General features: G+C 41.8%; 1 non-coding gene across 1 annotated transcript; it reads left to right on the top strand.

Annotated features, from left to right (window-relative positions):
- The first annotated feature begins 4529 nt into the window (after positions 1 to 4529).
- On the top strand, positions 4530 to 4603 carry Trnas-cga. Its single transcript has one exon. It is a non-coding gene; the product is annotated as a tRNA-Ser (tRNA).
- Positions 4604 to 144179: the final 139576 nt, after the last annotated feature.

Below are 144179 nucleotides of genomic sequence, written 5' to 3'. Positions count from 1 at the left end.
CATGACTTTTGTCCCCTCAGCGTACTTCCACCGTTTCCATTGTTCTGGTTTCAGCTCAAATCACAAGCGACTACCAGTCGAGCCAACGCAGAAGCAATTCTTGCCACTGTTCAGTTTTGCTCTTAAATTTTTAGTAACCTCCTTTAGTACGCTATTAAAAAGGTGATTGGTGTTTAGCGTCCCGTTGACGATATATTATCAAAGACCGGATGAATGGGCAACAGATGGACAACACCAAATCTCACTTCTAGTTCTCAGTACCCTAAGAGACACCCCTGAAGAAATTTTTGTTCTATGGAAGGCCGACAGCCACATTCGTTTGTACATGTTCACTATTGTGAAACCTGCAGTTACGTGGAAAGTTGCCCTGATACAGGTCATACGACTGTCAATGCCCAGTCTCTACCAGCAGTTCATCGACAGTCGCTAGAGCGATGAATCACCAAAAGATTAAAAAAAGACGAGACCTTACGTTATTTTTACGAAAGTTTATAGAAGGTTCATATATTTTTATGCACTCATCTCTGACACCAAACTGCTTCATATTCACGGTACACCTTTTACAGTTTTGGACAACGAATAATATCCTGTGCAGTATTTAACATGGAGTCCGGAAACATATATCTTGTTAAACGCTGCTCTATCTGTTCTTCTACGATTTACGTATTGCACTATTACGCAGTGAAATTGCGCATTATCTTAATGATCATTCTGACGAGCAATGTGCGGAATGGTGAGTAAAATTCTGGTCATTCCAGTACTCAATTACATGTTAAGTAGAATTTCGTTACGAAAGATAGAAGGCTATTGACGCCGCGCACTAGAATTATTGAGACTTAAGAGGAAGGAGGGACGGGGTGATAGGCCATATATTAAGACATCAGGAAATAAATTCCATGTTTATAGTGGAAGCTGTAGAGCTAAAAAACTGTAGAGGAAGACAGCGATTAGGGTACATCCAGAAAATAATAGAGGGCGTTGATTGCAAGTGCTGCTCTGAGCTGAAGAGGTTGGCACAGGAGAGGAATTCGTGGTGGGCTCCATTAAACCCGTGAGAGTACAGATCACAAAAGGGAAGAAAAGAGGAGGTCTGTAGAGGCTAAAAAATAATTTAGTAACTTCAGTAATGAATAGATGGACTAACTTGCATGTAAGTTTTAGGGTTGGGGCTATGGTGGGGGAGAGGTAATAAATAGATGAAGACTAGGTGTGAAGACGTTTCTCTCTGATTTTAGCGAATTGTAGTAAAAATTTACTTATTATAGTCTAGATGACGATTTTCGTTAAACTTAGCTCGTAGTAGCAACCCCAACACACCAGCGAACGTCTGAGGTGGCTGTTAGTAGACGCAACTGCCTGGAAAAGGTCAGGCAGATACTTACAGAATTGCTGAAATAGGCGCAGATATGACTCTTATAGAAGATAGTGTCACTTTGCTCTGTCAAATGTTTTCCTTGGAAGCCATGGGTTTACACCGCATCCAAAGCGATCACTTGCTGTCACTAGCTCGCAGCTTAGACCACCGTGAAGAATATGACATGTGCTGCCGCTGTAGATATAGTCAGCCTCCGAGCCATATGAGCTAACGGTGTATGTAATATTTCGAACAGCTTTCCAGATTGCTGATGCCTCAGAAGATTAAGAAAAGTTGCCAGTTTTGAACTAGGAAACCGATACGCATCTTCCGCTACAACAACTTTAATAACATTTACTGCGATGATATTGCGTAAGAACGGCCAGAACCAGGTCCACGAGTCATCCACTTTGCCATTCAGGAAACACTAGAAAATGTACTGTAGCCGGCTTGCAATTATACATAACATTTCTCAAGATAACTTTCTTTTTCCCGTACTATTCAGATTTTATCTTCTTATGCATCTACATATACATCTACATGGCTACACTGCAAATCACAGTTAAGTGCCTAGCAGAAGGTTCATCGAACCACATTCATAATAATTCTCTATTATTCTACTCTCGAACAGTGCGCGAAAAGGACTAACAATTTCTCCGTGCGAGATCTGATGTCCCTTATTTCATTACGATGATCGTTTCTCCCTATGTAGATCGGTGATACTATAATATTTTCGCATACTTGGGGGAAGAGTGGTGATTGAAATGTCATGAGAAGTTCCAGCCCCTACGACAGACATGTTTGTTTAAACTGTGTCCATCCGAAATCCTGTATCATGTCCGTGACTCTCTGTCCCCTATTTCGCGCCAATAATACAGACACTGCTGCCCTTCTTTGAACTTTCTCGATGTACTTCGTTTATACTATCCACTAAGGATCCCATACCGCACAGCAGTACTCCAAAAAAGGACGAAGAAGCATAGTGTAGGCAGCCACCTTAGTAAATCTGTTGCATCTTCTTAGAGTTCTGCCAATAAAACGCAGTCTTTGGTTTGCCTTCCACACAACGTTATCTATGTGTTCTTCCCAATTTAAGTTGTTCGTAATAGTAATTCTTAGACATTTTGTTGAATTTACGACCTTTACAGTTGATTGATTATTGTGTAACTGAAGTTTAACGGATTCCGTTTAACGCTCATGTGGAGGAGGACCTCGAAGTCCGCCCCCGGTAGCTAAGTGGACGCGTCTTGGGTCAGAGGGTTAGCTGCCCTCTCTAATAAAGAAAAAAGTGAGTTAATGGATCAACGACGAACTGAAACGGGTGTCTTGCGACGTCCACAACGAGCAGATGCAACGAACGAAAGCGAACAAAGTAAGATTATAAAAGAAAAAAAAGTGGTCAGCGCGACAGAATGTCAGTCCTAAGGGGCCGTGTTCGATTCCCGGCTGGGTCGGAGATATTCTCCGCTCAGGGACTGGGTATTGTCCTAATCATCATAATTTCATCCTCATCGACGCGCAAGTTGCCGAAGTGGCGTCAAATCGAAAGATTTGCACCCGGCGAACGGTCTACCCGACGGGAGGCCCTAGTCACTCGACATTTACATTTTATGACCTCAAATATTTCTTTTCTGAATGTGAATTGCGAATTTTCGCACCATAGAAACACATTTTATAAATATTTTTGTGACTTTTTTTTTTAAATATTCCGAGATGACTTTACTGGACGTTTAGGATAGCACCATATGGAATAATTTTGTCTGTGACATTGTTCTTTTGAGTGAGCGGTGACTGACAGTGCAACAACCGGTGCAATTAGAACAGTTTAAGTAAAGTTTGTCACTTATTTCAGTGCTAACACATCGATTGATTGAATGTCTAACTACGATATTGATTCAACATATATCTCTGTTTCTGTCTGTAATTTCCATTAGTAGCTTAATCACAATCATAGTGACGTTAAATAGGATCCACTTTCGTAACGTCCTGCAGATTTATATTTATTTGGTCTAGAAACGTTATCAAGTTCCTTACGAGTACCAATAAAGCCAGTCATGTCCAAATAACCTAATTTTGCAGAAAATTTGGAAAGTGTTTTGTATTTAATAGTATTTTCATGTTCTGCCAAGAATCCGCAAAATATTCAGTTAACACGCGCAAGCCCAGAATTAATTACGCCTGCAAGTACGATAGGAAGCTGGTGCCTGGATAATATGACAGGAAGATCTGCTACGATGCCCATTTAGGCCAGTGAGACGGCAATAGAGGGGGATTCTACGACATACACAGAAATCTCTAGTCGTTGGGTGTAGTTACGATGACATTAGCCAAATCGCGTAGTTGATGAAATGGAGCACGGATTTTGCCTCTGACAAGTAGGGTCTTTGCTTGTCTTTGCCACTAGAGGACAAAGAGTATATAGATATACGTCTAGATGACTACTCCGCAGCTCACAATTAAATGCCTAGAAGAGGCTTCATCGAGCCACTTTCACACTATTCTTCTACGGTTCCGCACTCTCATGGCGCGCATCATAACGAAAACTTATATCTTTCTGTGCGATCTCTGATTTCCCTTACTTCATTAGAATTATCGTTTCTTCCTAAGTAGGTGGATATCAAAAAATCATTTTTGCATTCGGAAGAGAATTTTGAAATTTCGTGAGAAGATCTCACTGAAGCGAAACACACCTTTGCTTTAATGATTGCCAACCCAACTCGTGTAACATTTCTGTGACCCTGTCTTCCATATTTCGCGATAAAACGAAACTAGCTGCCGTCCTTTGAACTTTTTTTATTGTTCCTCGTCGATCTTACTTGTGAAGAATCCCGCACTGCAAAGCAGTATTCCACTGGAGGACCGATTAGCCTAGTGTAGGCAGTGTTTTTAGTAGACTTCTTGCATTTTCTAGGTGTTTTTTTCCCACGACATTAGGTATGTTGAAACTTCCTGGTAAATTAATACTGTGTGCTGGATCGAGACTCGAACTCTGGAGCTTTGCTTTCCGCGGGCAAGTTCCCTACCGACTGAGCAATTCAAGCACGACTGATGACACGTCCTCACAGCTTTAATTCCGCCAGTTTCGCAAAGTTTTGCATTAGAGCTTCGTGAAGTTTGGAAGGTAGGAGGCGAGGTACTGGCGGAATTACAATTGTGGGGACGGACCGTGAGCCACGTCTGGATAGCTCAGTCGGTAGAGCAATTGCCCGCGAAAGGTAGAGGTCCCGAGTTCGAGTCTCGGTCCGGACCACAGTCTTAATCTGCCAGGAAGTTTCATATCAGCGCACACTCGGCTGAAGAGCGAAAATTTTATTCTGGAAATTAACTATGTTGTTCGTATATGATATTGACAGTCTCTATATTTGTGTGATTTATCGTGTGCGTGAAATTTTGCGGATTCCTTTTAGTATTCATACGCGTGACCTCACACTTTTCATTATTTGGGGTCAATTGACACTTTTCGCATCATACAGCTTTCTTGTCTAAACCATTTTGCTAGTGATTTTGGATCTTCCGGCGACTTTACTAGAAGGAAAATTACAGCGTCATCTGCAAATGAAGCAGTATAATGGGGCTGCTCAGATTTTCGCCTGTATCTTTTACACAGATGAGGAGCAGCAGAGGGCAGTGGTATCTGGGGACAGTAAAGACGGCGGTGACGACAGCATCGAGTTCCCTTTCGGAGGAACGGCCAGGAGAGCGCATTGCCGCAGCCACTGCCGCCTCGACCGCCACCACAGCCTGCTAAACTGGTTAGTGGAGCGGCCAGCTTGCTTACTTGCCAAGTGCGTATCGAGTTACAAAACCAATTCCGCCGTAATGGGCAATCCAGGCGGCCCATAAGAGAATCCTCGCCTTTCAACTCCATTAGAAGTTGGCTGCTATCTCGCCGGCCCTGTCTTCCCTTCAGCGCCGTGGCGACGCACGCTTTTCTTTTTCTGCCCGTGCTAGAGGGGCGGTATAGGCGGCGGTAATGGCTGCAGAAGTATTTTGGAGGGCGAAGATGTCCTGCAAGGGAAGCACGGCTTTCGAGATAACTCTAACTTCGGCTAAGTGTCCCACATTCTTCACTCTTCGATGAAATTCATTTACTGCATCCAAATGCAATTCGCCCACATTTGAGCATTTTCTTGTAAATGTAAGATCAGCTGGCGTGTTTAACTGTTGTTAAAGCTGCTGTTATTTATGCTTATAAGCTTTAAGTATCCGTCTACCAACGGGGAGGGGCTATCCCATAGTTTCACAGACTTCGTGACAGTTTGTAATCTCCCTATGAGTCACCCATGTTTTAAAGGTCATGAGCAATAGCCCTACACCACCCGACAGTTGTAAAAGTCATTTTTATTAATAACTACTCTTGAGATTTCTTTGTTTGGTAAATGTTTCACTTAAATTGCAATAACTAAGAAGGTGAAACTTCTATTTTGTTTACTTAAATTGCTTAACGTAACTGAACGGTCTGTAATTGCAGAGTGAAATTGCTTATGCAACTGCTGAACCATCTCAAACTGCTGATTGAAACAGAAGTACTGTCTCATTGCTTGTCCTTATCGTTTCACTTCTGACCTACAAAATTATTCCCTGACAAATACAGCTGAAAGGTATTCTATTCATTTATGACCCACAATATACAACGATAACGCAATCTGACTACTACTTAACACAAAAGAATGGACCTGAATTAGAAGAAATCCTGACAATAACCCCTACATTTCATAAGTCACTTACCTCACAGAAAATCTTCATTACACGAACTACAGCGACATAGCAAGCACGAATACAGCCAGCTAAATAAAAGATTCTACCTACTGTAGGCTCTAACTACTAATAGGCATGTGGTTAGCAAAGAAAAGATTTTATTGCAGAGCAAACAATGTATTTAGCAAATTTTACCTGAATAATGTGACATCCAGTTAAAAAAATTATTTAATCGTCAATAACTCCATTACCCATATTAAATCTCTATGACGGACACACGTCCAGACAGTCCGCTCCCGCTAACACTGCAAACCTCCAACACTGCTAATTTTAACGTCTAACCTCCATCACTGCTGACTACTCCTTTCCAACTGCCATCACTGCTGGCTATTCACTTGAAACTGCGAGTCCGACCAGCCACAGGATCTATTACAGAGGGCGCACAGCGCTGTCAGAGATATTATTGCAGTCCATTGCTCTGTCAACATACAAACACATAAACAGCCTACTTTCACATACTGACTGAGAATATATTGAAGAATAAAAGTTTAACTCAGGTTTCACGACTCTCTCGGAAAATATTTCCTAATATCACTCACTCTGATATCCACCTCTTACATGCACAGTGTTGAAGTCACCGTTCAAGCTGCTGTATTCGTGTGTTACCACTCATCGTTATTCTGTATACTAGAAAAATTCAACCTCAATCACTCGCGACATCGTTTCCTCATTCCGCTGTGAACCAACCGTAGTACACCCACTTTAATACCTCAAAGCAAGCGCACTCCTCAAGTCCACGCTACTACCCGTGACTCGTTGGCCTCCACAATGCTACCTCAAATAATGTCTAATAGTTTCAAAGAGAACCGGTGACGGAAGAAAGAACATACCAACCCAGGCTAAGGCGACTAGTTCACTGACGTGCTACATGAGACGTATTCTGGTGATAGTCTGTAACCAATATCTGTGGCATAGAATGTGGTGTCACCGCCAGACACCACACTTGCTAGGTTGTAGCTTTTAAATGGGCCGCGGTCCGTTAGTATACGTCAGACCTGCGTGTCGTCACTATCAGTGATTGCAGACCGAGCGCCGCCACACGGCAGGTCTAGTCTAGAGAGACTCCCTAGCACTCGGCGCAGTTGAACGGGCAGGCCAGTGCATTCAACTTGTTCCAAAAGTCCCTTCACCTGCGCAGTTTGATGCGGTCTCGTATTGTCATCCATAAAAATGAAGTCAGGCCCGAATGCATCTTTAAACAGACACAAATAACGTTTGCCAGTGAGTCTTTCGTGTTAAAAAGTTTGGATGTCTGTACGCTCATGCAACGTTTTGCCTCACTGCACCAAGACAGCTCTCCCACCACGAAAGAGGTTATATTCAACGACGTTACTGCGTGTATTACATATCCCCCCCCCCCCCCCGCCACACACACACACACACACACACACACACACACACACACACACACACACACACCATCCGACAAGGGCATTCGACTCCGGTCCTCATCGGCCCTGTCACTATTCTGTTGTCTCTGAAAACAGTACACCCACTAACTGGCATTGATGCAACACTGTACTTCTTCCCCAAGTCCGTTTTCTCAGGAGTTCATGGTGGCCCTATTTCATTTTGCTTGTGGCAATGAGCGACAGCATCGGAAAGTTCTGGCCAAGGAGTTCTTGCAAGTGAGGACATTCAGCGAATGACCTTCTCTGCCCGTTCCCCGGTCTTATATCCCATCGAGCACGTGTGGGATGTCTTGGGGAGATGAGTTTCAGCACGTCCACATCCACCAACGACCATCAAATAGCTGTCAGCCGCAATTATTGTGGAATGTAACGCCCAATCATAGGAACTATTTACCTACCTTGTCACAAGCACGGGAGCACATCACAGAGTATGTACAGAGGTCAGTGGTCGTCCCACCCTCTAATATAAACCATGATCCACCTTTCTTAATATCAATGGGACCATCGTAAATCATGGTGACTTCACAGTAATTATTGTTTTTGGATAAAACATTTCTGTTCGTCAAATTTGCGAATTTCCTTCGTCCACTGTGTGTACTCTGATGTAGCAGTCCTTTTTATATATGGTACAAGTTTCATCTAGGTATGGCTCTGAGCGCTATGGGACTTAACATATGTGGTCATCAGTCCCTAGAACTTAGAACTACTTAAACCTAACTAACCTAAGGACATCACACACATCCATGCCCGAGGCAGGATTCGAACCTGCGACCGTAGTGGTCACGCGGCTCTAGACTGAAGCGTCTAGAACCGCACGGCCACACCGGCCGGCCTTCATCTAGGTATAATAGTTGGCAGTGACACATATTGCGAACGTTACTTTCGTTCTTAATTTGTGCCCACCAGTGTTCGAACAGTATGTTAACAGGCTGCATAAGGTCATTCGTCATGTAAGAACAATGAAGTAACGGTGTAACTACGTTCGTGGACGTAGAGATGTATCGAAAGTCCAGTGGCAAGCTGGACTCCAAGATCTACTGGAAACCCACTCACATCAACCGGGTACCTACAAGCGGAATGTCACTATCTTCGACCGCAGGAGGATTCTGTCAAACACACGCCGGCCGACCGAGCCCTTCAAATCAGTGATCGGAATAATCAAACATAAATAAGTCATTCCTTTATTATGTTCAGTTCCTACTGGTCTCGATACCAAGTACTATTATCAGCTCCTCCTAGATGAAAAACCATAGTAAATAGTTAAAATGCCCCTCAAGAAATATTTACAAAATATTTTTCTGTATGATACGGAACATACGATGTGAATTCATCTATAAAATACAGGCAATGACGCCTCCAGCGCAGTCTTAAAATTCGTTTACCTTGGTAGGTGAGTCATATAGTAATACTACCAGCAGTGCAATGATTTAAAAAGACGAAAACAGCGGTCAAAAGCAGCAAGAATGCCCCAAATACACAGAGAACTTCTATTATTTCTTAAAGAAACAGTCAAAATACAAGATATCTAACAATAAAAATCGTATAAAGTATGAAATTTAAAAAGAAAAATGATAAAAAAAGAATGAAACTATCTTCAGCTTCGAAGGAAGCATAACACATCTAATTTGTTGTGATTCCATCCGTCTGCTGTACACAGTGCGTACAGGGATAAAACGGGGATCTGACCATGAAGCTTCTAATCAATTACCTGCTATTCATAAAAATAGACTTATTTACTGGAAACCGAAATTAGCTGTATTCAGAACATACGAAGAGTCCAATGAGAAAAGTGGAACACATGCGGAGTAGACGACCTGACACGTGCACTTGTGCGGTTTCTTACGATATAGTAAACCTCCCGCGGGCCCGATAAGGTGTGCTTTATATTGACAGAGGATAGCATTCGTCATAGTAGATTTTTGAAAGAAAATGCTGATATACTATTAGTTAAATGCAAAGAGCGTCAATGGAAAGTCACCAGAACTAGTCGCCTTTATAACCGATAACAATAACTGAATAATGCCAGGCACAGAAGTCTGGCTGAAATCAGGTGGTAATGGATCAAACATGGTCATAGAATACTTTTATAGACCTTCTTCAGCAGTAATAGTAGCAGAACAGTTGAGAATATTTTGGTCAAATTATCTAATGTTATTGTAATTTAATGTAGCGATTTCAACTTAGGAGCTATTGACTCACGTCATTATCACTGAGAGTTGGGGCAGAGAATCGTATGAAACTGTTCTAAGTGATTGTATTGAGCAGATAATCAAAGAACAGACTCGTGACGGTAACAAGTTAGACCATCTGTCGACAAACAGAAGAGACCTTTTCCAATCAGCCTATAACAGGGAATCAGTGATTATAAGGCCGTCGGTGCATAATTGAACGTGGCTGTAAGTAGCAGTACAAAGAAGGGTAGGAAGATCTTTCGGTTTAGCAAGAGTGCCAAGAAACAGATTTCAGCTTACTTGAGCAGTCAGCACGAAAATTTCACCTCTAGCACAGTTGTTGTTATTATTGTGGTCTTCAGTCCTGAGACTGGTTTGATGCAGATCTCCATGCTACTCTATCCTGTGTAAGCTTCTTCATCTTCCAGTACTTGCTGCAACCTACATCCTTCTGCATCTGAATAGTGTATTCTTCTCTTGATCTCCCTCCACAATTTTTATCCTCCACGCTGCCCTCCCATGCTAAATTTGTGATCCCTTGATCCCCCAGAACATGTCCTACAAACCGGTCCCTTCTTCTAGTCAAGTTGTGCCACAAACTCCTCTTCTCCTCAATTCTGTTCAGTAACTCCTCATCAGTTATGTGTTCTACCCATCTAATCTTCAGCATTCATCTGTAGCACCACATTTCGAAAGCCCCTATTGTGTTCTTGTACAAACTATTTATCGTCCATGTTTCACTTCCATACATGGCTACACTGCATATAAATACTTTCAGAAACGACTTCCTGACACTTAAATCGATATTCGATGTTAACAAATTTCTCTTCTTCAGAAACGCTTTCCTTGCCATTGCCAGTCTACATTTTATATCCTCTCTACTTCGACAATCATCAGTTATTTTGCTCCCCTAATAGAAAACTCCTTTACTACTTTATGTGTCTCATTTCCTAATCTAATTCCCTCAGCATCACCCGACTTAATGCGACTACATTCCATTATCCTCGTTTTCCTACTGTTGATGTTCATCTTATATCCTCCTTTCAAGACACTGTCCATTCCGTTCAACTGCTCTTCCAAGTCCTTTGCTGTCTGACAGAATTACAATGTCATCGGCGAACCTCAAAGTTTTTATCTCTTCTCCATGGATGTTAATAACTATTTTGAATTTTTCTTTTGTTTCCCTTACTGCTTGCTCAATATACAGATTGAATAACATCGGGGAGAGGCTACAACCCTGTATTCCTTCCCAACCACTGCTTCTCTTTCATGCCCCTCGACTCATATAACTGCCATCTGGTTTCTGTACAAATTGCAAATAGCCTCTGGCTCCCTGTATTTTACCCCCATCACCTTGAGAATTTGAAAGAGAATATTCCAGTCAACATTGTCAAAGTCTACAAGTGCTAGAAACGTAGGTTCTCCTTTCCTTAATCTTTCTTCTAAGATAAGTCGTAAGGTCAGTATTGCCTCATGTGTTTCAACATTTCTAGGGAATCCAAACTGATCTTCCCCGAGGTCGGCTTCTGCCAGTTTTTTCATTCGTCTGTAAAGAATTCGCGTTAGTAGTTTGCAGCTGTGACTTAGTAAAATGATAGTTCGGTAATATTCTTATCTGCCAACTCCGGCTTTCTTTGGGATTGAAATTATTATATTCTTCTTGAAGTTGAGGGTATTTCGCCTCTCTCACACATCTTGCTCACCAGATAGTAGAGTTTTGTCAGGAATGGCTCTCCTAAGGCCGTCAGTAGTTCCAATGGAATGTTGTCTACTCCCGGGGCCTTGTTTCGACTCAGGTCTTTCAGTGCTCTTTCAAACTCTTCACGCAGTATCGTATCTCAAATTTCATATTCATCTACATCCTCTTCCATTTCCGTAATATTGTCAGCAAGCACATCGCCCTTGTATAGACCCTCTATATACTCCTTCCACCTTTCTGCTTTCCCTTCTTTGCTTAGCACTTGGTTCCCATTTGAGCTCTTCATATTCATGCAAGTGGTTCTCTTCTCTCCCAAGTTCTCTTTAATATTCCTGTAGGCAGTATCTATCTTACCCCTAGTGAGATAAGCCTATACATCCTTACATTTGTCTTCTAGCCAACCAAGCTTAGCCATTTTGCACTTCCTGTCAATCTCATTTTTAAGACGTTTGTATTCCTTTTTGCCTGCTTCTTTTGCAGCGTTTTTATATTTTCTCCTTTCATCAGTTAAATTCATTATTTCTTCTGTTATCCAAGGATTTCTACTGGCCCTCGTCTTTGATTGATCCTCTGCTGCCTTCACTACTTCATCCCTCAGAGCTACCCATTCTTCTTCTACTGTATTTCTTTCCCCCATTCCTGTCACTTGTTTACTTATGCTCTCCCTGAAACTCTGTACAACCCCTGGTTTAGTCAGTTTATCCAAGTCCCATCTCCTTAATCTCCCACCTTTTTGCAGTTTCTTCAGTTTTAATCTTCAGTTCATAACCAATAGATTCTGGTCAAAGTCCACATCTGCCCCTAGAAATGCCTTACAATTTAAAAACTGATTCTTAAATCTCTGTCATACCATTATATAATCTATCTGAAACCTTCTAGTATCTCCAGGCTTCTTCCATGTATACAACTTTCTTTTATGATTCTTTAACCCAATTTTCGCTATGATTAAGTTATGCTCTGCGCAGAATTCTACCAGACGGCTTCCTCTTTCATTTCTTACCCCCAATCCATATTCACCTACTACGTTTCTTTCTCTCCCTTTTCCTACTCCCTAATTCCAGTCGCCCATATTCGTCTCCATTCACAACCTGAATGATTTCTTTTATCTCATCATACATTTCATCAATTTCTTCGTCATCTGCAGAGCTAGTTGGCAAATAAACTTGTACTACTGTAGTAGGCGTGGGCTCCGTGTCTATCTTGGCCGCAATAATGCGTTCGCTATGCTGTTTGTAGTAGCTTACCCGCACTCCTAATTTTTTATTCATTATTAGACCTACTCCTGCATACCCCTATTTGATTTTGTATTTATAACCCTGTATTCACCTGACCAAAAGTCTTGTTCCTGCTGTCACACCACCTCAGTATATTTAACTTTAAATTATCCATTTCCCTTTTTTAATTTTCTAACCTACCTGCCCGATTAAGGGATCTGACATTCCACGCTCCGATCCGTGGAACGCCAGTTTTCTTTGTCCTCATGACGACGTCCTCTTGAGTAGTCCCCTCCCGGAGATCCGAATAGGGGACTATTTTCCCTCCGGAATATCTTACCCAAGAGGACGCCATTATCATTTAATCATACAGTAAAGCTGCATGCCCTCGGGAAAAATTACGGCTGTAGTTTCCCCTTGCTTTCAGCCGTTCGCAGTACCAGCACAGCAAGGCCGTTTTGGTTAGTGTTACAAGGCCAGATCAGTCAATCATCCAGACTGTTGCTCCTGCAACTGCTGAAAAGGCTGCTGCCCCTCTTCAGGAACCACACGTTTGTCTGGCCTCTCAACAGATATCCCTCCGTTGTGGTTGCACCTACGGTACGATTATCTGTATCGTTGAGGCGCGCAAGCCTCCCCACAAACGGCAAGGTCCATGGTTGATGGGGGGGAGGGGGGTTGGGCTCTAGCTCTGACAATGTCAAACTTCAATGGGCGATGTCCAAGAGCTTTGCTCAACATGCCTGACATTTGTATTTGACGAGCAAACTTATGATGGATGGCAGAGACACCTTGCTTCGACAACCTTGTTAGAAAGCTGCTATGAAAGCAAAGAGAGCTTCACTGCAAATTTAATCGCAAACAAACCTTCACAGACAATGAGAAACTAAAGGACGCCAAGATTAGCGTAAGGAGTCAGAAAGTGAAATTCTGTCTATAAACTTGACGAAGATTTCCAATAAATTATGTTTTTTTTGTTAAATCAGAATACGGATCGATGCCGTCTGTCTAGACAGTCAGTGACCACAGTGGCGCAGTAAAGGACGACACAGATATGACTGAAATACTAAACGTCTTTACCCAAAACTGTTACACACTGGATTGTCGCACCGTAGTTCTTTCTATAAATCGTTGCACGAAGAAAAACGTAGCAGATATCGAAATAAAAGGCCAAAGGATAAAGAAGCAACTGAAATCACTCAACAGACGAAAGACAACTGTATCTGACAGGATACCATTTTGATTGTAAATAGAGTACCTGATAGAATTTTCCACTCTGCTAGCAACATTGTACCGAAGGCCTATGGAGGAGCGAAGTACTCCCAATGATTTTTAAAGAGCACGGGTCATTTACGTTTACAGCAAGGCCTGTCGAACACACGCGCAATACTATAGGATTATACCTTTAACACCCATCTGTTGTAGTATTTTGGAACATATTTTATACAAGCTTATTATGAGATTTCGGAGGACCAAAATCATTCCGAGTGGCAATCACGTTTGATTCCGAAAACAACGATCGTGTGAAACCCAGCTCCTTTCGCCCACGAGACCCGTAAAGGATTAAAGACACACTCCCAAGTGGAAGCCATGTTCCTTGACTTTTGGAAGGCATTCGATACAGTTCACGACCTCTGCCTAATGAACCAAATACGTGTGTAGGAATATCAGACCATATGTGTCATTGGACTGAAGGGTTTCTAGCAAACAAAGCACAGCATGTCTTTCATTACTTTTCACGCCCTAGTAGATGACGGCGGAAGTCCCATGAAGCTCTCTGTGCATGATGCTGTTTTATAGAGGACATCAATGCGCTAGAAAGTTGTAGCGAAATTGCAGGAAGAGCCGCTGAGGATCGATGCTCAGTTCAAGGAGTGCAAATTGACTCTCAACATTAACAAAAGTAACGTATTGCGGATACATAAAGAATAAGCCCCTTTATTGTACGATTACAGGATTGTAAAATAATTACTGGACCTAGTAGCTTTTATGCGATACCTAGCAGAATGCTTTCGGAGCAATATGAAATGGAACGACTACGTTACGTGAACAGCGCATACGGCAGAGGCCATACTGGGATTGATCGTGAGAATCCTCTAGAAATGTAGTCCATCAACAAAGGAAGTAGCTTACTTTTGTGGCGGTGTTCGTAGCGACAAACACTTGGCTGTGGAAATGGCTTACGAAGTCACCGCCACACTTTTAATAGCGGGCCGACCGGTCCGCTGGAACAGTGAACAGAAAGATGAAAGCCCAAACACTCAGATTAAATAAAAGTCGGTACTTATCTTTATTCACCAAGATACAGAAACAAGGTCGTGAACTCCGTGTCTACGGAAATCTGTCTAGTTCAAGTCGGAGCGGCTAGATCAGCGTCGGCTGACGACAAACAACAACTCTGCTGCGATGAACACACAACTGACTAGCAAGTACACAATTCGGTGGCGAGTACACAACTGAGCGGCGAATGCAGAACTGTCCTAGCGCTCGCGACTCCAGGGCTTAAGAAGCCAGAAGCCAGCGGTGGCGCGCGCAGACTTGCGGCGATTTCCTGTATCGCTGGCGCTGCTTATACGGACGGCGTCCGGACTTTGATGCTGCCAACCTTTTGGCAGCGGGCTTGGTTGGCATTACTGGCTAGGACATAACACTTAATAATTCTGGTTGCCAGTATTTGAACGTTGCTCGGCCATCTGGGATCAGTACCAGGTAGAACTCGTTGAGGAAACAGAGGTGATCCAAAGAAGAGCAGGAAGTTTCGTTACATATTTAGTCGGAAAGCGTCACGGAGATGCTCATCCAACTGCAGACGCATACGCTGCAAGAGAGGCATCCTGCACGGCGAAGTTTTTGCTGTTAAAAATTCCGAGTTTCTAAAAGAGTCAGCCTATGTATTGTTTCCTCCTATCTTACTTAAAAGTCACAAAGATAAAATTAAATAAGATTTCACTTGACACAGAGGCTTAACGACAATCATTCTTTCCCTGATCCATTCGCGGCGGGAACGGAATAGAAGAAAGTGACGCTGGTGCACAAAATACCCTCCGCTATAGAGCATAAATTGGCTTGCAGAGTATAGAGGTAAATGCAGATGCAGAGCAATGTGGCTGTGTAATGTGCCGCTGCTGTCAGCTGGACGCTCTTTGGTCTCATTTCCAGTTTCCTGCTTATTCAAGCAGTGTCCATGTGTATGACGGAGCTGTCAGCGGCGACATATCGCCCTACGTTCACTCCGTGTCGCAGTTCACCAACCTGCCACTGCTGTAATAACCACTCCTCGTACGCAACGTGCAGTAGCGAGGTGAAACGTCCACAGGCCTCTGAATCTGCAGAAGAACACTAATCCTAACAATCGCATCATGATGCGAATGTCAAGCTATTGCGTTATCTGATTCCAATAGTTATGCCATAAGTTTGGTGGAACTGTAAGTGCTGGGGACACACTACACCCGTAAACAGTAAGCGGAGGGCACTGAAAACATTATCGTACTACTGGTATCATCTGAAAATCAATTTTTACGTTAATCACTTATATATAGTTAACAATGGAGTATCTTAATACTGTCGATTTACGGATGGTAACAGTACAAGGTCATTTCGTGACGATGTTAAGAAATTTCAGAGATGGTGTAAGAGGGTAACCGGATGAATTTGAAGTATTCGTCCCTGGTCCTGAAACGGACGAGTAGACAACTGTAAGCGAAAATCTTCCTGATATCTGACAACGGACCTGTTCCACTGCAAGGTCTTTGCTTTCCATATATTGCGAGAAGATAGAGTGGATCAAAACAGGAAAGAAAAGTCGAGTAAGTATGGGCTCTGAAGGGAAAACCTTAAGACCTATGAGCCCTTGTTCAGTAGAAGCAGTACCAATACCTGCAAGTGCTTGTAACTCTAAATGTGTGACCTTTTGAGCCCTTGTTTATTGGACATTGTTCTCTTGCTTTCGCCCATACAACCACCTCCCAAGATATGAAGAGAAAAGGTCTGACGGTAAAAGCGGTTCACTCTCGGAGGTGTCGTCAGGTCGTGATCGTTACTGCGTCTGGATCACGGGGTCCCGGATTCGACTCCCTGCCAGGTTGGGGATTTTCTCTGACCGGAACTGGGTGTTTGTGTTGTCCCCATCATACCAACATCATCATCTTTCGGGACAGTGGATAAATTGGAGTGACGAAATTGGACTGTGTGAAAAATTAAGACTTTGAGTGGACGCTGATGCCCGATCAGTTGAGCGCCCAACAAAACCAAACATCAACTCTCGGAGGTGTCAAAACGATTTTCTATTAGAGCTTTTGACTCAGTCGTTTCCTGAGCAGTGTCCCATACTTTAAATGGATACATTTACCCTTCACCATCATTCATGTAAGCTCAGCGTGTGTAGCTTATGTTATGGAAGCCAGAGTGACGATAAGAGGTAGGAGGGGGGGGGGAGGGGCGGGCGTCCTCAAAGGAAGGATTGGTGTAACAGGAGTAGGGAAAGAAAAATTAATGACATTGGCAGATATAGTCAAGCATCAAAAGTTGTTGGTCCGGAGGGACGGAGTGGTGAAGGGGTGATGAGACTAATATCGAGTTCAGAAAGTTGTGAATTACAAAGGTACGGTAACTGGTAGGCGTTATAATAATTCATCACCATTCCTCCTATTTAAACAGTTCTAGTAACTGCTTTTCCCTAAACTGTGTTTCATCATTGAAAAACCTATCTGCTTTTTTTCATACTTTCCCGTGTCTCCCAAGTTGTTCATCCGCCAGCCTTTAAAACTAATAAGTTAAGTTTCAAGGTTTCTCCCTATTTATTGTGCTGTTTATTTATTTTCAATAAAGCGATTACCGAAGAGCAAAAATGCTTCAAATGGCTCTGAGCACTATGGGACTTAACATCTATGGTCATCAGTCCCCTAGAACTTAGAACTACTTAAACCTAACTAACCTAAGGACATCACAGAACACCCAGTCATCCCGAGGCAGAGAAAATCCCTGACCCCGCCGGGAATCGAATCCGGGAACCCGGGCACGGGAAGCGAGAACGCTACCGCACGACCACGAGCTGGGGACTACCGAAGAGCAATTTTTTCTTATCATTCCGAGCAGCATACTCCCTAAATATGTCCAAGAGTTTCTCCCTAAAACTAACACATTCGTTATATAAGTTTTCGTAAATGCCCACAGTTAAAAAAGCCATGCTACGTAATCAACGCTAAATGAAAGTATATTAATGTGGCGGTTTTTGTTTATCATCAACATCGACAAATGCAATGAATATGGATGATACGATACTCTATGGTATTCAGCGGTTTGAATTCACTCTGCTTTTTTTTTTTTTTTTTTTTTTTTTTAGCAGTTGCATTGATTTGATTTTGTAAAAGATACTGACAATATTATACACAATTATAATGCATTATTCAAACTACAGCTTCTTCCTGATAATTATTTTGTTCAAATTGCACAAGAATTCCACCTGACGTAGTGTAATAATATTGACTGTAAGCTGTGTTCATATCACTAAAATTACAGATCGTACATCAGAGCTTTTATAATTTTTGTCTTCGATGGATTTAATTATTCTTAGCAAATTGATCATGAAAAGGAACCACAGAATACCATCCGCACACAACACTGACGTATGCTACCAGAAATATTTTTCTCCGTGATTCGTGCGTAGTTTAATTTTGGCCACATACATCAGCAGTGAAATCTTGTTCAACAATAAATACCATTAGCACTGTTATTAGAAAATGCAGTCTGATTCGATTAATTTTTTCTTTTATAAATAGAGTTCAATACCACTGGTGCACATTTATTTCTTACACATCGGAATATTGAAAGTGTACAGTATCACGTAATTTAAATTTGCCGCTGTAATAAAAGTTAAGATGGCAGCCAACAAAAGATAGAGGATTTCCTTTTTAATTAAGATTTTCCTTTTCTCAGAAATAATTTATCATTTAAATTGACGCCACCAATAAAAAAAATTAAATTGTTTTGAAAATTAGTTTACCACAAACCAATGCTATTTTCAGCTAGAAATACAGACGAAGTTGCTATATAATCGCAGCTAACAATGGCTGCGCTTCTTGCAGCTGTGATAAAACGATTAATACAAAATTATAGTTAAAAGAGGAAGTGAATTTTCAATGATTTATCATAAATAGTTTCAACGCATTTGGCTCTATTTGTTTTTACCAGCAAATGAACATAAAACTGCAATTATTTTACATTAAATGTTTTTCATTTAACAGATCTCAAATCGATTCTCGTCTTGCGTCGGCGATGTACATCAGAAGAAGACGGCAAAAGGGTACAAAACAAAAGAAAAGAATGACATAGATTAACAAGGAATGTGAGACAAATATTGTCTCCGTTTTACATATTTATCATCTTTTTAAGAAATAACTACATAATTGAATGAAAGTTATCCACACGTGCATATTCCACTCGTAATAAAAAATTATATATATCGTGGATGTTATATTAAGAAAGCGAACTCTTCGTGTTGAAACTTAGCTCAGTTATTTCTTAAGAAATAATCTTCCTGTTTTTTTTCGCTCTCCCTTCCGTCTAAGTCAAGCTCATATAGTTTAATTTTTTCACATCTGTATTTCCGTTATTCTAGCTTTTCATTGCTTTATGTAAGCCAAAAGTTGCATTCTTTCGTGTCTCGAAGCTGTCATCCTATCCTGCGAAATCTCGCTCGCCAACGCGACCTGCGTCAACACGCTCGTCTCAGGCGCTGCGCGCGATGAGAATTGGACGAATGCTGCCACGTGTATGGACTCGGACTGATTCTCTGCTCTGCCCTGCAAAATTGTAGCAATCGAACTGCTATCAGAGAGAGATATCCTTAGATTCGACCACTGAACTTGAACACAACAACGAGAACAGGACTACTGTTCAACATTAGCGGGTCAATACCCACGGAAGACACCCATACAAAATTCCATCGAAATAAATTTTATTTAACTGCTTCACTCAAACCTTACCATCTTCTCCAACATACACTGTTGTCTAGCTACCTATTTGACTCCAAGACCTAATTTTAGGTATCTACCTATTAAGATGCTTTGCAAGAGTTATATGGTAAGACTTCCCTACATGGCTGGAATCCCCAACCCTTATTCCACCCACAGTTACGGAAATGTACTTCCGGATCCTCACAAATTTCTTTATTTGAGTGACCACTAAGGATAACCTTCCAGTAAAATCTGAAATACTACGAATGAAACACCTCCACATTATCCACAACTTGCATATCTTCCCCCACAATCGTCGACTTTATGATATCCAGACCTCTCCACATAACTCTGTAACATATAGTTCTTTCAGCCAGTCTGAATGTGGAGCAGAATGGAGGCATTTTCACTGACCATTCTTGCTATCTCTTATACCGCTTCTGTAAGCTGCTGCCTCCGGGCAGCACTTTTAGAAACCTACCAGTAATTCGCTGTTCCTTTAAGTAACGAAGCTTCCAAGTATAAAAAAGAGCTTAAAATGTCTGATTACTTTACAACTGAGTTAATGTTTTAAGTATTGGACTTAAAGCTTGTAAGTGAGTAACAGCTTAGGAAAAGTTTAAAATTATTATTAAAGTGTTCAGGAAGTTGCTAATTGTTGCAGTTACGAAATACTGGATAAATATGGGCTGGGCAACTTGAGTTCACCTGTTAACAAAAACCAGATTTACATACACATCAGTGTTTATGACCCCATATCTCCTGAACGATGGGTCGTAGAGAGATATAATTTTGCAGTTACATTCAATGATATGTGTAGATGCTGTCGGCGAACCTTGTTCCAAATTGAGGTCGTCGTAAAGAAGTTAAAGTAAGTTAAAACATCTTGCCTGATGCTGAAGTTTGCAGCGAAAATGTAGTAAGCGATACACTTTCTTGCTTTCATCATTCTGTGGGATGTGCCAGTGGGAAAAATTTCGTAGGGATTTGAAATAATATGTAAAGTTTGTTGGAAGCAGCTAATTGCTCTCACTCTAAAATATTGTATAAATATACTCCAGGTGTTTGCATGCTATAATACTTGTCTTACTGTGTTAAGGTTTTTTACATTATATTTTACCTCGAAATAAGTAGATTACTGCAGCATTTGAAACTGAAACAGGAAAAGCAAATTTTTGTTTCGATGAAAGCCGTTACATAGGCAACTTTCAACTGACATTGGATTCCGGGATGGATCTGCCAGAGATGTTGGGAAACACCGGCTGCCACTAAGATAATACTCTCTTTAAAATCAGACATGTAAACCACCACCATTTAGGAGGATTAGCAAAGAACAGCCCATCATCTACATTCCAAACAAAAACGGTTTTCTCTCTGAAAGAGGGAACTGGCCGATGTGACTACAATAACAAACAGAACGATCAAGAAATAACATAATACATAGCCCCCTCCCCATTTTATAGCTGCAGATTAAATTACTCTCCAGTTATAATCAACATATTGAAGTTGTAAATCATATGTGACACGATAGAATAATGGTTAGCTGAAAGTATTTATAAAGACAACATATACCTATCTGAAACACTGTTTGAGAATGGAAACGTGATCTACTTCATGAAATTACACAATTCATTAATTAAAATACTGTAACCACATTAAGTAACTTAAGAAAAAGCTAATTAAAATTTTATGGGACATATGTAAGTTGCAATATGTGGCGATTCACGTCTCAGAGCAAAAGAAGACGGAACGCAGATTAATATAGTACAACTGTTGTCTACAGCTCTTCACTATAGCTCTCCATAGCTGTTCTTTACTTCAATGATCTAAATCGTATTTTACAAATTCGAAAAATACAGGTCCCCCAGACAGTTTATACAACTCCTGTGGGCGAGGCAGTGGGTACTGATCAATGTTCGACCATGAATTATTAACCGTGGACATAAATCACCACAGATAAGTAACAATTAATTCCGATTTTCAAATGACTATCATAGGCGTTGCACATGAGCTGGTGGAATTGATGGAGATTTCGCTTTGGTCCTGAAGCCGTGTGAGTTCCTCCTGAAGAGTCTGACAAACGGCAAATGGGGAGCTTCGAAAAATGTGAGCACTAAAGACACCAAAGAAATGTGATTCTTGAAGTTAAGGGAAGCTGGAATGATCCATCTCCTCCATGTTAATTTTAGCAAATAGAAGGAACATTTTTTCTAAAACCATTAAACACATTGCTCTGAAATTTGGACTGCATGTTGAGAGAATATTTCTCTACAAAGTTGTAATTCTATGTTAAGAAATATTTATTGGTTTTTGTTTCACAATCTTTTTAAACAGATGCTTAATTTTCTATCTAAAATTTTGCACTTTTTCTTCTATAACTCATGAATTATACAATTTTTTTTACAATTAGGTATGAAAATGAAGGAAAAGAAGTAAACAATATTTTGCATAAATTTCATTGATATACTATTAGCAGTTTTTGAGAAAACGTTCCTCAAAGATGAAAATTTTAAAGTTACGGGAAATGGCTTAAAAAGCTTTTAATACAGTCCTGCCCCATATGGTGGATTATCAGCATCCTCTTCTTTTTCCAGTGCTAGTTACCTTTTCACTAGTCTTTTCTTCCCTTTTTCTGCATGTTGTAGGCTTTTCTCTCTTTTTCTTGCACCTCTTAGTCTTTCTTCATCAATTAGGCACATTGGGGAAATGGTGTTGTGTCCTGGTTGGAAACCTAGATGTTTCAGCACATCGCATTTGATAATGTTTCCTTCACTTTATGTTGCCACTGCATCATACACTCCCAAATGCAATGTTTTTATCTGTACAAACACTCTTCTGGGAATCCTAATCCAAGTTAAGTTATTTACACTTTCATTTGGATTTTGTGTTTCCCCATGTAAAGGCTTTTCCAATAAACTTGGCAGTGATAAATCTCTGAATATGGGCTTAATTACATCAATTACAGCATTTGGCAAACTGTTTTTATGGGCATATTCCTTTCCTGATTGGTACTTACACCATGAGTCATCACCTGTGGGGAACAGTGCATGTTGTGGGTACCATTTGTTGATGCAGTATCAAAAAGTAATGCCCATACTGCTCTCCTTATATGTTCAATGCTTTTTGTATTTTGCGTAATTGCACACCCATAATACCTCTGCAATCTGTGAATAGCGTCATCTGTCAGTCTTCCTCCTCCTCCAAGCGTCTTACCATCACTAAGCTTCTGGGATCCTAATGAGTGCTTTAGTTTGCGCAAGCGAGCCCCCATGCGCTTCTGCACATGTCCAATGCACTCCTGTGCTTTAATGTGAATTTCATTGCCGTAAGTTCTGAGTTCCTCTACAGCTTTATATCCCTTAGAATCACCACCTCCTAGATAGTGTATCGTACGTTATACAACTTCTGGAGAAAATTGCTTTCACTCCTTCTACTTCCATCGCTCCACTAGTGCTGTGAAAATTTGCTTCATAACTTTCACTATGTTCGTCCTTGTTATTGCCCTTACATCTACAATGTTTTAAGAGAATTTCAACATCAATTAATTTGCAACTGTCTCCACTGGTAGCTGTCACACTCTATTTAGAGATTTATGAGCTCTACGTTACCATGATCCACCTAAAGCAACAGTTAAATCTTTACAATTCCCATTATCTGTCACAGATTCTTCAACTGCTTTCTTCATTGTTCCTTGAGCAATATTTTCAGCACAGGATTCCACCAACTCATTATAAAATCGAGACTTGGTTGGTGGTTTTGGCAAGTTCATAATTCCACATAACATTGTCTTTGCAGCACTGCCCTTGCCAATGCAACGCAAGCCATACACTAGCCTAACATTTACATCATCCACCTTCTTTCCGCTATTACCACTACGAGAAATACTGTTAGAATTAGAAAACTCAACTTCTGCAGAACATTTGTTACACTTCAATAACATTTTTACATGCAAAACCAACGTGTGAAGTTATTTTCAATTCCAGTCCTCTTTCTTTGCAAACTTGGCATAATACGTTTTGTTTCAAAATATTAGAGAGCAAGGAAATGTTAATTATTTCATTCACATCATGACTTTCACTTTCATAGTTCTAATTTTTATTTTTTTTATTTTTATTTTTTTTTTTTTTTTTGCTCTCACAATGTTTCTTGCTGGAAGAAGTTCAATCACATTCATTTGGAGCAGTCGGAGAAGCAGTATGAGCAGCGTCTCCCTTCGAAACAACAAAAGATTTCTTCTTCCACTCATTGTGCCTTTTCTTAAACACTCGATTGCTGAAATGGGGCACACTGATATCCATAAGCCAAATACGTAAAGCAGGTACGAGCAAAATTCGTCAAATACGCAAATTTGAACAGCTAAACAACACAAAGCCAACTCCACAAGTCAACACACACGGTATAGCGTTTATGTTTACCGATATGAACAGTCACTTGTCACAGAGATAAATCCATACAACGTTGGAAAACAAAAGACTGTCTAATTCCGCAAAGATACCCTGCTTGCAGCCGGCGAGAAGCGCCGTCAGAGGTGACACACCAAAACGCTACAACCGTTTACGCTGCGCGTCAACTTTACAGCGATAAAAAACACACATGGAATTTACTTAGACGGGTGAAACTTGATTTGTTTTATTCAGAAAACTTCAAATAATTTTATAATGAAAAAAAAAAACAAAACAAGTTAATTTTTTCATCTTCATCGTTCTGGCTCTCCTTAACTGAGCTCCCCAGCATCAGTTGTCAAATATCAAATGACATGCACATGGTGTCAGTATCTGAGAAAGGCACTGTGGCTGAGACTAAATTAACTTAATCCTCTACTGTGAAGCCAAAACTGGTAACTGTGCCTCATCCGAATATGTTAGTAGTAATGGTGATGGTGGTGGTAGTGGCAAGTTCCCATGAGACCAAATTGCTGAGGTCATCGGTCCCTAGGATTACACACTACTAAAACTAACTTAAGCTAAATTACGCTAAGGACAAACACGCACACGCACACGCACACGCACACACCCATGGCCGAGGGAGGACTCGAACCTCCGACGAAGGCAGCCTTAGTAGCAGTAGGGAAGTGCACGACTAAGAAGGCTATTACGCGTTGAACATTTTTGTACTTAGCGCCAGCGACAGTTCTCCGAGGAGAGGGATGGACCTGCACCAGTAACACAGAACAAGGCGCCGCGCTCATCACCATGGAGACGAACTGAGCCGGCTGTGCGTTATTTCGCTGATTAAAGACACTACCACGCCGGAATATACCTGGAACTCCGCAGACTGTTAATGCGGATGAATGGCAAAAACAATCCTATAATGTTCGAATAAACCATTAGCAGAGTGCTGCTTGACAGTCACATCGAATGAGTATCCTGGCGTAACTCTGTAAAGCGATTTAAAGTATAATGAGGACGTCAGGTTGGAAGTAGGGAATGTGAATGCTTGACTTTGTTATACTGGGAGAATTTTTGGAAAAGATGAGAGAAAGTAGGCCTCAAGTGGAGTCGTTTCTCACTCTTTGCGAGTGGGACAGGAATGGAGATGACAAGTAGTGGTACGTAGTTTCCTGCGCCATGCACCTCACGGTAGCTTACGGATTATGTACGTCGATGTATATGTGTCTGTAGGCGTAGAATAACGAGCATATGCTAAGACTATGTAAGTAAATATGAAATAACTGCATTGAACAAGATTTCAGAAAGAAATTAACGAATATCTCTAAAATCTGAAATACTAACGACTATACACAAATTCGTGCAAAAAGAAACATATCTTAGTCTGTGAAAGGCAGTACCTTAAGTCAAGCTCATTTATGTCACGATACATAATAGTCTCAACCATAAACTAAAACATACCATAAATTTCTGGACCAGAAAACTTCCAGTCTTTCTATGTTACGTAATCTCTGAAATCAATATGTGCACTTCTAATTACGTCTGATCTATGCGTAACCGAAAACGGACCGTACGCTTTATTTGAGGTAGTTGCTCTCTTTGCAAACACATGTAAAAACAGGTGAATGTATCAAATCGACAGAAGAAAGTATCTCACTTTTTCCTGAATATAATTCGGTAAGCACATTCTTGGCATAGACACGTTGCCATCAGTAAGACGCCAAGGTATCGCACCAAATATTGCAGATTTTATGCCATTTTACTAAACATATGAATAAAATAAGGACCCCCCTTTCAAACATTTGTTCCCACACACGTATCAATGACAGAATCATTTCACTCCATAACTGCTCTGCTTTCTTGCCGTCACTGTTTATGCGGTGCGTATTTCATCCAGCAGGGTGGCTGTCGTGGATTGGAAAGAAGCGTCTAGCGTAATCGGGCTCCAAAATGCTCTCGGGGAGGGTTCAGATGTGAATCTTGTGATTCGTTCTATCGATGGCGCACTATGAGATTTCTGTCTTCCTCCTAGTTCGTCTGCGCTTCGCAACCTTTTTCAGTCGCGAACTCCACATCACATAGGGCAATTCCATGGCGATATTACAAACTTTAAGGTAACATGGAGAAGAGTAAATGAATGAATCTGAGGTAAGGGACCCTAGTCTGGAAACGACAGAGTCGAAAGTTACAGTCAAATATCGTCTTTACACTGTGGCAGTGCACTTCTTCCAGTACTGGCTCTTTGCTGTTTACATTATGCGATGAGGTAGTATGGACCAAACCAAGAAAAAAAAGTGTCCATTAAACATGGACTCTAAAATACATGCCTTAGGAAACATGAACACATTTTTAGTAAAAGTGATGTCTTTCACAGTATCAAATACGAACAAACGCTCCAAACTCTTAAGGTACGCACTTTAGAGCTGGTGTTTACCGGACATTATTTCATGTTGGGGCCCATGCTACCCTCCTCTCAGTGTAATGAAAGCAAACACTTTGGAGTAGAAGAGGTCCACAGTTAGAGGTACCAGATCTGTTTTCGAGTATGACACTCGACTTGTCCGCAGCTCGTGGTCGTGCGGTAGCGTTCTCGCTTCCCACGCCCGGGTTCCCGGTTTCGATTCCCGGCGGGGTCAGGGATTTTCTCTGCCTCGTGATGACTGGGTGTTGTGTGCTGTCCTTAGGTTAGTTAGGTTTAAGTAGTTCTAAGTTCTAGGGGACTGATGACCATAGATGTTAAGTCCCATAGTGCTCAGAGCCATTTGAGCCACTCGACTCGGTCGTTTCGGGATCAGGGTCCCTTACCTCAAGTTGATACTTATACTCCATCACCCCTGAAAGAACGTTAAATAATCACGGAATGACTCTGTCTATCGCTTACGTCATTTGCTCGCGTCTGCGAGTGCAGTCGGAAACTCTCGGTAGCCTCGCACACCAGCAGTTGTGCTGATGACACAGATCTATTTTTATTTTCTCTGTTCCCCTACGTTCCCGAAAATATTTTGAAACTGTATTCTCTACTATCTGCGTTTCCTTTCCTTGCTTTTCTTACCACGTGTAAAGTTCCTACCAACGCTCCCACCCTTGACAAATGAAGAGTAATTTCACCCTCGGTAACCTTCGTTTTACCTTCCGAACACGTAACATGTTATCCGTTTCCACACTACTGACTTTTGATGCGAGAGGAAAGACCACATCCAGTGTTTCCGCCGATAATACCTCCTCATTCTCCTTACGAGGCAGATGCAGATGTGTAAGTCCATTTTCTTAAATGAAGAAACAGCACAACAATTGTTCAGTCACATTAAGCAACTGTTGTCCTGTTTCTTCATTTTACAAGACAGAACATTCTCATGCTCATTCCTCTGACCACTTTGCAAAAGATCGTGAGACACTTAGACATTTCTTCCGTCTAGTAACGCTGAAGACACTTGTTGGAACTTCTGTGGTGAGGAAAATCTAGTGTCTGACAGGTGTATACTATCAGATAGGGTCAGAACGTAGGGTCCAGTTGGCCTTATAGATGTTTCAGAATCGGATTTCGTCTCTTTGAGTTCAGCTGAGTCGTTTGCCTTAGTTTGTATACCATCTTTCTGACCGAAACTAATTTCCTCCCTGGAAACACAGATGGTAGGCCTTCTCCACGTGGTTCTGCACATCGCCCTTTCTATGTAATAATTGTCTACTCCTGGCCCAAATTCAGAAATAGTGTCGTGTAAATGATAATCTTAATTTCTTTAAATTGTCACTTTCCTCAGCAGAATGTGGTTTACATCTTTAACTCTTTCTTTCTGCCGTACATATCACGTTCATGGTGCACACCTTTTAATTCAGTGCATCGTTCAGAATCTCGTCCATTGTTCCTATAATTTTTTAATGCGGTGCGTATGTAATTCGCATCGTCCGGAAATTATCATAGCGCGTTAGGTTTCAGAAATGGCTTCAAAATAACTGCATTTCTTTAAGGCTCCTCCATTTGCTGCGGACTGATATTGCTGACAGCCATGTCCCTTCTTTCATTCTCGCCAAAATGTGTCAGAAAATGTATCAGTTAAAATCTCCCCGCTACTTACTTAATACTGTCGTCGTTTCCAAAAAAAAAAAAAAAAAAAAATTTCTGTGTAACGTCATATGCAGACGGCTATGAAAGGTGTAATAGGGCGGTGTTTTTCAATAGCTGTCACCTTTCACCTCTTTCACGAAAATTGGATCGAACTCTATTCTCTCCATTGCAAGATTGTCTGAAGTAACTAGTTGTGTCTTTTTATTAATACAGACATCGTTTTGAAACATTGCTGCACTGCAGTCCACAGTAATTTTTTTTTTTTTTACATGGTTTGTATTTATCGTGACAAATATCCCCCAGAAGACTTAATGTGGTAAACATTACAGTATGATTCATCGAAACACTTTTGAAATTTTATGTTTACAATTTGTAACCGGTATTTCACGCATTTCACTTTTACAGTAATAACAGTGTTCTGTTACTCAGCTGTTAATCATTCTTCAATATTTCCATTCCTGATAAAATCACTTTATAAACAAAAACGTTTCTTTATAAACCCTAGGTTCACACAGTTGTGTTCTGTGTTTGTACACGAAGGCAAACACAATGAAAAGCCAATTTAGTAACGCCGGCAGCTAAGTAACGAAACACTTTACATAGAAGAAAATGGAACATATCTTCATCGCTCTCTCCACTGCTGTGACTGGAGTAAGCACACGTAGAACAATAGGAAAGTTATCCTGGCGTGGGTCGCCACAATGAAAGTTATCCTGGCATGGGACGCCACAGTGAATGTTGACCTGTGAGGTGGCCGGTCTAGCGATCAGGCAGACAGAAAGCAATTCACTCTCTACCAGAGCCCTGAAATCACGATAGATTTCAGTGTGTGACACACCCGTTCGCTGGTCGTACCAAGGACTCATTTGGCTCACTTATACGAGAGAACGCACAAGCCCTCGGCAAATGAGTAGTCTGAGAAGTTTGAAGTCACCATGTCGGTACAGTAAGAACTTTACCACAGGCTCTCCAGTCTAACTGTTTGCAAGTGAAGTCAGTCTCAGGTCAGGTACCAAGCACCAACCACACATGTAAGAGCTTCGACCAGAAGATGCTTCCTGACTGAAGTCCAGAACCCGAGTGAGCTGCACCTCTCCAGCAGAGGAAAAGAAAAATCTTCGTTTTCCCACAAAGTGCACTAACAACACCGCCTTCACGCCATCTTGAGACAATCACAGGGCGCTAGAAGCGCTAAATCTCCTCACCGACATGACTGCACACACTCATGACAAACCAGGGCAAGAGCGAAGAAACATACATCTCAAAAAAAAAAAAAAAAACGCCAATTACTGGCAGAGGGGAGGATGGTTTTCTCCTAAGTCATGTCTCTTCCCAAGCCATGGCAACAAGTGAACAGATGCAGTCTTATAGATCTTTATTTAAATCGCCTGTGCCTTGCAGCATGTTAGATCTAGCTATGTTGTGTATTAAAGATTTTATCTTCAAACGTTTCTCAGACGCTGGAATTTCTTATACAACCGAGACGGCCGACGGAAGTGGGTCATAGGCCTATCAGAGAACACGAAGACTTGTGAATTTTTTTTATGCATGGCTCTGCACACAGTGCCCAGTTTACGACTCCACTGTATAGACACATCCCTTCAGTCCGCTAGCCCCAGCCCAGCCTTCTGCTGGCGCCATGGCAGGTAGCTTGACATTGTTCTACTGGAGACCTGTCCTGACTAAGAGTTGCTCAGTCTGCCTTGTAAGGTATCAGGCCTGTCCGGCAAGATTTACTGAGAGATGGGATCACTGCCAATTGAGGTCAACTTCCAACATGCCGTTCCTGCGAGCTAAGAACCATTAAAATACCTCATGCCTTTAGCGCCCTACCAGGCTCCATCAACATCAGCTCAGGCCATTATCTTTCTACAGTCTCGCTCAAGGCTTGTAAGGTTGTAACAAAATCTTTAATCATTTTCCATATGTGAGAAATAAGTGAGAGTAGCTTTTCCTCTCTCCAGTATATACAAATACAACTATTTATATACAATAAACAGCTGAGGCACATGCTGTATAGCATGACGAGTCTGAATACCGAAGTCTAAAATGTCTGACTACAGTTACAACACCAGTGTTGTCAGGAGACAAGTCAATACACTCTCTAAGCACAATTCCATAAACAGCTCGTAAGAGAGATGAAGTGTCGACTCTGTACTGAGTACATGGAAGCAAAACAAGCCAAAACTCATAGAGAACTCAACTCTGGATGGCGTTGTTCTAGCCTCGTCCGGATTGCGGGTGGCTATGACACTACTTGGATGTATGCTATGGTTGACTTCGGTGCAGCGCTATTGACGATGCTACACGCATGAAATCATGGACCTGGTTTGGTTAGTCAAACACTTTTCGCACCTTAACCTATTATTAACACTGGTCATACTGAAAGTGTATTACTAATTCTAATGGAAGACAGTTGTTACCTTTCGTTATCCAAACATATGTAAAATTAATTTTAACAATGTAGGGTTAAAATCTCCCCCCTAAACAGCTAACCATCACTAAAGATTTTAGCACTCCACAGCACTAATAGGGGAAAATATAAAAATGAGTTGAGACATGCACTTCTGTATGCAGCTTGTGATGATATGATGCTCCCAAGGGACTGTGCGAGCAACCCCTCACCGATTTGATTCACATTGACAGGCTGTGTAGAGCACTACTAGGATTTCTACATATGTATTACAATCAGCTTGACAGCTCATGCATAAGTTTTGCTGATAAGAATAATATACAGATGAATGGAAAACAGATGACTACCAGTTCGGCTTCTGAAAAGGTAAAGGCATCAGAGAGGCAGCTCCGATGTTGCATTTTATTGTGGAAGAAAGAGTGCAGAAAAGATAAGTCACGCTTCTGGGATTACGTAGACAATCGTTCTACAATTTAAAATGATATCAAATGTTCAAAATTCTGAGAAAATAGAAGTAAGCAATAAGGAAAAAGGAGCTACGTACATTTTTTACAAGAACCAATATGGAACAATAAGCCTTGAAGACCAAGAATGAAGTGCTCAGCTTAAAAAGGGGGTACGTCAGGGTTACAGTCTTTCATCCTTATTGATCATTCTACACACAGAAGAAGCAATGACAGGAATAAAAGTATGTTTGAGGACTGGGATTATTCTTCAGGGTGAAAGGATGTCAACGATAAGATTCGCTAATGACTCTGCTGTACTCAGTGAAACTGAAACGGAATTATTAGCTCTTTTGAATGGTATGAACGGGCTAATGAGCACATAATGTTAACTAAACGTAAATCGAGGAAAGACAAAGATAATGAGATAGCAGATATGAAAATAACAAGGAGCTTCACATCAAAATTCATGATCACGAAGTACAGGATGATTATAATAAAAGTTAATTATTCAAAACGCTGTAAAAGTAACACCACTGGTCAGAATGACGTCAAATGGCAAAGGAATATTATCGAAGAAGGTGGGGAACATAGCTCAGAAGAAAAAAAATAGTGTGAAAATTGATCAATGGATGGTGCTGTATGTGTCAGAATACGTAATTTAAAACACCTGTCATGCGAACGACCCCTGAAGTTGGTATAAACAAGCCGGGTATACAGCTTTTCCTCCTTTCGCGTCTGCAACGTTCGCCATGACTGTCTCAATTCAGGATCGTGCTCTGCTTTGTAACGTTCCCTGGCAAACTCACACTATTAATAAACTAAAATTTAATTGTACCATATACGCCGCTATAAAGCAATTTGTAAATACTGTAATTATTTAACAAAAAATATTATTGAATTTTGTGTAAAGGACATTCATTATTATTGTAATATTTTCTGTAGTAATATTCTTTCTGTATTTAGGATGGTAATATTTCTATATTCATAATATAATTGCGAAATGTGTCAATATCTGCGATAACAAAAATGTAAAATTCAGCCACAGACGAAAATAATGTTATATGATTACAAAGAGATGTTAATAGTCAGCAGTAGTATAAAGGCACCACGTACTGAGTATTCTTTGGTCGTCTCCCTGTAGAGCTGAAGGCGAGAGCAAGCTGTGACGAAGCATTTTATGAATGGGTAGACGTCTTTTGTCTGTAGCTAGATTTAGCCGCCATTAGAGGAGAAATTACAAACGAATGTGAGTTGAATATTTGTTGTGGTTTAAATATATTATAATTTATGAAAAGTGTGTATTATTAATGTAAATTAGCTTGCCCATGTCATCTATAATATTTCTTTAAAGAATTTTCAGCATTTTTAGCGGTGTTGCTGGGCTGTGCCGCGACCGATCGATTTGCAGCGGCGGCACATTTAAAAAATTGTTCCGCTAAGAAAAATTAACCAAACCCGTAAATCGGGAACAGATAAAAAATTAGCAGTGAATTAAGAAAATGTTCTTCTTTTACAGCGATCCTGAGACTTACGGATTTTAAATTAGTTCACATTTGTGCATTCATAGGCGGATAGTTAATGTTGAAATTTAACAATTTTGGTTCTTTCAAATAACTTAAATGTATAGCGATGTGCGTTTTATCAGTGATAATTAAACGTCGGCTTGGCAATATTTAACCATTTTCTGCTAATAGAGACAGTCTTGTGTTCCATAGCTAACGCCGGGAAAAAATTCAGTAAATAATATAAAAAAAAACCCACTGCATTTAGAAAATGTGTGAAAAGGCCGAATTATATAAAGGATTTAATTCTCAGATAAATATTCTTAATCAGTTAATATGAGTTCACGTAATTTTAAATGTACTTAGTTCCGTGTAAATGAATTTTTTATTACCACACGTAAATGAGAGGTTCTACAACAAATTTCGTACGTACGTACAGAAAGAAAGAAAGGCAAATTAACCTAAAGCAAAAAATTTAAAAAAGGTAACTGATTATTTACTTTATTTACTTTCATTCTTTAATGAAATTCCATTTAAATTGGCAAATTTCATTAAAGCTTGTAAAGCTGTATTACGAGAATGGTGACTGCGCACATGTCGCTCTGCAGAAGTTTCGGACACTGAAGGGTTCGAAAAAAGGCGTTGGTCCACTGGCTGCCGTGGGTATGGAGAAAATGGTTCGAAAATTCGAAAAGACAGGTTCTTTTGGTGTGAAACCTGGTAGAGGGAGGAAACGAATTCATTCGTCAGTGGAAGCAGTGGCCATAGCAATGCAGGAGGAGATGAGCGGTGGAGTGCAAAGTTGTAGTGCACGGAGAATTGACAAACATTGGACACACTCGTGAGCACGTTTCGTAAAATCCTACCGATCATCCTTCTATGCTATCTGAGCCGTGCACCGCTCGTTAAGTTATTTCTTGCATATGTCCATTGTTTAATAGTTATACATTTAGCACTACAAATAAATTCAAATGGTTCAAATGGCTCTGAGCACTATGGGACTCAACTTCTGAGGTCATTAGTCCCCTAGAACTTAGAACTAGTTAAACCTAACTAACCTAAGGACATCACAAACATCCATGCCCGAGGCAGGATTCGAACCTGCGACCGTAGCGGTCTTGCGGTTCCAGACTGCAGCGCCTTTAACCGCACGGCCACTTCGGCCGGCACCAATAAATTCATCTTTGACAACACCATGTACAAAAACATCTGTCAAGTGTTTATAAACATGGGTGTACAAATGTGTCTCTTAGATGAAGTGACATGTACTAAAACGATGGAGAAAAGAATGTTAGCCGGTGCTAAAACGTTAAAAATGCTTTCCTTGGATTATGTGATAAGTTTACACTGTTCCTATTCCACTATTTTGCACATATTTTCCTTGTTCTACTTACGAGATTCATAACCTAATATTAAACCTTTTCGTGACGGGAATATGCATTTCACCTCATTCAAGAGAAGACATAAAACGTGTATTAAGGCAAACTACACTTGACGATGGACCCACATGGTCCGAAATGTATCGTGTAATTAATAAAACACGAAAAAGTTGTGACTGAAGGCGTCGTTTAATTCATACCTCCAATGGTGTGAAGAGTCTCTCGTATGTGTGTGAGAATTGTGTTAGTACCATTTCCCGTCGTACTTACCCTATGTTAGTCTGGCATTGCATCTGATGATCACTCAAACTAGCTCCCTTCACACAACGCTTAATATTTACATATTTTCTTTACCTAACACCTGTCTACTTTATCTCTAAGCGGTTTCTACGGCAAGATTACAAACACACCACATATAATCCTCCTGTTCTTAGTACATTCGGCGGCGTTGTCATCAAACGCGTTAGTGGTCTAAAGCTCCACGCCCATTCGTCTGGACGGTCGAGGTGGCCGAGCGGTTCTAGGCGCTTCATTTCGGAACCACGCGACTGCTACGGTCGCAGGCTCGAGTCCTGCCTCGGGCATGGATGTGTGTGATGTCCGTAGGTTAGTTAGGTTTAAGTAGTTCTAAGTTCTAGGGGACTGATGAACTCAGATGTTATGTCTCACAGTGCTCAGAGCCATTTGAACCATTCGTCTGCATAGATGCTTTGTCTAATGACAGCTGCTCCTGGTTTCATCCATCTGAAACTTATAAATGTCTTTATTTCTCATGTACGTGTTGCTTAACACATAACAAAAATGCTGCCAATCGTCCCCTTGTTGGATCACCGCTGTAATAAAATACATAAAGGTACATTAATTCTCCAATGTAGGCTGATCTCCGTCTTCACCAATGCTCCACTTCTTACTATTTCCTTCCTTTCCTTGAGCCTGAGGTACGCCTTACCACCGTGACTCGCACTGTATGTGCTCACACCTCATAATATACATTTCACCCATGGCGCTCTCAATGTGACAGAAAATTGTGAAAACCTCGAGAAAGGCTTCTTTTTTTTCGCAGGACTACCGATGGCTCAGAATCTCACCACATTTAGCATTTTGACACACTTAATGTGTGGGCTGCTTACACCACACTCAACATAATCGAGACAAACGTGCGCAGTGGTATGGCCGCATTCGCATCACTTTGAAACAGTGGAAATCAACATACGCCCATTTCTTGGGTAATGCACAAGATATCGCGGTAAAGAGAAGTAATCTCGCAGATCATAGCACTATTACTGAAGACACTGATGCGAGAATTACACAGTTCAATTAGATGTTTATAATGCGACCGTTTCTTCACTAATATTCTTTCTCTCCGTGCAGCTCGATAATGGACAACGACACAGCGGTCCAAAGACATAATGGCCATTTGCTACATAGGTAAAACGCTAGTTCGACGGCGAGCTTAGTTCATTAACGTCCGTGGGTTGTCATGCCGCAAGAAATTGTTAGTTTATATGAGGAGATGTCCCGACGGATTTCAGTCCAGTCCTGAGTTTCATTTTCAAGAAGGCAGTGAACACGTTGATTCAATGATGTAACAACCAGGCAACTCATTCGTTCACGTTCCACAAGGAGTCAGACCATAAGCCAATACATGATAAATACAAATACATCAAACCCAGAAATTCAGTAAACGGATACTGTATGCTACACTACAGAGTATCACCTAGAATTTGCTAATTCATTTAAGTTCTATGAACAAACTGATTCTTTACTCTGACCTAAATGTATTACCATATATACCTATTCTACAAATGGTTTTACACAATAGATATGGTGAATACCAAGACATTTCCTTGATTTCAAGATCTCGACTGTGCTCCCCAGTTTCCAGTTTGCTGTTCGCTGTGATTATTGTTGTAATTGCGTCCTCTACCTCCGTTCCTGTTATTCCCTAAGTAATTTGAGCTGGTGTCCTTGTGGACGATATTTTCCCACATTTTTTCTGGCGTCGTTGCTTTCTCGCAAACCTTGCCAATTGCGGTCATTGTTTCTTTTCCTGTAGCTTGCGTTCTGAGTATCGTTTACATAGTTTCATTCAGGTTGTGTGCTCTTGAATGATACTGTGGAATCATTGCACCGTCCGACAAACAGTTGTAGCTAGCGAGAGGTAATTTGAAGTAGCTTCTGATCATAATTCCCTTGGGGGCATACAGTTGACCCAAAAACCAGTTCTTCTTAACAAGCGACTCAAGAACTTAAACGGACTATGGAATCCTGATGCTTCTAGGTCTTTGCTCAACATAATCTCCTGCTTAATTTTATCTTACGTCTCCTGTGACCAAATGTATTCAGAATCGCATCCTTGATCTCTTTGTATGAGCGACAATACTCTGCAACACTGTGGTTATGTTCCACGATGGACCCCTCTAAAATTCCACAGATAAATTCCAGCCTTTGTATCAGTGTCCACTAGTCTGGTAGCACTTTATCGTACTGAGCTATCCAACTTTTAAGATGTGGTGTTTTGTTAGTTTCTTCGTACACTTGGAAATTTTGAGTGGATAAGAACTGTTTAGGGTCGAATGATCCGACAGTTCCTGCGAACGAATTTTTCCTCATTTCAATAGCATGTGTCCCCAAAATCCGGTGTGAGTACGGACCCTGTGCATCGTTGAGGCCTCCTGGTGTGTCGTCAGATTCACGGAGTATTGTTTCCGTTCGTCAAGGACGTACACAATAAAATTCGGGTTCGGTTTCTGCCATACTTTGCATCACCAATGGCGTGCGCTCTATGACGGACGTCTGATATGTTCTCCTGCGGTATTCACCTTTGCGCGGGTGACGTAGCCTCGTATTGCTTATCGAAACGTAATACATGCTCCTCCCTCCTACCATGATCATGAGGGAGTGCTGTCGTACCAGACTGTGGTTCTCACTCCACAATCCGCTCACGTTCTTGCTTGATGTCGTTTGCTAGCTTGTTTTGCTGTGTGGTGATCTGGGGCTGCTCTTCTTTGACATCTGATATTTCTGCCTGTTTGTTCCCTATCTATTCGCTGCATTACCTGGACGGTCTTTTTTGCCTCTTTTTGGAGTGTGGTAAGAAACTTTTTGGTTTTTGCACATTTCGGTTTTGGCCTGTGTTACTTGTTCTTTAGCTAAAAAAGCGGTCTTGTGCGCGCCTTGGGGTACTAATCTTGCCACCCTGGCATCGTCTTATGCCTTTCCTGCGACCTCTCGCGTTTTTATTAATGCTTTCTTGATGTTTTCTACCTCTTCGTTAATACCAACGACTTCCTTCTGATCCTGCTCTATGCCTCGAACAAGCCGTTAAACTACGATCCTTGGCTCCTTCGTCTCCTTAGTGAGTAATTCCTACATCTCTTTCATCTCGTTTGAGGTTAATTCCTTCAACTCTTTCGTGGTTATCTTCTCTCCCTCCTGACGATCTCTCCCCTACCCATTTCTTCCTCTCTGCTTCCTGTTTGGATAACATGAGGGCCTTGAGATCCTCCGCTAATACCTCCAGGAATAGACGAACGCGATTCCATCGCTCCGTGATGTTTTGTTCGTGAGTATGGTCTGTCACGCTCACTAATGGTATGTCTTTCCTCGCCTGCAGTGCCAACATGGCGCTACGCCACGGTTTAATCTTCGCTCTCGTTGCCTGACAGAATTACCCGGTCACAATCGGAAAATTCTCTGTTCGATACATCCAAAAAGTTAGCTACTACATTCGTCTGAGAATTCTCCGTTACTTTCTCTTTAGAAATCCTACAGGTCTGGTGTTGATCCATTTGCGATGAGATTAGAATAATCTCAATACTCTGGATAAAGCGTGCCTTGCTTCTAGTAAGAATGCGTTCAGCTTCCTATTCTGGAGAGATTTCTATTGCTACTCTTCGCAGTGCTACACCGTTACATTTTGAAATTTGACAACATAAATCAAATAAAAGGAATTCTAATCTATGATAATGAGCCTCAAATAATCTGTCTTCGCACGAGTTCTACATCAGGAAGTCACAACAACAAATGAATGAAAATAAAAACGAACAACACACAGGTAGCAATTCTTATGGTTATGCGAATATAGTGCACCTCAGCGCAATAAATGAATTTTAACAGGGGAAAATAGAAAGTTTGTAGTGGAAATCGTATCTGACGCTCGCTGAAGATGCCATCGATTGAGGATCCCAGGCAGCGGTCGCCAAATTGCAAGACTACACTCATCTCGTGGTTAGATTTTAAGGACTACAGGCGACTGCAAGTTTACACCCTGACAGCAATCACTTTAACTTGTAAACTTTCCGCTTGTCTACTTAGCCATGCATATGATAAATTAAATCTACCCTCTGACAACAGTCTCTAACGCTAGACTACGCTGTAGGTTATCACTTTTATTAGAGACCTAAATAAAAATTGAGTGCTGAGTGAAAGTAATGAAACTAGACCCTGTCACTATATTAATTGGCGACAGGTGAATAATGTACCTACACGGGGTTAGCCTTTTATAAAAATGGCAAGAGTTTATTAATCATAAAAAAGGACAACCAACACAAGTTAAGCGAGATAATTTATAAATTATGAGCTGTTGGCAACACAAATTGAAGCAACAAGTAATTGGCACTCTACGAGGTGGCTTTTGGTTGGCACAGACTAGGAATTATCTGTGTAATCTATTTACCCTGGCTCAAAACATTGATAACGCAGTGTGATATTATCCAATGCTTAATAGACTTTGAGGAATTTCTTTTATACAGAAGTTACAATACTTTGGTGCAGATACTGTAGAACGAGTGACCAGGCTGTCATTATGTTTGCTCTAACAAGCCGTATCAGCAGTACTATACCCCCTTCTCGATACATAGCGCTGTCTCAGCTTTTGGTCGTGGTGAGAGTATCGGCTGAATAGTGATGTGCAGCGCATGTAATTCGTTACTGCGGGCGGGAAATTCTCGAAAGGAGTCCTGAAATCTCGACAGATTCCAGTGTGTGAACTTCTGTCCACCAGTCGTACCATGAACAAATTTGATGACTTATATGGCAGTGTGCACAAAGAGATGAAAAGTCTAGGCAGGATAATGAGACAAATAAGAATGACCTAGACACAACGAGTTTTCTGAGATGACTGAGGTCGAAACTGTCAATACAGCTAGGACTTCACCATGGGCCCCCAGTCAAGACCAGTGCCAGCGAAAAGACATCCTCAGGTTGAGTGCCCGATTTTCCACCCACACATGACGAAAGACAACAGCAGAATTCCCTCTCCATACAGGAGTCGGGAATCTCAAGGCCCCCACATCTCCACGCCTCACCCTTTAATAAAAACTCAGTATACTCGAAAATAGCCTGACGTGGGTATTGCGCAATCACAAGACTCAAGAGCACCAAGTCTTCACGCTAGCTCGTCTGCTCAACTCCCAACTAATCGCAACCAAAGCTAATAATATTCTTTTACCTCACTCGTAAAGATCGGCGCCGGGAGGGAAAGGTGTTGCACTGCTGAAATGTGAGTCCCATGGCCACTTTAGGTAGTGTGTTTTGGAAATTTTTAGTTAGGCCTACAGTGAATAACACATTTATCACAGAGGTCATGATCTTCACCTGCTTAACGATACAGCATTAGCTAAACTTAGATAAGTGCTTTTATGTCCCAACGTACCATTTCAGAGCCACCATAAATGTTGCATTCCATCCTGAGACTCTACTGAAGGCCCAAGGCATCCCAAAAATCTCGGCAAGAGGACGGATAACACCATTCTACGGCTCCGTCTACAGTGTCCGGTCCAAGACGAACATGGAATCTCCCAGATTTTATGAATTCCAGCTGTAAAAACAAAATGCATTTACGAACTGTCGAAATGCCTTGGCCAGGCGACGCACTTTCTCTCCTGCACCTCTGTCGCTGCTGTGGCCATAACGCCTAACGGGTAGATCCAGGTCTGCTGTTTTCGCCTCGTCAGCCGAAAGCACTGTCTGCACATCGGTGCGAGAAATTCTTGTGACCAGCATTCGTTCCCAGGTAAGTGATTTATGTCCCTCTTTCTAACATCTGCACATAACTCCCATGCCCCTAATGTCCACGGTAAGATTTACTGTTAAATAACGAAACTGCAGAAGGTAGTGAGGCAGGGTGGTTGCCTATCTGCTATGTTATTCAATCTGTATTTTGAGGAAGCTGTAAAACAAACAAAAGAAAAATTGTGGGTAGTAATTCAAATCCATGAAGAAGAAATAAAAAATTGAGGTTTAGCGATGACATTGTAGTTCTGCCAGTGACAGTAAAGGACCTAGAAGAGCAGTGGAACGGAATGGACAATGTCTTGAAAGAAGGGCATAAAACGAACATCAACAAAGCAAAACGAGGATAATGGAATGCAGTCGAATTAAATCAGGTGATGCTTAGGGAATTAGACTAGGAAATAAGAACTTAAATAGTGGATGAGTTATGCTATTTGGGGGGCAAAGTAACTGATGAAGGTCGAAGTAGAGAGCTGGCCGCTGTGGCCGAGCGGTTCTCGGCGCTTCAGTCCGGAACCGTTCTGCTGCTACGGTCTCAGATTCAAATCCTGCCTCTGACATGGATGTGTGTAATGTACTTAGGTAAGTTAGCTTTAAGTAGTTCTAAGTCTAGGGGACTGATTACCTCAGATGTTAAGTCCCATTGTGCTTTGAGCCATTTGACCCATTTTTCGAAGTAGTGAGGGTATTAAATGTAGACCGATAATAGCAAGGAAAGCGTTTCTGAAGAAGAGAAATTTGTTAACATCGAGTACAGATTTCAGTGTGAGGATGTCCTTTATGAACGTATTCATATGGAGTGTAGCAATGTATGCAAGTGAAACATGGACGATAAATAGTTTGGACAAGAAGCGAATAGAATCTTCCGAAATGTGGTGCTAGAGAAGAATGCTGAAAATTATATGTGTAGATCAGGTAACTAATGAGGAAGTACTGAATAGAAGCGATCGGTTAGTAGGACACGTTTTGAGGCACCAAGGGATCATCAGTTTAGTATTAGAGGGAAGCGCGGAGGGTAACGATCGTAGACAGCTGCATCAAACCAGTCTCTGGACTGAAGACCATCACAATAACAGTAATGAAACTGCCTGCTTCTTCTTTACTCCAAAAAATACTATTCAGAGGAGAGCTGTCATAAAGATCCAGCTCGCGTTAACACTGTACATGGTCCCATTAATGCCTGCTCATGATGGTTAAGTTCCTGTAGTCCCACAGAAAACCTTGTAGCTTACACATGTTATTGGGGCTAAGGAGATCCATTGATAATGACCGGGCGAAATATCTCACGAAATAAGCATCAAACGAAAAAAAAAACTACAAAGAACGAAATTCGTCTAGCTTGAAAGGGAAACCAGATGGCGCTATGGTTGGGCCGATAGATGCCGCTGCCATAAGTAAAACGGATTTCAACTGCGTTTTTTTTTGTAATTGGAACCCCCCTTTTATTACATATTCGTGTAGTACGTAAAGAAATATGAATGTTTTAGTTGGACCACTTTTTCCGCTTTTTGATACATGGCGCTGTTAATAGTCACAAACGTATAAGTTCGCGGGAAGAACGACTGCCGGAAAGCCTCCGTGCGCCCTCGAATCTCTCTAATTTTACATTCGTGTTCTCCTCGGGAGGTATAAGTAGAGAGAAGCAATATATTCGATACCTCATCCAGAAACGCACCCTCTCGGAACCTGGGCTGTAAGCTACACCGCGATGCAGAGCGCCTCTCTTGCAGAGTCTGCCACTTGAGTTTGCTAAACATCTCCGTAACGCTATCACGCTTACCAAATAACCCTGTGACGAAACACGCCGCTCTTCTTTGGATCTTCTCTATCTCCTCCGTCAAGCCGATCCCACACCGATGAGCTATACTCAAGTATAGGTCGAACGAGTGTTTTGTAAGCCACCTCCTTTGTTGATGGACTACATTTTCTAAGGACTCTCCCAATGAATATCAACCTGGTACCCGCCTTACCAACAATTAATTTTATTTGATCAATTCACTTCAAATCGTTCCGCACACATACTCCCAGATATTTTACGGAAGTAACTGCTACCAGTGTTTGTTCCGCTATCATATAATCATACAATAAAGGATCCTTCTTTCTACGTATTCGCAATACATTACATTTGTCTATGTTATGGTTCAGCTGCCACTCCCTGCTCCAAGTGCCTATCCGCTGCATATCTTCCTGCACTTCGCTACAATTTTCTAATGCTTCAACTTCTCTGTATACTACAGCATCATCCGCGAAAATCCACATGGAACTTGCGACACTATCTACATGGTCATTTATATACATAGTGAAAAGCAATGGTCCCATTACACTCCCCTGTGGCACGCCAGAGGTTACTTTAACGTCTGTAGACGTCTCTCCAATTGAGAACAACATGTTGTGTCCTGTTTGCTAAAAACTCTTCAATCGAGCCACATAACTGGTCTGATATTCCGTAGGCTCTTACTTTGTTTATCAGGTGACTGTTCGGAACTGTATCAAACGCCTTCCGGAAGTCAAGGAGAATAGCATCTACGTGGGAGCCTGTATGTAATATTTTCTGAGTCTCATGAACAAATAAAGCCAGTTGGGTCTCACACGATCGCTGTTTCCGGAATCCATGTTGATTCCTTCAGAGTAGATTCTGGGTTTCCAGAAACGACATGATACACTTAACATTCCGACAGTGTGGACGGTATTTGCTTCGTGATACATTACCCGTGTTAAAATGGTCCGTTTACCAATGGCGTAAAAGTCGATATCGTATTTATGTTTGGCTATTGTGATCAAAACGCCCAACGGGCGTGTGCTAAGTATGCTGCTCGGTATCCTGGACGACATCATCCAAGTGTCCAGGCCGGTCGTCGGATAGTTACGTTATTCAAGGAAACAGGAAGTGTTCAGCCACATGTGAAACGTCAGCCACGACCCGCAACAAATGATGATGCCCAAGTAGGTGTTTTAGCTGCTGTCGCGGCTAATCCGCACATCAAAAGAAGACAAATTGCACGATAATGGGGAATCTCAAAAATGTCTGTGTTGAGAATGCTACATCAACATCGATTGTACGGTACCATATTTCTATGCACAAGGAATTGCATGCATGGCGACGACTTGGAACGTCGTGCACAGTTCTGACACTGGGCACAAGAGAAATTACTGGACGATGACAGATTTTTTGCACGCTTTCTATTTAGCGACGAAGTGTCATTCACCAAAAGTGGTAACGTAAACCGGCATAATATGTACTACTAGGCAACGGAAAATCCACGATGGCTGCGACAAGTGCAACATCAGTGACGTTGGCGGGCATTATGGGAGGAAGGATAATTGGCCCCCATTTTATCGAAGGCAATCTAAATGGTGCAATATGTGCTGATTTCCTACGTAATGGTCTGCCGATGTTACTACCAGATGTTTCACTGCATGACAGAATGGCGATGTACTTCCATCATGATGGATGTCCGGCACATAGCTCGCGAGCGGTTGAAGCGGTATTGAATAGCATATCTCATGACAGGTGGATAGGTCGTCGAAGCACCATACCACGGCCCGCACGTTCACTTGATCTGACATCCCCGGATTTCTTTCTGTGGGGAAAGTTGAAGGATATTTGCTATCGTGATCCACCGACAACACCTGACAACATGCGTCAGCGCATTATCAATGCATGTGCGAACATTACGGAAGGCTAACTACTCGCTGTTGAGTGGAATGTCGTTACACGTATTGCCAAATTCATTGAGGTTGACGGACATCATTTCGAGCATTTATTGCGTTAATCTGGTATTTACAGGTAATCACGCTGTAACAGCAAGCGTTCTCAGAAATGATAACTTCACAAAGGTAAATGAATCACATTGGAATAACCGAAATAAGATGTTCAAACTTACCTACGTTTTGTATTTGTATTTAAAGTACCTACCCGTTCCCAACTGTTCGTCTAAAATTGTAAACCATATGTTTGTTACTATTACAGCGCTATCTATCACAAAGCGAAAAGACTGGTCCAACTAAAACATTCGTATTTCTTTACATACTACACGAATATGTAATAAAAAATGGGGGTTCCAATTTTTAAAAAAGAACTCAGTTGATATCCGTTTGACCTATGGCAGCGCCATCTAGCGGGCCGTCTGGTTTCCCCCTTAAAGCTAGAGTTGTTTCGTTTCTTTGTAGTTTTTTCGTTTGATGCTTATTTCGTGAGATATTTAGCCCGGTCACGATCAATGGACCATATATATTGCAGTAACTGGAGTAAAGGTCTTGAAATCAAGCAATGAAAGTTTATATATATATACATGCAAAATTTAACGCGAATGTGTTTACACTTCGTTCTCAAAATATCGACGACGCATGGATGTGAACACATACACAGATCGTAATGATAATCTGAAGATGACAGCGTGATTCTGTCACAACTAGTAAATGAAGTTCTTAAAATCAAGCGATTTTGGCTTTCTCCGAAAGTATGTATAGGAAAGCTTTAAATATGAAAGTAACTGTCCCTGCCATGTGTTCTCTGACGGAAACTACTTCTGTATTTACTTTCATGAATTGTATGGTGTTTTCCAAGTATATTTGGGAAAACTGTGAAATATGTTTGAGGTTAGTTATTGTTTTTCATTTAAAATATATTTGGATCTGTAATTATATAAGGAATACGTAATAACCCTTGATGCTTTATTTCAGACACTATTCTCGCGCATGTAGAAGGGATGAAACAGAAATCCACTGATAAAATTTATGAGGTTGTTCAATGATATTTTCTGCGTAATGTTGTATTAGCGTCATGTGGTAACCAGTAGCTCGCTACACTGTAATTCCAGTTAACTTGATGTTAACCCCTATTTATCTTTGCATCGCTATTACACTGTAAATACCTGGGTCACTGTGGAAATGTCGACAGTAAGCACTGTGTGTCTTGTTTAGAAACGAACTAGTTCCATTCTCCGACAGAACTTGTCACTAAAAACAACAACTGCCAACTTACTCGCCACCCCGATAGAAAATGTTCATACATGTGTTCACTGAATGTAATGGAAGTATTGTACAGCGAAGCTATGTTGAGCTATTCCCATACCGACGTTTTCCCAGCGATGGTTGTTGCTTGACTCTGTGTTTGGTTTTCATATTTCGGTCATTGTGCATTAAATTCTGTTTCACTGTTTCGTAGCTTTTCTCACTGAACAAAGGTAACCAGAGTAACAAATCTCATAAGGCATAATTATTAGGGGCATTGAGTGAGTAATGAAACATATTTAGTTTGTAAAAAGCACGTTGGTTTTATTCTGGGATTCCAGTACACCATATTACTCCCCATTCTTTTGGCTACAAAACTCTATATTTCAATATAATCGCTATTCAATGCCACAGCCTTACACCACGTTACGGGAAGGGCCTGTATGACCGTATGGTACCACTCTACTGGTCGACGCCAGAGCCAAAGTGGTGCTACAACAATAACGTCTTCATCATCAACGTATTGCTGCCTGCAAAGTGCATCCTTCTTTGAGCCAAACAGATGAGGACGGAAGGTGCGAGATCCGGAGATTGGTTGGTTGATTTGGATAAAGGGACGAAATAGCAAGGTCATGATCCCATCGGACTAGGGAAGGATGGGGAAGGAAGTCGGCTATGCCCTTTGCGAGATCCGACTGTAGGGCGGAGGAGGAAGAAAAATGATTCAAATGGCTCTGAGCACTATGGGACTTAACATCTGAGGCCATCAGTCCCCTAGAACTTAGAACAACTTAAACCTAACTACTCTAAGGACATAACACACATCCATGTCCGAGGCAGGATTCGAACCTGCGACCGTAGTGGGCACGTGGTTCCAGACTCTGCCACATCGGCCGGCAGAAGAGGAAGAACAGTCCAATGAAGTTTCATGAACTCCTCTCGGATGTGCAGAATTGTGTCAGACCTTGTCATGGGGAAGATGAAGTTCGTTTGCTCTTCTGTGCCAATGAACGCGCTGAAATCCTTTGTTGACTTGCCAGAGGCTAGCGTAGAATGCTTCAGAATTGATTGTTGCAGGAAGAGGAAGGACATGAAACAGTCAAACAGAATAATCCCTTCAGGGTCCAAGATGTCCGTCGTCATTACTTTACCGCCTGAGGGTGCGGGTTTGGACTTTGTCTTGGAAGGAGAGGTGGCATGCTGCTACTGCTCCATGGATCGCGCTCTTGTTTCCGGTTTGAAATGATGAACCCATGTTTCATCGTCTGTGAATATAGCTGAAAAAATTTTCGCTATCAGCCTCGTAATACGCAAGCAGTTCTTCGTTGCTCTTTGTGGTCTTCTGTTAGATGGTGAGGAACCTAGTGGGATTCCACCTCTGAATACCCCGACTAGTGGATGAGTGTGTCAGCACTACCAACAGAGATGTCCAGTTGAGCAGCGTGGGGTTCGACTGTGATCCGTCACTTATCTCGAATGAGCGTGACCGCATGTTCCTACAGTGCAGCAGTCACAGATGTGAGTGGCTGCGGGAACAGATTTGCACGACCTTGTTGCGATGACGAAAGGCGTCTTGCTCAGTGATTCACCGTGCTTTTGTTCATAGACACCCTGCAGGCGCCTATGAATGCCTGGGGTATTCGGCTGGAAATCCATTACAGACGGGTCTCTTATGCCACGGTACACTGAATGACGTTAGGGACATTGTTACACGTCATATGAAGCAGTACGACAGTGCAAATGCCTATATGTTAAGACGTTTCAGATAGTGTAGTGGCAACAATGTGACACGTTTAATGTTTTCTCTCGGTAAAAGGCGTTTGCGAGCTTTAGCAACGAAAGTACAGATGTGTCAAAATACCGTAAGTGCATTAGAGACATGTCAGAACGACATTATTACTTCAAAAATATAACTTAATATGTCTGCATGCATCAGAATGCAAATTTATGTGACGAATGTTATATAAATATATATGAATATACTCAGCTTTAAAAGTTTTCTGATCTGTCTTGTTTGTAATTCCACGTGCCGGAAAATGTTGCATATACAGACCGAAACAAATTGCGACTTAGTAGGTTTTGACAGCATAAATAATAAGTAAACGTTTTTAACTCCGTTGGGTTTCATTTCCAATTGATGCAGGGCGTTTTACAATTCATGTTACTTAATTCTATAGGTTTAGCGGGGTCTTATTAAATCGTGTTGCGTAAAGAAACCCATGTCCGGAAACGTCATCCAACGGCGCAAAAGAGTGTCAATGATACAGGCACCGGGCCGGCCTCTCGTGGCCGTGCGGTTCTAGGCTCTACAGTCTGGAACCGCGCTTCTGTTGCTACGGCCGCACGTTCGAATCCTGCCTCGGGCATGGATGTGTGTGATGTCCTTAGGTTAGTTAGGTTTACGTAGATCTAAGTCTGGGGGACTGGTGACCTCAGACGTTAAGTCCCATAGTGCTTAGAGTCATTTCAACCATTTTGAACAGGCACTGTATGTGTGTACAGGGTGATTTCATGATGATAATGATGTTACAAACTTTCATGGCTGATGGAGAAGGATAAACCCGTCAATTAGAGATAAAGGTCCCTGTACCCAAAAGAAAGAAAAGACTCGAAAGTTATAAGCGAAACATTTCCCACACATCTGGTAGTGAAATACATGTGCCACTGCTGTTGTTACTAAGATTTTAGGGCAGGCAAGTTTTAGAGGTCTTGGTATGGAAATGTCCAGTAGATACGGGCTCTAAAATGCATACCTTAAGAGCTGTGACCATTTCCTGAATAGAGGGCATGTGTTTCACACTAGCGAAGATGAACAACTTCTCATAGCTCCACAGGTATGGATTTTAGAACCCATGTTTAATTGACACTTTTCCTTGTTTTGGTCCACTCTATCTCTGAAGGTTACATACTCTACATTCTCAGCAACAACAATACCTGTACTCGGGAAACTTCCTGGCAGATTAAAACTGTGTGCCAGACCGTGACTCGAACTCGGGACCTTTGCCTTTCGCGTGCAAGTGCTCTGCCATCTGAGCTACCCAAGCACCACTCACGCCCCGTCCTCATAGCTTTACTTCCGCCAGTGTCGCAGGAGAGCTTCTGTAAAATTTGGAAGTTAGGATACGAGATACTGGCGTAATTAAAGCTGTGAGGGCGGGGTGTGAGTCGTTCTTGGGTAGCTCAGATGGTAGGGCACTTGCCCGCGAAAAGCAAAGGTCCCGAGTTCGAGTCTCGGTCCGGCACACAGTTTTAATGTGCCAGGTAGTTCCATACCAGTGCACACTCCGCTGCAGAGTGAAAATCTCATTCTGAATACCTGCACACGTGTTCCATAGCCAGAGGCGTCTGAATGATTTTTGCTTGTAACTTCCGACTCATTCGTTTCCGAGCCAGAGATCCTTACCTCAAACTCATACATTTATCCTTCTCCACCATCCTTTAAAGTGTGCAGCATCATCACGTAATAACGCTGTATATAGACATTTATAGACACCGGCGGCTATAACTTTGACGCTCTGTAGCGTCGATGGATAACGTTTCCTGTGTAAATCCCCTGTAAAACCCCTAGGAGTGCGTAACATGAATTGTGAAACACCCTTCAGACATGAAGATGGCTGTAGATCATTTTTTAGACCGTTAATGTCAAAAATAAAGCCAGCGACTTCAATTCAGTCAATTGAAATAACAAATGAATAATGTATCATTTATTATCCTGGATGTTTCCGACTATAGCACTGTCATACACGAAACCTGCAGTATTTTAGTGTCTTTAAGAAAATCCGGAGTGTTATCCGCACAAATTACGCGGAGTGCCTGTAGTGCCGTGAAGTGGACAGAGTGGGGCGCGCAAGACTAAGCGGCAGGAAGGCATCCCTCTGGAGTGGAGCGGCGCCCCCCTTTCCACCGACCACCCCCGCAACCCCCCTCCCGACCACCACCACAACCATCCCTCTGTTGGCTGCTGAGGGGCCCGACCACTTGTTCCGCACGCTCCTCCGGAAAGAGAACGCCGCGGCGCGGTTTTTCCGCTCAGGAGAAGGAAAAATGCGGCGCTCGCTACCGCGGGCCGGAAGTTTTCTCTCAAGAAGAGAATGAAGTGGTCTCTCCCCCGGGTCTTCTCGGCCGCGCTCGTCGACTGCTTGGAAAATAAAGTGGGGCCGCTCTTTAAACAAAGGCGCTTTGTCTTACACCTTTCTGGACTTATTTGTTTAGTACCGCGGTGAGTTTTAATGAAAACATAAACATATAAAAGTACCAACAGCAAAATATCAGAGAGAGCAGGAGCCCGGCGTAAGCTCTTCTTTCTCTCGCAGAATGTTTATCCACATTCGGGGAGACTGTTCGCCCAGTGTGGTCGGACGGTTAGGGGAGAGAACCCAACGTGTTTTAAGCGATATCAAAAGCTGCCGTATATGCTACAATGTAGTTCCTAGCTTAATACGTATGCGTTGAATATCTTGAAGTTCTACACACGATAAAATGTCAACAAAATGGGATTTGTCAGAATTCCACTTTGTATAACATTACCTCATTTTTCTGTTCATCATCTAAAGGTCTTGCGCCATCTATTTGTCAGTTTCAGTGGCTCTCATTTTCTTGCTTTAAAAATATAACTCTTCCTTCGGGGTTGGTTTGTCAGTTTAGGCGGAAAAATTAGACATGTACATTTCTTTTGTTTTGATAGCTCGCCTGATCAAAGCCATAAAATGGGAAGCCAAACAGGAATTTTCTACAGTATTTCTGCAGAATTAAAAACAGACGCACTAAGTGCGAAACACAGGTTTCATACAAGGTTTGAGTAAGCAATCGGGAATATAAACGCAATGTGTTTCTCAGACGCCGAAATTCTTAAAAACCAGAAACAAATATAGATAACCGGCAGCAACAATGAAGCTTCCATCACAAGAGACTAAGGAAACCGCAGAGAAAAGAAATAAAGTAAACCACAAAGGAAGAAAACTTTCGTCTTTTGTGTGATACGGAAAATGTGGGGTGAAAGGAAGTTATGTCAAAGACAAAGTAAAATTATTTCAGCACAACACAAGTGTGAAATTTTTTTTAGGAAATTTGAATATCTAAATTTTCACATTGAACAAAAAAATTATTGTTGAATCGCATTGTTAGATTTCCCGATTAACTTCGTGAAAACGATCGATCTGTTTCGAAGACGTACTATTATTTCATAGCAATAAATGACTTCCTCAGACCTATAATTATAAAGGCATTTTAAATAAAGCTGTTATTGTGTTAAGGATGGCACAGTTGGATTTCTAGTATATTATACAGTAATTCCTTCTACTGCAGTAACTTTTGCTTCTAAATTAGACTGGACACTCGGGGCCCTGAGAAAGACCTTGTGATACTTAAGTCTCACAAGTCTCACTGTGAGTGTACAGCTTGTTTGGTACCAATTGAGCCTCTTAATTAATCTGAGCTATAATTAAGCTGAAATGCTTCTAAAACCGAATACCAACACTACCGTTTCCTGATTTTTTTTTAAATATGGTATTATTGTTCTCTGGTACTCCATAGTTACGAAAGTACTGCTTGTTTTGTCCTTGTGTAACAAGTTTAAAAAGTCATAACCACGGTTGCCACAAAACCGTACAAGAGAACATTGTATCTTGTACAACACGTGATTACTTCTTACTGAATGAGGCAAATAATTCACCGTGTGGATCATACTACGTAAGACTAAATGCCGCCCGCGCACGTTCGTTAAACACTTTAAAAATGTAGCTTGATAGTGACAACATGCGATGGAGTCGCAGGTGCTTGCAGACTTCATCACCTATTTCATTGTAATGTAACATATCCCCCCCTGAATACATACAAAATTACTAAACCACATCTGAAATTTTTGTCGTTACGGTCGTCTAGATGTGCTACAGTTGTTGTTTGGGAAGGACTATGACTTCATTCTGTGGAACAGATAACTGTATGAAGACTATGGAACGTATGTAACACAGAATGGCTGAAGAACTGAATATTTTATTATATTAGAATTTCTGGCTTATGAGGAATTATAATCCATAGAAGATACTACTTTTTAAGGGTATTCTATCTACATAACACAGTCAAACGTCGGGAAGCTTTGTGAACAAAACTAGAGATATCCTAATGTGTTAGTATCTATCGTCTGCAAGGTGCACGACACCATGTGACGTCACGCCAGCAGGTGCCCGAGTCGCGCATTGAGCTGGCAGAGTTGTCCAGCGGTCTGGTAACGGTGCGGAGTTGTTGGCAGAAGTCGGTGGTCGTGCATCTACGAACTCTTCCTCGGAACACTCCGCCACCCAGTTGAGGTAAGGCATGCGTCCACTCCACTCATAGGTGTGGAAGCACCATCACCATTAGCTGTAAATCTTCATATGAATACCAAGGCAACAAAATTAATTCTCCACTACCTGTATACATATGACTCATTTTACGCACCAATGACTCTCTTTCAGTCAAATTCCATAAAGTTCCATTTACTCTCTGCTTCCTTTCCCATAACAAACAAGGTGAAAGAGTATAAAGAAACAGTGCCGTCAAAGTGTCGACAATTTATTCAATTCAGCAGTGTACACTTGGTGATTTGCTCCTGTAAACGGCATCACACTTTCTAAGACGTGTATATTTCTATTGTCTATTGTCAAACCACAATTTATAAAAGATGTTTATATTTTATTAATCGGATGAAGTAAGAATAATTAATATTTGTCATGTTGGAAACAATTGTGGTAGCAGCGAATGTCTGCACCAAAGTATTGTTGGCAGGGGAGCCCGCAGATTGATATAATTTTAAAAAGGGCGAGAGAAGCCACGTATGGATACATTTTAAGAAAAGAGCGGGAAAGACCGCGCATTGATACATTTTGTAATGGTAGCAGGGACTATCTGCAGCAAAAAGCATTGTTGGCGGGAGAGACCGTACTTTAGCATTCGTAGAAGGTCAGTAGTAAGCGAGAAGTGAAGCGAGTCGGTAGCAGGTCTGAAGCGGGAGGTTGAGAGGAGCGGTGTGCCAGCCAGCCACTAGGTGTGATTTACAAGAGATCATAAACGGATGTACCGAGACGTCAGCTAACTATTATCATGAGAGGAACTTGTATTGTAGAATTCCTTTTTTTTTTTTTTTTTTTTTTTTTGAAAAACTCAAGACTAATAAAGGTGTGTTTGCGCAATGCTACTTGCAAGATTATAGTAAAAAGTAAGTCCCATTTGAACGTTTGTAAAATCATTTCATTCAGAATATAATTTATTTTTGCCAGCAATATTGCATTACTGATTATAGTCCATCCCAAAAACCATCAACGTAGAACTTTGCAAAATTTTATTGTTGTCGAGAAAAAGTGTAACTATGAATTACGTAACGTCAGTCAAATTAATTTAAGAATATCGTCAGCTTTGGTAATAAATACAGCCACTGATTATGACAGCCCACCAGAAGCTAATAAAGTATAGTAAAAAATAGTATGTATATTCATGTCGCAGTTCTATGTAACAGTCATATGGCGATCCAGTAACAGTAAAAGAAGGTAGGGACCAGTTTTGGGTTATTGCACGTAACGACTGAGGGCCACGACGACGACACATTCTATTGTTTCATCTAAATAATCAGAAAATCACTTACAATAAGCAGCATTTAAATTCGTATGCGAATATTGAGAAAGAGAATTAATTTCAAAGGGAAGATTTCATTTGTTATTATTAAGCAAGAGATAGAAATCCTAAGGGAAGGTTTCATAGGTTATTGAAGAAGGGAAGGTTGCGTAACAAAAGAGATATAGAGGAGACGGGAAGGTTTCAACTTCACAACAGTTTCAGGTAGCTTCACTAGGTAATTATAGGAAAAAAACTAAAGAGAACTCTGGGTCGCATTGTGATTCTACACTTCATAGGAAACAAGGAAACCTAACTGAGCACTTTGGAATTGGGCCCGATTTTAAAAACCCAGAAGTACTGGTTAAGATTAATATATGCGTCACCTCATTCAACGTTTAGACGAAATGTGATCTTTTTTGTGTGTGTTGTACTCTTCTCATTTTTACTAACCTGTGGAAGGGCAGAGGGTGAATAAACCCATTCTTCTGCAATAATACAGGGTGATTTTTCCCACTGTGTGCAAACTCTGTGGATTGGTCACTGAGAGGATACGGGGAAAAAGGTCTAATGAACTTACGTCCGTAAATGCATGGTTTCCATGCTACAGACCATTTATTCAATAATACTTTGTTATACAGGCTGCGGTTGAATACGAGCTATTGCGTGCAGCTGCAATTACCAATTGTACTGTTTCCTCCTAAAGGGTGGCACTATTCCTCATATGTCATGCCCTAGCACCCTGTCCTGCCACAGTAATTAGTAATGTGTCCGATTCCCTTCTCTTGCTGACTCACATTGTAGTGGATGTGATACATATTTGTACACAATGGTTTAATATTCGAATTTAGAGCCTATCGACGTGCTGTTCATTTACGGAAAGGCAGATGGCAACGGGTGACGGGCAGCAAGGTTGTGTCAGCAGACCTATCCCAGCTGAAACAACCACAGCGTTAATGTTTGCAACAGTGTTTCACCGTTTGTCTGAGGCAGGGTCATTTCAAGAGGCAGGAAATCATGAAGGACGTGCCCTAAATGTTCGGACAGCAGACTTGGAGGGATGTGTGATGAACACTGTGGAAGGGGTCAACCGTGTCAGTACCAGACATTTGGCCCTCCAGTACAGGATAAGCCAGACGATCGTGTGGAACATTCTCCATTACAATTGTTACTACCCTTAGAAAATGGCTCTGAGCACTATGGGACTTAACTGCTGAGGTCATCAGTCTCCTAGAACTTAGAACTACTTAAACTTAACTAACCTAAGGACATCACACACATCCATGCCCGAGGTAGGATTCGAACCTGCGACCGTAGCAGTGACGCGGTTCCAGACTGTAGCGCCTAGAACCGCTCGACCACTCTGGCCGGCTCTACCCTTATCGCTTACAGCGTATGTAGGGTTAACTAGCAACAGACTGTCCACATCGGGAGCATTTTTTTCACTGTCTTCTTTATGCGCAGTAGTGTCTCCAACTTTCATAACTGTAATCTGTGGGATAGTATGCAAAAGTCTCATGGTATGGTGGCAGCGAATCATCAGCATCGATGCAGCCGGAATGTGTGAACCGGTTTATTTGGCGACCGTATTTTGGGACCAGTTTTACTATCAGGTCGCCTAAAGGCCGGAACTATCGATGTTTCTTGTGGGTGACTTTGCCTCCCCTGCTGGAAGAAGTGCCTGTGATGTTTAGAAGGGTTACGTGTTTGCTACATGAGGGTGCTCCAGCCCACTTCGCTGTTAACCTCCGGACGCATCTGAATAGTGTCTTCCCTCGTCTATGGAACGGACGAGGAGGTCCAGTTGCATGGCCTGCTCATTCTCCGGATCTCAACCAGTGCCATTTCTGGTTATGAGGCCATTTCAAAAGTATCGTGTATGCAGAGCCCATTCCAGATTTGGAGACACTGGATCAGCGTATTCATGGTGCCTTTGAAATTGTTCGGATGCAGCATGGCCGATATGAATGTGTGAGACAGAACATACTACGGCGCACACACGCATGAGTTGAAGCACATGGAAACCTTTTTCAACACATACTGTAACCGTGGCTGCTTGGTACTGTACCTAATAAACCGCAGTCACTGTAACTATGTTATGATTGAGTAAATGGTCTGTAGCACCGAAAACATGCATTTCAGTACCTAAGTTCATTATTATTGTTGTGGTCTTGAGTCAAGAGACTAGTTTGATGCAGATCTCCACGCTACCCTATCCTGTGCAAGCCTCTTCATCTTCGAGTAACTACTGCAAACTACATCCTTCTGAATCTGCTTAGTGTATTCGTCTCTTGGTCTCCCACTATGTTTTTTACGCTCCATTATTCCCTCCAATACTAAATTGGTGATCCCTGGATGCCTCAGAACGTGTCTCATCAACCGATTCCTTCGTTTATTCATGTTGACCCACAAATTCATCTTCTCCTCAATTCTGTTGAGCACCTACTCATTAGTTACGTGATATACCCATCTAATCTTCAGCATTCTTCTGAAGCACCACATTTCGAAAGCTTCTATTATCTACCTGTCTAAACTATTTACTGTCCATGTTTCACTTCCATACGTGGCTACACTCCACACAAATACTTTCAGAGAATATTTCCTGATACTAAAATCTATACTAGATGTAAGCAAATTTTCCTTCTTCAGAAATACTTTCCTTGCCATTGAAAGCCTACTTCGGCACGTAAACATAACACGATCTTATTTTGTGAATATACGTATTATGTTCAAACACCTCACCATGATGCTGAGAATAAAAGGACTTGACACACAAAAACGTAAGTAAAAACTAATATATAGCGACAAACTAAATTACGTGTACAGCATAAAATGATAGGCCAACTCCCATGAAAGTTTCTCATCAACATCGTTTGGTTGCAGATGACAAGCTACCTGTAATAAATAATACACAAGTGGTCCTGAAAAGCCATGCAAACCGAGTGTGAAGGTACTAACAAAAAGAAACGAATTGTTGTTCGAACTAAATATCAACATAATTTTGTAATCATTTAGTAAAAATGTTCACATTACAGATTAAATAAAACAAAAATCCTCTGATGATGGCATAGTGGTGTTGAGACATGTGTTTTGCATAACTGGCGGACCTTACATCCAACAATTTTAACTGCAAAACCGGTAAACACAAGGAGTTGCAAATCAGAGTGATGATGATATCAATAACTTGTTTTCGTAACTGCTGCCATCCTTTTTACTTTCTGTGTTTGTGTACGGCTTTTCGATTTAACTATATAGAACAAGCACGTTTTTCGATAATGCGTTTTGTAATTTGCTACCATTTTTGGCTGTCGGTGTTGGTCGCGTTTTGGCTTTCTGTAACTGATGTGGAGGTAATCGGTAGATTCATGTAGGTCAAGTCACACTATCAGTATCGTGTTATCATAACTGCTGTCTTTCAATTCGCTTTCTGTGTTGGTATATGGTTTTTCAATTGACCTATATGGATGAATTTTTTTTGTTCGATTCTTTGTGTTAGTTGCTGCTATTTTTGTCCGCTTGCGTAGGTACTGCTTTTGGATTTCTGTATTGGTATCTGTTATTGGCTTCATGTATTGTTATCAAGATTTTCAGTGGACTTTTGTATGAGTGAAGTCAGGCTCAACTGTCGATTGTTGCACACCAGCAGAGCTGAAACTTACGTATTCATCTATTTATGTTTGTTACTAGTATTATATTTCACAAGTTCCGTGAGGGTTTGTCTATTTAAGAGGTGTAATCTCTCTCCGTTTTGTAAGTGTAGTTGCAAAATCAGGCGGTCTTCAGTTCAGTTGTTATTCATTTGTTTGTTTTGAATAGCCAGGAACTGTTTGTTGCGGGTTCATTAGTGAGTTAGTTAGGTTCCAACTGTCACCGGATACGCACCTGCAGAGCACAAAGATACGAATTTAGCTTTTCCTGTGTTTCCTTAATACTGTATTACTTAAATCGATCATGTTCCAACTGCAACGTCTTACACACCTGCAGTGAACATGTTGCGAATCTAGCTTGTTCTGTGTTTTCTTAGTCGATGGACAGGACGTGTGCAAACTGCATACGGGCGCAGGAGGAGGTGGCCACAGATCGCGCACACCCGAAGGCGCTTTTGGCAATGGTCAGCCATCTGTAGGATGCTGCCTCGGGTGCTGCGGTGGCGAAGAGCCCGACGTATTGCGTGAAACACTTAATGTGTCTCTTGTTTCTCCCATGGGCTCTTCTGCCGAGGCTCCTTCCAGTTTACCAGGCGCGGTAAACCTGCCCTCACCACAGGCTAAGGTTCGGATGGCAATGCGCTCAAGTCGCTCGAGGCCGAGGGCCAAAGCGTACGCTGTCTGTCTGGCTTCGTCCATTCATCCTGTGAGTGACCAGGTGACCGCTCCTTTAGCAGGCGTACACAGGGGAGGGGTTCGCTAGTTTTGGGAGCTCCAATGTTAGGCGTGTCTTGGAGCGTCTTATGGAGATAGCGTTCAGGTCCGGAGAGTAGGCCAATGTGCAGTCGGTATTTCGGCCGAGGAATTTCAAGCAGGGTGTGGAGGAGGCCTTGACCGTGGCCATCGAGCAAACAGGGTGCAGTCATCTGCGAGTAGTCGCTCACTTTAACACCTACGACATCTGTCGGCATACGTTCTAAGCTATCCACGCTTCGTACAGGCGTCTGGTGAAAGTTGTGAAGGCTGCTGGCCTCGTGCACCCGGTGCAGTCAGAACTTGCCGTTTGCAGCACTGTTTCCAGAGTTAATTGGAATCCTATGATTTGAATCTGAGAGTGGCGGTCTTGGAATTCTGAATTATTCTCCTGCGGTACCAGGTGGAGAGTTGTGGGACTCCCCTTGATGGGTCAGGGGTGCACTACACAAAGGAAGCAGCCACCTGGATAGCAGAGAACTTGTGGGGACGCGATTTTCCTTAATTTTTAATTTTTTAGGGTAAGGGGTAGTCTGTGGAACTCGTCATAATTTTATCACCAAATCGTCGAGCTATTCGTAAGTAAATTCTCGAATTTACTATTGAAAGGTCTCTGTTGGATTCCTTTCATGTTTGATTTCTTAAATCTGTTGTCATTTATGGAAGAAATTCCTCTTCTAAATTTACTGTGGCGTTTCTGACTATCTGGGAGGAGACTGAGTAGTGGAACGTGTTACTTTTACACATAAACGAGAACGATCTGTCACACTACTACACTTTAAAACACAGTTTATATGTAATTCATGTCACACAGTCTCATACGGAACCTACATCAGCTTTCTTTTATATACTGTATATGATAAGATACTGTCATCCCCCTTCCCTTCCGTGTGAGAGGATGAATGAGCAAATGTATTTCTAGTTGCATGCTTGAGGGTAGCAGACAAGCCTGTCTGCTAGAGAACAGTAAGACCAACGTCGGAACAGGTAGCTACGCTTTCTAAAATCAGAGAGGTTTCTATTCTTAGTATGGTCCTGTTTGTCCCTTGTCATGTTGGTATAGGAAGCTGCCCCTCTGGCCATATCCGTTTGTATTTGTGAGCCACCCCTCAGGAAGGGACCAGGCAGTCTGTCCGTGGCGAGCGTCTGAAGTGGTAAGATCTCCGGCTAAGCGCGTGTCTGCCAAGTCCGTAGGACAATGGATTTCTTAAGTTCAGCCTAACTGAAAATTTAATCACCTTTATTTCAGGTTTAGCTCTAAAATATCTAATGTTATCTTAAATTGCAGCGCAGTGTAAATCTCGTGTGAAGTTCAGATTATTTTCCGGTAGTTGCTTTGTCACTACTATGTGAGTAAAGTGGAACCACGTGTTGATCAGTAACTCTAACTAAGATCAATCTTAAATGCGAATGCTTGTGTGATTATAACGTCTCGTCTTGACAATATTTTTCAATATAGCAACTTTTCTTTATGTTCAACCCACGTGGGGTGTACTTTTCGAGACCAGTACCACGTGCTTATATAACTGTTTGACCCGTCAGGTTAATAGTAAGACGTTATAACCAGTTCGAGGTTTTTCTTTTGTAAATTGCTTTTCGATCTAATTTATCTTAATTATCAAAATAATTGCGGAGTTACACTCTTTGCGTAAGCCAAGTTGACCACGTGAAGCATGTGGTGTAATCATCAAAGTAGCCCTCAGCTATTCTTTTTGCGAAGATTTCACAGAGAGTTAGTATGAATTTAGTATACCAGTGTGTGGACGGACAGGATTGTGCTACGAACGTAATTTCTGTGGGTGAAAATTGAATCGGTTTGTTGTGGTTAATTCCCTCTTGCATATGTTTCAACGTTCTTTGTGTGTTGTTTTATGAATGCAGTGTTGTATGCAGTCTCCCAATCTTGGCTCCATATCTGATGTGTTCCGTAAGATTACAAACTCACATTTTCACAGTCCTAAATAAGGCACCAGCTCAGTTATAACTCACGTTTAATATGCTGAAATTTCAATGATCAATGTAAATATAAATTTTCAAATATAAACTGATTTATTTCGTTTATTTAAATTCTCTTTTATATATATATATATCACCGGTTGTCGTATGACTATTAAAAGATTATAATTAATGTTAATCTGGTTGGGAATTTAGTAAGCTAGACTGGATACCTGGTGAAACAGTTGCGCAGTAATGCAAGGTTAACTTCCCCAGACAGCTCACAGCTTTTAACCCGCTATTATTGAATATCTGTACCCCTGTCATAGCAAATCAAAGTAACAAACATACACTATCTTCCAGAATATTTCTCCCCCTCAAATTATTCTCGGGACCGAAAGCTGGCTGAAACCCGATAAAGACATATCTGACTTAAACGAGTCATGGAACGTATATCGGAACGACAGATTAGACGCCAAAGGAGCAGGGGTTTTCATTGCAGTTGACAAAAATATTGTGTCTATAGAGGTCGAATTTGAGTGTGACAGTGAAGTTATATGGACGCATCTTGACAGATCTTGGTGGAATCGAATTAGTTTCTGCATGTTTGCACTAAGCACCCGATTCCGCTATCGCAGTTTTAGAGTAATTCAAAAAGACTCTACGTTCACTACCCTTACAAAATTCTTTTGAAGACGTTTTTCGAGAACCATCCTGAGGAACTAGTTCGACAGACCACATTCAAAGCAAATTCAAAGCAAGTGTATTTACAAACTTCATCGAGGGTATCACATATAGAGGCAGGGATAAGTGATCGTGATGTCATCGTAGGGAAAATGGTTACTAACGTTAATAAAGCAATCCAGAAAGCTAGGAAACTATTTTTGCGACAAACAGCAAGTAAGCTGATGTTAGTAACCCAATTCGACAGTGAACATCATATAGGTCCAGTTTGATGGACGTAGAGAGGACAAAGTTTAAACGGATTGTAAATCATGATATGGAGAAGAATATGCCTAACGGGTGAATTAAGGATGGATAAAACCCACCGTGGTCGTGCATGAAAATGTGGACAGTTCCGAGGAAGCAAAGACAGTTGCTCTTTCGGTTCAAAAGAGACCATCTAAAAGACAACCGGCTAAAGTTAATAGATATTTGTGCCTCTGCAAAGAGACTGACGGGCGATGCATCCACCTGCCACCACAGTCATACCTTTGCGAAAGATCTTGCAGGAACCCGAGAAAATTCTTTTCCTATGTAAAATCGTTAAGTGGGTTTCTACCTCGTTGATCAATTTGCTGTAGCAGTAGGAGATTGCAGACGGAAAGTTGAATTTGGAAAGCTTGCGTTTAAGAATCGTAAAAAGACATACCATCGTTAAACGATCGCGCTGCCTCCCATGTGGACGACATAGTAGTAAGCATCCCTGGTGTATAGAAACATCTGAAAGAGTTCAAAGCTAAGATGTCGCCAGATCCGGATGGAAACGCAGCTCGGTTTTACAAAGAGTTCACTACGGCATTGTGCCCCGCTTGCCATAAATTCATCGCAAATCTTTCTCCCAGTATGATATCTCAAACGACTAAAAAAAAAAAAAAAAACAAGCAGGTAACTCCTGTATATAACGAGGGCAAAAGCGGGTCACAAAATTACTGACCAACGTTCTTAAAAATCAAGCTGCTGCAAAATTCTTTAACACATTCTCAGTGGTAATACAATTAATATGGAAAACTCTCCATAACTTAGCACGGCTTACAAAGAATTGCTCTTGCGAAATTCATGACATGGAGTGAACTGCGGATGAAGTGCAACAGGCAGATTTCGAATTCCTAGATTTCCGAAAAGCGTTTGATACGGTGCCCCACTGCAGATTGTTAACCAAGCTAAGGGGATACAGAGTAGGTTCCTAGATATGTGGCTCGAATACGTTTCAGTAACAGAACCCACTACGTTGTCCTCGACGGCGAGTGTTCATCAGATACAAGGATATCGTCAGGTGTGCCCCAGGCAAGTGTGACAATACCGTTATTGTTCTCTATATACGTAAATGATATGAAAGGGTGAGCAGCCATCTGCGGCTGTTCCTTGAATATACCGTGTTATAGAGTCGACGCTGAGTGACTGTAGGAGGATACATGATGACATAGACGAAATTTCCAGACGGTATGGTGAATGGCAACTAGTTATAACTGTAGAACAATGTAAGTTAATGTAGGTGAATAGGAAAAAAACATAATTTTCGAATACAGCATTAAAAGTGTACTGCGTGAGACAATCACATCTGTTAAACACCTAGGCGTAACGTTGCAGAGCAATAAGAAAATGAACGAGAGTGTAAGGACAGTAGTAGGGAAAGCAAATGCTCCAAAACGGCTTATTGGGAGAATTTCTAGAAAATATGGTTCATCTGCAAAGGATAATGCGTATAGAATACTACTGCGGCTAATGTTTGAGTACTGGTAGGGTGATTGGCATGCCCTCCGTGTGGCAGTAAAGGAAGACGTCGAAGAAGTTCAGAAGCGGACTGCTACATTTGTTACCGCTAGGTTCGACCAACACACAAGCTCGACTAACATGCTTAGGAACTCCAATCGCAGTGCGTGGAGGAAAGGTGATGTTCTTCCTGAGGAAAATTAATGAGGACATTTAGAGTATCCGCATTTGAAGCTGACTGCGGGACAACGCCACTGTCTCCAACGTTCATTTCGCCTAAGAGCCACAATGATAAGATAAATTACGGCTCGTAATGGGGTATATAGAAAGTCGTTTCTCCCTCGATGCTTGCGAGTGGAACAGGGTAAGGAATGAACATGAACAACAGTGGTACAAGGTACGTTCAGCCACGCACCATACCGTGGTTTGCAGAGTACGTACTAACTACTATATGTGAACAAAAATATCCGGACTGCCCCAAAAACATGTTTTTGATAATAGGGGCATTGTGCTGCCACCTGCTGCCAGGTACTCCATATTACCGACCTCAGTAGTAGTCAGACATGGTGAGAGAGCAGAATGGGGCGCTCTGCGGAACTCACTGACTGCGAACGTGGTCAGGTGATTGGGTGTCACTTGTGTCATACGTCTGTAAGCGAGATTTCCACACTCCTAAACATCCTTGGATGTTATAGTGAGGTTGAAACGTAAAGGGACACGTACAGCACAAAAGCGTACAGGCCGACCTCGTTCGTTGAACCTCGTTCGTTGACGGACAGACACTGCCAACAGTTGAAGAGGGTCATAACGTGCAATGGACAGACATCTATACAGACCATCACACAGGAATTCCAAACTGCATCAGGTCGCCTGCAAGTAGTATGATAGTTGGGCGGGAGGTGAGAAAACTTGGATTTCAAGATCGAGCAGCTGCTCATGAGTCACACATCACGCCGGTAAATACCAAACTACGCCTCGCTTGATGTAACGAGTGTAAGCATTGGACGATTGACAGTGGAAAAACGTTGTTTTGAGCGACTAATCACGGTACACAACCTGGGGATCCGATGGCAGGGTATGGGTATGGCGAATGTCCGGTGAACGTCATCTGCCAGCGTGTGTAGTGCCAACAGTAATATTCGGAGGCGGTGGTGTAATGGTGTGGTAGTATTTTTCTTGGAGAGGGCTTGCACCCCTTATGTTTTGCGCGGCACTCTCACAGCACAGGCCTACACTGATCAGTTAAGCACCTTCTTGCTTCCCACTGCTGAAGACCGATTCGAGGATGGCGATTGCATCTTTCAACAGAGCAGAGCGCCTGTTCATAATGCACGGCTTGTGGCGGAATGATTACACTACAATAACATCCTTGTAATGGACTGGCCTACACAGAGTTCTGACCTGAAACCTATAGAACACGTTTGGAATATTTTGGATCGCCGATTCGTGCCAGGCCTCACCGACCGACATCGATACCTCTCCTCAGTGCAGCACTCCGTGACGAATGTGCTGCCATACCCCAAGTAACTTTCCAGCACTTGTTTGAACGTATGCCTGCGAGAATGGAAGCTATCATCAAGGCTAAGGGTGGGCCAACACCGAATTGAATTCCAGCATTACCGATGGAGGGCGCCACGAACTTCTAAGTAATTTTCAGCCACGTATCCGGATATTTTTGATCATATAGTGTATATAGATATGGAAACGGTATTTTCGACGCCAGTTACAGCAGGCTCCGTTAATTTAGTATCTTTTTCCTTGTTTGCCTCCAAACGTTGTTTCGTGATTTACTGGTTGTTTTGGTTTGTATATTTTACTACTTTTTTATTTCAGAATTTAATTTGCCCCCCCCCCCCCCCCAGACAACAAATTTCTCATGGTTGTCCCGTTAGGTTCAATATATTTTAATAATTTGTACGATTCTGTAATTGATGTTTATACTTTCATGCCGTGGGAAAGGATGATTGTAACATCATTTTCGCCATTTTACAATTATTTTTGTTTCGCATGTTGGGTATAAATGAGGTTCAGGATCAAAAATTAAATTTACGATCTAGGTTTCATTTACTCTCCAAGAATATTCGATTTGCCTACTACCGGACGCACAACACCTAGACGATTGCCCAACATGTCCCTTTCTTCAGCCAACACATCTGAATCACTGCTGTGGTTGAAACGGAAGGCGCGTAGGTGGACTCTTTCACAGTCCCCTTTTACCTCCAGAAGAAAAGTACGGGAGCCATGTAATCAAGTGACTTGGAGAAAAATGTTGCAATGCAGTGACATCGTCCAATTGTTTTACCTGGAGGAGCTGCAGTGCCGTAGTCTCCACGAGTATCACGCCGCACAGCTCTATCTGAACTGCATCTGTAACCATTTAGAGGTCAAACAATAATTCGTTGCTGTGCTATCGCCCTTGCGACCCGACATGCATCTGGTAATGAACGAGCGGGGGGAGTGAACGAATGAGATAACTGCACCCAGGAGGTCCCTACCGGCATCCACATAAAGAGATAAGTTACAGCTACCACTAAGTTCTCAGTATACAAGCAAAAGTTAGAAATTTACGAAAGTTCATACCTATATTAACATGTAAGAAGTAGGTTGAACGTTTTTAAAGCATAAAAGTTTTCTTGCACGTGGGAGAACACTGCGAACAGTCAAGGAATTAATAAAAGGACGAAAAAATATTTATTCCTCTTCCACTCTCCCTTCGAGGATTTGACATTTAGAACAGTTTCAGCACAATCACATCATATTTTCCAAGTTTTTCGCAGAGGTTATCGCCGTAAAATTCGCTACTCATATGTCATCTACAGATTTCCGTAGTGTTCCATTTGTTTTGTTCGTACCTTCTCTCAGTCCTTACAGTTCGCCGTGATATTCCTTATGAGTCTAAGTGTTCTATCAGCCTTAGTATATACTAAGAAAGGTCTGGAAACCCCACGACCCTTGTTTCTAAACGTGACAACGAAGAATCACTACTTCTCAACAAGTCTGCCACTGACATTGTTCTCTAAAAATCGTTTGTCTCTTCTTTCTTGCTCTATCCGTTTGTGAACTTTCGATAAAGTGAAACGTATGTTAGTACCTGTGTGTCTTATTAAATTCATTATTTCTGCCGATTCCGATGCTGCAACCCCAGCCATTAAATATACCTGTTGGCCCTATTAGATGGCTATTGAGGGAGGTTTTAGCTCTTATTGATTCTCTTAGTTAATATCCTATTGTTTTATTAAATTGGCTACGAATTATTTGTGCTAATGTGTAACTCTTAGTACGAATTGGAGAGCGTATTCGTTATCCTGTAACACAGCGAGATATTTAGCAGATAACGAAGTGTTGATAAAAGTTCTCTAAAACTTTTGCAGTAGTTGGAGTTAACAGCTACACCATGAGAACCCCGACATTAAAGTACTTGCGTGTTACAATCCCCTTATCATCATTGCTAATGAACTCCAGTGGTTCTGGATGTGAGCAAAGATTTTTCTATACGTTCAGTGCACAACGCGCGCCAGGTAACACAGTGGCGTCATTATCCTACAATTTCTTTGTGTTCACAGTATCAAATGTTGTAGTACAGAAAGCAAATACAAATTTTGTTTACAAGCAGAATTCTCTCATAATCTTAATCCATACAAAACTACTTTCCTAAATTTTAATTGTTCACCAATTATCAAACACTCACTGGTTGCTTGAGTTCTGTCGTTATTGTTTGTTGTATATATTTTGTTCCCGGAATTCAATCGATTCTTTCGTTAATTTTATTGCGTTTTCCTAAATCGCGAGTCTAGGTTTAAAATCCGAGGAAATATTTCTATCTGCCAACTTTTATTCTCTTCTCTGTCACGCAATCTTTAAAAGGTGGTGAAAACTTTATCATTCCTCTATATAATTCATGTTTGTACTCTAGGAACTATGTTACTCTTAATTTTGAAAGGCTAGGTCTTATTCCCCTAATGTTATGACATATCCACTGTTGGTTCTTGGTCGCTATGCCCTTAGTCTGTTCGGTCTTCATCAGTCCATAACGTTTATGGTTCTTGTGGAAATAATATAAAACAGTGGTGAAGTTCAATGTCTTTTGTTTAAAGAATGGCAAGAAATACAAGCCTCACAACAATCTCCAAGCTGTCAACCGGGAGGCATACTTGGACAAATAATTTCAAAGGCCTCTGGTCCTCAAAGACAATACCTCGGGATCTTTCGTTATAAATGCAGCCATAGATTGCAAAAATTTTACTAACAAAGTAATTAATTTCGGTCATTACCTAATTCGTGTCATTGTGTATATAGATGTTACAGTCACGTTAAGAGTATTTCAATCTACAATCATCTATTTTGTGTCTTTTAGCAGGTTTGCCAGCCGTATGCTCAGGCTCTTCCTCGGAATAGGAGCAAGAAGCGATGGTAGTATCAAAATCTGCATCTGCGTTTACTGATTTAGAACTTGCTGGTTGACAAATATTTTGAAAATTTATGGTGACGACGATACATAAAATCTCGTGCCTATCACTATGGATACAACCTTCATCAGCCGCAAACAATCCCTAGGGTAAGTAACGCCGCGCCAGCTACGGCTCGTGCTACAGGATTGTGGAACCACGTCGTGTGCAATTTAGGTACACTTTTACGTCAAAACTTTATGGTTATAATAAAAAAAATTTCGAAACCATACGCATTACACACTAAATGTTCCGTTCGACAAAAAAATGTAAGGACTCCCAACGAATATGATGGAATATAATTCAAAAGAAACAACAAAACTTATGTTGTGAGAATTGCTGATAGAAAATGTATGCAGTCAAAAGTTCGTTTAACAATTTATATACTAATAGCATTATCGGTACCGTTGCATTAGTCCAGTCTTCAGATAGGCACAGTTGTTTTGTTACAGTATCAGACTTGCCAGAGTGGGCATAGTGGCCCGATACCTACTGCGCTCGCCATAAATATTCGTTCATTCCATAACAGCGAAAGTGATAAATATGATACTGCAGGCAAAATACAACCGTATTTCGCTCAAAGGAGAATTTTTCAAAACATGTTCCTATACCAGCTCCAATGAAGAAATGCTCTTTCGATCGTCGCTCCATGTAAAGCGACCCATGATTAGTAGACCCCAGTAATAGCCTGCACCGGCTGTCAGGTTACTGTCGAGAGGTTGACGGCCGTCTTAGTTGCTTAGGGCGCCAGCGGTGCGGCTTAATGTGCGGGCTCTTAAGCCTGGCATACCTGTAGCACGAGCCGTAGCTGGTGCGGCGTTACTTACCCTAGGGATTGTTTGCGGCTGTTCGCTGGCGCCACGTTGATGAGATATTAAAGGCTGCGATGCGGGCCCCAGCCACTGCGCGCTCCGCCTTATCAAGACCGTAGGGTCGCACCGCAGCCTAAAGCGCCCGCGCCACGGTTTCTCATTCCGCGGTACTGCGACACCGTGGAACGATTCCGTGTCTCGCTATAAAGCGCACCTGCTCTCTCTCTCTCCATTAATACTGTTTACTCACCACAACATACTCTCAATAAACTATGCAGTCACGATCTAGTACCAGCAACTTTAACTTTGGACACGTTCACGTCAAGATGTGACTGATTTTGTCTGCCACAAACTAACACAGGGGGTGATCAGTGATAAACGATGTAGGTAATAATCTGCACAATTTACAAATAACGTCGAAAACTGATTCGACAGGTTTACTTGAAAAATTTACGCGGTACTTTAATAAACATTCAGACAGTCCAAGGCTTCAAGGCTACCTATTGTTTTAAACGGTGGTGTACAGATTGTATGTTGAAACTGAATGCTAGAAGGAAAGTGTGCTGTGAGAAAGTACTATTTCGATTTCATTCTTACAGACAGTTTCAGCTACGACAGGAGTGCATATAAATCGTGTTTCTTTCTACCATGTATTATATTCTTTCCCTTTCATTACTCTTCAAGTAAGTATTCTAAACACAACATCGTGCTATCGTGGATTCTTCCTTGTCGTCGGTTTTACCGACAGCAGGAAGGTTGTGTTTGTGTTTCTTTCGGATTGTGGTTAGAGTACTACAAGGGAATCTTTGAATCGCCCGAAACTTTGTAATTCGAACCACTGACAGATGAAAACTATATGATATACTGTCACTGACGCTACTGTCACCACAGATAAACCAGCTGGAGAACTCTCTCATATCTCGCATGCCAATGATACCATTCAATTTACTCATTCATCTTAAGCGTGGTTAAACAGTAATTAAGGTTTTGTTGGCAAAAATAATAAACACGGCCCAGCGTCGAGGACGGGGATAAAAAAAGAACCTGGGGGGGGGGGGGGTGGTAAATAGTTTGAGAGGGGGAAGGAGGAGAAGGGAGAAATAAATGGGAGGGGGGGGGGGGGAAGAGTTTTGAATGTATATCAAACTCCTACACTATTTAGAAATGTATAAGTATTGCTGGATTGCCTACTGATTTAATATAATTTGTACATCATTAATATTTTCACTGTAATGGAAAAGCATTCAATATATCCAGTAAATGTTTTATATTCCATGTAACGTAGACTATACGTAATTTACATGTAAAAGAAATGATAACAACTTACATACGAAGTATTTATATTCCACAATAATATGTATTACTTTGTTAGGAACCAGCTTTCGTTTTCTTAGGCCATCTTTACATACCTTAATACTAAACAGATAGTCCATACAACTTCAGCGAGAAGACACAGCAGTACAAAGATTGCCATAGAAAAGCATGTGAAATTTTACGAGTAAATCGATACAAGCGTAATGTAATATCAAAGCAGACTGAACAAATACATTACAGTATATTCCAGTATTAACTATATAAGTGTATAATGTTCTACAAGTGAGTGATTGCAGAGGCTACTATATTATACCGATAAATTGGTAAATGTGAGAAACAGAGTGAATAAAGTGGGGGGGAAGAGGTCTGTGGAATGTGGATATGGAACAGTTATAACAAACTTATTTAATAGTGAGAGAAATAATAACTGGCTGCCTCTTTAATAAAGGTAATGGAACTGTATTAACTGTATTTGGTCATTAAGGACCAGGTCAGGATTATGTGAGTGGTGTTTATCAATGACCAGAATTTCAAATAATGTTAGTTTCTGCCCTTAGTTCCTGCATGGAGAACATCACGTTTCACATCATATGTATGATATTCATTCACAGCATGTTCAGCAGTAGTGTAATCTTCCTTTTTCAGTCTCCAACTCCTTTCGTGCTCAGTCAGTCTAGCAGGTATATCCTTACATGACTCACCTTTGCATTTTTTGCCAAACAGATTGCAGGAAATTCTATAAATTCCACTCTATTCTAAAGGTGGTACCTTATCTTTACTGTCGAACTGAAGGTGCGCAACAGTATTCCTAGTGTAAAAAGCTGAAGCATATGTTAGATTTTAGTTTCCTAATAAGAACCTGCAATGTCCTACACACATGTAGCATGGAGGTCCATTTGTTATCAGTGTGGTTTTCTGCTGTCTGACGTGGATAAACAAGTGCTGCTATCGTCTGTCTCTTTTCTCTGCTGAGTATGTTGTGAATAAGTGAAGGGTTATAACCATTGCTGTATGCTATTTCTTTAATTATGTTCAATTAATTTTCAAAATCCGGTTTGTTTTGTGGAATAGATAGTAGGCGGTGCATCATGGTGTGGAAGGCTACCTGTCTGTGTGTTATGGTACGCTGGGACCTGGCCGGTATTATAGAGTCTTCTGAGGTTACTTTCCTGTATACCTCCAATAAATGCTGTTGCTTACTGATGTCAATGGTGAGGTGTAAGAAGTTGATAGTGCTTCCTACCAACTCCACTGTAGAATTGATTTTACTGTGTTGTCAGTTCAAATGTTGAAAAATTTTTTTTAGTTGTCTGATGGTACCTGTCCAAAAGCACAGTAAATCGTCAAACATGGTACCGTATTAAGAAATTAGAGGTGCTTTATCAAGAAAAGTTAACTCAGAATTATGCATAAACATTTCAGCTATTGAGGGACGCAGTGGATACCCCATTGCTAACTCATCTGATTTACAGCACAGAGCCTGCTGAAATTGGAAATAATTTTGCTTCAAGTTTGTTTCACTTGCTGCTCTTATATCTTCTGTTTTCACTGTATATGTTCTGGTTTTATGAAATCCTTCTGTTAATATTTACATTGCCTCTGCAACAGTACTATTAGAAAACAGGCTGCTAACATCAAATGAGACAAGTTTTTTACACTAGGTGGAATGGGTACGTCTTTTAGCTTTAGCACTAAGCCAACCGAATTAGGTGATCCAAGCTTTGTTTGAAATTTAGTATTTGTTTTAATTAGTGAATCTGACTCTTTAGCTAATTTATGGCAATGTGCTGATACTGAAGACACTATTGATCATATTGGAACACCTTCTTTGTGAAGCAAAGGTAAATTACCTAGGCGTTATTGGGTTAATGTTTGTGAGGTACCTGACGTCGCTATCAGTGTACACGGATTTGTAGGTTTTAATAAGTTTTCTCACTTCTGTCACATATCTCATTGTGGGATCATTAGATAGCTCAGGGAACTCTACAGTGATAAGGAGTGTAAACATTTTTCAATATATTCTGACTTGTTAAGTGACACGAAACTGTTTCCCTTGTCACCCTTGGTTTCAATCACTTCTCGAGAAGACAGTTTTTTCTTTAGTGTGGATAACACACTTTGCTCTCTCCAACTAGGGTTGAACACACCTGTATTTACAGTTTTTAGTTCATGAGCTACCAGGTATTCGAAAATGGTTAAAGAAATACATAAGTAATCGTTTTGTCCTACACTAAATGACACATACTGAGCAAAAAGTGGAGACAGAGGCTAACAGCACTTCTTTATCCACCTCAGACAGCACAAATGCACACTGATAACAAATGGACCCTCATGCTATTTGTTGTACGACTTCACAGATTATTGCAAGGAAACTAAAATCCAGGATGTGTACTCCAGTTTCTTAGGTTAGGAACACTGTTGACCTTAGTATTAAGTTACGTGAAGATGGCCTAAGAAGTCGAAAGTCGGTTCAAAACGAACTAATAAATGTTATTGTGGAACACTAATACTTTATATTCAGGTCAAAATATGTCTATTTCCTCTAAGAACCGACGGAATATTCCACAAACATTAAAAGAGAATGCTACCACCGCATAGGAAAAATTTTAGCTTTGTAGATTTTGTAAATATCTAAGTATCAAATAAAAGCCAGTTGGCTAAAGCTGTGACGTGGCTTTAAGATGGACAAATGGGGACGTCCGTTTTATTAGTAGAAAAGAGTAAGAAATCTGCAGAGAGGGGGCAGTTTTCTTTGTGTCAATAGGCAGAAGCCAGACAGTGACAGCACTTCGAAAGTGCAGAGATGAGCAGAACGCTGAAGTTGTCAGAAAATTATCGCAGCTGTGTTGTTGCAGTAAAATAGTACTATTTCTTTCGAAATTATCAACAGAGAATAGAGGACTGGAGAGGAGAAAAGCGTAAAAGAAAAAATGTAAAGAACTTAAAATTAACTCGAAGAGCAACGCAGAAGACCGAATATCATCAAGCTCAAGAATCAACACACTGTTGATAAGTGAAGGATATAGGCATCATTACAAAATGTGAGAATATCCTGCACTAATTGAGACTGTACACTGCCTACATAAAGACATTGTAACTTGGAAAAGAGGCGAGAATATGACCTACTGCTATAGAGCAGCTTGTGCCAGGTTAAATGACTGTTTATTGATTATTGTGTTTGAAAGGGTAGAGTTAATTGCTTAACATTGAAAGGTATTTAATGTGAGGATCGTATTTCTCCCTTGCCGTTTTCCATTGGTTCTTCTCCATCAAGTCTGCATATTGCAGATCTGTTTCTCGCACGACCATCTACACCCTGTTTTCATGGCATTGTCGATCTACGACTTTCTCTTCTACCATGGCGTATGCACTGCCATAATCCATTCAGCGATCTTTTGACATACATTCTTTCAAGATGACCGTACAAAAATAGCCCTTTTGTTTCAATTGTGTCAATAATAGCCTTTTCAACTTCATTTTAACTTTGTATTTCTCCGTTTAGTATGCGATCTCGTTATTCCGCTACACCTCCTCTAGTAGTCTATTTTCAATGCAAGAAGCCTCTGTTTCTCTCATATATTAACGTCCCAGGTTACTACCTCGTACGTTGAAATACTTCCCACTCTTGTACGATTTTCACTGTTAGTTTTTTATCCCATAAGGCAGACTGGCTACTTGTGTTGTCCATTTTCATTTTTTTTATTTTGTTCTCTCTCCACTTACAAATAATGCTACTCCAACATATTATAAAGCTTCCTTTTATCATACTAACATCAATTTACAGTTGCAATAGCCTCATTGTCTCCCATTTCATATTACTCAGTTTTGGCAAGATGTATTGAAAGGCCCGATTGTTCATATCGTTCCCTAAGTTGTCAGAACGTATATTCCACATCTTCAATATCCATTATGATCACTTGGTCGTCCGCAAAAAGTAGCGAGTACAACGCTTCTGTTCCAATCGGAATTTACATGTCGCAGCTTTTGCTTTACCATTCTTGTAAAACTTCTTCAACATACCCTCCCACATCATCCTCAGCCGGACCATGTCGTAAGCTTTTTAGATCCAAAAACATCAGACAGATATTCTGATTCCAAATTCCATCATTAAAGGAGCGTCCAGGTCGAAACAAATTTTGCTCTTCTGTCTCTATCATTTATTGGTCTGCCTCTTTAGGTCTCTGCTAGACACTCTGACTGCACTTTAAACTTCATAGCGAAAAATTAATAACGTAACGCCGCATCTCGCAAAAACATTTCATTTATTCTGTTGTATTTTTCACAAGAAACGGTTTTTTTTCCGAAATGCTATTTATGTCTAGCAGTGTGGCAGGAAACTGTAGCCTCTTTACCAGCACTTTCCAGATCGCTGTTATTCCCATATTTCACTATAAAAGTGTTACGTTCGACGAAGCAGTAATAGCATTCCTATGTTTAATTGGTTTTGTGTTGTCTTTAATGTCACTCTTCCCTTTATGTGTAACAGAAAATTCTCTTGCACGTAGTGTCCAATAAAAACGTTATTCTTATTGTCATTAAACTAATAGGTGAGACAAAACGAACATAGATAAAATGATTAAAAACCTGTAGACGAGTTATTTCACACACTAAAACTACAAAAACGTGTTACTATAGTTGAGGTGCCAAATGACTAACGAGTGAAGAATGGTGCTCGAACCGTTAACCTCATGTCCCCATCGCCGTCAGGACTTGCTCCAAGGTCGGCTGAGGAAGGCACGTCCGTAAGAACGCAGTGTCGAACATTTAGGTCCAAGATTTAAAAGTAAATCCCAATGTACTAACACCAGACATTGCTCTGTACATTATCCCTGAGAGCACTAGAAACCGAGACTGTCTGGGATATCCTGGAAGTGTGGTAAGCCTAACTACAAAGGGTTATCAGTGAAGTCTATGGTCGATGTCGACACACTAAAGTGATAATGGGAATTAACAGTATTTTCCTAAATTAATTCATTTGCAAGGTAGGTCATTGTCATCTAACCTTCTTCCTGTGGACCACCAACCATCGAAAGTTCTATGGCTCCTGCGAAATTTAAATGCCGTTGAAGATATATCTCCAGTGAGCAAGAAGGAACATTTTCCTGATGGCAGTCATGTTTATACACACCAGGACTATTTTACCTCAGAACAAACTATTACATATTCAAGATATATCTCCAGTCAACAGGAAAGAACATTTTCCTGTAGGCAGCCATGTTTAGACACACCAGGACTATTTTACCTCAGAACAAAGTATTACATACTCACTCACTCACTCACTATATTGACAGGCCTGCCTTGGCCCGAGGTGTAGGAGTTGGTAGGTTGAGCTGTTCCTCCTGAAATCCTCTCTGTTGGGAATGTTTTTCTTCTCGGTTTGGATTGGCCTCTGGTTTCTGTAGATGAAGAATTATCAGCCAGCTGCTTCCAGCGGCTTCTTATTCTTCTTTATCTTGCTGCTTCCTTGCTGCCTGAATTCTATCCGCTTCAGGCAGGAGACGTCCGCTGGCGGCGTCTGTAGCTGGATGTACAAGACTGCTTGGTCAGTCGTGTACTGCCAGTCCTCGTCGGTGAAGATCAGGTGCTTGTTTATTAGCTCCAGATCTGCACGCCTGACAAATTCCCTCCTGTGGATCTTCTGGTTTAAGGGTTCGCAACCCCATTGGAATGGATATGGTATATGAGGTAGGGGAGGGATGTTGTTTATCGTGAAAGGGTAGGGACTGCCATGGTGGGAGTAGCTGTCGTCGCATAGGGAATCTGCGATCTTGGTGAGCACCTCCCTCACACAGTTCTTGTTGGGGAGGGGGAGGCACTCGAACGGCTCGTCTTCTTCTTCTCCCTCGGTTTCCATCGGCATTTCCTGTGTTGTCTGCATTTCCGCAGAGACGGCTTCCGAGGCGGCCGTCTCCTTGTTGTCGGTGGTTTTCCCTGACTGCATGACCACCTCCCTAACAACCTGCATTGCCGTGTCAGCCAGGGAGGCGGTCGTTTGTGTTGCCGCTTCTACCCCCGTACTGGTGGGGGTCGGTGCCAAGTCCAGCGTCATGCGAGACGCGAGGTACAGGACGACCCTTAAAGGCCAGTTCCCACTAGGACTTATACGCGTCAAAACCGCACGTCAGCGGCGTGGCTGCTATGGGAACGGCGTCAGCGGCATGGCGCGGCGGGCTCTGTGTCACGGTTTGACAATGTCGAACCGCTTCCGCTGCCGCGTGCCGCGCTCCAGGTGTGCGCCGCCAATCACAGAACGCGCTGAGCGTGACGTTAGGTATGGAACCCCGGGCCACACGAACTTTCGCCGAGCCGCAAGCGCGGACGCGGCGGCGGCTATGAAATACTTATCATCCGATTCCAAGGAAACTATTTGGTAGAAACATTTGATTCTTGGGTATGTTACAGCCTGATATCTTCTCTCGATAAAGGACCGAATTTCTTTTCATTATTCGTCGTGGTTACTTGCTGTTTCCCATTAACGTAAACCTTTACACGAAATTTTAATGAGTGTGCAGAGGTAAAAACGTATTGCGTGGACTTTGCGTACAGTTCATTTTAGGTAATACATTATTGCGTATGAAATTTAGTCAACATATGAAAATGGTTTTTAAAGCTGAGAGCAGATCGATAGCTATCTCCGTTCTCGAGATATTGAATGATATGTCGGCGGACGGCTGTGTGGTGACTGCGCGCGGGTCGCTCTCGACGCGACTGATACTACGTCCAGCTCGTCGTAAACCATGTGGTTGTATCAACTGCAAATTTCGTAAACGGTTCAAGAAATCGAGACGCGGTTTTTTGCAAACGATAACTTGTAAACAGTCATGTATTTTGTCGCATGATAAACATCCAAAATCTGTTTATCTACCGAGATATGATAGTAACTACAGTTTTTCAGAAGGGATAGTTGAATTGTTTTAAATGGCATTTAGTAGCATGTGGAATAAAAAGTTAAACTGAGACTAATTTGCTGGTATGTCATAAGATGTCATTTGCCAAGTATCTACAGCTATTGATTATTTCCTTTCGTAAGCAGCAAACGTGCTTTTACTTATCCAGTGTACTTTATAGGTTCCAGACGCGTTTCGCCTTTTACTTTAAGGCATCTTTGGTGGAATCTAGAATGATTAAGTTTCGTTTTGATATGTGATACTTGCAAATTATGAAACAGTTCACATCTTTTTTTACGTGAATAACTGATTACTTACAGTGAATCGAGTTTTCTCGGACATCTGCTTTTCCCCTCACCTGGTCACATGCTGGAGGTTGAACTAAAACTTAGATTATGGAACATAAGCACATTTTCACGTTCGCTCTTTTTTCTTCTGTCACTAGCTGTAGACATTTTACCAAAAACACTGTTTTAAAGTCGTAACTACAGTGTGTTCACCTCATGTCCCTTCCTGTTTGGTTTGTTTATGTACATGTTGCCAACCTGCAGAATTATATGCTGAAAACTAATGTTTCTGATGTGTGTGTGGCTAGCCAGTGATAGTTATTGAAAGCTGAAACTGAATGCAGTAGTTGTCAGAGAGTGGTTGAAAGATTTGGCGTTCAGCGGATTTCAGTTTTGGTTTAAATGTTTTGTGGAGGAGTGCATGCAAGAGTAAATTCACTGCTTACATTAATAGATAAAATAGTAGAATAGCATTTGAACAAACGATTATTATCAGAATATATTACCCAGCCCGTTTGTCCTCACTCTTTGATACCTAATTATATGTCCTGTCAATTTACCCCTCTTGTAGTCAAAGTTGTGCCGTAATTTCCTCTTCCTACTCTATTTAATTCCGTACCTCTTCTTTAGTTACACGATCCTCATATCTAATCCTCAGCATTCTTATAGATCACCACATTTTGAAAGCGTCCATTGTCTTCTTGACAGAACTGTTCATCGCTCACGTTTCACTTACATACAAGGCCGCTTTCCCACAAATTCCGACTCCACACAAATACCTTTGTAAAATAGTACCCTATCATTAGAATTTATATTCGATGTGAACAAATTTTCTTTTTCAGAACGCTTTTCTTGGTATTCACAGCCTTCATTTTATATCCTCTCTACTTCTGCCTTCTCAGTTACTGCTTCCCTTTCAAGTCATTGAAGTCTTAGAAATGCAGTTTGGTTTCTGTACAAGTTGTAGATAATCTTGTGAACCTGTGTTTTATCTATGACATCTCCAGAGCTTCATAGAATGTTTTAATTAAGATTGTCACAACCTCTCTCTAAACAAGGAAATGCTATAAACACAGTTTCGCAGTTCCTCAGTCTGTCTACTTAGCTAAGTGGTAGGATCAGTATTGCCTTGTATGTTCAGACATCTCACAGGAATCTGACATTGTGCATATGTTAGTTTGTACAACCCCTCCCCCTCTCCTCTCTACTTATTCCTTTCACTTTTTAGCCTTCTCTGATTTGCTTAGTTCTGGCTTGCCAAATGAGTTCTAGACAGTTGCTTCTCCTTTGAGCAAAGTTTTCTTTGTTCTTTCTCATTTTCATTCCCCTATGTTTTCCAAGTGCAAAATCGCATTGCAATTTTGGACTTTCTGTCAACTTCATGTATAGACATTTCCCATGGCCTACATTACTTGCAGCATTTTTATATTTTTCCCTCTTGTCAAATTTAATGTTGTTGTTGTTGTGGTCTTCAGTCCTGAGACTGGTTTGATGCAGCTCTCCATGCTACTCTATCCTGTGCAAGCTTTTTCATCTCCCAGTACCTACTGCAACCTACATCCTTCTGAATCTGTTTAGTGTATTCATCTCTTGGTCTCCCTCTACGATTTTTACCCTCCACGCTGCCCTCCAATACTAAATTGGTGATCCCTTGATGCCTCAGAACATGTCCTACCAACCGATCCCTTCTTCTGGTCAAGTTGTGCCACAAACTTCTCTTCTCCCCAATCCTATTCAATACTTCCTCATTAGTTATGTGATCTACCCATCTAATCTTTAGCATTCTTCTGTAGCACCACATTTCGAAAGCTTCTATTCTCTTCTTGTCCAAACTATTTATCGTCCATGTTTCACTTCCATACATGGCTACACTCCATACGAATACTTTCAGAAATGACTTCCTGACACTTAAATCAATACTGGATGTTAACAAATTTCTCTTCTTCAGAAACGCTTTCCTTGCCATTGCCAGTCTACATTTTATATCCTCTCTACTTCGACCATCATCAGTTATTTTGCTCCCCAAATAGCAAAACTCCTTTACTACTTTAAGTGCCTCATTTCCTAATCTAATTCCCTCAGCATCACCCGACTTAATTAGACTACATTGCATTATCCTTGTTTTGCTTTTGTTGATGTTCATCTTATATCCTCCTTTCAAGACACTGTCCATTCCATTCAGCTGGTCTTCCAAGTCCTTTGCTGTCTCTGACAGAATTACAATGTCATCAGCGAACCTCAAAGTTTTTATTTCTTCTCCATGAATTTTAATACCAACTCCGAATTTTTCTTTTGTTTCCTTTACTGCTTGCTCAATATACAGATTGAACAACATCGCGGAGAGGCTACAACCCTGCCTTACTCCCTTCCCAACCACTGCTTCCCTTTCATGCCCCTCGACTCTTATAACTGCCATCTGGTTTCTGTACAAATTGTAAATAGCTTTTCGCTCCCTGTATTTTACCCCTGCCACCTTTAGAATTTGAAAGAGAGTATTCCAGTCAACATTGTCAAAAGCTTTCTCTAAGTCTACAAATACTAGAAACGTAGGTTTGCCTTTCCTTAATCTTTCTTCTAAGATAAGTCGTAAGGTCAGTATTGCCTCACGTGTTCCAGTGTTTCTACGGAATCCAAACTGATCTTCCCCGAGGTTGGTTTCTACTACTTTTTCCATTCGTCTGTAAAGAATTCGTGTTAGTATTTTGCAGCTGTGACTTATTAAGCTGATAGTTCGGTAATTTTTACATCTGTCAACACCTGCTTTCTTTGGGATTGGAATTATTATATTCTTCTTGAAGTCTGAGGGTATTGCGCCTGTTTCATACATCTTGCTCACCAGATGGTAGAGTTTTGTCAGGACTGGCTCTCCCACGGCCGTCAGTAGTTCCAATGGAATATTGTCTACTCCGGGGGCCTTGTTTCGACTCAGGTCTTTCAGTGCTCTGTCAAACTCTTCACGCAGTATCATATCTCCCATTTCATCTTCAACTACATCCTCTTCCATTTCCATAATATTGTCCTCAAGTACATCGCCCTTGTATAGACCCTCTATATACTCCTTCCACCTTTCTGCTTTCCCTTCTTTGCTTAGAACTGGGTTTCCATCTGAGCTCTTGATATTCATACAAGTCGTTCTCTTATCTCCAAAGGTCTCTTTAATTTTCCTGTAGGCGGTATCTATCCTACCCCTAGTGAGATAGGCCTCTACATCCTTACATTTGTCCTCTAGCCATCACTGCTTAGCCATTTTGCACTTCCTGTCGATCTCATTTTTTAGACGTTTGTATTCCTTTTTGCCTGTTTCACTTACTGCATTTTTATATTTTCTCCTTTCATCAATTAAATTCAATATTTCTTCTGTTACCCAAGGATTTCTACTAGCCCTCGTCTTTTTACCTACTTGATCCTCTGCTACCTTCACTACTTCATCCCTCAAAGCTACCCATTCTTCTTCTACTGTATTTAATTCCCCCATTCCTGTCAATTGCTCCCTTATGCTCTCCCTGAATCTCTGTACAACCTCTGGTTCTTTTAGTTTATCCAGATCCCATCTCCTTAAATTCCCACCTTTTTGCAGTTTCTTCAGTTTTAATCTACAGGTCATAACCAATAGATTGTGGTCAGAGTCCACATCTGCCCCTGGAAATGTCTTACAATTTAAAACCTGGTTCCTAAATCTCTGTCTTACCATTATATAATCTATCTGATACCTTTTAGTATCTCCAGGGTTCTTCCATGTATACAACCTTCTTTCATGATTCTTAAACCAAGTGTTAGCTATGATTATGTTGTGCTCTGTGCAAAATTCTACCAGGCGGCTTCCTCTTTCATTTCTGTCCCCCAATCCATATTCACCTACTATGTTACCTTCTCTCCCTTTTCCTACACTCGAATTCCAGTCACCCATGACTATTAAATTTTCGTCTCCCTTCACAATCTGAATAATTTCTTTTATTTCATCATACATTTCTTCAATTTCTTCGTCATCTGCAGAGCTAGTTGGCATATAAACTTGTACTACTGTAGTAGGTGTGGGCTTTGTATCTATCTTGGCCACAATAATGCGTTCACTATGCTGTTTGTAGTAGCTTACCCGCATTCCTATTTTCCTATTCATTATTAAACCTACTCCTGCATTACCCCTATTTGATTTTGTGTTTATAACCCTGTAGTCACCTGACCAGAAGTCTTGTTCCTCCTGCCACCGAACTTCACTAATTCCCACTATATCTAACTTCAACCTATCCATTTCCCTTTTTAAATTTTCTAACCTACCTGCCCGATTAAGGGATCTGACATTCCACGCTCCGATCCGTAGAACGCCAGTTTTCTTTCTCCTGATAACGACATCCTCTTGAGTAGTCCCCGCCCGGAGATCCGAATGGGGGACTATTTTACCTCCGGAATATTTTACCCAAGAGGACGCCATCATCATGTAATCATACAGTAAAGCTGCATGCCCTCGGGAAAAATTACGGCTGTAGTTTCCCCTTGCTTTCAGCCGTTCGCAGTACCAGCACAGCAAGGCCGTTTTGTTTATTGTTACAAGGCCAGACCAGTCAATCATCCAGACTGTTGCCCTTGCAACTACTGAAAAGGCTGCTGCCCCTCTTCAGGAACCACACGTTTGTCTGGCCTCTCAACAGATAGCCCTCCATTGTGGTTGCACCTACGGTACATCTATCTGTATCGCTGAGGCACGCAAGCGTCCCCACCAACGGCAAGGTCCATGGTTCATGGGGGGTCAAATTTAATATATCACGTTTTATTTAACGTTTTCTACTGTACCTTCTTCCGTTCACATACTCAGCTGTATTCACCACTTCTTCTCACAAAGATATCCATTCGTATTCTAGCGGATTCCTTTCCCTGTTTCAGTCAGTCGTTGCATTATGGTAACATTAAGATTATCGAAAATCTGTAGGTCTTCACTGATTCATGTTTGATTTCCTTAATTTGTTACCGTTTACTGTCTCTTTAGTTGTAAACTAAGCTCGTAACCAATAAAGTATTGTAGGTTTGCGCCTGCACCGGGAAATGTCTTATAATTTAAAATCTGGTTTCGAAAACTTTGTTTCAAATATGTATTATTCTTTCATGATTCTTAAGCAAGGTGCTGGCGATGATTACATTATGATCTCTGCGAAATTCTGTCAGTGGCTTCCACTTTCATCCCTTCCTGCAAGCCTTTGTGTTCTTAGTGTTTTCCTGTACCTGCTACCGTATCAGATTTTAAATTTTGGTCTCGTTTAACTATCTGAATAATCTCTTTTGACGTACATTGTTTCAATGTGTTAGGAGATAGTGAACAATCATGAACGGTAGTCATGAAATCTGTCCATGGTGAAATGAGAAAACATGATTAATGAAATATGTGAAACAGTATGTTGTACAGAAAATGAAAAATTCGTATGTCTTCACCCAACTTCGTCTTTCCTTCATGTAGGTGTAAGATATAGTGAATCAAACGCACCGGGCGTTTCAGTGGGTCCCTCCCTGTACCTCAGTGGCTGTCCGTCATTGGCTACTGCTAGCGTCTGCCACTTCCAGATGGGAAAGCCAATTCCGCTAGCCGTCGCGTTTTCCGCTTTGATGCGGTGGCTCGCGGAATTGGCGCTCCCATCGGGAAGCGGCAGATGCTAGCGGTAGCCAATGACAAACAGCCACTGAGGTACGAGGCGCGACCCACTGAAACGCCCGGTGCGTTTGATTAACTATATCTTACACCTACATGGAGGAAAGACGAAGTTGGGTGAAGACATACCAATTTTTCATTTTCTGTACAATGTACTCTTTCACTTATTTCATTATTCATGTTTTCTCATTTCATCATAAACAGATTTCATGACTACCATTCATCATTGTTCACTATCTAGCACCTTGCTTAAGAATCATGAAAGAGTAATACATATTTGGAACAAAGTTTTCGAAACCAGATTTTAAATTATAAGACATTTCCCGGTGCAGACGCAAACCTGCAATACTTTATTAGTTACGAGCTGCAGTTTACAACTAAAGACACAGTAAACGGTAGGAAATTAAGGAAACAGAACTTGCGTAAGTCAAGACCCACAGTTTTTCGATCATCTTAAAGTTAGCGCAATGCAACGACTGACTGAAACAGAGGAAGGAATAATCCGCTAGAATACGAATGGATATCTTTGAGGGAAGAAGTGGTGAATGCAGCAGAGTACGTGAACGGGAAGAAGGTACAGTGGAAATTGTTAGATACAACGTGATATATTAAATTTGACAAGAGGGAAAAATATAAAAATACAGCAAATAAAGTAAGGCATTGGAAATAGAAATGTCTAAACATGACGTTGACAGAAAGTCCAAAATTGCAACGTGATTTTGCACCTGGAAAACATAGGGGAATGAAAATGAGAAAGAACAAAGAAAACTTTGCTCAAAGGAAAAGCAACTGTCAAGAACTCATTTGGCAAGCCAGAACTAAGCAAATAAGAGAAGGCTAGATAGTGGAAGGAATATGTAGAGGGGAGAGGGGGAGGGGTTGTACAAACTAATATATGTACAATGTTAGATTCCTGTGAAATGTCTGAACACGCAAGGAAATACTGATCCCACCACTTACCTAAGTAGACACACTGAAGAACAACGAAACTGTGTTTATAGGATTTGCGTGTTTAGAGAAAGGTTTTGACAATCTTCATTACAACATTCTTTGAAGCTCTGGAGATGTCATCGATAAAACACAGGGCCACAAGATTATCTACAACTTGTACAGAAACCAAACTGTATTTCTAAGACTTCAGTAACTTGAAAGGGAAGCAGTAATTGAGAAGGCAGAAGTAGAGAGGATATAAAATGAAGGCTGTGAATAGCAAGAAATGCGTTCTGAAAAAGAAAATTTGTTCACATCAAATATAAGTTGTAATGATTGGGTGCTATTTTACAAAGGTATTTGTGTGGAGTGCAGCCTTGTAAGTGAAACGTGGGTGATGAACAGATCTGTCGAGAAGACAATGAATGCCTTTAAAACGTGGTGATCAGTAAGAATGCTGAAGATTAGATAAGAGGATCATGTAACCTAAGAAGAGGTACGGAAATAGATAGAGTAGGAAGAGGAAACTACGGCACAACCTTGACAACAAGAGGGGTAAGTTGACAGGACATATTATGAGGTGTCAAAGAGTGAGGACAAAGGGGTTGGGTGATAGTATTCTGATAATAATCATTTGTTCAAATGCTATTCTACTATTTTATCTATTCATGTAAGCAGTGAATTTACTATTCCATGCACTCCTCCACAAAACATTTAAACCAAAACTGAAATCAGCTGAACACCAAATCTTTCAACCACGGTCTGACAACTACTGCATTCACTTTCAACATTCTGTAACTATCACTGGCTAGCCCCACACACATACAGATATAAGGAGAACAGAAATAAACAAACATTAATTTTAGCATATAATTCTTTAGGCTGGCAACATGTATATAAACAAACTAAACAGGAAGGGGCATGAGGTGAACACACTGTAGTTACGACTTCAAATCACTTTTTTCGGTAAAATGTCTACAGCTAGTGATAGAAGAGAAAAGAGCGAACATGAAAATGTGCTTATGTTCCATAATCTAAGTTTTAGTTCAACCACCAGGATGTGACCAGGAGAGGGGAAACGCAGATGTCCGCCAAAAACTCGTTTCACTGTAAGTAATCAGTAATGCACGTAAAACAAAACTTAATCATTCTAGATTCCACCGAAGATGCCTTAAAGTAAAAGGCGAAACGCTTCTTGAACCAATAATGTACACTCAATAAAGAAAAAAAAAGTTTGTAACTTACCAAAGGAAATAATCTATAGCTGTAGATACTTAGCAAATGACATCTTATGACATACCAGCAAATTAGTTTCGGTTTAACTTCTCATTCCACACGCTATTAAATGCTGTTTAAAGAAATTCATCTATCCCTTTTGAAAAACTGTAGTTGCTTTCATATCTCAGTAGATAAACAGATTTTGGATATTTATCATGCGATGAAATACATGACTGTTTACAAGTTATCGTTTTCAAAAAAACACGTTTCCATTTCTTGAACCGTTCCCGAAATTTGCGGTTGATACAACCACATGGTTTACGACGAACAGGACGAAGTATCCGTCGTGTCGAGAGCGACCCGCGTGCGGTCACCGCACAGCCCGTCCGCCGACATATCATTCAATATCTCGAGAAGGGTGATAGTAATCGTTCTGCTCTCAGCTTTAAAAACAATTTCGATATGTTGACTAAATCTCATATAGAATAATGTATTACCTAAAATGAACTGAATGAAAGGTCCACACAACACGTTCTTACCTCTGCACACTCATTAAAATTTCGTGTAAAGGTTCACGTAAATGCGATACAGCTAGTAACCACAACGAATAACGGAAAGATATTCGGTCGTTTATCGAGAGAAGATATCAGGCTGTAACATGCCGAAGAATCAAATTTTTCTTTCGAATAGTTTCCTTCGGATGATAAGTATTTCATAGCTGCGCCGCGTCCGCGCCAGCGGTTCGTCGAAAGTTCGTGTGGCCTGGGGTTCCGTACCTGACGTCACGCTCAGCGTGTTCTGTGATTGGCGGCCCGAACCAGGAGCACGGCACGCGGTAGCGGAGGCGGTTCGAAATGGTCAAACTGCGACGCAGAGCCTGCTGCGCTGTGCCACTGACGCCGTTTCCATGGCAACCACGCCATTGACGCGCGGTTTTGACGCGTGGCAGCCCTAGTGGGAACCGTCCTTTAGTTGGGTCACCTCCCGACGCGACTCGTCCAGTTCCGCTCTCAGGGCCGCACGCTCCTCCGCCAAGGCGGATTTGAGCGCGGTCATTGCGTCCTCGCTGGCTTCCCGCAGTGCTTGGCGGAAGGCGTCCACGTCGTCTTTGTGGCGCAGCCCACTTCCCCTACGAAGGTAGGAGGGCGGGGTGTCCACCTTTCTTCTTTTTGGGCCACCTCGTCGTGTTTGGTGGCCAACTTCCGCTGCTTCCACGTCTTCAGATAGCTGAGCTGTGCGCGTTTTTGGCGTGCGAGCCACTGCAGTTTACGCACGCTGCTGCAGTACCTCTTGGTTTGGTGCAGTTTCCTGTGTCGTGCGGCTTCCCGCACTTAACACACGCAACCACGCCGTCGCATTCCCTGGCTATGTGTCCCAGCTTTTGACACTTACAGCACTGTAATTGTGCCACAGGCTTCCGCTTCTTCTTCTTGTTGCCGCAACTGTATTTCCCGACTGCATTTAGCAGGAGCTCAACAGCAGCAGCAATCTTGCCTCTTCCTCCATTCCTAAGTCTCGCCGTGGCGTTTGGCTAGTGGCGTTGGCGTACATTCAGTTACAGTATTTTCCATTCTGCTACTATTGAATATCGTTCATATTTTATGAAATGTAACGTGCTCCATAGAGGAACCAAAGGCAGAAAACTAACATTACTCGAAATTCTGGCTGTTAATAAACACCAACCAAAGAATGCTGACCTGGACATCAGCGACCAAACACAGTTCTATTACTCACTCTTACTAAACTAGCAAGAACCAGTTATTTTTGTTACCATGAGGTAATAAACTTTCTATAACCAGTTCACATCCTCATACCACAGATTTCTTTCTCCACGTCCTGCCCACTTTTTTTCGGCCTGTTCCATAACATTCACCAGTTTGCCCATATGACATCGCAGCCTACGCCATTACTCACTTGTACAACAGATTTGACCTAGACATTCATATTTTTAAAGTTTTTTAACTTACTGTAACATAAGATTTATTTGTTTAGAATTTCTTTGGGTATTACATTATGCTTGTGTTTGGTATTGATGTAGTCTAAAACGTCACATATCTTTGTATACCTGAATCCTTGTACAGCTATGAACTCTCGCTGAAATTATGTGGACTACCCGATGATGGCCTGAGAAGCGGAAAGTAGATTCATAGCTAACTATTAAATAAATATTTTCGTGGAACATTAATGATGTATATTCAAGTTTTTAATGTATTCGATTTCATAAAGCACACGACTTAATTTCTGCTCACTTTACGGCACTACACCAACATCATCGGTACATCATATCGTGCTAATTTTCTGTGCCAGACACGCAAATACAACATCGAAATAATACTGTTTGTGTCTTGCTGATATGTCCAAGTCCAATCAGTGTCGATTAAATATTAGTCATCTTCTTCAATGAACATAATGGCCGCTTTGGAGCGCTGTGAATGGCTTAGAACTGATAGCAACAGATTATGTGATCTATAATCTCTGACATACATCGCGGCTGTTAAGTGATGTGTTTGTGGCAGTCAATAGTATGGAAACAATGCAGTAGTGTAGACTCATGTGGCATGAATGGCTGGGAGACCGCCAAGGGCAGGTTCAGTGGCATGAATTGACAAGGACAGTCGGGTTATCGTGGAAACACACGCATGAGTGGACTGTGAATGAAGCTGCTTAGTGTCTAATCTCTCTACGCGGAAAGGTGCACCATTCGCAACCATGTTACAAGGTATAAGAAGAGCACTCATAAAACGATCGGCAGAAACTGGATCCGGTTTATAAATACACGCGAGTTGCTGATTCCAATGGATCAACCAATTTTCGAAGAAATATTACAGAGGGACGTGGAATGGATATTTTGTGCCGTGTACTTCACAAAACCTTTTGTTCATAGCTGTACCTAATGCTGCACGTCTTCGATCGGTCATTAACAATAGAAAATGGACTGTACCTGACTGGAGGCATGGAGTGTGTTCCGGAGTCACGATTTTGCTTGTCTTCAAAGGATGCAAGCCATCGAGTGCATCAACAGGTTTGTGAGGCTTTTAACTAGAAGTTTGTAGCGGGTGTAATTCGGGTTAGAGGCAGTTCTCTTGGATTTTCCTCGTAGTCTTCGCAGTTTGACGTATAGTGACTGATACACTTTGATGTGAACACGAACCAGGGTATTTATTACAATAAACTTCGTGATCATATATTGGCCATTCTAGTATTTCTTCATGAGTGCTGGATATCTCCTTCTTCCAGAACCACAACAGCTGTGATAACAGTATTGCACGCATACTTCCTTGTTCAGTGAACAATGTGGCATTTCGGCTGGCCCACTACATCACACTATCTCCATCCCTCAAAAACTGATGGATCGATTAAAACGTTTCCGTTTGGGGACGTTGCTGCAGCGTATGTGCAGTATAGCGCGACTCCGATGTCGGTACATAAGCATGGACATGCAGGCAACTTATGAATGTTGCATTCATGTCTTACTTACGTGCGTGAGGTAAGTGCGGAAACGTGAACTGTCGCGACTTTATTATCAAAAGCGTACAAAAGGGGCCAAACAGCTGGTATTCTTTCCTTGAGTGCGGAAGACGTATACTGGTAGACATAAAAAGTGTATGGTGTAACATGTATGTACTAAACGACGATTGAGGAGTGGTGCACGAATTTCCGTGCTAATTGTTGCTGCTTCGTGATAACGCATGTCCTCATATCGCAAATTTCGTAAGGCAGAAGCTGCGCCAACCCAAGTCGGAGATATTGGAAGACCCATGCTATAGTCCTGATCTCATTCCAAACTACTGTCATGCCTTCGATCGTTTGAAAAATGCCCTGACGAGTACACGATTCCTGTCCTGTGTAGCACGTAGCTACGGACCTCTTCACATAGCTGGTCGCAGTGTTTTACCAAACAGGTATCTTGAAACTGGTGGGCAGTTAGATGATTGGCTCAATGCCCTTTGTTGATTTTAACATGATTGGCGTAACGATTGTGGACCGTGCTCCTTTCGAACAGAAACTTTTTGATAACTCACTATAGCAATATCATAACATTTTAGCTACTGATAGCTACATCTAAAATTCAGTAATTGGCTTCAGCTCTATATTGTGTGCATGAAGAAGCTTCTGGACTCTGATTTCCGCTGAATCGAGACCTATATAAAAACTAAGAACGGCAATACACGATATTATCGTGATGACTCCTTGTAGAGACAATTATCACGACTGGTGTTAACACAATGAAAGACCACAGTACCCAAATATTTTCGAGATTGTGACTGATCAGTGCTTGTGACCTATAAGATAATAATCGATTATAAATTTTTACCGAAAGTAGAATACTATCGTGCTAACAAACTGGAGTAAAATAAAAATCACACTGGCAATTGGCACCATGTAAGACTGTGGTTGAGCATTTAATATATCCCTGAGATACTAACAAGATCTGACCTTGGTGAGCTTTACAGTCAACTGACCACTCTCCATGAAATCACGTGAAGCATTAAGATAAATTTCACACAGCAAAAACAAATAAGCATCTGAACTTAACCACTGGTGGCCCACTTGCACAAGAAATATGGGAACCATAATTCACAGAGATATAATGAGAAATGGGTTTCATCAAATTCTGCAAGGAACCGAAAAGACAATATGAAAACTTGATTAATACCAAAATGCAGTAATTGGATACTAATAGATAAATCAACAAACAGTAAACTCCAGTGAGGTTCACAGGAAATGTTAAAAGGATGTGGTGTGGCCATGGTACAGGAGGTGGAACTGGAAATGAAATGTGTATTCCTCAAAATCTACCATGATTAATTTGCACTGCTCGTTCTCTCTCAGAAGGGAGACAAAAAGAGCAACTTCTCTCCAACTCTAAGAGTGATTTCACATTTTAGCCAACAACAAGGACTGCACTCACACAGATATCCTTGAGTCTTTCTCCCCACTACGAACACAATTTTTGTGATGTTTAGTCTACTCTTCTCGGTCTGAATGCATTGTCTTTCCCATCCCTACAGATACATATCTTTTTCAATAGCATTCTTTCCTAGTCTTCTCACAATGTCAGTTTACGGACTGGTGAAAGGCACGTGCAGGGTTCAGTATATCTTTCATCGGCAAGTGAGGCATTGTCTCTGGCAATGCAACTGCACCCAGGGCAGCAGTCCTAGGAGCCGGCTTTCCACCTAAAAACGACGACACGTGAGCCACTGGACGGTTGCACGCCTCCTTTCCACAGTCTGCCAGTGGACCCCAATTCCAGACAATCCTTACTTATATCTCTCATAGAAGAGAGATGGAATTGAGAATATCTATTTAGATATGTTTTCATTAGTGTTTATTTGATTAACATTCGCATTTTAATGCACTCATGTAATTTGTATTTGGGTTGGTAGTTTAATACTGGACAGGATTATGTTAGGTTACAGAGCAGTTTTCAACAAATTTCCCCACAACGTCACTCTGCACTGTTTTACAGGTGATTTTGATGTATTTGTGCTGAGGCTTGTCCATAGCACCTTAATTTTACTTGAGCTTCAGGTTCTAGTTTTTCACTCATAGTGCTTGCCGCATCTGCCTAGTAAGCAGGGGTACTGGGTTCGAATGCTGCTAAACCACCAATCTTCAACTTGTCTCCTTTGATACAAGTTAATGCCCACTGGTAACTAATGTCTTTAATTCCTGTGGGTCTTGGCAAACACACTCACAAATCCAAAGGTCTTGTGACTAGGGCCTCCTGTCGGGTAGACCGTTCGCTTGGTGCAAGTCTTTCGATTTGACAGCACTTCGGCAACTTGCGCTTCGATGGGGGTGAAATGATAATTAGTAGGACAACACAACATCCAGTCTCTGAGTGTAGAAAATCTCCGACTCAGCCGGGAATCGAAACCGGGCCCTCAGGATTGACATTGTCGCCCTGACCCCTCAGCTACTGGGGGCGAACAATACACTCACAAAAAGTCGTAAATGGTCCCTGAAGATAACTCATAGAATAACAGATAAACGCACTTCACTGTTTTGAAACCAACACACACTTTTCAGCACATGTATAGCTTTGGCTGAAAGTTGCGGTCTATAAAAGCATCCGATTATCGTTTTTGACCCACGTTAGCTACTTAACTACACTCGTGTTAACTGATATTTGGAATCATTGATAACCTATCCTATAATTAGTTTAAAGAGTTCATTCCATTTTAACCGTTCTGTATGCGTACTCCCTGATATTTAATGGATATGATAGTTTCAATGAATTTTATGGTACATTAACACACAAATGGGAATTTCTACAATACATTACATTTTTTTCTTTACTTTGTGGTTCAAATGCCAGTCGTAACACAAAGCGTTCATTTCCTACAGGTCTTCCTGCATTTCGCTACAGTTTTCTACTGCAGGTACTTCTCTGTATATAAGAGCAACATCTGCGGGCAGCCCCATATTGCTTCCTATCTTTCGCCTTCTGTCACGGGCTACATTAATATGAGCCTGAAGCGAATTCAGTCTTTTTCTGGTTGTGTATATAGTATCTCATATTCTCCCCGCATCTCTCCAATGCACTAAATGATGACCAACTGTGAGCGTCTAACGACAATGCGACTGTTCTTATTCTCTGACGTCGATACAACTATTAGTACAACAGAAGCTATTGGAACAATATACAGTTACGTTCACTTTTTGCCGAAAACAGATTTTACTGCTGCCGCGAAGTTTGAAAGTGGCTCTATAGTGTATTGCAAGAATGAGACCTGCCCAATCGGACCAATACCGAATTACTTAGGTAATGGACTCGCGGACATGGCTGTTTGGGTCAAGGACCAAGTATGTCCAGTCGTCTGATTCCAGCGTGTAGATGCATCCAGGAGGTTCACTGTTTTTGATGTTACACAAAATCTGTTTCTAGACATCTTGTTCAACCTAAAAATTATCTTTCGACCTAAAATTAATAGTACCATTAATGACAGGCTTACTGTTTCAAAGTACAGGTTCTCTCAGTACTTCACTGCGTACAAGCATGTAGCTGACTGTAGTGCATCCTTAGCACAATTTGTCTGTCGCGATATCGTCTTTCACAAAGTCTCAACTACATTGTCTTTTACTAACCAGTAGCTTTATAAAATGTCACCACCTGTTAAATCGAAGAAATTTAAACATGTCATATAGCTTGCCAGCGCCAGAGATGGAATTCTATGTTAAGATGATCTCTGACAAAACTATTTATGGTTCCTACATAAAGATCACCAGAAGGAGATACACAAAGAAATTCTTATTAATCTTCCACACCCATCACTTTCATTAGGCCATCCATCGTATACAAAAAATAAAATTGTTATGTGCAAGGGCGATAAAAGGGTAGTTGTTTGAAATTCAACATATAACTTATTAACCTCTGCTTAGAATATGTAATAAGCCACTGGGATATGATGGTGGCCTAAATACTAGTGATAAAAGTAAAGACCGACTGATAAAATTCTCGATTTTGTGGAAAGTTATGTTTTTTACTCGGAAGTACGAGTATCCAAACGTGTCTTCACCAGTGTCTTGCATATTAGAAGGCCTCCATGTTTTCGATGGTGTTTCACATGAGACTTGTCTTCTGAAAAGGGATACTGTCTGTAGCAGTCAGTTTATGGGATTCTTTGAAATTGAAATGCAGCTGTAAATTAACTTCGCCCTCATGTTGCTTCTCGGTAGGCAAAGGAATGAATCAAATCTATCTGAGTTGCGTGACTGAAAGGAATGGACGTGAGTTTTCTGGAGAGTAGCCAGTAGGTGCCTGCTCAGGTAGTTTCATACGCTCCTTCAGTTTTGCCAACAGATTTAGGGGCATGTCTAGCCTGGTCGTCAGCTCTGTTGCAATAGCACACAAAAGACAGGTTGGCAAGTATGACGTCTGCATCTTTGACTCCACCCCAGGGTAGCGGTAGTGGCTGACTGGGGCTGAAAGGGTGACTGTTCTGCTAGAGTCTGTTGAGTATAGGCTGATACGTACGTAGGCAGCCCACACATGGAGGTATTTGACTTATTTAGTGTGTAAATTTCAATCATTTTTATTTCTGTTCTTTTGGTGGTCAGGAGTAACCACGTTAATTATGTTGTTTAATTATTTGTAACTTACTCCATATATAATATTTGCAATACCACATATAATCATGGCAGTTATCATGGGAATAATGTCGTGTAATGGTTTCATATATTTCTTGAGCTTTTTACTAAAAATAGTTTGTCTTTATGTGAGCTAGGCTTGATGTCTAGGGCAGAACAAAGAGACCTTGATTTCCCAGAACGATAGTGTAACTAATTCATTGTCAGTGTATAGGGTACATTTATTAAACATGGTCACGAGAGGCACATGACAGAATTTTAGCTCGTTCAAGAGTATTTTGAACTTTAAAATCGGTGGATTTTTCCCACCACATTGCCACGTGGTCGATGGCAGAGTATAAGCCAATTCTTTGTTAAACTACAGCAAACGTGTGCAATGACAGCGAGTGATTACTGCATGAAATGCATTCCGAACTTTTATTCAGTTTATATGTTGTAAATCGACGACTTTTTACTGTATGAATTTGGTTTTCTCAGCCACGTATGACCAAAGTAAAATCTACGGCATTTTTTAAGGTCAGTCACTAGACTCATTCCAATCTGTAGTGTGTAACATGTATTTGCTTAATGAAGCTATTTTTGTGATTCATGAATTGAGCGTTCTAGAGCACTTCTTCTGTCTGTGGAACTTGATCGCATGTAGTTCGTGCTTTTAATACTTTTCCAACAAAAGCACATGCCTTCGGCATTCGTGGATCGTTTATAAGCTTTATTTTGTTTCCGCAAGGTTAGTCGAAGCTGTAATCGGGGCTTGTCTTTGTATGCTTTCTGTCCCGAGCGACCACGTGTTGATAATCCTACGTTATTAATTATGTCATATCTCTAGCCAAGATACTCTCTGCTGAGCAGCCATTGTGTTTTGTGGTAGTTTTCGGGATGTAACAATGCGGCATTTTTTTCGGTGTGTTTTAGTATGAGCGAATGTACAAGCGCGCTATGTTTCCCGATTTCTGTTCGCTATTAACGTTCCGATTTGGTGTACTGATAGACTTCTTCGAGTCTTCGTGTAAAGCAAAAGACCACACCAGCCTATTATTTTCACTGCTGTTGTCTTATCTGTACTTGATCCACATTCAATGAATTTGTCTAATAAATCATTCGGACCGTGTGTTGAAAAATAATTCACGAATTGTATATTGCAGTCCCTATCCCTTTTCACTGGTGTTTTTGTGGATGTATGATTCTCATTAAAAACGTAGACTTTCTGTTCTGTCTCTTATGTTAACCTGTTAAATGTAAAAGTTAGTTACTCACTGCGGAAGGTTTATAAATGATTTTAAAATGTGTCTTTGAGCTGGCCTGCTGCTAAATCTTAAAGAAAAGTAGGTCTCTCTAAAGTAGCTGTTTCAGTGTACTACCCACTTGCACGTTTTTTTAATATTAACAGATAGGTTTCAGAACGATTTGGAATTTTTTCCTCTACGGCTGTTACCCTCTACAGCTTCCTTTAGTATAGTGGATGGTATTCCCCGATGTCTTAAGAGAAGTCCTAATGTACTATCCCTTCTTCCAGTCAGTGTTCTCCATATTTTCGTTTCCTCGCCTATTCTGTGAAGCACCTTCTCATTCTTTACCTTGCCAGTTCAGCTAATTTCCAACATCCCTCTGTAGCATTACATCTCAAGTGCTTCGATACTCTTCTGTTCAAGTTTCCCCAAACCCTGTTTCACTATCTTACAATGCTGTGCTCCAAACGCACATTCTCAGAAATCTCTTCCTCAAATTAAAGGGTATGTTTGATCTCAGTACACTTCTTTTGGCCAGGAATGACCTTTCATCTCGTGCTAGTCTGCTTTTTATTTTTGTCTTAGTTGGTCTATCACGGATTGTTTTGCTTCCTGGGTAGCAAAATTCCGTATCTTCGTGATTCCCTATTCTGATGTTAAGTTCCTCATTGTCTTCATTTCTGCTAATCCTCGATGGTTTCGTTTCCCTTCGATTTACTCTCAATCAATTTTATTTACTCATTAGACTGTTCATTATTTTCAACAGACTTGTAATTCTTCTTCACTCTCAGTCAGGGTAGCATTATCATCAGTGAATCTTAACAGTGATATCTTCTCATCCTGAATTGTAGTCCCACTCTTGAACCTTTTATTTATATTAGACTGTTAACTGAATTCAGCGGACTTGTACTTCTTCTTCACTTTCAGTCAGGGTAGCAGTATCGTCAGTGAATCTTAACAGTGATATCTTTTCATCCTGAATTGCAATCCCACTTTTGAACCTTTTATTTATTCCCGTAAGAGAATTCAAGTAGCAGTGAAGGTTTATTCAGCATCCACGTACAATCACGTAACTGCAGTACACAGTGTGTTCTGTCCTTGAAATGGCTAGAGGGGGGGGGGGGGGGCGAGGCGAGGAAAGTGGGAGGGCACATCAAGACAGCCAAAGCGGCGAGAAAATCCGGGGTTGGCAGCACTTAGCTGCCGACAAAAGCGTGCAGGCCGGGCGGCGCTGCAGGTCAGCTGCTAATTGCCAACTGAACAGAGCCGGCGCCCGCGCGCGGCTTAGACCGCAGCCCGGCTCCGGGAGGCCGCTTAACTGGCTGAGTTGCCACCCTTTTCAGCGGCTACGCCCGGCGAACCGGCCCGGCCTTATTTGCCTTCGTCGCAAAACGGGCGCCCAGTCACTTGCTTAACGAGCATCATTAGGACGCTCACGTTGTTGCATTGCTGTGTCGGAGTACGAGGTCAGCTGTTGTCGAATGCGTACCTAACTTTATGTTACTTGTGCTTACCACAGAACAACATCTCAGCATCTTCAACAACCGCTGAAGTTGTGGGTCCTCTTGTGAAGGTTGCCTCTACTGGCCTCACCGGCGAGTCGCAGCATAATGGAAGTTGTTATGAAAGATCGCAGAAGGAGATGGGTGTCACCACTGTTTAAGAAAGTTTTCTTTCGTCACCCTCCTATGTCGATATGTAAATTAACGGAAAAAATTAGCATCAACAAAAAAATGATTAAAGTAAAGTAAGGCAATTTCTGGAATACAGTTGTCGAGGTAAAAAAAAAAAAAATGGCTCTGAGCACTATGGGACTCAACATCTGAGGTCATCAGTCCCCTAGAACTTAGAACTACTTAAACCTAACTAACCTAAGGACATCACACACATCATTGCCCGAGGCAGGATTTGAACCTGCGACCGTAGCAGTCACGCGGTTCCGGACTGAAGTGCCTAGATCCGCACGGCCACCGCGGTCGGCTGTTGAGGTAAGGTATTTAAGTGAATGTTAGTTTGTTGTGGTCTTCAGTCCTGAGACTGGTTTGATGCAGCTCTCCATGCTACCCTACCTTGTGCAAGCTTCTTCATCTCCCAGTACCTACTGCAGCCTACATCCTTCTGTATCTGCTTAGTGTATCCATCTATTGGTCTCCCTCAACGATTTTTACCCTCCAAAGTGAATGATATTGTAATATAAAATGGTTCAAATGGCTGTGAGCACTATGGGACTTAACATCTGAGGTCATCAGTTCCCTAGTCTTAGAAGCACTTAAACTTAACTAACCTAAGGACATCACACACATCCATGCCAAAGGCAGAATTCTAACCTGCGACCGTAGCAGCAGCACCTAGAAGCGCTCGGCCACAACGGCCGCCCATTGTAAGATAACAGGCTAATGTAAGCGTGAGAGAAGCCACTGGATATGTGAAATGCTGGTTCATTAATAACCGGTGTAACCACCAGGATGTTGAATGCAAGCATACAAATGTGCATGCATTGCGATGTACGTGTGCCAGATGTCAATACAGGATCGGTTAATGCTGGTTTTGAACGACGCTGTAGCATTCAATGCCCCGTATGTCCCCGAATGCAGAGATCTGGTGATCATGCTGGCCAAGGCGACATTCCGACATGCAGTAGAGCACTTTGGGTTACAACAGCGGCACGTGGCCGAGCATTATGCTGTTTGAAAACAGCCCCTCGAATGCTGTTCATGAATGACAGCACAACAGATCGAATCACTAGACTGACGAACAAATTTCTAGTCTGGGTGTCTGGAATAACCACGAGAGTACCCCTGCTGTCATACAAAATCGCACCAGGACCGTAACTCGACTTGTTGGTCCAGTATATCTCGCACGAAATGTGATTCGTTGCAGGCCCTCAATTGGCCCCCACTTATCCAACACACGGCCATCACTGGTACCGAGGCAGAACCAGCTTGCACCAGAAATCACAACAGATCCCCACCCTACCCTCCAATGAGCTCTCGCTTGGCAAATGGCTGTGGTTTGAGGTCAGTGGAATGTACGCTACAGGGTATCTGACTCCGAGCAGTCCTATAAGTAACTGATTTGCAGCGTTCTTTGTATCACCCTAGTGCCAACTACTGCTCAAATAGAACCATACGCCGAACACGATAGTCTTCCTTCTCGGTAGACCTCATGGCCGCCCAGACCCCATACATACCCGTGACCGTAGCAGCTAGCAGTCATGTACAGTGGCTACATTCCTCCCAAGACATTCTTCAGTATCGGAGAAGGACATCCAACTCCTGCCGCGCGGGGTAACCTTGCGGTCTGAGGCGCCTTGTCACGGTCCATGCGGCTGCCCCCGTCAGAGGTTCGAGTCCTCCCTCAGGCGTGGGTATGTGTGTTGTCCATAGGGAAGTTAATTTAAGTTAGATAAAGTAGTGTGTAGGCTTAGTGACCGATGACCTCAGCAGTTTGGTCCCATAAGGCATTACCACAAATTTCCAAATTTTCCATCCAACTTCTCGCATGACCTACTTCAAACTCAGTGAGGCGATGGTAACGGCATCTTTGTCAGCTTAAAGGCATTCATGACTACAACTTACCACACCCATATCAAAGGTATCCAACGGCCACAACCCTTACAGTGTGTATTTAAAATAAACCAGACTTCTATATTCACAGTGGTGCTAAAATGGCAACTCTCATGCGGCTGCTGCGAAATATGAACAGACGTCATCATTCAAATGTAGGAACAAGCCTATTAACTTCCCTTTATGTCTCACTACTCCTTCGTGTTGCGATTATTTTCCGTCTGTGCATGGTTGGTTTAAGGATGAAAGGGACCAAACTGCAGAGGTCATCGGTCCGTCTGTGCATGTGACAGTAGTTATTTTCTTACATTATCTGTGCCATCAGTAGGATGTCATACGGTCCTGCAGTGCATGAGAGTATGTGAAAAGTGCTAGAAACCAGGGCAAATGAAGACACGACGAATATATGGGCCAATCTAACATGTGAACAGGTGATCAGCGTTACGAGGGCGTAGTGAAAGGTACTGCCTCCTAATTTTGTACGTGAAAATTCTTAAGGATTTTTAAAGAAAACAAACGTTATTAACAGTCTACATCTGCATTCTTCATGTTTACATATTTGCAGCCCTCTGAGCTAGAAAGTTCCAATTAGCAGCGTGTGTAATGGCGGAGCGTAATGAAATTATGTCGGTGCTTGAGAAACAGCATGTTCTAATCGAGTTCCGAATTGAAAGGGTTCGTCCGTATATTGAGCACCCTCTCCTTGAGCATGACAATACCAGAGCACACACGAGCGGTACGACATCTGCAACAACGCTAAGCCTTTGTTTCACTGTCGTCGCTCGTACTACATACAGTTCCAACTTCGCCACATTCGATTTTCATCTGTTTCCAAGTCTAAAGAACAGCTTCGAACACTTAACTTTAATAGCGATGAGGAGATGGAAGCTTGATGAGATTTCTTCTGTGCCAACTACGAAAAGCATTGCACAGTGACGATATTAACAAACTGGTATCTCGTTGAGAGAAATTTGTATGTCACCAGAGATAGTATATTGAGAAACAGATATGGGAATATAAATAATAAACGTACTGAATGTAAATAACATAAGTTTCATTTAAACAACGTTAAGAGTTTTCACATAAAATGTTTGGAAGCATTACTTCTCAGAAAGCCCCCTCTTGTTCCTCCTGTGGCTATATGAACACTGAGTGAAGGGGCGAAAGACTTCAAAGTAAACACCGTGCTTTCACACTGCGACCGAATGTGGCACTCACAATTAAACAAATGTAATCATCTGAAGATAGTTACTCTAAACCGGTTACTGTGATTAAATTGTAAGCTTTTCGGAAAATGATTTGCCGCTGTATGTGATTCCCCACATTAGTTGTTAACGAGACATCACGCAGAAACACCCACCACGGTTAAAATGACACTGTCGATAACGACTTTTCTGGCCGTCCGTTGCTGATACTTGATACTACACGCTGCTTCCACTCCCTCTGATACTGTATTGTATTTCAGTTATCAGGAAAACAAAATAGCTGCTTCCGGTTCCTTTATGGAACCGAGTAGAAGAAAAACTGATGAAAAATTGTTTCCAGATTACCTAGTATATCCAAGAAAAAGAAAACAAAAACCATTCATTGGGAATTCGTAGTCACGCATGACGGAAAGCGGGTCATTGAAACTCATTCAGACAAAATACGCCACCTATCATATTAGATAAACATAGCAGATTCTGCAGTATATTAGTGATGCTTTTATGACAACGGCACGATCAGAAGATAACCAGTGTAAGATGTGGTGTAATGTAATGCGCATCAACCATTCCATTTCCTCCGTAACATTGTACGACATTTGGATGGTGATTACAGCGATTAGCGCGCTTGTAGAGTGGCCATTATACTCACAGGACATCAACCAATTGGGCTTTATCGTGGGGAAATAACAAAACTAGGTTTACGGCACCCGGGTGAACAGCGAGATCAAATTAATCGTGCGCTCCACAGGGAGCGTGATGGGCCTGAGATTTCCGTGCTATGCCGTTGCGAATCGTCTTGAAATGGGTCGAATAACGTGTACGTAAAAATAATTAGCGTCAGATGTATGAGAAAAATATTCACGCCAGTCTTTTATTTTTTCTGGCTCTTCTACTTTTTCACTACATCTGACAGGCGTTATCGTACACCGAGAAGCGAAAGATACTTTCTATACCAAATTCATTCTACCGCCCCCCCCCCCCCCCCCGTATTTTTCCATTAATCTGTCCCACAACATGCTATGAAATGTGTCGGTACCACTCAGAATCCGCCAGAGTTTCATTGAGTTTATCGTTTATCTCACCGGGCAGGCGTTGGCCGACGTAATATAATTGACTCGAACCGCAACGCGACAAGGTAGGCTCTCCGCAACATAGTGCGCTTTCTTTTAGCTTCTACTGTCGGAGATTGTTGAGGAAACCCTGTGACTAAACACACATATGACTAAGAGTGCTACTCTTCTTTGACGATCCGTATTTTCCTTTCACCCAACTTCATAATGGTCCAAAGATTACGAACTATTCTCAAGAATAGAACCAAAAATGGTTTCACGAGCAAACGCTTTCGTGTTTTTTGCGTTATTCACATTAATCTCATTCTGGGATCTGCTATTCGCACGATTTGGTTTATTTGACTGTGACAACGATACTCATTGTAACTCATTCTTCACTGTTGGGAATGAACTACGGTAGTTGGCAACAGATCGTGTATTATACCATTAGATCTATTTAAGTGTGTTGCTGGTGAAATAGTTGCTCAGTAATGCAAGATTAACTTCCCCAGACAGCTCACAGCTTTTAACCCCCTTTTATTGTCTATCAGTACCGCTTTTATAGCAAATTAAAGTAACAACATTACAAGGATCATTTCACCTCCCAGTGACATAAATGTCTTAACGCGTGTAATGACTACTTTTGAATGGCACCATTCCATGGTCCTGATGTGGTGGGTTTTCGGCATTCATTTGACTAGCCCCCATTCATGTGTTATATATGGGTCGTTTAACGACAGTATGTAGTCGCGTGGGAAGACTGTCAGAGCGTAGAAAAACGGTAGCGTGTCGAACACTAATGAACTTCAACATGTGGTTCATTAACAGTGAGAGCGGAATCCTTCCTGCTTGGTAATATACACGTCTGCATCGTTAATAGAAACGGTCATATCGCACTTTATAGATATGTTACATGCCGCTCTTGTTTCTGACATGTCACGCCATCAATAAGGACGATTTAGTCTCTTTTTTGTTGGGAATTTCCTATTTAGTTATGTATATTTTTCTATATTCCACCAGCAAGTAGTTTGCTGTAAGCTATTTCTCTACTGCTGCAACCTTGAACAGTGCGCAGGACAATTCAACACTTAAATATTTCAGTGCGTGCTGTGATTTCTCTTATTTTATTATATGATCAGTCCTCCATACGTAGAGGGACACCTACAGAATATTTTCGCATTCGGAGGAGAAAACTGCTAAGTGGAATTTCGTGGAAAGATCTCGCCGCAGAGAAAAAAACCTGTATCGTTTTATGTATTGAAGGAGTCTGTCCTCCCGAGCACCCTTGTGTGAAACAACAAGCTCCATCCACATACACAGCAATATATTCCAGACGGCGTCACGGTATTTCAGTGCAGATGCACGGCAGTATCCGAACCCTGGGGGAATAAAGCTAGACTGAGAGAGAGTAGGTTAAGAGATAGAGGGTGTTAGCGTGCAGCAAATGGAGGTTTGGATCAGACAGACGGCGTGCTTGGATAGGTGAGTTAGTTAAGGCTACGGCATCCGTATAGCGGAAATCTGGATTCGACTCTCCGTTTGGCATAAATTAATTTTCTTTTGTCGCTGTTCGGTGCGATCAATCAACCACTGCAGCTAAATATCAGATACTTCTTTTGCTATGTACGTCGCTTTACTTTTTAGTGTCATGTGTAACCTCACTTCATTATAAATCCTGAAAACGTATCAACTGCACATGGCACACGGTTCTAATCTGCAAGGAAGTTACTCTTTCACCAGTTTTGCAGTTATGAGTTGAGCAGCATAATTCTTTGGTTTCAAAATGCTTCCTTAACTTTTAGTTACAAATACAATACAGAGAATTGAACTTAGGACTTTTTAACTCGCGGGCAAGTGCTGCGCTACCACGACTCTCGATCCCTCATCACAGTTTTACTTCCACCAATACCTCTTCTCCAACCTTCTAGTCTTCACAACCTCTACTAGAAATTTGGCAGTAAAACCTTTATGTCGTTTGGAAGGTACTAGATGAGGTACTGAGCTGTGAGGTAGTGTCGTGAGTCGTTCCTTGCTAGCTCAGTCCGTAGAATACTTTCCCGCGAAAGACAGAGTCCCCTATTTCGAGTCTTACTCTGGCACACTGTTTCACTCTCCCAAAAAGTTTAATATGAGTGCACATGGCACTTCAGAGTGAAAACTTCATTCTACAGGTGTCCTCCAGGCTGTGATTAAGACATGACTCCACAATACCCTTCCTTCCAGGCGTGCTAGTCGTGCAGTTTCGCAAGAAAAATTCTGTGAAGTTGGGAATGTAAGGGATGAGAAACTGGCTTGGGTAGCTCAATCAGTGGAAAGATAGGGCCGAGGTCACAGGTTCGAATCCCAATGCGAAACAAACTTTTGGACTGCCGGAAAGCTTCAGTGATACTGTAGTCAACAAAACACGTATCTAACATTCTTTTACAAGAGAACAGCAAAATACATCTTTCAGCATTGACTTTAGTTTTTTTCACAACTTCATTCTTGAGGTCAGATGTTACAAAATTTACTGGAAAACTGCCTGTGCTGTTGGCTAAGTAGTGCCAACGTCTTTAACAGGAAACCGAAAAACGTTGCTGCTCCGCCTGACGAAGTACGGCATGGCATATATCAATCATGACCTTTTCCCCTTTTGAATACTCATATTTTTTTCACTCTTTCGTTTATGCGTAATATTTTTTTTTATCCTGTATGAGTCGAATGAATGTGAGACACTTTGATCGTATTACATTCTGAGATCTTATACCCCTGCTTTGACAACAATATTCCAGCAGCATCATTTCAAATCAAAGAAGTCAGACGCAAGCATTGGATTTACATGAACTGAGTTCATAGCTCTAGGTGAATCAACAATAGCGTGTAGCACTTGCTTAACAAAGGCCTTGCTTACTTCTCATAGTGTAGCAAATATCCATGTTATAATATTTTTGAAACCTAAATTACCTCCTTACGTTACAAAAATATTGTACCGATACAGGCAAAAGCTTACAAACACTTGCTTACTACATAATCTCTTCATCAACTACGTGGACGAGACCTTGACATACTACAGTTTGAACACCAGAGAGAAGCACTGCTTGGCACAAAAACTGTACCTCATCTAGTGATGAATATTTGACATTTCCTTCATGATTTGCCACAAGTCTTGGAGCAACCAAAAAGCAACAACAACACAATAACACTGAAAACGATTTTAGTGTAAAAATGGCATTTACAACGTTTTACGCTGCCACTCTTCAGTTTACATCAATAAAATGTAAGAAGGAACCACTGCATCAAAGATATTTAGAACATATTCCTCCACATTTATATTGTAGCACCGTTTCAGTTTTTAACTGACCTTACAGGAAAAATGTACAGAAGTATTCTTGCGTGAGTAGTTGTATCTGCAAAGTATGGATTTCAAGGTCATTTTGTAAGTTAAATTGAAATGTGTTACTCGCATACTTTTTTCACTTACCGCAAAATAGAGCCAGAAATAAGAGACTACACTCAGCGCACAATTAATCTGAGGAAAGCTTTCTGCTCCGACACTACTGGTTCTTGTCACCAATGTTGGGTACATAAAAAGAACAGGATTTCAAAGTGTACAGACACCATTAGATCGACCAGTAATTATATGTCTGTGCCTGAAGTATTTTGTAATTGCAAAGCAATTTGTGCAGAGTAGTAGATAGTTTTCATCAATTTGCATACCTACAAATTTTATATTTCTTGTGGCACGATCCACAACTGTGAAAGATATCAGGTGTCATTGAAGGAACTGTGGTGTAAACTGAACAACCTACAGAAGTTTTCAGTTGAAAGGAAAGTCTATGTGTGGGGTGTCGGTTGAGTATGGCTCTAGGATACTATAAATTCGATTTCTAGTGACCTGCAGCTTTTAAGGAAATGATGATGTCCTACAAACGGAAACGTCTTATTAAACGAATACTAATAGAGGTAACCCAATCAAGCATAAAATATGGATACCACACCACACGCAGATATATTAAAGCGTAGAGGGCTCATCTGTCTGTAACAGAATAAATTTGTCACTTTGACAATCAGGTTCATTACCGTAAAGCGTCAGCACATGAATTACCCACGCAAGATAAGCAAATAAACATTTCGTCATTGGGCGAGGCATTATAACTAAAAAACAGATGGGGCCCCTCCACGCCCGCACCAACGTGGTAACCAAACCAAAAGTTCTACTGTCACCTCCGTAAACATGTTAGTTATCTAGTAAGTGGATCACAGGATGCTGGGCTGTGATGTTGTCCGTGCGTCTGGGTAAGGCTACGCATTAACACGGTCCATCAGGTGATAGATAGTGGACGAAACGCGAGTGAGGGTAGCGATTTGAAGAGCAGAGGGAAAAAAGTGCAATGGCTCGTGCCGTGGGAAAAAAACCTCTGCGACAGTGGGATGGGTAGTAAGAGCAGTAGTGGCTTACTAGCTGCGATAGCTCATGCAAGGTTGGATTCGTTAGTATAGGTATCATGCATCATTACCGCGACAAGCGATGGCGATGTGTCCCAGTTGCTGCAGCTGCTACATTCCTGGAACAATCAAGATCGTTATACAGTAGTGGGAGATCGGCCACAGATCATCTCACTGTGTGGGGGATGTGTGAAGCTTGTTTGCATGCAGTGTACGGTACGGCTTCCCTGTGTGGTGCCAGTTATTCGGCAGCGTATTTCAGCTGGATATCCAGTAAATGCGTCTGATTAACAGGGGCTCGCCTGTGCCGTTATGTTTGCGTATGCTTGGCCATAGATGTTATGTCCTTGCAAGTATGTCTTTTGGTCTTTTATGTTTCCATCTATGGTTGTGGTCGTAGTTCCCCAGATTCAGAATAAACGGGTTCTGCGAATGTCTGGAGTTTCTGTATAGTCTTGTGGTGAGTTTGTGGATTACCTCCGTGAGAGTCTCAAATCGGTATTCCCGGTGAAGGTCCGCGATGCGTGTGTATCGTGGAGCACTGCTTATGATTTTGAGTACTTTGTTTTGCATGAGCTGCAGACGGCGCAGGCGTGTAGGCGCAGCGTATCCCCAGACTGGAGCTGCGTACGTCATCAGGGGTCGGGTAAGTGTCATGTACATTGACCTCGACACCCTTCTGTTCAGTGTGCTACGCCTGTTGAGCATAGGATAGAGCTGTTTGAGCCTCGCGCTTGCTCGGTTGGTCATGTGTTGTATGTGGTCCCCCCAGAGTAATTTCCGGTCCAGCCAGACACCGATGTATTTGACTTTCTCGCGGAAACGTATTGGACGTGCATGTAGAGTTATTGGTCTGCAGTAGCGGAGTTTGCGCAGTTGCTTCGGTCTTTTAGTGAACACAACGGCTTCGCACTTGTCGACGTTTACTCTAACACGACATTTCTCCAACCAAGGCAGTCTGTAGGCGTGACGTAATGTTTGATGGTTTCCAATCTTGCGCAAGGATGGCTGTGTCACCCGCGTAGATTGCCATCATTGTGTTGTGTGTGGTTGGGAGATCGTTTATGTAGAGGCTAAACAGTAGGGGCCCTAGGATGCTTCCCTGGGGTACTCCCGCGTGTATACCGTGTCGTGTTGATTGTTTTCCCTGCACGTCAGTGTTGAAACTCCTGTCTGTGAGGTATGAGTGTATTAGACGCAGCAGCCCGTCGGGGAATCCCGCGTCGCTGAGTTTGCGGATGAGGCCGTTGTGCCATAGACGGTCGAAAGCCTTTTCGATGTCCAGGAACACTGCCCCTGTAGCTTTGTTTATGTTGAAGCCATGTGTTATATGTTCAACGACCCGTAGGAGTTGTTGTGTTGTGGAGTGGTGATTCCTGAAGCCGAATTGCTCCGGTCTCAGGATGTCATTTGTTATGCAGTGCCTAGTGATGCGTTTGAGAATCACCTTCTCAACAACCTTACTGAGCGAGCTCAGAAAGCTGATGGGTCGGTAATTTTGTGGGAGGCTGTGGTCTTTCCCCGGCTTCCTGAACATCAGGACCTTGGCCGTCTTCCAAAAGGCGGGGAAGTGTTGGTGTTTTAGTAAGGCATTCGTTATGTGTGTTAGGTACTCAGTTCCTTTATCCGTGAACTCCTGGAGGACACGGCTTTGAATGCCATCATGACCAGGGGCTTTCCTAGCAGCGGAATGCATTATAGCCCAAGAGACTTCGGCTGTGCTAGCATGTCGAATGTCGTCGCGCGATAGTTGGGCTAGAATGCGTGTAACCTCTTGGTCAGTAGCAAGTGTGAACGCTGGATCTGATGGTACCAGATTCGGTGTGAATGACACTGCGAGTGTTCGGGCCATTAGTTCTGCTTTCTTTTCCGCTGAGTATGCAGGTCCGTCAGGCCCTTGAAGCGTTGGGGTGTATATTTTCTCCCTGGTGAAGTGTCGGGCTAGTTGCCACACGCCAGGTCGTGTGGTGTCCAGCCCTTCGAGTTTTTGGTTCCACTGTTGTGTTCTGTGTGTTTGTATTTTATCGTGTATGATGCCCTGTAGTCTGTTAATGTGCCGTTTGAAGTACGGGCGCCTGGTGCGCTGCCATTGTCTCCTGAGGCGATTCCTCATTGAGATTAGGCCCAGGATTTCCTGGGGCACGGCCGCACTGCGTTGTTGTGAGGTGCGATCAGGTATGGTGCCTGCCATTGCGTCCTGGACGGCGTTGGTGAGGGTTTCTCCTGCCTCGTCAATTTGTGCTGTTTCGTTAATTTCGTGTATAGGTGGGATGTGGCTATCAAGCGTTTGCTTGAACAATGTCCAATTCGCACGCCCGTAGTCCAACGTCTTGCGATGTTCCGTGTGCTGCAGTTTCCTCAATGTAAAGTATTACAGGTTGGTGGTTTGAGGGCAGATCGTTTTCAACGGCGACGTTGAGTGTCGCTGTAATGCCCTTTATGAGGGCCATGTCTATCACGTCTGGCCTGTGTCCCCTCTGATAGGGAATGTGCGTCGGTGCAGTCGGCGCTTGTATAATGTAGATTCTGCCTAGTGAATGTTCGTACAGTTTTTTGCCGTTGGGATTTCGTATGCGTGAATTCCATTCTGGGTGTTTTGCGTTCAGATCTCCAGCGACTATTACTCGCGGTGTACTGTTGAGTAATGTGCTGATATTGCGTGTTGAGATGCCTACAGGGCTGATGTATACCGATATCAGTGTGGTGTAGGTTCCGTTGAACTTGACTCTGACGGCCGTAGCCTCGATTCTTTCCAGTTCAGGGAGCTCTATGTTTGTGTGCTCAATGTCTTTGTGTATGATGATTGCAGTTCCACCTGCCACGGCGTCGCCCGGTCGGTCGGTACGATAGACTCAATAGCCAGGAAAGTTTAATTGTTTGTGCGGTTTAAGTATAGTCTCGCTCAGTAGCGCGACAAGGATTCCATTGCGCTCCATGAACGCGGCAAATTCTGCCCTTTTGTTGTGGATCGAGTCTGCATTCCAGAACAGGATCTGTGATAGTGTGTGCGGGTCTGCGTTATGGGCCGGGTGTGGCATACTATTCATGTAAGAGTGTGAAAGAGTGTTGTGATGGCAGTATGTATGACAGCCCAGTATTTCCCGGGTTCGGCGCTCATGAGCTGGGTGATGAGTGTAGCGACGGCCGTCAGCACCTTGGCAAGGATTTGAACGGTCGTGTATCGGGGGAATAGTGTTTCCAGTATTCCCCCAGGTGGTGTGTTGGTGTTGGGTGTGGCAGCCTGAGGTGCTGTTGTGGAGTTGGCGGCCGCTTGTGCGGGTATTGGCGTGTTGTTAGGAGCGGCATTTGTGCTTTGTGACAGAGGTTATGGCGCCTGTGTTACTTCTGTGGTGAGGGGGATGGTAGTGTGAGTTACAGTCTCGGTGTCTTGTTGACTGTTTCCCTGTGTGTTGCTGTTCTGTTGTTGCTGCGTGGCCTGTTGTGGTGATTTCGTGTTCCCCGCCCTGTATTTGCGTGTACGTCTATTCCTCCTCTGAGCTTGGGCTTCGGGGGGTTCTTGTGCGGATGTGTTTTCCTGTAAATGGTGCGTTTCTTCGTAGCACGTGATTTCCGGGAGTGGGGTCGTGTTGTTTGGGGCATAGGTGTTGGTACCGATGCTTGTTAGGTTTCAGGTGTTGCCTGTGGCTGTTGTGTGGCTGTTGCAGCGGTTGTTTCACGTGTGTGTGTGTAGGGCGCTGAGGTTCCGCAGCCTGTGCCGTTCCGCCAGGGCGTGCAACCGTGGCAAACGTTACGCCGTTCCTTACTGGGTTCGGCGCTGGCCTTGGGCGTGGTATGTCGTACAGTACCCTACTTTTGTCTTAGGCATTATAACTGTCTAACGCTGGCTTATGTGGATGAGCAAAATAAATGCATATAACTGTCTAACGCTGGCTTATGTGGATGAGCAAAATAAATGCATAATTATGAAAATAATTAGAAGATACTGTCAGTGACTGCACTAACAGTTAGTACATTAAAGAAAGAATACGGACATATATGTAGTAAGATCTTCAAAGTCCGTGACAGATGCAACTAGCTGGCTGCGAAATCTTACAGTTGTGCAGCTAGTCCCTGATGGGAATTATTATTACATCCATACCATACTGGTGATTGCAACGCCGGCCCATTCTTACCACACTCATACAGCAGAGGGGTGGAAGAAAGTCGGAGTGACAGTCCAACTCGGCCTCTGTATTCAGAACCAATTTGGAGACATCATTCTCTATGACTGCAAGTCTCATCTGAGCTGACTACAAGTGTGTACCTAGAATTGGATAGCCCATCGCAAATGTTTACTCTCCCATCAGATAGGAGCAAGTGTTCTCTGTCTAGATGCTCTGGAACTTCAGTGGCTCAGCCAGAGCAGGAATCTCGCCAGCCACTTGTTGCAGACATTGTGTATTCAGTCCGGTAATAATTTTGTGGAAAGGTTAAAGAAACTCCTACTCCTGCGGATGTTGTTATTGTTAACCAACAATGCTGTGTCATGCGGAGGAGGCCAGGAAACTTCCCCCTCTCCGTGGTACTATTTTGAAGCTGAGAAATAGAAAAGCTTGCACATAGATACACAAGCGAAAGTGTACACTCTACACAAATAAACACTGAGTACCAACCAAAAATCCTGTTACATAGATTTGAGATGACCGTTCTTCAGTGGGATGACTGCTAAGACAAATCGCTTTTCCAATGCCGCAGCCTCTCTGGAAGGCTGCACCAAGTTTATGTTTTTATTCTTCTATGAGGATTCTTCGCACTGCTTTTTGGCAGCTTGGATGCAGCTTTGGCAGCAGGGACGGATAAACGGAATTTTGATCTTGGATAAATGTGCTGAAATTCGGTCCCCAGCTCTTAACATGTTTGTCTCTTCCTGTTCCTTTAACTAAAGTATCCCATGCCAGTCAGCTAGGAAGATTTAAACTCTGCTGAAGAACATCAAGCTCCTCGCTGTAATAATAGAAGAGAGAAGAAGAAGCACTTACCCCGACAGTCACTGGTAGCACTGATTACTGTCCGCAGCAATGATGTAGCTTAAGAGACTGACTACGTTGAACAAATAGATGAGTATATAATATCCTATCTTGAAATATCTTGCTCGACTCTTTTGGGAAGAAGCCGGAACCTAAAATTACCTTCTTTTGCAAAATGAAATGGATGTGATGAAGTGGTGCTAAGATTCATTTGTAGAAAAAATTCATCAAGGACATTTCAACTCTGAAGTGGTACTATTTTTACTTTCTTGTTATGTATGGTCATCATGTGATGATTGTGATTCCATGGGTGATGGCTGGCTCTGAGCACTATGGGACTTATCATCTGTGGTCATCAGTCCCCTAGAACTTAGAACTACTTAAACCTAACTAACGTAAAGAAATCACACACATCCATGCACGAGGCAGGATTCGAACCTGCGACCGTAGCAGTCGCGCGGTTCCGGATTGAGCGCCTAGAACCGCTAGACCACCGCGGCCAGCCCATGGGTGACTATGTTCAATCTGGTACCAAGGTGAACTATATAAATGTACGCAACGACACTTTAGTAAAAGCCATCTCATGTATCAATCGAATATACTGGTGAAATGGAATATTTATTTGAGAAAACATGTAATATTACGAAGAATACCTGTTGTTAAAATATTACCCACACGCGCGCGCGCGCGCTCACACACATACACACACACACACACACACACACACACACACACACACACACACACACACACACAAACACACACACATGGAATGAATGAAGGCTGTGCCTGATAGACACACACATACACTGAGAGTGCTTGTTGCGAAAATTATTCAAGTCAATATTATTCATTCACATTTGGTTTGTTATCTCATTTACACTTCTTGTATTACACCAGCAAATCGTTCGGTCTATTAAACCGTAGCATACTAGATAGTATATTTCCTTGCGCAACAAGAATGACAGTAACGCAACACATTTTTGGTAAATCACAACTACATAGGATGTTACATAGAGCACTAAAAATAACATTTATAGAAACACATCTACAGTACATTACACTGAACAGCTGAGGAATGATTATTACAAAAACAAATGTTAAAAAGAAATAACGCCCACATTTTACACTCGTGTAGTTGCGTATTTCTTGAAAACTCTTAAAAGCGCATATAAAACATGTGAAATACATTAATGGCTGCTAAACATATCAATAATTTCTCATATACAAGTGCTTGTGTTACTGTGTAAATAAGGTATACAAATGTCGGTAAATGTGCGTAGTAATGGCCACTTCAGTTTAGATAAATATTACAAATTTGCAGTTACCCACAAGTCGTGACACTGCTGTCAACGTGCATTAGAACTAATGCGTGAGTCCTAAATTACAAACACGACACATCAAATCCAAACAAACTAGCAGCGTCATCGATTGATCGCATGTGTAAAAGTTGATTAATTGATGGTTGAGCCTATTAAACAGTCTTTATAATACAGTTCCTGAAATGAAGAAATAACACACAAAACAAAAAATAACAATCACTTCACTGTTCTCGGTAACGCAATGACTGTTCCTCACATTGACTGTTTGTGAGAAAGATTTGAAACACCGATTGTTTTTATGGAAGCTTCGGCACACAATAAAGCACGGGAATGAAAAGGTTAATGTTTATAGCTTCAGAAGATATTCTTGTTGCAGCGCAACATGATACATACGTCCAAATTTGTAGCTTGTTCAAGTGATACACCTTCATCGTAATTAACGTACTGAGTAACATAAAGATTATGTCTGTAGCCAGCTCCTTACAATAATCAGTTCTTTCGCACAATGCTAACAATGTCCAGCACAGTAAGATTCATGAGGTCACTACTCTAAGCATAGAACAGTCTTCAATTAGTTCATGAGCACCAGCTGGTGTTCATGAGAAACAATTTGAGGTTGTGGAAGCGTGACAAAAATTTAAAAATTTCTTCCTCACAAGCAGTGAAGGAATGTGACATCGTCTGCAGCACTATTCTGCATGTGTCTGAGTTCCATGGCTTATGACTGAAATATATAATGAAAGCAAGAGTTCATGACCGTTTATAGGTGCTTATTATTGACAATGTCAGCACGACCCAGAGGGTGTCTCTAAGTCGGTGTAAAGTTTCTGATACAGATCTCACACACAGGTCTACTAATGGCTCCGTCCGAATAATAGACTGCCTGGAAATTTGTATTGTGGATGTTGGTTGGATGACATCTGTAACGCTGCCTTATGGTCTGAAGAACGGTTGGTTTGTCGGCTGTCGTAAGTAGGTTAGACTTGCCATAAGTCTTGGCGGCTGTGTCTCCTGTTGGATGCTGTGTGTCGTCGCTCGTGGCGATGAAACGGTCTCTGTTTCGTGGGGTTGGAGCTGAGACGTGCCAGCAGGACTGTGACACTTAACAGCTGGCCACACCGAGGCTGGAACCAGTGAATCCCTCAGACAGGAGTCGCTCATCAGGCTGTTGTCCTACACGGCTCGCCAGTCAGTGATGGCTGCTGTGATGCTTTCACCTGTCTGCAGTAACTTTGGTCAGGCATTCACCTCATCTTCACGTGCCGTTCGTGTGTCTCGAGCTGCCGGTAAGGGCCTGTGACAACATTACATTATGACATTCGAATGGTTCAGATGGCTCTAAGCTCTGTGGGACTTAACATCTGAGGTCATCAGTCCCCTAGACTTTGAACTACTTAAACCTAACTAACCTACTGACATCACACACATCCATACCCGAGGCAGGATGCAAACCTACGACCGTAACAGCAGTGCAATTCCGGACTGAAGTGCCTAAATCCGCTCTGCCACAGCGGCCGGCAAACATTCGACATTTAACAATAAAGTTCAAATAAAATTCTTACACAGTAACCAAATTTAGAGCAAATAATCATCTCGACCACTGTTGTTAATTGTTACTATCAATTACTGCTCTAGTCCCTCAAATAATTAAATAATTAACTAAATACTGGCGCTCTTAGGCCTTCAGAAAGTAGAAAATTACTTATGATTTGTTAACAAATATTACCGTTGTGTTCCATGGCATTAGAAAGTGGAAATAATTACATTCAGTCTCCTGGGCACCTCAATCATTCAAAGAAAGCACCTATTGTGCAAAAATACAAACATGATTTTTCCAAATATCAAATACACTCCTGGAAATTGAAATAAGAACACCGTGAATTCATTGTCCCAGGAAGGGGAAACTTTATTGACACATTCCTGGGGTCAGATACATCACATGATCACACTGACAGAACCACAGGCACATAGACACAGGCAACAGAGCATGCACAATGTCGGCACTAGTACAGTGTATATCCATCTTTCGCAGCAATGCAGGCTGCTATTCTCCCATGGAGACGATCGTAGAGATGCTGGATGTAGTCCTGTGAAACGGCTTGCCATGCCATTTCCACCTGGCGCCTCAGTTGGACCAGCGTTCGTGCTGGACGTGCAGACCGCGTGAGACGACGCTTCATCCAGTCCCAAACATGCTCAATGGGGGACAGATCCGGAGATCTTGCTGGCCAGGGTAGTTGACTTACACCTTCTAGAGCACGTTGGGTGGCACTGGATACATGCGGACGTGCATTGTCCTGTTGGAACAGCAAGTTCCCTTGCCAGTCTAGGAATGGTAGAACGATGGGTTCGATGACGGTTTGGATGTACCGTGCACTATTCAATGTCCCCTCGACGATCACCAGTGGTGTACGGCTAGTGTAGGAGATCGATCCCCACACCATGATGCCGGGTGTTGGCCCTGTGTGCCTCGGTCGTATGCATTCCTGATTGTGGCGCTCACCTGCACGGCGCCAAACACGCATACGACCATCATTGGCACCAAGGCAGAAGCGACTCTCATCGCTGAAGACGACACGTCTCCATTCGTCCCTCCATTCACGCCTGTCGCGACACCACTGGAGGCGGGCTGCACGATGTTAGGGCGTGAGCGGAAGGCGGCCTAACGGTGTGCGGGACCGTAGCCCAGCTTCATGGAGACGGTTGCGAATGGTCCTCGCCGATACCCCAGGAGCAACAGTGTCCCTAATTTGCTGGGAAGTGGCGGTGCGGTCCCCTGCGGCACTGTGTAGGATCCTACGGTCTTGGCGTGCATCCGTGCGTCGCTGCGGTCCGGTCCCAGGTCGACGGGCACGTGCACCTTCCGCCGACCACTGGCGACAACATCGATGTACTGTGGAGACCTCACGCCCCACGTGTTGAGCAATTCGGCGGTACGTCCACCCGGCCTCCCGCATGCCCACTATACGCCCTCGCTCAAAGTCTGTCAACAGCACATACGGTTCACGTCTACGCTGTCGCAGCATGCTACCAGTGTTAAAGACTGCGATGGAGCTCCGTATGCCACGGCAAACTGGCTGACACTGACGGCGGCGGTGCACAAATGCTGCGCAGCTAGCGCCATTCGACGGCCAACACCGCGGTTCCTGGTGTGTCCGCTGTGCAGTGCATGTGATCATTGCTTGTACAGCCCTCTCGCAGTGTCCGGAGCAAGTATGGTGGGTCTGACACACCGGTGTCAATGTGTTCTTTTTTCCATTTCCAGGAGTGTATCATGAAAGATTACTAATTAGCATGGTCGATATCACTTAGTAGACATACAGCTAACTTATATCCCACGCAGTTATGCGTTTGGTTTCTGAGTTGTCCACTGATGCTTAGCGGAATTTCCTTCACATATTTTGAGCATGCATGTCACATAAGATAGTGGCGTACCCTGCAGTGAACTACTGAGATTTTACTGTATGTAGTCATACTCCCTGAGTCTCATGATAGGCCTTCCTCTCTCCCTACGATAGTGTGTTCTGTTTTTGCATCCTCCAGTAAGATTCTCTTTGATTTACAGCTCATAGAACAGTTCTCAGACAAACAATACTGAACGAGCATAACAAATATTCGATGACTTGATAAAACCTGAAGTTTTGCCATGGTGTTCATTATATTTGCGAAATATTTACCAATTCTAGTGGTCATACCAATATTAATGACCCCATGTTGCCTCAGATTTTACGTTAAGATGTTCATCAAATCATTGCATCTCTCAGCTGTATTCGTATTGCTGTAAAACTCTTACTACATAAAGTGGACCTCCACCAGATGGCTGTGGCATCCGCTCATAACAGCACAAACAAAATTCGCCACAAATCCTGCAACATCGTTCGCGGGGACTCAGGTAGCATTTTGTGATGTGGCGTGTTACTAATACAAACTTTGCTTCACAACCGTCCCGTACCTGACACTACTGTCGTATTTGATCACAACTACAACAAAAATCCTCGTAAGCTTAGCACCCCAGCATGTCCGGCAAAACATAACATCCACGACGCTCCATAGATCCCGGTAGTCATCGCTCAGTGTCTCTCGTTACTGGCATCAAATATTAGCTATAACAGGCAAAATCATCCGTATACGGCAAATGTATCCAACATCTCGTAATATGTACCAATTATCGTTATCTTCCAAAACTGCCCATATATATACGACACCTTGATGATGTTTAAGCCTTTGGGGCAGTTTTGGAAGATTACGATAATTGGTACATTTTACGAGATGTTGGATACATTTTCCTTATATGTATATATACAGGGTGTTATAAAAAGGTACGGCCAAACTTTCAGGAAACATTCCTCACACACAAAGAAAGAAAATATGTTACGTGGACATGTGTCCGGATACGCTTACTTTCCATGTTAGAGCTCATTTTATTACTTCTCTTCAAATCACATTAATCATGGAATGGAGACACACAGCAACAGAACGTACTAGCGTGACTTCACTTTGTTACAGGAAATGTTCAAAATGTCCTCCGTTAGCGAGGATACATGCATCCACCCTCTGTCGCATGGAATCCCTGATGCGCTGATGCAGCCCTGGAGAATGGCGTATTGTATCACAGCCGTCCACAATACGAGCACGAAGGGTCTCTACATTTGGTACCGGGGTTGCGTAGACAAGAGCTTTCAAATGCCCCCATAAATGAAAGTCAAGAGGGTTGAGGTCAGGAGAGCGTGGAGGCCATGGAATTGGTCCGTCTCTACCAATCCATCGGTCACCGAATCTGTTGTTGAGAAGCGTACGAACACTTCGACTGAAATGTGCTGGAGCTCCATCGTGCATGAACCACATGTTGTGTCGTACTTGTAAAGGCACAAGTTCTAGCAGCACAGGTAAAGTATCCCGTATGAAATCAGGATAACGTGCTCTATTGAGCGTAGGTGGAAGAACATACTGACGAAAGTAAAATGAGCTCTGATATGGAAATTAAACGTTTCCGGACACATGTCCACATAACATCTTTTCTTTGATTGCGTGTGAGGAATGTTTCCTGAAAGTTTGGCCGTACCTTTTTGTAACACTCTGTATATTGACTATTTATCCGCTTTATTCTTCCTTGCCCCCCTCACTTCCGAAACCGCTTGCTCTGTAATCAACAAACCTCCCTGAAACGTGTCGCCAACCTTTCGATCTGCGACTGCTGAGGGTCTCAGTCACACCAACGTTATTGCGAAAAATTTTCTTTACTCTGAACGATCCGTAGATTACGTAAAAAATTTATGACTAAGAAATCCGATGTTACGTGACCTTCTAGTTTTAATAACGCAACATCGTTCACAAACTGCCTCCATCTCTTTGAAGTTCTACCGATAGTTTGTGGCAACTCATTGTCCGTCTGGAACAGCACGCTAATCTTGCGCATACACATGTATGCCCACATTCCAGTTATTAACTATTTCTAGTCTAACGACAGTTTTTGTCATTGACATCGAACTGTGTGCCCCATGGCTCATCCTCTTCATCGTTTTTCAAAAGTTCCACCGGTTTCTGCTCTGTTCCCATCAACAGAAGCGCCAGGCCCCCTGGGTTTGCAACTTATCCTCATTCTTTTGGCTTAATTCTACGTTTCCCTCTTACACATTCAAATTCGTCTCCACTATAGTTGTCATCTTCCGATGGTAGCAAAGTCTCATTTATCCACTCTTTAACATGAAGAAAAACATCTAATTCTTTCCCAGCCTGGCCTGACGTATTGCTACTTGTCGGCATATAATTTCATTTTTCTCTGACTCGAGCGACAAAAAGTCTTCCGAATCGTCATCGTCCTTATCGTATTCTTCGGATTGGTTCCCTGACTATTGCGAAAATCGACTCTGTCGTCAGAACTCCTGCTGATATGTGGTTCAATCTCTCCTCCTCCTGTTCCCAATTCTTCATCACCTACTTTCATTAATTTAACGCTTTCACTTTCTTGCAATGTGTTTCGTTCAGTAGTAACCGTCCTTCCTTCCTTTCACTCCTGTTTTCTCTTACCATATTTCCATCGCTCTAAATCTTTGGTTTCCTACTAATGTACTTCCTTCACTAATTATAACTTTGCTCAAATTCCTTAATTGTCCTTGAAATTTAATTGATTCCATTACAGCCGGCCGCGGTGTCCGTGCCGTTCTAGGCGCTGCAGTCCGGAACCGCGGGACTGCTACGGTCATAGTTTCGAATCCTGCCTCGGGTATGGATGTGTGTGATGTCCTTAGGTTAGTTAGGTTTAAGTAGTTGTAAGTTCTAGGGGACTGATGACTTAAGATGTTAAGTCCCATAGTGCTCAGAGCCATTTGAACCATTTTGATTCCATCACAGTTTGAAAACACTAGTGTAGACCTCTGCTTGTAATACACCACCAACTTTTAGAACTTGATACACTTGAGACCGAGAACTGCCTTTATAGTCACGTTCCGTGTTATCAAAAAATCTGCACTTAGCATGTAGGGCTGACACGAAAAGTCAGTTCAAAATTGTTGCTTTACTTCCGCTTTTTTCCCGTATATTGCACCGTCTGTTCTCACCCCTTGCTTTTTAAACGTAGGCCTCTTCTCCAAATGGCACCTGTCACATAGGTCCTTAGAGAGTTTACGAATATACTTCCTGTCTAAAATACATGGCACAGCTGCGTTTCGGAACCTCACATCTAGCAATGGGTATGCAAAGTCTTCTGTTCTCTTATCTAAGTAAGTGACACCTACCGATTAATTTTTTCTTACAGCTTTGTATGCGATAGATAAGGGTCACGAGAGTTGGAGCCTCTGCTGTAAGTTAACCTCTACTCTCGATATTTACCACTTCATTCCCTCGTGGATTCATTTTTGAGCCTGGGCCACATACTTCAACGACTTCCACTCACCCTGATCTTGATCATCACGTCCACTGTTGTCTCGCCTGTAGTCTGCATTGTACGGTCCGCGCACAAAATATGCTGATTGTTTCTGTTCCACTGGTTGTCCTTTTCTGGGGCCGATGCCTCTCCTGCCAGTTCACTTTCGATATCCCAAGCTGTGCCGGTCCGTAGTTTTTAAAAGGTGCACTTGTTCTCTGACATCGGTTTCACGATAGTAGCCAAGCTCGTCCTGCAGGTGCAAGAATGTGTCCGCTTCGTCCATACTATGACCAGGTAACGCAATCTTTTTGAAGTCGGTTTGGCAGTTTGGTTTGGCATTTCCGTATGAGTTGCTTTAGTTCTAACATTGCGTCCATGAACTGGTTCCTCTTTACCATTAATTTAAAGTAAGGCGTCGGACTTCGAAACTGTGAACCTGCATTCTTATGTTTTCATTGACCAAAAACTCGTGCAAGGACGCCTCTTTAAAATTCCCCTATTTTCTGCGCTTTCCCGCCATCATCTGCATAGTTGTGGCTTAGACGTCTTGTAGAAGTGCTTAAATAAAGTTCATTTTGTAACCAGTGAAACCACGCCTTGGAAAACCATTTTGGAACTGTCCAATCCAAATTTTGGGATGTAAACTGTTCAATCTATCTGGAAACAGAGCTTACTGCTGAACGGAAACAAAATGCTTTCTTCTTCCATCCTCATACACGTCCTGACATTTTATTCCTACTCACACGACGGGTTGAATGTTTACAGAAGGCGCTGAAGGGTCTCTTTATATGCAATAGAGGCTGTCCGCTGATTCGCCTGCTTCCTCCTCTTCCTTGCACCTGTCTCATTTGCTTCTTAATATCTGGCCATTCCGCATACCGTTTCCACATCGACTAGTTCAATGTCTATCTTTAAACAATTTTACCAAAGCTTCACGACCGTGACGGTTGATGTTGGCTTGATTTTGTTTGAACTGAAACAGAACTTTTATTTCTTCTTGTTATTATAAATTAGCTTCTACAGTGCTATGTGAACTCGCTTCATTACGCGATGATTATTCCCTTACATGCTACTCAACTTCAGAAACGTCATCCGTAGCCACACCTCTCCACTCTTTCACGTTTCAACGTCCTTTAGAAATTCATAGATCGCTTCATTTCGTGAGTTGCTGTACCAATCTTAATTTCGCTTTTGCCAATGAGCCCCTCAAGTACCTGTGTCGTTCCTTACTGATTTCTTAAATACTTCCCTGGTCCTTTTGTACAATTCGTTAATGTCCTTTGCACACCCTAGTACATGTCCCGTTAACAGTTGTTTTAATCTCTTAAAATGGTCACTATGTTTCTTGAACAGTTCAACATTCTTAAGACACGCATCGTACAATGGAGCGCAAAATGAACTAGTACAAGCATGCGTATTCAAATACAGATATATGTAAACAGGAAGAATACGGCGCTGCGGTCGGCAACACCTACATAAGACAAGTGTCAGTCGCAGTTGTTACATCGGTTGCTGCTGCTACAATTGCAGGTTATAATGATTTAAGTGAGATTGAATGTGGCGTTATAGTCAGTGCACGAGCGATAGGACACAGCATATCCGAAATAGCGATGAAGTGCGGATTTTCCCGTACGACCATTTCACGAGTGTACTGTCAACATCAAATCACTGACATCGCTGCGGCTGGAAAAGGACCCTGCAAGAACGGGACCAACCGCGACTGAAGAGAATCGTTCAATGTGACGGAAGTGCAACCCTTCCGCAAACTGCTGCGGATTTCAATTATGGGCCATAAACAAGTGTCAGCGTGCGAACTATTCAATGAAACACCAACGATATGGGCTTTCGGAGTCGAATTCCACCAGGACAGTGCGACATCCCACACGTCTATAATTGCTACAGAGTGGCTCCAGGAACGCTCTCCTGAACTTAAAGACTTCTGCTGACCACCAAACTCCCCAGACATATCTGGGATGTGTTGTAACTTGGTGTTCAGAAGTGATCTTCACCCCCTTGTACTCTTACTGATTTATGGCCAACCCGGCAGGTGTCATGGTGTCAGTTCCCTCTATTCCCTCGACATTACTAGAGTCCATGCCACGTCGTGTTGCGGCACTTCAGCGTACTCGCCGGGCGCTACACAATATTAGGAAGTTTACCAGTTTCTTTGGCTCTCCAGTGAATTTTTCGTCTAGCTTTCTGAAAATTTCGTCTTCCTTTACTAAAAATGATTCTGCTTCTGTATGCTGTTTCTCGTTTTCTAACGCAATTTCGTTAACAATATGACTGTAGATCAAAAGGTTGCCGCGAAGACGAATTTAGGGTGCAACCGACAACATTTTGTCTCACGTTTTGCAGCCGGCGGGTACGGAATCTTCTGTCACTCGAGATGTCACATTCTCTTTATTTACCACCTCAGCCCCAGATTCCTCTACGCTTTTCAGTACGTTGCTTGCTTCTCTATTGGTTTATAATGATGTCTTCATATACTTTGAAGATATTCCCTCAACTCCCAATTGTGCGAAATACCTTGTTCGACCTCCATGTCAAGTTCGCGGTTAACTGACTGTCTTGCTTCTGCCATATCAACGTTGCGTGTACGGGATGTAACCCAACACAGGCACAGAATTCAACCGCTTCCCTCTTAAAACCAAATTTCTGACCTACACGCAACCAAAAACGATTAAATCCCAGTCAACATATAAAAGTATGTTCCCCAAAACTGCAATGACGAAAATTCAGGACCACGATAAACTTCAGCTCACAAGCGTTTCCGGGATAAGTTAGTGAAACCCCAGCACTTATCAGTATTTTAAATTCTATGCCTTCCTTCAAGTGTTCGTCGTTACTTTATCCGTTAAAACTAGATTAAGTAAAAGAAAATTTGAGTACAAAAATCAGAAGATGGTGAGATTTCGGAAATTTATCCGGGACGTAATACGCCAGCGTCCTGTGTGGGATGTTGATTGAGCTGTTTACCATACTTATAGAATGCTAAAATTCCGATCTCTGGTGAGCTAAAGAGCAGGGAAGCACCCCATAAGATCACGCAGCTCTTACGAAAATGATGATATCGCGCTTACATAACCGTCTTATTGAAAGGTAATTAACAAGAGGTCGCCCAGCCAAGCACGAAAATATGGTACACACCACACAGGGATATTTTAATTGGAGGAGGAATCATCAATCCGTAACTGAAACAAATGTTTACTGTATCAAGTTACTCTGATTAAAGCATCAACACATGAATTGCCCACTGAGCTGATTAAAAGAACATTTTCTAAGTGCACAGAGGATTATAATTCTGAAATGTAACTTTGGTGTAAGTGGGCGACCATGATAAAAGCATAATTAAGATAATAATTCGCTTATATGACCAATGACTGCGATAATAGGGCATTAAAGAGAGAACGTGGCAGAAAAATATGAACACCAGTAAGATCGCCAAAGTTCATGACAGAAGAAACTACCTGGCTGTTAAACATGAGAACTGAGTAATTGGATCTGATGGAAGTTAATCAACATTGTGTGCCTACCGAATCAGTGATTGGCCACCCCTGCGGCGGCGCGGTTCTAGGGGCTTCAATCTGGAACCGAGCGACCTGCCTCGTGTATGGATGTGTGTGACGTCCTTCGGTTAATTAGGTTTGAGTAGTTCTAAGTTCTAGGGGACTGATGACCTCAGATGTTATGTCCCATAGTGCTCAGAGCCATATGAACCATTTTTAAATCAGTGATTGCAACACCGGTCCATTCTTACCGCACTCATACATCAGGAAGGTGGAGGATGTCCGGAGTAACTGCTGGAAATTCAGAGTCCAGCTCGGCCTCTCTACTCAGTACTTAAATGTACACATGCTTCTTTATGACACAAGATATCGTCTGGCTGCAAATGTTTACTCATCGGCCCACGGGCGGTAGGAGTTCTCTTTGACTATTCATCTGCAAATGTTTATTTTCCATTGCGTGGCTGTTCTCTATGTTAAAGCTATGAAACTTGGCTGCTTCGTCAGAGCAGGAATCGCGCCAGCTGAGGGTAGCAGACACTGTGGTCTTTCATGTAATAATTTTGTGGAAAAACTTAAACGAACTCGTACTACTGCGCATTACGTTATTAACCGATAGTACTGTGGCACATGGAAGAAGCCAAGAATACCTCTTCCACTACATGCTACGATTCTGAAGCTGGTAAACAGAGGAGATTGAATGAAGACAAACAAAAGAAAGCACGCACTCTTCGTAGATAAATACTATGAACTAATGCCAAACTCTGTTACAACGATCTCAAATGACCGTTTCTCCGTGCAGTGGCTACTGAGGCCAATGACATTTCTCGTGCTGCAGTCTCTCTAGAAAGCTGCGCCTGGCTTGCATTCTTACCGTTCCAAAAGGAATCTTAGAACAATACAGTTATTTGTCCGACAGCTGGCTCTGTGTACCACTTAGAGTGCGGGGATGGGAGAATCGAATTCCGCTCTCTGCAAACTGCGCTGATTGTCGGCCCTCAGTTCTGGCACATCAATACCTCTCTCTCCCTGTCCGTTTAAGTAAACTCCTATCTCATTGCAGCCAGCTTGGAAGCTTTCAACTCTGCTGGAAAATAACAAACACCACATAGTAATAAGAAAAGGGAAAAGAAGAAGCAATTAGCTGAGCAGTCATTGGTGGTATTCAATACTGCCTGCAGCTACGATGCAGCTTAAATAATTGACTAGAGTGATAAATTGGATGGGTATACAGGGTGTTACAAAAAGGACAGCCAAACTTCCAGGAAACATTCCTCACACACAAAGATAGAAAATATGTTATGTGGATATGTGTCCGTAAACTCTTACTTTCCATGTTAGAGCTCATTTTAATACTTCTCTTCAAATCACATTAATCATGGAATGGAAACACACAGCAACAGAACGTACCAGCGTGACTTCAAACACTTTGTTACAGGAAATGTCCAAAATGTCCTCCGTTAGCGAGGATACATGCATCCACCCTCCGTCGCATGGAATCCCTGATGCGCTGATGCAGCCCTGGAGAATGGTGTATTGTATCACAGCCGTCCACAATACGAGCACGAAGAGTCTCTACATTTGGCACCGGGGTTGCGTAGACAAGAGCTTTCAAATGCCCCCATAAATGAAAGTCAAGAGGGTTGAGGTCAGTAGAGCGTGGAGGCCATGGAATTCGTCCGCCTCTACCAATCCATCGGTCACCGAGTCTGTTGTTGAGAAGTGTACGAACACTTCGACTGAAATGTACAGGAGCTCCATCGTGCATGAACCACATGTTGTGTCGTACTTGTAAAGGCACATGTTCTAGCAGCACAGGTAGAGTATCCCGTATCAAATCATGATAACGTGCTCCATTGAGCGTAGGTGGACGAAACTAAAACGAGTTCCAACATGGTAATTAAGCGTTTCCGGACACATGTCCACATAACATCTTTTGTTTATTTGTCTGTGAGGAATGTTTCCTGAATGTTTGGCCGTACCTTTTTGTAACACCCTGTAGAGTATCATACAATACGTTGCGTGACACATTTGAGCGAAATCTATCACTTAATATATGTCTTGAATTAAAATCTTTGCCAACAGACAACTTCCTACTGTAACGTACTTTGTAATGATGCCTATCCAGCTAAACTTCATTTACTTAGGTAATTTAGATAGCCTTATCTCCGAGCCAATGTTAATTGGCTTACTTGTTTTCTAGGACGAGCCATTATAATTATAAACCACGAAGCGTTTGTACTCGTACCAGAGTAGCTGGCATAGTCCAACAAAAATAAGAAGTTCGGAATCATTACAATAACAACTTTAGTCATTAAAAAATCAAGATGCACTAAAATGGTGCTGTCTACGTATGAAGAGCTAAGTTACAGCTAGGTACAGATGGCAGTGTTTACAGATGGATGGTTGTAGCAGTATATACAAACTTCCCTCGCGAATCCAACTATTAGTAAAAGCCTTAGCATTACCTCGTCAGGTGCTGCTGAGATTACCTTTCGCAAATACTCAGAAAAACGCGGTAAGTTGCTCGACATGCGTACCAGAGTCAAATGACGTAATGCGGACATGGAATTTGTTCCAGTTGACAGGTGGCGATGAGATCTTATATCGCATTGACCGTCCACTGACCCGTGCTGGCCTATGTGAGGGTATGCACGCGATCGTACTGGCGTCACTCGCGCACGCATTCCATCGATTCTGGCCATAGTCGTATCATTTTTACTTGGTTTTCTCATCCATCTGGGGCTGTGTGGTAGTGAGCGGAGTGTGGGACACGGAGCCTGACGGGTGCTCCGGAGTAATAGGCGTCCTGGTGATTGCAGCACGTTCAAACCGTTGACCGTTGAGCCATGGCGATCCGCTTTTTCCTGTAGCGTTGCGTATTGCTACTGCTGACTTTAGCGGGAAAGGAGAGGCTCTCGTCGCGTGCAATCATATTAAAAATTGCATAAATCAATTGCGGTGTGATAAACACGCCGAGAGGTATTAAACAACCTCTTGACAGCTACGAGCAGGAGGGCAGTATTGTCCGGTGCCTACCTGGACTCCTGAAGCTAGTGGTATCCTTCGCATTTATTAGAAATTATGGGTGAAGACTGTTCAGTAATTACTCTACTGAAGGATTGTTAATTCTGCCCCAGTGTGAGCTGGCCAGGAATTCGGTTCTTTTATGCCTTTTGGGGCTGTTCGTGTGTCAACGTGAAGGTTTTCGTAAGTGTCAAGCTAGTTTTTGCAATATTAATCTGGTACATGAAATCGTTGTTAACACTGTTTATTTGATACTACTGATCGTAATATCAGCTTGTTGTAGACCTTACGGCTCTCCCACGGCCAAGATGTGGGATTTGGCCTGTAACTAAAGTTGTGTGCTTTCAGCCTATGGGTACGAACGCGTGGGTCATGTGTGTGTGTGTGTGTGTGTGTGTGTGTGTGTGTGTGTGTGCTTTTATTTGCACACTCCTTTACTCCGTGTTAAGGAGCTTTTCTGGTTATAGTTGTACATTTTAACCAGCCATCATTCATTTGGATTGTATTCCAATTACAATGTCTACTGGTCCTTAAGGGTCCCCAGTAAAGGCATACCTTGACTTATTTAATCCTGTTTGAATTATCATGTAATTCTTCTTCTAAATGAATTTACACATGTTTCTTGTTACTGCTAGGAAGTTTAACTTGTAATGTTTATGAGCGAGCCAGTTCTATACTGAAGTTTCAATAGTTTTTTTCCTTGAAAATAATCCTTAATATTCGTTTAAGTATTGCTGTGTTTGCTAATCTCTATCAAACTTGTTTGCTGTTTGTTGTTTGGTATACGTTGGCAGTCTTGCATCGGCAGCGGTTGACGCGTTGCTGTACTGCTGATCCGGGGCAGGGACACGTTTTCCTTCTGCTTCGGCGGCTTTCCCGTCATCGCACGAGGCATAAGTGTCGGCAGTTCACAAGTGATTCTGCGGATTTCCCATGCTGGCTTTAAGTTGAATAATTTATTGCCATCCTTTTGGTATGTTGCCACGGCAAGGATGTCGCCGCATTAAGATTTGAGTTTAGTGATTTTGGGGAAATAATTTACTCAGTATTTCTATTATTGTAAGATCCTCGTGGGTGTGTGATGAAAGCCTCCTGGCAAACTGAGCAGCGAGTTTCGAGATTTCTTTTAAAAATATATGTGTTTCATTCTCACTATCATTTTGTGGTGTGTGTACTGTAAGACCTTCGGTACACACACCATCAGATTCTTTGACTTGTCGCTCTGACGAAGTAGGCGAGTGTCAGCAATATGTCTCGTGGTCTTATCGTGGCGTGTTTATCTTCCTTTAGGTCAGACGATAGAAATGCCACTTGCATGCTTAGAGTAGCAGATTGACGGTGATCAACTTTAAAAAGAACTTGATTAATTTTCACACACATTTATTAAAATAATAAAAATCATAAACCTTACTTACCTTCATTCTGGATGCTATTTACAATTGACAATCTGAAGTTCCCTTGGTCTTGGTACGTTAATCTTATTCTCACGTATCTCTGATACTTGACAAAGTGTCTACACATTTCTCTTCATGGCTATGTACAGGAGTATGGTAATCTTATTAGGCGCAGACTGAAACTTGACTATAGATTAATGCAGACTGACTAATCGGAGGTCCGTACACTCGTTATAATTCCTCGCGCGTTCTGGTATCACTGCGCGAGTGTGATCCGCGAGGAGAAAAGGTTCTACGTTAGCAGAAATCTCATTGGCTGCGATACATATTAATACGCGGATAACGGCAGCGCCATCTCGTAGAGCGGAGACGGAAGAGCGCTGCGCCTGCGCTGTTGTGCTTAGCGGGGCGCGCTCTAGTGGGAAAGTTGTGTACGCGCTGACTACGCGGAACTATGTACACAACACATTTTAATAGTATTTTAGATGCCCGGTAGTTCATTTAAGTAATTAATTTCTATTATGTGTAACAGCCTTATGGCTAATCAGTGAAGTGTTACTGATTGCATCGGTTTATGAGATTTATGCTATTATTATCTTTTTCGTAACATTTGCTAAACTTATATTCAAGTCGTTGTTGGACTAGGCCACAGTTGTGATGCTAGTCGCTCGGACAGAGTGCCGCCGCGGGTTTATTTGATGAATTAACTGTCTGTAATCGGTCCACCACTGTATTACACTGTTGACATGTTCTTCGAGTACCATTTGTAATTTTATGCATAAACCAAATGTCCTTATGCATTGTGACATTTATTTTAAAAAACGTTAACTATTTATATGAATTTCGCAAGAATCTTGGAAATTGGTTATGGATTATGACAGAACTGTTATTAACATAAAGAATTTGTTTGGGAATGGTAAATGACGCATCTAGTTTCGCCACCCTTCCACGTGTTCTCCTTAAATTTATCACGATCCTTCTGGGTCTCATCCACATTCGACAGGTGAACGGTATAATCGATATCTACGATATTTTAGTGAACTCAGTTAGGTATTCTAAGGGACTCGGGATGTCGTTTATCACATCAAAATGTTCGGAAACGATTGCGTGACGCGAATCTGCAGTCCCGACCACCATGGTGAGCAACAGACATATACCGGAACTCCATGGACTTCGTTACAAATGGGCAATAAATCATGCAGAATGTACGCACTAAGTTTAGCGAAGGATGTTATGGACGACAAAAAATTGTTCAAATGGCTATAAGCACTATGGGACTTAACAACGGAGGTCATCGGTCCCCTAGACTTAGAACTACTTAAACGTAACATAGCGGCCGGCTATGGACGATACTCAGATCTGTTTGTGTCATAGTAATGGTGGACAACACGTTTGGAAACAATCTGGTCATATCGAATGCCTGTAACACTCTTTCCCACATGTGTAAAATGGTGATTGTGGACTAATGTTATGGAGTATAGCTTTCGTGGCTGTTTAAGGCAATCTCATTGCTCTACGGCACAGGGACGAGAGTCTGCAGCGAGTAGTATGACCATTTAGTCAACAACTTGGTGACAATTTCATCTTGTTGGATGATAATTCGAGTACTATTTCATACTGTTCTCGTGAACACGCCCCTTCAGCACGCTGGGATCAACAGAATGAAGTGTCGTGGTCTGTCGCTTCCCATGATACGAACGCAATCGAATATGAGTGTGGCTGATTAAAACGGGAGGTTTATTTCATTGATTCATCGATGGTATGCGACGAAGGATTAGAGTTTGCAACCGAGCAAGGGCACGTCCTTCAAGGTACCTGGTGCTGCTCAGGAGGATTGGAAGCCGCTCCCTCCTCCCCCCACACAGCTCAACCCATGGGAAACGTGCAAATTTGCAGTTACACAAAGTTTTTTTAAAATTTTGGTGATCTGGCCACATTGCAATTGAATATATGTCTCACGGCCATTTCTTGTTTACTGTAGCCTGAATTTAGAAGTAATGGGGTGCTGCTAAGCTTTTGTAGACGTGTGTTAGTAGAATACCGTTATCAAAATACCTACTGTACTTTGTAAAATTAGTACGTACGTACAGACAGAAACCATGAGGGGGAATGCAGTTTGCACCATATACTAACAATCACTTGGCGTATAAAGAATGTTAGCGGTGCCCATATGGTCAATCTAAGTCATATTGCGGTCTCGCGGTAATTATATCTTCCCTCCTCAAAATCACAGAAGATGTGGTGCAGCAGCTGCATAAAATATGTTTATCAGTAAGTGGACACTTTTCGATCACCAGCCCTTGTTAGCATACGCAACAGTTTTGCCTATCCCTCATCTAAATTATGTACGTATGTTGTTCATTACATATATTACATACTACAGGTTTTCGTTAACGACGGGAACGAAAGCAATACCGTTTCCCTACGTCAGCGTTGCTTTTTCCGACGGCACTTTTATACTGCAAGTGTCCTATTATTTCCCCACGGCTTGTTGTTTCTGTGTAGACGAGATGCAACTATGGCTGAAGATCTCACCATTTTTTACACCTTTGTTAACACGAAATTGTTCTCCATCCTTCTTTCCTTTATTACTGACAATATATTTTGTCTGATAAATAATTGTAGAAATGTATTATCTTATACATATCCATTAATATGTGAAGCCTTATTTCTTGAACGTGACATGATGTAACTATTTTTAATACGTCACCTGCGTTCTAACGTCATCCTTCAGTAAGCAGTGAACCCATGAAGGATGTGTACCAAGCTAATAATGAGAACGGCTTTTCATAACATGCATCGACTTCCGCAGCTGCTGTGAAGACTGATTACGATCGTTGCATCAGTTTGGCGATTACTCACTCCAACAATGCACTGCAACAAAAAAGTTTTAACTTATATTGAAAATTCGTTTGTGTCTGAAAGTGAGTCACCAGTGTAGTTGAGTCCTTGTAAAAAGAGAATATTCTGTACTAACGTATCTGCATTGTCAGGGAATTTAATTGTTGAAGAATTATCCGAATTATACATGACGGAAACGCTAAAATACAATGTAACATAGGCAGTGTACCGTGTAGCGACATGTTGAGTATTTACGAAGATGCAGACGTGGGAAATAAATTTAGCAAGTACCTGAATATTCGATAGTAGTTCATATGATGTAATGATGGACATATTGTTGTGTCACAGATCTTTTGTGCTGGTGAAATATCGCTGCCTTTCATCAAATGAACCAGGGTAATGTGATCTTCCATTCCGTAAATTAAAGTCAATACTATCTGTATGACCTCTAAATCTAATATCTTCTCGGGGAATGACAGTAATAAATCAGTTAATCCAGTGGTTCATGTAACTCTCATACACAAGTCAGTCATACTTGAGCGATACGTGATTGCAGTTTCCGACTTAAGTATCTCAAAGAATCGAAATTCCAAATTAAGAGAATGAAAAATTTCATTTTTTAATATAATGACTATACTCCTACATTTACTACCATTAAGTCAAAAATGTTCACAGTTGAATAAGCATATGTAGACAGATATGTAATGATATCTCAGACTCAACGGTAATGCTTCCAAAGCGATATGTGTTTTTCTAGTCTGCAAAATAGTTAATTAATCGAGTTTGGTTGTAAGCAAATGAAAAATTTTACAGATAAATGGTCTTGATGCATAGCACAACAGGCACACCTCACTATTATAAAACCACTGTTATTCGGTTTTATGAGTACGCGTTTCGATGATTTTGTTTCAGCTAATCTAATGTAAAGAAATAGCTCTCCAAAAGTTCAATGACTTCCTTTATTTCCGTCCTCGAATGATTTATCATTCATTGGAACAAATCCATTTCGTAATTGCGGATGCACAGTATAACATTTGTAAAGGTTCATAAACGTCAGGAGACTGTGATTTTAGCTATCTGAAGTTAAATGTCTCTTGATGTTATTTTATACATTTTCCTCTTACTAAACAGTCAATATGTTTTTGCTTGAGCTGTACCGAGAAGTCTTTAAGCTGCAGAGGAAGCTGTTGCATGCTTAATCCCTTGTGGGCGCGTGGAGCTGCGGGGACCAAGTTGGGAAAGGTTGTTACGAGGCATCTGTTTAACACCCGCGAACCTTCCAGGCGACTCATTAAATTAACGCAAATTAAGTTTTACCATAATTACATCCGCGCCCCTCAGGAAAACTAATCGATGTTCATTAATGGATTAACCCAGTCTAGGCACTCAAGTCGAAAGCGGTGTGGGTCCCCAGACAGAAAAGTAAAGGCACGTTACTAAAGGCACGTAGGAGAAAATGATGTAAAAAGTAACATTTCACGCTCAAAAAGTTCTAAAAGAATTTCTCTAAACCTCTTCATCGAGTTTTTAGATGCTCATATTATCCACGTTAAGCTGATAAAGCTGAGATGCTGTCAGTGGCGGACTGACTTCCACTTTCACATTATTTAAATTGTTTAAGTACGTTTCGTAATTACTGCTGAATGTTTTGCAGTGTACTCTACGATGATTATTTCCTACTTCATGCTTTATCAAGGGTATGGGGACCCACTCGGACTTAAAAACCGACTCCTGTTACCAGACAGTATCTGCGCCGTGCTATATTTTACACAAAAGTTACGATTTTGTTAAATGAAGTTTCTTCTTGTTTGGTCATAAAAACAAAAAAAGCAAAAAAAAAGACAAAAAAACTTTAAGCTAACGAGCCTGAAACTACTCAACATGTTATTACCATCTTGCAAAAAATTCCCCATCTATAGATGTGTCTGTATTTGCGAAATGGCAGCTGTAACTGTTTCGACGTAAGCGTAGGTGACAACTATAATTTGAACTGAAACGAAGCATACCACATAAAGTCAGCCAAGAAATCGATCAACGTGAACATCAATAGACTACGACATCGATACGGTCATTCTCAAGTTTATTCATTCAGTGATAAGAAGGGTATGAAGGATTCAGTCATCACTTAAAGCAAAGTAAAGACTACTGGAATTACTGGCTGTGAGACCCCTAAGTCAGGTTCAGCATCCTGAAAGGGAAAGGTGTTTTCTGTCCTTCGCACCAGGAGACACCCTTCCTTCGTGAAGTGTCAGCCCTGTTTTTGTTTAAGTGTAATTGTTAAGTGTAGGTGACTGTAATTGGTGGACATGTAGTGTGGTGCCACGTATGTGTTGGATAATTCTGAGAGAAGGGAGAGGGTTATGCCGTCACATACTACAACGCAATGGTGTAACTCAACAACTGATTGGGATTTTCACCACCAATGTAACGCGAGGAGTGAGGGGTCATTCTTATTATGAGAGAGAGGTTACAATGTTATGGAACAATTACAGTATCAGCCGTACTACGGGAATATATACCGTACACTCGTGTTTGAAGGGATCAAATCTGATGTTGATCTTTGGCAGCTGGGAACGGAATGAGAGAGTAAATTAGAACTTCTGCTCATTGCCTGATAAATACCAGGCTGGTGCTTCATCCGATAACATTTCCCATTTCCGTCAGTGAGTAAACAGCTGTAGGCGGCTCATCTTTCCTCGTACTCCGAACGACTTTATGAACCTTTTCTGGTAGTATTTTGAAACTGTCATCAATCTCATTGTCAACACTGAAACCGTCCTTCGTGTATTTGTATAACTTTTATCTATTTTTAGTGACTCTGCCGTCGGTAATTTTAGGTGATTGTGTACGAAGATTGCTTTAAAGTTTGTTCCGTTTCCCACTTAATCTTACTGTGGTGATTTATCTCCCGTATCAATTTTCCATTGTACCATTCGACACGTCTCGATAACAATCCTAGGTAGTTTTTATAAATTTAGTATATTTTACCAGATTCCTATCATCATTGGGTAAATTAGTCGCCTATATCCATTTAGGATTTAGTTTCTTTGGCTTTCCTCTACCCGGCTGTACTATTTCTCCTTGCCTAAGTACTTTCGTAGAATATATGCTTCTTTGGGAATGTCTTCATAGTCTTCCATCTTATAGTATACTGAAATTGACGCTTAATTTAATCTTGGGTTATTTCCAGATCATAAATAAATCCCAAGCCACTGTGGATGAAATCTGCATTCAAAATTTGCTGCTTACATATATTTAGGATTTCTAGATTCATTCAGACATAAAATATTGACAAATGGCCATTAACAGAAATGGTTAGCTCCAAGTTTAAAAATACGTTTTCAGCTTTATACTATCAATATACACATTTCTGTAGCGGCGAATTCCTAAGGTGAAGAATCTTTCTAATAATATGAAACATCGCGCTGATAACATTCAGATATCGTTAATTCATAAAATTACTAACTTAAATCGAAAGAAACTAAGGATTTCTTGTGTTTTTCACAGTTTCTTATAGAAATTACCAGACATACAGGAACATAGAATTAATCGATGAGGAATAAAGAAAATAACAGCATGTACCAATACACTACATAATATAAAGTACTATAAGCACTTTTACCTTCATGGTGACCAGCGCTCTAGGGGTAGAGTCTTTTACTAGTAATTAAAACGACGTGTATCCAGATTTGAATTATGCCACTATCAAAATTTCGAATGAAAGTGATCAGCAATGGCGGCCGAAGACTTCTGACATAAGAAGTCACCCTGGTTCTGCTTAGAGCCTTGTCAAAGAGGGCAGCGGAGCGAACAGAGGTTCAGGGCACTCTCTTGCCCTTAGGGTGGAAAATTGCCCCTAAAGGGCGGATGAATCAGCGATGAACAACGGCATAAATACAGAAGGCAATGGAAACTACTCCATTGACAACACATCAGATGAATCCACATGACATGTGGCCCGTAGCTGAAAAAGTGTCATGATGATCTCTCCATCTACAAAAGATTCCAGACTAGGTCCTTATTCGGGTCTCGAGGAGGGGACTGCCAAGAGGGAAATGACCACGAGAGAAAGATGGAATACGGTAATATTGTGAGAGACGGATCGTGGAATGTCAAAACTCTGAACAGGGTAGACAAGGTAGAAAACCGGAAAAATGAAATGCTAAGGCTGAATATGGTTGTAGTGGGGGATGTTAAAGTGAAACGGAAATCGACAGAATTTCTGGTCTAACATATAAAGGGCAACACCTGCAGCAAAAAATGGCACAACAGGAGTTAATAACAGGAACGCAGGGCAGGGAATGGATTACTGTCAACAGTTCAACGACAGGGTTGTTAACGTCGGAACTGACAGCAAACCAACACCTAAAAAAGTTCACGTGTAGAAGTCTCAAGTGGAAGATGAAGAGATGAAGGTATCCGGGATATCGAAAGGGTTATACAGCACGTATAGAGAGATGAAAATCTAAGAATCATGGGTGGTTGCAGGGAAAGGAATCAAAGAAAGAACTGCTGCGGGATATGGGATTGGTAGTGAAAAGAGCAATTAGAGATGATGGAAAGACAGTCTGTCAGGTACTAGGTAGGTAACTGCAAAGAATCTTTGGGTAACTGAGACAATTCTTCAGTAAGTACAAAATGATTCAGCAGAAGACATAAATTCACAATATAGTTCACTCATGACTGAAATAAAGAGGAAGTGCATGGAAACCAAGGTGAAATGGCTGTACAAAAAAATCTGAAGAAATCGGAAAGTGAATGATCGTCGAAATGGCTTGCTCAGCCTACATAATCACCAAAACGACTTTAGCTGAAATTAAGAGCGGTGGCGGAAATAATAAGAGGAGAGAGAGAACTGGTGGAAATAGTACGATGAAGGACTCTATGAGGTTGATGAATTGTCTCATGACGTGATACAATAAGAAATAGCAGTCGATATGGAAGACGTGGGGAACCAGTATTAGAGTCACAATTTAAAAGATTCAGGAATACCTGAGGTTAAATGAAGCAGAAGGGATATAGAACACGGCACAGGAATTTCTAAAGTCATTGAGGGACGTTACAAACAAGCGACTATTCAAGATGGTGTGTAGAATGTATGACACCAGCTACGATGTCATTTCAGTGAGACAGAGAGGTCAGCCATTGAATTAATAAGACAGCAAGAACAATTAGTGAGAGGACGCACAATTAGCGTAACAGCTCGTACATCTAAGATGCTGACAAGAAGAAGTAAAGAATGGAAAAGAAAATTGAGGGCCTGACAGATATCGATTAGCTTGGCACTAGCAAAGGTAAAGGCACCAGTTATGACGTAACGGTTGATAATGAAAACTAAGCTGAAGACAAATTAAGATACATTCATTGGATTAGTCGACCTGGAAAAAGCATTCGACAACGCAAAATGGTGCAAGATGATCAAAATTCTGAGAAAAGCAGGAGTAAGGTGTAGAGAAAGGCTGCTAAGGAACAATATGTCCGACAACAAAGAGGGAACAATAAGACTGAATGACCAAGAAAGAAATGTTGGGATATAAAAGAGTGTAAGACAGGGATCCAGTCGTTCGCCTCGGATGTTCAATCTGTGCATCGAAGAGTTAACGACGGAAATAAAAGAAAGGTTCACTAGTGGGATTAAAATTTGGAGAGACAGAATATCACTGAAAAGTTTCGCAGATGACATTACTATTCTTAGTGAAGGTAAATAAGAATTAAAAGATATTTTGAGCGAAATAAACGCTATCAAGAGTAAAAAATAGGGATTGAATTTAAACTGAAGAAACAGAAGAGTGAGATACTTGATATCATATTTGGTGATCACGAAGTAGACTAAATCAAGGAATTCTGCTACCTGGAAACAGAATATAACGCATCGAGATTTAGAGGTCTCTTCTATCCAATGATTTGTGTCACTTTTACTGTTGTTCTGTAATTTGTAATGGAATAGGAAATCGCTTGTGTAATTTCTATCCTAAAAATACTACACACCTAAAATTTTGGTAGTAAAATAATTGATCTTTTAAACAGTTTAAAAATCTAATAAAAAACAAATAAAAGTGAAGGTAAGAGAAACCATGTGTAATGAAATTCTGGAGTAACTGAAACCATAAAATTTTTACCGGTCTCAGAATTATCTAAAATATTACACCCATTTAGTCCTAACCGACAAGTAATATTCAACAAACAAGTAAGAAAGGCCCAGAATGGCATTAGAAACTTATGTTTGACGAGTATTGCTATGTAAATGAAAGCCATGCAACACACATCTATTATATTGAAAGTTTTGACACTGTGTAAAGATGTCACCAATGGAAACGGTCCTACCCTCTTCCGATAGGCTGTAGCCACCAGAACTAATGGCGGACGCCACACGACGCACTTGTTTCTTAATTACATTCCAATAAACAACACAGATTCTAACATAATTTAAACATACAAAAGACAAGAGTATAGCTCACAAATACTGCAAGTACACATTTAGCTAGCGGAAGACGAAAAAAAAAACAAAAAACAAAAAACAAGAACTGAAAATTAATTTGTGCCACAGCACATAAATAAATAGCGCACTAATGTTACAAAACTGAACTCAGTGTCGAAAGGCAAGGTAAGTCCAGAAATGAAATAATCTTTATAGAAACATATTTGAAAAAAGTAATTTTAGTTGTAGGTTTCTCAGAATTATTGAAAGTTTAATTCAGGCTGCTTGGTGTTTCAGATACATGATAGAGATAATAACAAGGAAAAGTTATATAAACAACGCCAATATAAAATAACGTTTAACTATCAAATTCGTTGTGACATTTGTCCGTGAGCTAAGAGCTTCCTGTCAGTTATAAAGTCCATTAAGTATTCACTTAACTGTTGAAATAAGCGTGTCATCGTCCCACGCTAAAGAGCCACGTACATGAGAGCTACACTCTTGCCGGCCGTTGTGGCCGAGTGGTTCTAGGCGCTTCAGTCTGGAACCGCGGGATCGCTACAGTGGCAGGTTCGAATCCTGCCTCGGGCATGGATACGTGTGATGTTCGAATGGTTCAAATGGCTCTGAGCACTATAGAACTTACCTTCTGAGGTTATCAGTCCCCTAGAACTTAGAACTACTTTAACCTAAGTAACCTAAGGACATCACACATGCCCGAGGCAGGATTTGAACCTGCGACCGTAGCGGTCGCGCAGTTCTAGACTGTAGTGCCTTGAACCGCTCGGCCCCCCGGGCGGCTATGTTTGATGTCCTTAGGTTGGATAGGGTTAAGTAGATCTAAGTTCTAGGGGATTGATGACCTTAGATGCTAAGTCCTATAGTGCTCAGCGCCATTTGAAGCTACTCACTGTAATAATTGCTCCTAAGACAGTTCTCTTGATAAAGGCCACTCGCCTTTTGATGTAGAAGGAAAGTGCTATACTTACAGTCTCTCCGTAGTTTGTCAGGGATGTAGACCAGACATGCATCATCCAGCAAATATGTGATATTTACTGACGTCACAACGTTTATTAATCATGTCTCGTTACAGCTTAAGGCGAGAAGCGCTTTATGTATCACAGTCCTCGACGTCTCTCAGAAACTTTTCACCTGTTAAGCATGTCATTTCACATTGTAACTTAATTATTATAACTTCGCGAGTATTTAATCCTTGGGAGCAAGTTAATTCTTGTACCACAAAGACACAGCCCGTTATTTTGCATAGAAAGCATTCTACTTGCTGTAATTGTGTCTTCATTCCCCCTGCGATAGTCTACACATTATCACATGATGACACAGTAAGTTAAAATGAAACCATTATTAGCTGGATGTTCATTATTTTTACAGTTGACTATCTCAGCGAAAACCGTCCACTTGGCAAACATTCTATTCCACTACCCACACATCATATTTTTCGATTTCGAAGACGACGGTCCACGAGGTGAGATTGCTATAATATGTCTGTATTTTAAATACTGCAGTCTACGATACGTATCGGAAAAGTTCATGTCGTAAACACTGTGTAACCTCCCCACAAGAATATTTATTAAATGATGAACCAAGCGTAACCTCCCTACAAAAATATTAATTAAATGAATTTTTTAAATATTGTAAGCTCGGAACAAAATTAGTTCCCATTTATAGTCTCCGTGCAGAAATGCATTCACATTTAGTGTAACCTCAAAATTCAATTCGTAAATCCGGAAATAATAATAAAAGAAAATGAAATTAGTAACCTGATATATTTTATGAGGACAGCAGCGCTGCCCTTCGGCCCTGTATTCTGAATAAAAAAAGGAAAAATTCTTACCTCAATAAAAACTGCGAATATATCTGCTCTTATGTAGAAATTTTTCGACACAGCTTCGTGCAATGCTGGCGTATATTTTTTTTTTTTTTCATTCTTGGAAGGAATGATCATGCATTGGAAATACTCTTCAAATTGAAATGAATGCGTTTCTTTACAAAAGTTACTTTATATTGTAAAAATTATTATTGGGGCAGTTTTTTGGAACAAATTAAATGACAATTAACATACATTATTAGATATGCGCAAGGCTGCTTCTTTACCTTCTACAACAATACTCATCCTGCAGAGTCCCGACCAGAGCAGACTGCCGACAGGCGCAGGCACGCGCCGACTAGCACGGACTACCGCATACTAGCACAGACTACTGCCGACTTACTACTACGGACTGCTGTCGACACGCGCACACTAGCGCAGACTCGCGACAAGCAACAACTAACTACATACTACTCTCTGGTCAGAGACTCTGCCATGCCTCGCCCATCGCCGGTAATGCATACGTCTTACAACTGGAAAGAGTCCACAAAAGGACCACGTGATTCCGCTGGTTAAACGTCATATTTTCAGCATCATGTATTTGAGGGGATAGTCCACGATATGAAGCACTATATTATGTTTGGTTCTTAGCGTTGTCGTCCGAGGCAAATATGGAAACCGTACGCTTTATACCAGATAAAACAAGGATGTCAAAACAGCCGACAAGAACACGTATGCTATTCCTGAGCTCGGGCACGTCACGACAGTCTCCCACTTGCCTCCAGGCACCTTTGCTACTCCCATAGTTTCATCTATTGACATTTCGATATGTTTTTAATGCTCGACTTCCCCTTTGCTCAAATCTTCAAGTGAAATTACCGTTTTATAATATTATGTTCTTACAAATGAATTATACCACATGGTAATAGGTGAGTAAGTTAATACGACAACAGGAAATTGGAAAATAACAATATCTTAAACAGCAATTACAGAACATACATAGGAACGAAATCACAAAACCTAAACTACTTCATTCTCTCGTAAGTACAAACAACGAACCACATCGTACGGAAGTACTATCTTCACAAGTTCTCTTGCAGTCATCTTCCGTAACCCTGGAGATAGTTACGAATAGCCCTGTATTATGTGTTCATTACCTTCCGGTAGTTTCAGCGTATAGAAATTACCTTTCTTCGAATTCCACAAATCCATCTTCGAAATCTCTAAGTTTTATGCGTTTAACTGTTTAGCAAAACTTTGTGTGGATGCTGCAGTAGCTGAGCCTACTCCACAATCTGAAGCCTTTCGCTGAATTCCATTTTTCCGCAACTCCAGATGTTATTTCACTATGGCGGGAATTAAACCGCTAGAGGTTTGTCACCTGCTAGCAATACGTCCGGAGGCTTCACTAACGATATACAAGGCTTACAGCAGCCGACGTCATTTACATGAGAAGTAAACAAAGATAAGACTCGGAAGATGAAAGCTCACATCTGCCTCTGCCAAGCCTTGCATGTTGCTCATTCGGGATCAGCATGTTATAAACGTGTCGTGATTAACTGCCACCTGGGGTGTCATGTCAGTGCCGTTATTTAGTAGACTATCCCTGTGTGAGGCCAATAACACCTTTAATCCGGAAGGGAGCAGGCTGATTCTGCACGTTGTCTCTAGCGTAGGTCGTAGGTCGATCTGACATTTTTCCCCAGAAAGCAATGCATTAAAACTGTTGCCTTGTTCGATCCAAAGTCTGCGCAGCATGAATACATGGTCTAGAAATTGGTCTCAGCCATGGACGGTTCACTTTCCCCTCACTATGGTGTAATTAATGGATCTTATCACACTTCGTTTTGATAGAAGCACATTTATTATTCGAACTTAAAACGTCAACTGGAATCATACCGTTCCGCAATTATCAGTTTTTGTTCTGAGTAATAGAAGAGAGAAATTAGAATAATTCTGGAAAATATAGTGCGAACTCCAAAATCGATAAGCTAAACATAAAAAGAAAATCTCATACAGGAAGTAGCGTATTATTAATACACTTATAACATCACTTAGTTCATAAACAAAAGTGGTTGCTGCTGTCATAAATGAAAGCAGGACGTATAACATCCTACCACAAACTGACTTAAAAAACTCATGCGACTGGCACAATGAACGAAGAAAATGTAGAGCACGTAACTCTACGTGTTCTGGCCAACATACGTGAGTTGTGTACATGGAATCGTTGGTCAAGCATGGTAATCATAAGCTCAATGCTTTCCTTGCTCTCTCCCTCCCTTCTTGTCTCTTCCAAGTGAATCTCTGTTTCTCGTAATGTGCACGTCATCTTTTAGACATTTCAGCTCTTGCGTCACATGCAGGTTCTGGTATCATCAGAAGCTGGAATACAATTAAAGGGGCCACTCAACAACTCCAAAAGCAAACTTTTATTTTTTTTATTTTTATGCATTTGTCTATTTATTCATTTATTCAGTAATCATTCTTCTCAGTGGCTTGATATGGCCCGCCACGAATTACTCTCCTGGGCCAACCTTTTCATCTCAGGAAATCAGTTGCATCTTACGTCCTCAATAATTTGCTGGATGTTTTCCTATCTCTGTCTTCCTCTACTGTTTTTACCCTCTGCAGCTAAATCTTGTTCCATAGAATTATTCTCCGATGACTTGACAGATGTTCTATCACCCAGTACCTTCTGGTCGGTGTCTTCCATTCATTCATTTTCTCATCGATTCTGCGGAGATACTCTTAATTTCCTATTTTATGAGTCCGCCTGATTTTCAGAATTGTTCTTTAGCACCACAGCTGTGCTGCTAAGTGTGTTCCGTTACGGTTTCCCCACGGACTGTGTTTCGCCGAGCGATATGGCGCAGTAGTTAGCACACTGGACTCGCACTCTGGAGGACGACAATTCAAACCCTGATTTAGGCTTCCCGTGGTTTCCCTAAATCGCTTCAGGCAGATGCTGGGGTGGTTGACTCGAAAGGGCACGGCTGATTTCCTCCCCGTTCTTCCCTAAAGACCTCCCCGGTTGGTCCCTTCCCCGAACTCAACCAGCCAATCTGTTCCACTACCAATACAATGCTGTAGTCCATACGTACATGATCAGAAATTAATTCCTCGGATCTTATCTTGGCCAGGAGTCCCTTCTCTTACAACTTCTAATCCGTTTATGTCGACTTTGCTCCATCGATTGTAGGTTATTTTGGTGCTGGGAAGCAAAATTCATTTAAGTCGTAATTCCCAATTCTGAAGTTAAGTTTCTTGCTGTTCTCATTTCTGCTACTTCTCATTACTTTCATCTTCCTTCGATTTACTCTCAGCCCATAATCTTAACACATTAGACTATTTAACTTCTTCCCTTTTAATGAGGACAGTTATGTCATTAGCGAACCTTATCATTGATATTCTTTCAACTTGAATGTCAATCCCACAAATGAACCTCTCTTTTCTTTCTGTCATTGCTTCTTCGATGTGTATAGAGTGTTCGGAAATTCTCAAAAATGGATCAAATGGCTCTGAGCACTATGGGACTTAACATCTGTGGTCATCAGTCCCCTAGAACTTAGAACTACTTAAACCTAACTAACCTAAGGACATCACACACATCCATGCCCGAGGCAGGATTCGAACCTGCGACCGTAGCGGTCACGCGGTTCCAGACTGATGCGCCTAGAACCACACGGCCACACCGGCCGGCTCGGAAATTCTCATTACAGACTTATAGGACTTGCGGTGGGAAGCGGGTTGATGATATTTTGAACTGGAATCCATCTCAGAAAATGTACCGTTTCCGTGCTACAATCATTTGACAACATGTTGATGAAGCGACGTCTTCTACAGGTAATTGATTAGGCGTAACCTAGTAGATCATTTGTTTTACGGTTCCACCCATTAACAGCCACAGAAATTGATTTATACTCGTTTAACCGGATGCAGTACGGCCTCTTCCAGTTCAGGTGTGTGGCGTCCACTTGGAACACCATGGTCAAGCCCAGTAACTATGAAGACATTCACTAAACCGTTGCATAATTGTGGCGAAAAGGGTATGCGAAGGACGTTCTTCGTCTTATTGTTCGATCTTGATAAAGGCGATGAACACCTCGTCTATTACAGCAATCATCGCCATTTAGAACTATCGTTTCGGTGTATTCTGCGAACATGTTCTCAGTCGCGTTGCTCTAACATTGACAAACACGTAAATGAGGCTCGAACCAGGTCAGAGAGATAGGACAGACGTCAAATAATATCAGCCGATTAGACGTGATCAACCCCCACCATGGCTATACCTACCTAGCAAAGATGATTTCAGACGGTTGTAGCAAGGGAACCCTATGTTGTGACTGTCCCCGGGACGAATCCGCCCGGCGTATTAGTGTCGAGTTCCGGTTTGCCGGCCAGCATGTGGATGGCTTTTAAGACGGTTTTCCATCTGCTTCGGCGAATGTGGGTTGCTTCCCCTTATTCAGCCTCAGTTACACCCCGTCGACGATTGCTGCGCAAACTCCGTTTCCACGTATGCGTACACCATAATTACTCTACCACTCAAACATCTGGGATTATACTCATCTGGTATGAGACGTTCCCAACTGGGGGTCGAACCGCACAATAACACTGGGTCCGGTGTGGGGCAGCGGTGGGGTGGGTGGAGCTCTGTGGCCTGTTCTGGGGTCATGAACTACTGAGGGCTACTGTGGGACGAAGCCCATCAGTCGTTTCTAGGAGCCAGGTTTAAGACAATACAATACAAACCTATGTTTCCGGACATGGGTCCCTGTTTAAAATATTATGTAGTCATTACTCTCCACAAGTCCTGTAAGTTTTTAACTGGAATTTCCGAACACACTGTAGATTGAATAATTGAGGCGAAAGACTACATCCCTGTCTTACACTTTTTTGAATCCGAGCATTTCGTTCTTGCTCTTTCGGTCTTCTTGTTCCTTCTTGGTTCTTGTACATACTCTATGTTTCACGACGTTTCCTATAGCTTACCCTTATTTATCTCAGAACTTCAAACATCTCGTACCTTTTAACTCTGTCTAAGACTTTTTCCAGGTCGACAATCATACGAACATTTCTGGAGTTTTCTTAGTTCTTGCTTCCGTTGTCAACTGCAACGTAACTGACTCTCATGTATATCATTTCCATAGGCAAACTCTTGTCTCCTGTATAGTATTCTTGTCAGCAACTTAGATGCCTTAACTGCTAATCTGACTTTGCGATGATTATCGCAGTTCTCGTCTCTCACAGTCTTCTGAATTATGCAGATTTTTTTTCCGAAAATCTGCTGGTATATTGCTTATCTCGTTGAATGTGTAATCGTAAACCAAGGTAGTAATAGCTTTGTTGCCACTTATTCCAATGATTTTAGAAAATCCAGTGGAAGGATATCTATCCATTCTGCCATCATTGATATTTAGTCGTCAAAAGCTATTTTAGATTCCGATTCTAATATTGGCTCCACTAACTCTTCTCTCGCGTCTCCCGTTTCTTTTTACATTTCATTATCGAACAAGTTCGTCCCCTTATAGAGACCTTCAGCGTACTGTTTCCACCTATGCGCCATCTGCTTTATGTTTAATAGAGCAATTCCAGTAGCACTCTTTCACCAAAGAGGTTTTTGAATAGTTAAGAATGTTCTATGACCCTGTATCTGCAGACAAGTACAGGCAAATTTTCACTGAAGAGTATAACATAGAAGTAAAGTCACCAAGAATGATACGTGTAAGACATGTGACATGCTCAAAGTGCAAATTGAGAGCACTGATGCCCCCCAACTGAAAGTAAGTCTGGTGCATCAGCTGGAATTACACCAACGTCGGGCAGAAGCAATGCAAGCTAACATTGCCATCTAGACGAAACGACCAGAAGCAGACAATAATTTACATGTTGTGACTTTTGACTTGCAGCAGACTCTCCCAGTTCCTAAGTTAAGTTGTGGTCCAGCTTTTTACAAAAGGAAGATTTGGTTGTATAATCTCAATGTTCTTCATTGTGTCAAGAAGAAAGGGCACTGCTTTTTGTGGAAGGAGACTACTGCTGCCCGTGGATCAGAGGAAATTTGGAGCTGCCTTTTACGTTGCTTTGAGGAAAACGACATAAAATGAGAAACTTTCATTGCGATATCTGATAACTGCTGTGGCCAGAATAAGAACTGGAACATGGTACTGTTTCGGAAATATCTAATTTCAACTGGTAGATTTCGTGTGATTGAACACCACTTTCCCGTGAGCGGGCACACAATGTTGCCTTCCGATAGAGATTTCGCGACAGTTGAAAATTACGTTCACCGACAAGTACAAGATGTGTACTGTCCAGATCAGTGGTGCGAGATCATCAAGAAGTCGGCTAAGAAGAATCCATTGTATATAATATGAAAAGACAGGATTTCTATCAAATACGGCACTCTAAAGAAGCGTTTGTCTTCAGAAAGAAGATATTTGATGGTCGAGATGTCAACCTAAGGAAAGTATGTAGGTGGAAGGTGACCTCCGGATATCCATCATCTTTATTCATCAGCGAGACATTTTGTCATGAGATTTGGCATGAAATAAGCTTCAGGAAACGTGGAAGGCAAGGACCAGTTCTTATGCTTCGACTTAAATACAATGGGCCAAGGCTTATTGAAAAGAAGAAAGTTGCTGACGTCCTGTCGCTCCTGAATTACATACCTCCTGTCCACCATGGATTTTTCCTGCCACTAAAGCCAACTGTTTCGGATGAGAAAGACATTAGTAATGAGAGTGATGAATGATTTTGCAGTTTCAGTTAAGTGTTGAGGACTTACTGTAAAATATAATACGTAATGTTCTATCACTACGTGTTGTTAATGGTGTATGGTAATGTAATAATTTATGTATATTTCATTTGTTTTAGTCAGTTCTGAGTTTCATTTATGTGTGTATAGTAGAAGATAGATGTTAGAATCACTACAGAATAAAAGGACTGTTAAAAAAAATTATTCAGATTTGCAGATCAATTGAAAGTTTAGATGCGCTGTATCTCAAAACTGTGATTTTGGCGCTTCCCATTTTGTTCCCCCGAGCAGCTCAATTATCTGTATGCTTACGACAGTCATTTCCCTTTAGACTTCTTCACATTTTTCATGCAACCAATTCGGCTTACCTTCCCTGCACTTCCCACAAATTTCATTCCTAAATGACTTGTATTTCTGTACTGCTGAGTTCCCTTAACGCTTTTGTAATTCCTTCGTCCGTCGATTGAGTGAAGTACTTCTTCTGTTACCCATGGTTCCTTCAGATACGTTCTGTGAAACTACGTTTCTCTTTCTCAAATTATGTGGACACCCGTTTTAGAGACCTCTATTCCTCTTCAACTCAATTACCTACAGAGCTGTTCAGTGTCGCAACATCTACAGTCTCAGAGTATTAACTAACTTTTTAGTATTTCTGTATCCCACTTCTTTGCGCACTGATCCTCCGTAAATATTTTCTTCAATTTCAGCCTACGCTTCATCATTACTAAATTGTGATCTGAGTCTATATCTGCTCATATGTACGCCTTGCAATCCAATATGTCATTTCGTGGTCTCTGTCTATAATATAATTTAACTGGAATCTTCCAGTATATGATGTCTTTCCCAAGTACGACTCCTATTGTAATTCTTGATCAGAGTTTTTGCTATTACTTACCCAAATTTATTGTAGAACTCAGTCTTTCTCCTCTCTCTTTTTCCTGTCTCATTCCTACTATCAATTCCATATTCTACCGTAACTCTTTCTTCTGCCCCTCCCACTACAACATCTCAATCCTCCACGACAAATTGATTTTCATCTCCCTTTTCTTACTGAATTAGTCGTTCGATATCCACATACACATTATCTCTGTCTGCATGCGACTTCGGCATTTATACCTGTCGGTGTTGGTTTGCTGTCGATTCCGATGAGAACAACTTTATCTGTGAAATGTTCAAAGTAATTCACTCTCTGTACTATCTTCCTGTTTATAAGGAATCCTATTCCCTTTACACCATGTTCTGCCTCTGTTATTACCCCAAATTCGTCTTATCATAAAACCTTGTCTTCCTTCTATTTCACATCACTGACGTCCACAGCTTCTTGAGTCAGACGCACCACTTTCCAGTTTTCTAGCTTTCCTGCCACGTACAAACTTCTGGCATTTCACGACCCGACCAAAAGAACGTTATCCTGTTTCAGCAATTCAAATTTTTTATCGTGGTCACTGCCCTCTTGGCACTCCCTTCCCAGAAATCAGAATGGGGAAAGTGTCCCGATTTATCATAGCTGATTATTCGATCTTTTAGATGCAGTTTCCCACAACAAAAGGCAATACAGTGCCCTGAAACTCTGCCAGCTCCTCTGCCGTCTCAGACAAGGCAGTTGGCAGAACGAGGGTGACTTCTAAGCCCGATGCCCTCGGCCACCTTTGCTCACTGTTCTCACAGTTTTTATTCAAAATTCAAGCGATATCGGATGCGAAGACGGGGCCCAGGACATTGCTAGTCACAGATGATACCACTATTTTTTTTAAATTATTTTTGATCTCATTTTGTTCGTTGCTATTTTTTCGGGGAAGACGTCCAATGACACCTGTTCAATTTCATCGTTGAACCGTTCACTCTGTTGCTTTTATTACAGATGGCAGCTGATCCTCTGACCGAATATGCTGATCTTCATTGTTGGCGAACCTCTAGACCAAGGATGCAGTCCACATGCAGTTGCCGTAGAGCTTCGAAATGCGTAAAAGTCGTAGCTAGCTTTCCAAATCGCGGAAGCAAACTGCATCTCTCCCATTATATAATAACGCCACGCCTGAAGTGAGCGTTCCTGCAGATAATCAGGCTGCTCTCCCGCTTGATAATCAGAGCGACAAATACATAACTTAAGAAAGAGCTGAATTCTCCCAAATTTCGGAATACATACAGGGTATTCGGAAATTTCCCTCACAAAACTCTTCGACTTATACAGCGGAGTGAGTAACTGATACTTTGTGCATGACCCCATCTCCGGAAACGTACCGTTTCTGTTCTACTACTGTTTCAGTTCAGACGTGTAACGTAACTTGTAACGCTATTGTATATGGCGCAGGTCGAGGAAACGGGAGAGCTGGCAGTAGGTTGTCTGACGAAAGTTTTCCGCAACATCGCACGCCATCACGCAAATTTTTGCCGAAGTTACGTATTGGTTCCGAGAAACCAGCACCTTCGCTTTGAGGAAGCAGGACTTTGGTGCTCCAAGGGAACGCCACACTCTCGAATTTGAAGATGTTCCGCATCGCGTTGAAGGAAACCCGTCAACGAGTACTCTAACAACTCAAGTGTTTCGTTATGTTTCCTTGCCTACTAATAATTGTACTCCTTCACACCTAATCCAGTTCCTCAAGCAGACGTTATATACATATATAAACTGAAACCGACTTGGAACGGAAACGTTTCCGGACATGGTTTCCTATTCAAAATATTATGTACGAACTCCCGAACGTGGGTTTCTATTCAAAATATTATGTACTAACTCCCTCTACAAGTCCTGGTAGTTTGTAACGAGAATTTCCGAACTCTCTGTATGTGTATCCTGCCTGGTGCTTGATGGCGCGGTTTCTCACTCGTGACTAGCTGTTATATGTCAGTCATTTGTAACATGTGTAAAGTGCTGAAGAGAATGCAGGCAGCAACCGCAGCGGTTACGCTTTATCCCGTGAGAAAAAAAAATTCTGATTTATTTTCGATGATCAAATTTTGCAGTGTTGTGCCGCAGAAAACAAGTGTTGCCGTGTCATTTTGAAACACATTGTCAAATATCACTTCATTATTTGGTTCCAGCTCTGTTACGATTAATCAGTAATTTATTGTGCCAGCGATTTCTCGCA

This window comes from Schistocerca piceifrons, chromosome 2 (assembly GCF_021461385.2).
Source record: "Schistocerca piceifrons isolate TAMUIC-IGC-003096 chromosome 2, iqSchPice1.1, whole genome shotgun sequence".
Classification (NCBI taxonomy): domain Eukaryota; kingdom Metazoa; phylum Arthropoda; class Insecta; order Orthoptera; family Acrididae; genus Schistocerca; species Schistocerca piceifrons.
The sequence above is the reverse complement of the archived record's forward strand: the minus strand, read 5'-3'. Positions and strand labels throughout refer to the sequence as shown.